This window comes from Chenopodium album, chromosome 6 (genome assembly GCF_948465745.1).
Source record: "Chenopodium album chromosome 6, dcCheAlbu1.1, whole genome shotgun sequence".
In the NCBI taxonomy this organism is placed as follows: Eukaryota; Viridiplantae; Streptophyta; class Magnoliopsida; order Caryophyllales; family Amaranthaceae; genus Chenopodium; species Chenopodium album.
The window spans coordinates 457,501-560,004 of record NC_137839.1 but is presented as its reverse complement, the minus strand read 5'-3'; the positions used below and the strand labels follow the sequence as shown (position 1 = coordinate 560,004).

At 34.2% G+C, this 102,504-nt stretch overlaps 8 protein-coding genes and 1 pseudogene across 11 annotated transcripts; 3 read left to right on the top strand and 6 right to left on the bottom strand.

Annotated features, from left to right (window-relative positions):
- Positions 1-651: 651 nt before the first annotated feature.
- LOC145634165 (AAA-ATPase At4g25835-like) lies at positions 652-2,712 on the bottom strand. The gene has a single exon (XM_081685577.1). The coding sequence runs from the start codon at positions 2,709-2,711 to the stop codon at positions 1,143-1,145; it is 1,569 nt and encodes a 522-aa protein (XP_081541703.1). The 5' UTR covers position 2,712; the 3' UTR covers positions 652-1,142.
- Positions 2,713-18,873: 16,161 nt separating this feature from the next.
- Positions 18,874-27,384, bottom strand: LOC145634164 (mitochondrial outer membrane protein porin 4-like). 3 transcript variants are annotated; one of them, XM_081685575.1, is made up of 7 exons: positions 27,200-27,384; positions 26,944-26,997; positions 23,845-23,912; positions 23,159-23,269; positions 22,884-22,970; positions 20,526-20,734; positions 18,874-19,441 (listed from the first exon to the last, which is right to left on the bottom strand). In XM_081685575.1, the coding sequence occupies exons 2-7, from the start codon at positions 26,984-26,986 to the stop codon at positions 19,144-19,146; spliced, it is 816 nt and encodes a 271-aa protein (XP_081541701.1). In that variant the 5' UTR covers positions 26,987-26,997; positions 27,200-27,384; the 3' UTR covers positions 18,874-19,143. The 3 variants fall into 3 exon arrangements, with proteins under 3 accessions (XP_081541701.1, XP_081541702.1, XP_081541699.1); XM_081685576.1 differs by having other exon boundaries at positions 26,944-26,994; XM_081685573.1 differs by having other exon boundaries at positions 26,944-27,003; positions 27,200-27,383.
- A 1,806-nt stretch (positions 27,385-29,190) lies between these two features.
- Positions 29,191-31,292, bottom strand: LOC145634163 (putative cysteine protease RD19D). The gene is made up of 4 exons (XM_081685572.1): positions 30,742-31,292; positions 30,317-30,436; positions 29,934-30,177; positions 29,191-29,504 (listed from the first exon to the last, which is right to left on the bottom strand). Exons 1-4 carry the CDS (start codon positions 31,240-31,242, stop codon positions 29,236-29,238), a joined length of 1,134 nt encoding a protein of 377 aa, XP_081541698.1. The 5' UTR covers positions 31,243-31,292; the 3' UTR covers positions 29,191-29,235.
- A 2,165-nt stretch (positions 31,293-33,457) lies between these two features.
- LOC145634162 (beta-1,3-galactosyltransferase pvg3-like) lies at positions 33,458-34,635 on the bottom strand. The gene has a single exon (XM_081685571.1). It carries the CDS (start codon positions 34,550-34,552, stop codon positions 33,548-33,550), a length of 1,005 nt encoding a protein of 334 aa, XP_081541697.1. The 5' UTR covers positions 34,553-34,635; the 3' UTR covers positions 33,458-33,547.
- An 11,272-nt stretch (positions 34,636-45,907) lies between these two features.
- On the top strand, positions 45,908-52,812 carry LOC145635486 (4-coumarate--CoA ligase 1-like). Its single transcript, XM_081686772.1, has 5 exons — positions 45,908-47,166; positions 49,980-50,178; positions 51,666-51,879; positions 52,010-52,112; positions 52,363-52,812. The coding sequence occupies exons 1-5, from the start codon at positions 46,099-46,101 to the stop codon at positions 52,480-52,482; spliced, it is 1,704 nt and encodes a 567-aa protein (XP_081542898.1). The 5' UTR covers positions 45,908-46,098; the 3' UTR covers positions 52,483-52,812.
- A 6,486-nt stretch (positions 52,813-59,298) lies between these two features.
- Positions 59,299-59,772, top strand: LOC145636048 (zinc finger protein 2 pseudogene; annotated as a pseudogene).
- A 14,776-nt stretch (positions 59,773-74,548) lies between these two features.
- On the top strand, positions 74,549-77,820 carry LOC145634160 (frataxin, mitochondrial-like). 2 transcript variants are annotated; one of them, XM_081685570.1, is made up of 5 exons: positions 74,549-74,668; positions 75,391-75,628; positions 76,078-76,128; positions 76,515-76,562; positions 76,655-76,681. In XM_081685570.1, exons 1-4 carry the CDS (start codon positions 74,630-74,632, stop codon positions 76,523-76,525), a joined length of 339 nt encoding a protein of 112 aa, XP_081541696.1. In that variant the 5' UTR covers positions 74,549-74,629; the 3' UTR covers positions 76,526-76,562; positions 76,655-76,681. The 2 variants fall into 2 exon arrangements, with proteins under 2 accessions (XP_081541696.1, XP_081541695.1); XM_081685569.1 differs by lacking the exon at positions 75,391-75,628 and adding an exon at positions 77,501-77,820 and having other exon boundaries at positions 74,590-74,668; positions 76,655-76,749.
- Positions 77,821-81,167: 3,347 nt separating this feature from the next.
- Positions 81,168-89,102, bottom strand: LOC145635485 (calmodulin-binding protein 60 D-like). Its single transcript, XM_081686771.1, has 9 exons — positions 88,858-89,102; positions 88,416-88,590; positions 86,664-86,739; positions 86,066-86,124; positions 85,196-85,689; positions 84,943-85,103; positions 84,493-84,696; positions 83,585-83,822; positions 81,168-82,131 (listed from the first exon to the last, which is right to left on the bottom strand). Exons 2-9 carry the CDS (start codon positions 88,547-88,549, stop codon positions 81,575-81,577), a joined length of 1,923 nt encoding a protein of 640 aa, XP_081542897.1. The 5' UTR covers positions 88,550-88,590; positions 88,858-89,102; the 3' UTR covers positions 81,168-81,574.
- A 1,989-nt stretch (positions 89,103-91,091) lies between these two features.
- LOC145634159 (bifunctional dethiobiotin synthetase/7,8-diamino-pelargonic acid aminotransferase, mitochondrial-like) lies at positions 91,092-101,325 on the bottom strand. Its single transcript, XM_081685568.1, has 14 exons — positions 100,613-101,325; positions 99,896-100,066; positions 99,246-99,507; positions 98,919-98,999; positions 97,692-97,812; positions 97,327-97,472; positions 96,605-96,699; positions 94,982-95,094; positions 94,760-94,906; positions 92,932-93,065; positions 92,713-92,844; positions 92,025-92,159; positions 91,502-91,614; positions 91,092-91,400 (listed from the first exon to the last, which is right to left on the bottom strand). The coding sequence occupies exons 1-14, from the start codon at positions 101,257-101,259 to the stop codon at positions 91,208-91,210; spliced, it is 2,490 nt and encodes an 829-aa protein (XP_081541694.1). The 5' UTR covers positions 101,260-101,325; the 3' UTR covers positions 91,092-91,207.
- Between the last annotated feature and the right edge of the window lie 1,179 nt (positions 101,326-102,504).

Sequence of the window (102,504 nt, the reverse complement as noted above, 5' to 3'; positions counted from 1 at the left end):
AATTAATGGGTCCATTCTATTCTTAATTAATTTAGTATGCTAAGCTCACAAAAGAAAACAAATTACACACATACTCATAGAATTATACTATTTACTTAATTAGCCATTTAAATAATAGAAGTGCATAATTTATGATTAGTACTGTCAAGCTTGGTAGAGCATCATACTTCCAACAGTAGTGGTGGCATGACACATATTATTCCATTGGAATAAAGCTAAGGTTGTTATTGTTAATTAAGTATTTAAGTGAGGTCAGTTTATGCCCCCCATAAAAAACATGTACTAATATTTTTTTACCAAAATAAATAAATAAATTGGTAAAGATAGAGGTTATTCAATATAGAGTATATTATTAGCTTTCGAAGTTTCGAGCTAGAATTCATCTCGTCATCATTTTAAATTTCATGACTCCGTTTTTTCTCTACTAGCTTATTTAATTTTTTTTTCCCGGCCATTTAATTAAGCTAGGTATACTAGTATATTGTTCTTATATGAATTTTTTCGTCTTTTAAATGATGTTAAATTGCATTATACATCAGAGTAAACTAAACTTAAGTAATCCTATTTATTCCTAAGAAGTTAATTAATTTGATAGGTTCAAATTACAGATCGTCTATAAAAACATGACTATTACTGAATCTGACATGATAATTTACTGTTACAATAAGATAATCTTCAGGCATTTCATTCAGGGGTTGATTAAGAAAAAATAATACTTGTATAAAGATTAAGATGATGTATACAAAATGACAAAATAGGGATTAACATCACTTTATATAAGGGTAAATTGCATTTCTTGTCATGTCTGATTTTCATGCATCTAATCGTCTTACTTTCATGACATAATAATAATGTACTACAACTACAACTTAATCAATCTCTTACCAGTAACAATAACAAGAAATTATGATATGATGAACATCATCCTACTCTTCACTTTTTTTTGTTCCCAAAATCATCAAATTCACTCACTTCATCATTACCATTGCCAATTTCTTGTCCCCTTTACCCTATCCCTCAATTTTATTTTATTTTTCTTTCATAATATTTTCTTTTTAAAATCCTAAAATTGAAGAAAAATGAGAAGAACCAAGAAACGTTACACTAGTAAATAGTAATAATAATAGTACCATAATATTGTCTTAATTGAACTTCTTATCATTCTCCTTGAAAAAAAGGTCATCCTCATCCACCACAACATTGCCCTCCTTTTCTTGATCACCACCATTTGCATTGCTATGCATCATCTCAAGCTCCCTCTTCTCCTCCTCCTCTTGCTCCTCGAAACTCGAAACCCGGCCTCGTACACACTCATTCTTACCACCCTCCGCCCTCCTCTTAAGCTCCACAAGCAACTCTTTAACCGCCTTCATCCTTTCTCTCCGATGCCTAATCAACACCTCGCTCACATCAGCCGGGGTCATCCCCGCCTTCCCCACCACCGCCTCGAACTCGGCTATCGTCTCGGAATCTAGATCATTCTCCTCTAACCCCACATAATTCCTTAGCAAAATCTTCAAGGCTTCAAAAGAACAGTTGCTAAGGTGAATGTGCATATCCATCCTACCACACCTCAGCAATGCAGGATCAAGCTTCTCCACATGATTCGTCGTAAACACGAATATCCTCTCGCTACCGCAGCACGACCACAGCCCGTCCGTGAAGTTCAGCAGGCCCGATAAGGTCACCATACCGGGCCCACCAGGGCCGTCATCCGGGCCCGGGTAATTCCCGTGCCCGCCACTCTGGCGGTACTTGCTGTGCTTGTTGTCCTTCTGCCGGTCCGATAGGTCGATCGAGCAGTCGATATCCTCGATCACGATAATCGACTTCGACGTCGTCTTCATGAGCAGCTTCCTGAGCTCGGAGTTGGACGACACCTCCGTAATCTCGAGGTCGTAGATGTCGTAATTGAGATAATTCGCCATTGCAGCAATCATGCTCGACTTTCCCGTTCCGGGCGGGCCGTATAAGAGGTACCCGCGCTTCCAGGCCCGGCCCGTGGCCCGGTAGAAGGACTCCCCGCCCGCGAACTCCTTGAGATCGGCCATGATCTCGGCCTTCCTCCTCGGGTCGATCGCGAGCGTGTCGAACGTGGAGGGGTGCTTGAATGGCACTGCCTCCCACGGGTGACCGGGCCGGGCCGAGTCCATGGACCCGCCCCGGGAATTGGTGTACAAATACCGGTCTTGATTCAACCTCCGAATCTCCCCGGCCCGGTCCATGATGTGATCCAAGTACGGGCCCAACACCATATCTTTGGCCGATTTCTTGACCCGAAGACTGAACCCGCGCTTCTCATCGGGCACGGGCCGCCAAGAGAAGGACTGAGAAGGTCGTTGTGTAACAATGTGCTCCCACTGAACTGCAACCCCTTTGAACGTATCAAATAGGGTGTCATTGCGTGCCAACCCGAACGTTACGGCCGAGGAGTTTAGGGACCGGGTTAAGCTTAGCCTACCCGCGGACGCAGCTGTTGCGGCCGCGGTAGAGCTAAGATAGAGCTGGACGGCGTTATACAGCTCGTTCGTGTTAACGCCGTCTATCTCAGTTATATCGAAGTAGCAATAACAAGAGAAGTAATTAGAAATTCTGTTGAAGAATTTGAGAAAAGTGTAACGAAATGAAGGTGGGAAAATTGTTGTTAGTAAACTTTGGCAAAAAGCTAGTACCCCCATTAATGAAGCTAATGAGGTCCAAAATTCTCTCATTTTTTTTTTATGGGTTTTTTCTAATACAAAATTTATGTGATGATAAAAATTTGTTGTTGCATAAAAACAGAATTTATAGATGAAATTAATTAAAATTGTAGGTAGAGTGAGTAGCAAGTAGAGTAGGGGTGAGTGAGAAGAAAATGAAAATGAAGATGAAATGAAAAGAGGGTTATATAAGTAGTCAAGTGAGAGGGACATTGGATATCATCATAAGGGACAGAAAGAGAGGCATCTTTTTAGGCTGTATTTATGTGAGATGTGTAGTAGGATAGTATTATGAGTAGGTTTATGATTTGTTTCCTTTCCTCTCTCTTTTTCCACCCTCTCTCTTTTTGTCTTGTTTTTCTCAGATTTATATATGGTTTTAAATCATAGGTTCCACATACGTTACATCGTGTCTGGTTCGTGTTTATATTCTCTCTGTTTCAAAATAACAGGTAATTAAATATGATACACCTTTTTTTTCTTGGTTCATTTCTAAATAATTAACACATATATTCTTCTCATTTTGAAATCATTGACACACTTTTCTTTCTAAGCTGTTTCAGAATAATTGACACACTTTTTCTTTCTTGGTTGTTTAAAAATAATTGACACACTAGTATCTTTAAGTGACAAAAGACTACTGTTATTAGATTATATATACCACACTCACCAAGACTTGTTAACTTTTACCACTCTCACTTATATAAACTAAATCTAATCACTTGTATATATTATACATTAATTAAACATCTTTTTCTTTCGAAAATTTTCAATTAATAGCTCATATTATTGTCATCATCTATTATTTTCTTAAACTAGCTGTGTGCCTAACATCATAAGGGAATTTGTTAATTGTTTGGAAACGAATGGAGTGTTACAATATTATAGTTTATTAGTTTCTTTTTAGTTGACACGTCTCTCAATTATATTAATAATACGTACTGCATACAATAAAATTAATTTAACTTTATTTTTATTTTATACTAGTTTAGTTTAGGCTTTTTTTTAGAGAGGCTAATGGGAACAATGGCAGAAATGAAAATTGATCCCAAGATCTCTTGAAATCGGAAGAGAGTTTTAAGTTTTAACCATTTGAGATAGATATCCCTCCCTCTAATTTTGATTTTTGAACTAGTTTAGTTTATGCATTATCGTGGAGGATTACATAAAAATAAAATTTAATTAACAACTTATTTTTTATCATAAAAATAGTATTAGTAACGGCAGATTTGATTTCTTGGTCGTTTGGGGGTCTTCCTAGCCTAGCCAATAGTATGGCAATTGACAGGCAATATTTGGCAGACATATAGAAGCTAAAAAGAACAACTTTGCTTGATAAGGGAATGAAAATCTATAAAACAATCAATAGTGCTAATAAATTTGGGATTCAGCGCCAAATTAAAAGAAAGGGAAGATATCATTATGATGATTCTTTTCCTCTTGGACCTTTCCTCATTTTAATTATTACATCTATATGTAGATGTAGTTGGCCTCTATGCCTATATATGTTTTATTTTAACTTTTATACCACGATTTCTTAAGTCCAATATATACCGGTTAGACATCTTGTTGAATTGAAAGACAAAGGTAAGTACACTACTAGAAAACACCTTAATTGCGATGGAAAAAGTTCGTCGTAAAGTATGTCAATTCCGTCGTAAAGTTGGTTTACGACGGAATTCTGTCGTAAATGGTTGTCGGAAAACCCTTTGTAGGGAAAATGCCTCGTAATTGTAATTTTCCGTCGCTAAATTGCGACGAATTTTGTTCCGTCGTAATTATCCACCGTAACGACGGAAAAACATGTCCGTCGTAAGTATTCCGTCGCAATTTAGCCTATTTCTAGTAGTGGTAAATGGAAAGATCCAACCTTATCACCTCAAGGTTAAGAGCTTAGTAATTCTCAATAATCAACGAGCTATATCAAATCTTGCTTGTGAAAAGTATAACCATTTTAATATCCACTATATATTAAATCTAAACGAATTATTACATTAGTACTACTGTATTTGATGTAGTTTATTGGTTTTAGCTTATTACTTTGAAGTCACGGATTTGATCCCTACTTGTCACAGTTATCAGAATTGAAAATCACCCTTATCCTATTCCCTCCCATCTTTCCCTGGAGCATGGCTATGTAGAGTCTGAAGACTTATCTAGCTATAAGAGGTTTATTTTAATCCAATTTGGTGTTTAAATTAAAGTTACCCAAAAAAAACATATCTTGTAATTTGCATGTGTCACTTTTGGCCTTTCTCATCCTTCATGCATGCATACAGTTGCAGTTTAACCATGCCATATCATACGTCCTGCATGCATTAAGCTCATCCTCCTTGCATGTACAAAAGTTTTGTGTAAAAAGAGAACAAAATCAATATATGATCGAGTAAAGTTAATACTTTTGATATTGCCTTTCCGATCCTTTCATAGTAATTTTCTAATTTTCTTATTTGTTTGTATTTTATATTTTTATATCCACATCCACCATAAACGTGCACTTATTAATACTAGAGGTCTAGAGTACTATACATACATATATATATTGAGTAATTAGTACATTTTTTTTTAAAGTAATATGTAATTAGTACATTCTACCCGAACAAAATATATGAATCAGCCAACATCCAATCCTTGATGTTGTATGTTCACCCCACTAACAAAGTATTGTAGCCATTGTAGGCAATAAATAAAAATACTACCCCCACTTGAGTGACAATTGAGCTGGAAGCCAGTTTGAAGTATCCCCAAATAATAATGAACAAATTGAAGTACATTCAAATATTTATGCATCTTCAAAAAGTTATGTAGGTAAGATTTGGACTTAACACTTGAACATAAAAGTTGCAAGAAAATAACAAGAATTATTAGCTCAAACATGTGAAACACCTTGACCCATTTGGCCGTACCATATGTAGTGTCCGTATATAATCTATACTACTCGTACTATATATAAGCTGTCCAATATTCAGATGTTACTTTGTTACTAAACTTTTTTTAATTTCTTCAACTAATTTTATACAAAAAAATGTAGTATATATTATTCTTGTCTAATTATTTAAAAGTGGATTTTATTTTGGTACGTACACTTGTTCATCCTAAACATTTATAATTAAGCTTTGATCAATATATAATTACAACCATAATCATTGTCAAATTAAAAATTAGCTTATGTTCTTTTTATATTTGGAACCTTGTACTATCTCCCTGTATGTATAATTGTATATTGATGTTTAATCATTGGCCTTGATCAACAAAATTAAACATAAAGTAGTGTTTGAAATACTTTTGCAAGGCAAACAAAGGCAGCAACTATACATTTATCATGCATTGATTTTGTTAAATAATTTACTTCCTTTTGTTTGGCATCCATTTAATTAGGAGTAATTTTTTAAAAAAAAAAAATAAAGGTATATATCAACTATCAAAACAAATTAGTTCGTAATTTTTATCTAGTCTAATTTATTTTATTTTATTTGAAATAAAAGAAACTTACTAGACCCCGGGTGTAGTAGCAAATTAGCCCCAACACTTTTATTGCAGGTGTAAAGTAACCCCATAACTTTTACTTGTAGCAAATTAACCCCACAACTTAATATAATTGTGCAATCAAAACCTATACATCAAATTTGAGCAAAATCACAATAAAATATATAAATTTCATAAAATATACTCCAATAAAAGACAAAAAAAAGTTAAAAAAAATTAATTACATCCAAAATATTGTGCATATACATTATCATACATATTAAATACATACTATAAAATATAGAAATTATCGACACTGAAATATGACAAAGGGCGAAAAAATTAACGGAATTTAGCAAACCATCATACTTGATTAATCTCTTCAATTGCTCACATTTAATTGAAATGGTAAGAAATATAACGCATGTATAATACTCTTAATGCTTATTATTAATACAAAAAATTAGCATGTTTTGATGAATTTATTGTTAAATAATGATGCTCATATGTACGTTGCACGATATGTTAAGTTTTGGGGTCCATTTGCTATAATTAAAAGTTAAGGGGGTAATTTGAACATAAAGTTAAAATCTTGGTGCTAATTTGCTATATTTCCCCCCCTGATTCTCAAAAGTGGCCCCTTAAGAAAATCCAAATCAATAATGCCCTACAAAGTATTTTGAGATTTTCGTTCCAAACAACCAACTTATAGTCGGATTCTCGGCTAAAATAAATCTAGTACTCCATATCTCTTTTTTATGATAAAATCTTATATGAGTAATAAACAATTTAAAATACTTTTTTCTAATAGATAAATATCATGATGGACATTTTCTACTGAGGTGGACTTTTACAATTTTTTGTCATAAATAAATTCATTACTTGGGAGTATTTACTACAGTAGTAGTGTAGTACTCCGTACTCTGTAGTAGATTACAATAAATTAGTTAGGCCCCGTTTTTTAGAGTCGCTCTGCTATGCTTCAATATGTTCTGCTCTGCTCTGATTAAAAATAATATTAATATTAATAATAATAATAATAATAATAATAATAAAATCTACTCTGCTCTGCTATGCCAAGAAGCTCAAAAGAACAGGGCTTTAGTGCTAGACAATATCATCCAAAATTACTTGAACCAACCAAAAAAAGTTTACCTAAAAAAGGCTGCTAGCAAAATCATTTTCGATTATTTGGGTACATGATCCTCAGACAAATTTGGCTCATATATTAACTTGCATGTAAAAGGTAAAAAACAAAGGATTTGATGGTTGTTATTTACTACGGAGTACTCATGAAACTCTCTATTTTTAGTTTTTTACACTTGCAAGTAAAACTCCACGATAAAGTAATCTCTGGCTCTCTGTCTACCTAATGTCAGAAGTTCCCACTGTAAAAAATACAGTAAAATATAATTATAAACATAAAATGAATTTAATTACTACTGTAGTAAAATTTTTGTACAGTAAAATAAAATTATAAACATAAAATAAATTTAATTAAAATATTTGCAACATTAAAAAAAAAAAAAAAAAAAAAAAAAAAAAAAAAAAAAAATCAGATAAAAATCGTTCATCAGCTGACAAATACAGTGGTCACGTTACATGTAAATAAGAAAAAAGAACAACCAATGAAAAAGCCATCGTTAGCAACAAAATGCAACAGAATCTTCTGATTAAACCTCTTAACGGATCAAATCTGTTAATATTCTGATTTCTGACTCTGCATGGATTCCAATTTTCATTCATCAGATTTGTTCTTTCTCAAAGAAGATGGTGTGATCTTATTTACTTTTTCAATCTTATTATTGGATTTTACCATTGAGGAGTTTAGTGGATTTGGATACTATATCAGCTAATGTTGGACAATATTTGTATTATTTGGACCTCGCAGTCATGAGGTTAAGCCCGAAAATTGATTTTAGCACACCGTTAATTGATTATATCACACCCATATATGAGAGAGCATACAAAATTGTGCCCTCACAAAAAAAAGTGTATCAAAATCAATTATGGTGTGTCAAAATTAGAGCTGTCAAAAGTTGATCCGACCCGAAATACCGACTTAAACCCAATTATTAACCGACCCATCTGAACCCGAAAAAATGGTGACCCAAACCCGACATGACCCAACCTGAAACCAACCCTAGACCCGAGTTGACTTGAGTTTGTAAGACCCGAACATGAACTGACCTAGAGATGACACGACCCGAATGTAACCCGTAAATTATTGACCTAAACCAAACCCGACTTGAACCGAAATTGACCCAAACCCGTTTTAACCCGTCAAAACCAGAATTTAATCAGACTTGTTACTAACCTGACCTGAATTCAACCCGACTCGTTCCTAACCCGACCCGAATTTAACCCAACCTGTTACAAACCCGACTCGAAATCAACCCGACTTGTTATTGACCTGACCCAAATTCAATTCAACCCGACTTGTTATTGACCCGACCCCAATTTTACCAGACCTATTACTAACCCGACCCAAAAATTCAACCCGATTTTTACTAACCCGACTAGAAATCAACACGATTTGTTATTGACCCGACCTAATTTCAACCCAAATTGTTCCTGACCTGATTTCAAATCACCTTAAATGCAATTTAGACCACCTTATTATTGTTGATCAAAGCATTTTGTCTGGGGAAACTAAGACGGTCCAGGCTAGCAAAAGAAAGGAGCATCATCCTCAAATTTAAGATTTTAATATAATATATATTTGTTGTATGGTCAAAGGAGATAACTATATCTTCTTAAATTATAGACTATATTTACCTAGTATATTGCCATATATATTATAGTCAAAGGAAATAATAAACTTGATAAAAATGTTATCTATTTATAGTTAGTTGAACCTGAATATGACCCGACTTAGAAATGACCCGACCCGATAGTAACCTGCAAATTATTGGCTTGAACATAACCCGACATGAAGAGAATGACCCGACTTGAAAATGACCTAACCTGAGTATAACTCGCAAATTATTGACTTGAACCGGACCCGACATAAACCCGAGAATGACCCGACCTGATTATACCCTGCAAATTGTTGACTTGAACCAAAACCGACTCAAACCCGTGAATGACCCGACCTGATTTTAGCCCGCAAATTATTGACTTAAACCAATTAAACCCGACTCGAACCCGAGAATCATCCTAACTCGTTTTAACCCATGAAAACCTGAATTAAACCCGTCCTATTGTTCACCTGACCCGAATGTAATCTGACCTGTTATGAACCCGACCAAAACCCGACCCAAACCCGATAAAAAGTATAACCTGACGTGACCCGACTCAAGCATGACCAAACCCAAACCCGACCTACATAAGTTATGGAATTAATGCGAATTGAACCAACCCGAGTTGACCCGACCCACTCTTACTGACCCAAACCCGACCCATTTACCCGAGTTACAGCTCAACCCGAAACCTCCAAAATTTCTCAAAAAACGTGAATATTAGCGTTCAATTTTAGACATTTTTGACTTTTTTTCATCCGGAAATAAAAATTGCCTTTAAACGACCAATTTAACGGTTTACAACTTGCACCGATTTCATTAATTCAAGCCTACCACGACCATTTATGACAACAAATAATGATCATATATGGTTCCAAACGACATTATATGACCCGAGATGCATCCCATAGAATTTCAAGACTATTCGACACCGGACTTCGAAACCTCAAAAATTTTCAAAAAACGTGGATATTAGCCTTCAATTTTGATTTTTTTTTTTTTACTTTTTTTTTTGTCTGGAAATAAAAATTGCCGAAATGTTCACCATGTTCCCTAATACTGTCCTTGAGTCCCATTGGGTGGGTGGAACCGTCCAATTAGCCTCTAAACGACCAATTTACCGGTTTAAAACTTGCCCCCATTTCATTAATTCAAGCCTACCACGAACATTTATGACAACAAATAATGATCATATATGGTTCCAAACGGCATTATATGACCCCGAGATGCATCCCATAGAATTTTAAAACTTTTCGACACCGGGCTTCGAAACCTAAAAAATTTTCAAAAAGCGTGGATATTAGCCTTCAATTTTGAAAATTTTCACCTTTTTTTGCCCTGAAATAAAAATTGCCGAAACGTTCACCATGTTCCCTAATACTGTCCTTGAGTCCCATTGGGTGGGTGGGACCGTCCAATTTGCCTTTAAACGACCAATTTAACAGTTTACAACTTGCCCCGATTTCATTAACTCAAGCCTACCACGAACATTTATGACAACAAATAATGATCATATAGGGTTCTAAACGGCATTATATGACCCCGATATGTATCCCATAGAATTTCAAGACTTTTTGAAACCGTGCCCCGAAACCTCTAAAATTTCCATAAAACCGTGGAAATTAGTCTTCAATTATGGAATTTTTGACTTTTTTTCGCCTGGAAATAAAAATTGTCGAAATATTACCATGGTCCCTAATACCCTCCGGGAGACAAACTGGGTTAGTGGAACCATTTAATTTGCCTTTAAACGACCAATTTACCGGTTTACAACTTACACGAATTTCATTAACTCAATCATATTACAAACATTTATGACAACATATAATAATCATATATGGTTCCAAACGGCATTATATGACCTCGAGATGTATCCCCTTAAATATCAAATCTTTTTTCCATTGGCCCTGAAACCTCCAAAATTTTTCAAAAAACGTGGATATTAGCTTTCAATTTTGGAATTTTTTGACTTTTTTTTTGCTCGAAAAAAAAAAATTTCCGAAATGTTTACTGTCCCTAATACCCTCTGGGAGTGAAATTGGGTGTGTGGAACCATCCAATTTCCCTTTAAACAACCAATTTAACAGTTTACAACTTGCACCGATTTCAATAATTCAACCCTAGCACGAACATTTATGACAACAAATAAAGATCATATATGGTTCCAAACGGCATTATATGACCCCGAGAGGTATCTCATAGAATTTCAAGACTTTCCGACACCAGACCCCGAAACCTCCAAAATTTCTCAAAAAGCGTTGATAATTAGCCTTTAATTTTGGAATTTTTTGAATTTTTTTTCGCCCGGAAATAAAATTTGCAGAAATTTTTACCATGATCCCTAATACACTCTGGGAGTCCAATTGGGTTGGTGGAACCATCCAATTAACCTTAAAACGGCTAATTTACCGGTTTACAACTTGCACGGATTTCATTAACTCAAGCATACTACAAGCATTTATGACAATATAAAACAATCATATATGGTTTCAAACGACATTATATGACCCCGGGATGTATCCCCAAAAATTTCAAGACTTTTTTACACTGGCCCCGAAACCTCCAAATTTTTTAAAAATCGTGGATATCAGCCTTCAATTTTGGATTTTTTTGACTTTTTTCGCTCGGAAATAAAAAATGCCGTAATGTTTACCATAGTCGCTAATATCCTCCGGGAGTGAAATTGTGTGTGTGGAACCATCCAATTTCTCTTTAAACGACCAATTTACCGGTTTACAACTTGAACAGATTTCATTAATTCAAGCCTAGCACGAACATTTATGACAACAAATAATGATCATATATGGTTCCAAATGACATTATATGACCCCGAGAGGTATCTCATAGAATTTCAAGACTTTCCGACACCTGACCCCGAAACCTCCAAAATTTCTCAAAAAGCGTTAATATTTGCCTTCAATTTTTGAATTTTTTGACTTTTTTTCGCCCGAAAATAAAAATTTCCGAACAGTTTACCATGGACCCTAATATCCTCCGAGAGTCCAATTGGGTTGGTTGAACCATTCAATTAGCCTTTAATTGGCTAATTTACCGGTTTATAACTTGCACCGATTTCATTAACTCAAGCATACTACAAAACATTTATGACAACATATAATAATCCTATTTGGTTCCAAACAACATTATATGACCCTGGGATGTATCCCATAAAATTCCAAGACTTTTTTACACTGGCCCCGAAACCTCCAAATTTTTCAAAAAACGTGGATATTAGCCTTCAATTTTGGATTTTTTAACTTTTTTCGCTCGGAAATAAAAATTGCCGAAATGTTTACTATTGCCCCTAACACCCTTCGGGAGTCCAATTGGGTTGGTGCAACCATCCAATTTGTCTTTAAACGACCAATTTACCGGTTTACAACTTGCATCATTAATTCAAGCCTACCACGAACATTTATTACAACAAATAATGATCATATATGGTTCCAAACGGCATTATATGACCCCGAGATGCATCCCATAGAATTTCAACACTTTTCGACAATGGGCATCAAAACCTAAAAAATTTTCAAAAAGCGTGGATATTAGCCTTTAATTTTGAATTTTTTTACTTTTTTCGTCCGGAAATAAAAATTTCCGAAATGTTCACCATGTTCCCTAATACTGTCCTTGGGTCCCATTGGGTGGGTGGAACCATCCAATTTGCCTTTAAACGACAAATTTACCGGTTTACAACTTGCATCGATTTCATTAATTCAAGCATACCACGAACATTTATGACAACAAATAATGATCATATATGGTTCCAAACGGCATTATATAAGCCCGAGATGCATCACATAGAATTTCAAGACTTTTCGACACAGGCTTCAAAACCTCAAAAATTTTCAACAAACGTGGATATTAGCCTTCAATTTTGATTTTTTTTTTTTTTACTTTTTATGTCCTGAAATAAAAATTGCTGAAATGTTAACCATGTTCCCTTATACTGTCCTTGAGTCCCATTGGGTGGGTGGGACCGTCCAATTTGCCTTTAAACGACCAATTTAACGGTTTACAACTTGCCCCGATTTCATTAACTAAAGCCTACCACGAACATTTATGACAACAAATAATGATCATATATGGTTCCAAACGGCATTATATGACCCCGATATGTATCCCATAGAATTTCAAGACTTTTCGAAACCGTGCCCTGAAACCTCTAAAATTTCTAATAAACTGTGGATATTAGTCTTCAATTTTGGATTTTTTGACTTTTTTTCGCTTGGAAATAAGAATTGTCAAAGTATTACCATGGTCCCTAATAGCCTTCGGGAGTCAAATTGGGTCAGTGAAACCATTTAATTTGCCATTAAACGGCCAATTTATTGGTTTACAACTTGCACGGATTTCATTAACTTAATCATACTACAAACATTTATGACAACATGAAATAATCATATATGATTCCAAACGGCATTATATGACCCTAAGATGTATCCCCTTAAATATCAAGACTTTTCTCCACTGGCCTCAAAACCTCCAAAATTTTTCAAAAAACGTGGATATTAGCCTTCAATTTTGGAATTTTTTTACTTTTTTTTTAGCTCGTAAATAAAAATTGCCGAAATGTTTACCATTGTCCCTAATACCCTCTGGGAGTGAAATTGGGTGTGTGGAACCATCCAATTTCCCTTTAAACGACCAATATACCGGTTTACAGCTAGCACCGATTTCATTAATTTAAGCCTAGCACGAACATTTATGACAACAAATAATGATCATATATGGTTCCAAATGGCATCATATGAGTATATGACCCCAAGAAGTATCCTATAGAATTTCAAGACTTTCCGACACCAGACCCCGAAACCTTCAAAATTTCTCAAAAAGCGTTGGTATTAGCCTTCAATTTTGAAATTATTTTACTTTATTCGCCCGAAAATAAAAATTGCCGAAGTGTTTACCATGATCCCTAATACCCTCCGGTAGTCCAATTGGGTTGGTGGAACCATCCAATTAGCCTTTAAACGGCTAATTTACCAGTTTACAACTTGCATGGATTTCATTAATTGAAACATACTACAAACATTTATGACAACATATAATAATCATATATGGTTCTAAACGGCATTATATGACCCCGGAATGTATTCCCAAAAATTTCAAGACTTTTTTACACTGGCCCCGAAATCACTAAATTATTCAAAAAACGTGGATATTTGCCTTCAATTTTGGATTTTTTTACTTTTTTCGCTCAGAAATAAAAATTGCTGAAATGTTTACTATTGTCCCTAACACCTTACGAGAATCCAATTGGGTGGGTGAAACCATCCAATTTGCCTTTAAACGACCAATTTACCGGTTTACAACTTGCACCGATTTCATTAATTCAAACCTACCACGAACATTTATGACAACAAATAATGATCATATATGGTTCCAAACGACATTATATGACCCCAAGATGTATCCTTTAGAATTTCAAGACTTTTCGATACCGGGTTTCGAAACCTCAAAAATTTTCAAAAAGGTTGGATATTAGCCTTCAATTTTGAAATTTTTTACTTTTTTTTTCCTACAAATAAAAATTGTCGATATGTTCACCATGTTCCCTGATTCTGTCCTTGACTCCTTGAGTCCCCTTGGGTGGGTGGGACCGTCCAATTTGCCTTTAAACGACCAATTTACTGGTTTACAACTTGCTCCGATTTCATTAACTCAAGCCTACCAAGAATATTTATGACAACAAATAATGATCATATATGGTTCCAAACGGCATTATATAACCCCGAGATGTATCCCCTAGAATTTCAACACTTTTCGACACCGTGCCCTGAAACCTCTAAAATTTCCCAAAAAACGTGGATATAAGTCTTTAATTTTGGATTTTTGACTTTTTTCGCCTGGAAATTAAAATTCCGAAATATTACCATGGTCCCTAATACACTCCAGGAGTGCAATTGGGTTGGTGGAATCATTTAATTTGCCTTTAAACGGTCAATTTACCGGTTTACAACTTGCACCGATTTCATTAATTCAAGCCTACCACGAACATTTCTAACAACAAATAATGATCATATATGGTTCCAAACGGCATTATATGACCCCGAGTTGTATCCCATTGAATTTGAAGACTTTTTGACACCGGGCCCCGAAACCTCAAAAATTTTCAAAAAGCGTGGATATTAGCCTTTAATTTTGATTTTTTTTTTTAATTTTTTTTGCTCGGAAATAAAAATTGCCGAACTGTTCACCATGTTCCCTAATATTGTCCTTGAGTCCCATTGGGTGGGTGGAACCGTTCAGTTTGCCTTTAAACGACAAATGTATCGGTTTACAACTTGCACCGATTTCATTAACTCAAGCCTACCACAAACATTTATGAAAAAAAATAATGATCATATATGGTTCAAAACGGCATTATATGACCCCGAGATGCATCCCATAGTATTTCAAGACTTTCTAACACCGGACCCCGAAACCTCCAAAATTTGTTAAAAAGCATTGATATTAGCCTTCAATTTTGGAATTTTTTGACTTTTTTTTTTCGCACGGAAATAAAATTTGCCGAAATGTTTACCATGGTCCCTAATACACTCCGGGACTCCAATTTGGTTGGTGGAACCATCCAATTATCCTTTAAACGACTAATTTACCGGTTTACAACTTGCACGGATTTCATTAACTCAAACATACTACAAACATTTATGACAACATATAACAATCATATATGGTTCCAAACGGCGTTATATGACCCCGGGATGTATCCCCAAAAATTTCAAGACTTTTTTAAACTGGCCCCGAAACCTCCAAATTTTTAAAAAAACGTGGATATTAGCCTTCAATTTTGGATTTTTTGACTTTTTTTTTGCTCGAAAATAAAAATTTCCGAAATGTTTACTATTGTCCCTAACACCCTCCGGGGGTCCAATTGGGTGGGTGGAACCATCCAATTTGCCTTTAAACGACCAATTTACCAGTTTACAACTTGCACCGATTTCATTAATTCAAGCCTACCACGAACATTTATGACAACAAATAATGATCATATATGGTTCCAAATGGCATTATATGACCCCGAGATGTATCCCATAGAAGTTCAAGACTTTGCGACACCGGGCCTCGAAACCTCGAAAATTTTCAAAAGCGTTGATATTAGTCTTCAATTTTGAAATTTTTTACTTTTTTTTTCCCGGAAATAAAAATTGCTGAAATGTTCACCATGTTCTCTAATACTCTCCTTGAGTCCCATTGGGTGGGTGGAACTGTCTAATTTGCCTTTAAACGGCCAATTTACTGGTTTACAACTTGCCCTGATTTCATTAACTTAAGGCTACCACGAACATTAATGACAACAAATAATGATCATATATGGTTCCAAACGGCATTATATATCCCCGAGATGTATCCCCTAGAATTTCAAGACTTTTCGACACCGTACCCCGAAATCTCTAAAATTTCTCAAAAACCGTGGATATTAGTCTTCAATTTTCGATTTTTTGACTTTTTTTCGCCTGGAAATAAATATTGCCGAAATATTACCATTGTCCCTAATACCCTCCGGGAGTGCAATTGGGTTGGTGGAACCATTTAATTTGCCTTTAAACGGTCAAATTACCGGTTTATAACTTGCACGAATTTCATTAACTCAATCATACTACAAACAATTATGACAACATATAATAATCATATATGGTTCCAAACGGCATTATATGACCCGAGATATATCCCCTTAAATATAAAGTCTTTTCTCCACTGGCCCTAAAATCTCCAAAAATTTTCATTAAACGTTGATATTAGCCTTCAATTTTGGAATTTTTTTTACTTTTTTTTCGCTCGGAAATGAAAATTGCCGAAATGTTTACCATTGTCCCTAATACCCTCTGGGAGTGAAATTGGGTGGGTGGAACCATCCTATTTACCGGTTTACAACTTGCACCGATTTCATTAATTCAAGCCTACCACGAATATTTATGACAACAAATAATGATCATATATGGTTCCAAACGGCATTATATGACCCCGAGACATATCCTATAGAATTTTAAGAATTTTCGATACCGGACCCCGAAACCTCAAAAATTTCTCAAAAAACGTTGATATTAGTCTTCAATTTTGGAATTTTTTAACCCTTTTTTCCCCCGGAAATAAAAATTGCCGAAATATTTACCATGGTCCTTAGTACCCTTTGGAAGTCCAATTGGGTGTGTGGAACCATCCAATTTGCTTTTAAGCGGCCAATTCACCGGTTTACAAGTTGCACCGATTTACTGGTTTACAACAGCCAATTAAATTAACTTGCAACGAACCAGACTTGAACCGAAATTTACACAAACCTGTTTTAACTTGTCAAAACCCGAATTTCACCCGAACTGTTACTAACCTGACCTGAATTCAACCCGACATGTTCTAACCCAACCTGTTACAAACACGACCCTAAATCAACCCGACTTTTTATTTACCTGACCCAAATTCAACCCAACTTGACATTGACCTGACCGAATTTTACCAGACCAATTACTTACCCGACCCAAAAATTCAACCCGATATGTTACTAACCCGACTTGAAATTAACACGACTTGTTATTGTTCACCTGACCTAAATTCAACCCAAATTGTTCCTGTCTGATTTCAAATCACCTTAATTGCAATTTAGACCACCTTATTATTATTGATCAAAGCATTTTTTCTAAAGAGACCAAGTCGGTCCATGCCAATAAAAGTAAGGAGCATCATCCTCAAATTTAAAAGTTAAATATAATATATATTTGTTGTATGGTCAAAGGAGTTAATCATCTTCCTAAATTATAGACTATAGTTCCCTAGTATATTGTCATATACTACCTCCGTTTCTTTTTAGTTGACAAGTATTCCTTTTTAGGAAGTTTTTTTTTTTTTTTTTAGTTGACATGTTTCCTTTTAAGGTAAATTTTTTTACCTTGCATTAAGAAGCTACCCCACTTGTTTTTTCATTCTCTCTCACTCTCTCCCCTCTCTTTAATATATGTGTCTAAATCAAACGCGTCAACTAATTATAAACGGAGGAAGTATATTATAGTCAAAGGAAATAATTAGCTTGATAAAAATGATAATTATCTATTTATAATTAGTTGAACCCGAATATGACCTGACTTGGAAATGACCCGACCTGATTGTAACCTGCAAATTATTGACTTGAACATAACGCAACTTGAACCGAGAATGACCCAACTTGAAAATGACTCAACCTGATTATAACCCGCAATTTATTGACTTGAACCTAACTTGACTTAAACTCGAGAATGACCCGACTTGAAAATGACCCGACATAATTATAACCCGCAAACTATTGACTTGAACCGAACCCGACTCAAACCCGAGAATGACCCGACCTTATTCTAACCCGCAAATTATTGACTTGAACCGAACCCGAGTTTTACCCTAACCCATTTTAACCCGTGAAAACCTGAATTAAACTCGACCTATTGTTCACTCGACCCGAATGTAACCCAACCTATTATTAACCTGACCTAAACCTGACCCAAACCCGATAAGAAGTATGACTCGACGTGACCCGATTCAAGCATGACCCAACCCAAACCCGACCCGCATAGGTTATGGAATTAATCCGAATTGACCTGAGCCACTCTTACCAGACCCAAACCCGACCCGTTTATCTAAATTGACAGCTCTAGTCAAAATCATTTCTCAGTCAAGCCTTGTACTGTTCATTTTTGGAAGGGCATGAAAGAACAATGTTTCCTTTTCCTTCCAAATCGCTCCAACAATGGAGGGACTTGGTTTATCAAAAGGGAGAGATAAACAGATCCACCATTTCCTTTCCCGTATAATTTAATCCCTACAAATCTTCCATGCAATAATCGGAAAGAAAACTGAAACTGTCTTCCCTTAGAAAAGATCGTACTGATAACACTATTAAGATCATGCATAACTAAACTCTAAATGCAGAGCTACATTTATTTTTGAGTATTACAGAAATTATTGTAAAAATTTTGAACATGATTACGGTTTCAAAAGAAGAATTGACAGAAAATCTCTCTCAAGACGAGATTCATTATCAATCAGCATAAAATCTATGGTAAAATAAAGCTATGCGATGCTGAACTTTTGTAGTAGCATCTTCAAACTATCCAAAACTGGGTCTAAAACCCATCAATGCTCTAGAATGTTCTACTCATGAATACATCTCAGTCCAGTTTTTGACATTTGGGTAAACAACACCCATTTGGGGTCATAAAAATAGTATAATCTGAAAATATCAGTATTACCAAAAGTTGCACAATGGTAGTATCTCAAGGTTTCAGAGCCAAGGAAACGCCAAATTTAGAGGCTGAATGAGCCTTTGTGTCATACTCAGCTGAAAAAGTTACCAGGGACTTCGGCCTCCATTCACGCTGACATAACATTCCGACCCTTCCGTTGTCAGAGAAACGAGTTTTCAGCAATGTAGTAGGATCAACTACATGTGAGCTACCAATTGTAAACCCATTCTCATAACTAGAAAATCTATGAATCATTTCGGCTGCGACAGCTGTTGAAGGATTCACAGTGTGATAATACGAAGCCTTAAGAGTCTGTCCTTTATCCATCCTGCATTTTAGGAACAAGGATGTTAAAGAAAACTAAGGCCAGACAACCTAATAAACAAACGTTTATTGATGTTAAAAGAAAAAATTAAATGGCCAGAGAGGGAAAAATATATTGTCAATCAAGGACTTGAAGGTTCACCAAATTTGCAGCCTTGAATTTCAAGAGATCCTTAGATATGCATACGAGATTAAGATTGATACATCAAACCTAGTACGTGTACCATAAACAATGTAGTCTTAGCATATTAAGACTGGCATTCAAGATGAGCCACTGCTTACCAACACAAGCTTCTTTTCATCTCTACGATTCCACCTCCGTGGTAAAAGGGTTATGTGTGACAGAAGAAAGAGGAGAATACTTGGGTCTAGGGGCAACAATAAAATGTCCAGAAAACAACAAACAAGTTTCTTCTTAACTCCCAACTTCTGATTTGCGCTTAGCATGCACATCAGTGGCAGGTCCCTTTCCTAATTAATCTGCTGTCCATGTTACCCTAGTAGCTCCTTCATTTAGTCCTCAACTCAAACAGTTAATAACCTTCTAAAATAATTTTCTATTAATCAATCCGCATGGCTAAACCTCCATTATTATTACATTAGATGACCAGACAAGTAACTGATATCTTTGGCAACACCTGCTAACATACTCAAATTACTATTTTAAGTTGATGCAACTCCATCTATACCCGATGAGTTTTCAAAGATCAGCAATTGATATCTCAAACAGTGGTAGGTGCTGCATAGAGATTGGTGCAGTCGATGTGGTGACTGAGGTGTATGTAGATTAATCTCTTACACAAAATGATTTGGCAAGAAGACTGCAAGTTTTCGGAGATAACATAAAATTTCCTGCCAATTCCAACTACAAATCACTAATTTACCAGTCCCAAAGAAAGGAAGAGAAACATATCACATAGAGCAAGTTAATTGATTTTAGCCCTCATCTTAAGCAGGAACTTCAAATAAAATAGAACATCAATTTAAAGCATCAGCATATAGAAGGTTAAACTCAGTTAAATAGCAAATCATCAAGGCGGCAAATAAACCTCTCCAATAAATAAAACTAGGAATGGCATTATACATACAGTAAAAGGGCTGCAGAAAAATCTGGTCTGTTGAGGGTAATCCCAGCATTGTATTTGGTGAATGAACCAGATGCAGTATCAAATGCCATTTCCCCACCCAAGCTGGTGTCCTCATTGCCGATGGCAGCATTGACGTCCAATGTAGGGGAAGGATTCAAGCTAACACTAGAGTTCACTGCAGCATGATAATTCCGGTAGTGCACATCTAACTGTATCGATACAAATAAACATCAGGTATAAATCAAAAGAAATCTATAAAATCGAAGCATTCAATACATAAATTCCCTACTCTTTTTACTTTACTTTTTTTTTTTTTTTTTAACAGATCTCAATTATTGTAAATATCTGAAACTTATTTCTAGCACTTGCAGATATGGGCTGGATAACGAGTGCTCAATGTTAACTATTACAGGCCTCTAGATTCAACAATCCTGAATAATCCCATACGTTGATGCTATTAGTATATAATAATTCAGACAAGATACAGAAATTAGAGCTGAAATATGGCCCTCAATAGGAACACCCATTAACACTAGAATTTCACATACATACCAGACATGTTAACTATTACAGGCCTCCAGACTTTACAATCCTGAATAATCCCATACATTGATGCTATTATTATATAACAATTCAGACAAGATACAGAAATTAGAGCTGTCATGTTACCCTTAATAGGAACAACCATCAACACTAGAGCTGAGCATACATGCCAGACAAAATAATGGTCACAGGATCCACTTCTTGTAATGCCAACAATTTAAGGTGAGAAAGGAGACCCTGGCACCTTAAGCTGGCTATAGAATCCTTGGCCAGAGCAGAAGTTGGGTCAAGTATAAGCATCCTCACATGACCAAGTTAAGGAGTGGCTAGACTGGATACAGGCCTATGGATGAGAGGATGACCAACAGTCAGCAAGGGACCATGGACCAATGACTGGTAGGAGAGAACAGGAGTGAAACCCCAAACAGTAGCATTTTTTAAATAAGGATGGAAGGAGTGAGCATGTTTGCTATGTGTGTGTGTATTCTTATCATCAGTACTTCAGGCCCTCTATCTCTGTCACTGATTCTTTTTTGGCTCTTTTGTCTATTCTGTTTGCCCTTATATTAGATTCTAATGTGGGAATTTTAAAGCGCATATACCTTAAATTCAGCAAGAACAATTTGCATACAACTAGAGCTGTCAAAAGCTGACCCGACCCGAAATACCGACCCTAACCCGACCTATTAACCGACCCATCTGAACCCGAAAAAAATGGTGACCCGAACCCGACCTGAAACCAACCCTAGACCCGAGTTGACCCGAGTATTCGAGACCCGAACCCGAACATTAACCGACCTAGAGACGACCCGACCCGAATGTAACCCGTAAATTATTGACCTGCACCGAACCCGACCTGAACCGAAACTGACCCAAACTCGTTCAACCCGACCTGTTCCTAACCCGACCCGAATTCAACCCGACCTGTTCCTAACCCGACCCGAATTTAACCCAACCTGCTACAAACCCGACTCGAATTTCAACCCGACCTGCTACAAACCCGACCCGAATCAACCCGACTTGTTATTGACCCGACCTAAATTCAACTCGACTTGTTATTGAATCAATATGTATAGGTCGTTATCTCATGTTGGTATTGGAACAGAAATTGAATCCTAACGCTATTCCTTCAATATTTCACTTTGAATTTTAAGAGGTTAGTTTTACAACATGTTTTTAGGGACGAATTTCAGGGACGAAACATGTTTTCCGCAAATTATTGATTTGAACCGAACCCGACTCAAACCCGAGAATGAACGGGCTTGTAGATGACCCGACTTGATTATAATCCGCAAATTATTGACTTGAACCGAACCCGACTTGAACCCGAGAATGACCCGACCTGATTATAGGCCGTAAATAATTGACTTGAACCGAACCCGACTCGAACCCGAGAACGACCCTAACTCGTTTAACCCGTAAAGACCCGAATTTAATCCAACCTATTTTTCACCCGACCCGAATGTAACCCGACCTTTTACTAACCCGACCTAAACCCGACCCAAACCCGATAAGATGTATGACCCGACGTGACCCGACTCAAGCATGACCCAACCCGCATATGTTATGACATTAACCCGTATTGACCCGACCCGAGATGACCCGACTCATACTAACCCGACTAAAATCCGACCCGTTTACCCGAATTGACAGCTCTACATACAATATGTACATGCACAGTCTGCATTAAGACAACCGTCTTTTCAATACCCTCGAACTCCTAAATTCCCTTCTTTACACTTAAATTTCAAATCCATGGGTATATAAAATAAACGAGGACATACAAACAAGCTAGAAGGAAAAAAAATTGCATACCTTGCCAGATTTCTGATCAGGAATGTTAAAGCTAAGAGCTGTTTTAATGCCTGGTAAAGCTTCATCATAAGTTATTTTTGTGGCAACCTACAGAACAAAGAAGAGTTAAAATTATCAGTGTGGATCATATACAGTGCATCAGCAACATCCTACTCTGGTCCTCTTAGTTATGCCAAACATATGGGACAAAGGAGAGATTCACATGCACATAAATGAACATAGACAAGGGGTCAAGACAAACAATGAAAAAGGAAAACTTGATAACATATACTTACATAAGAATAAGTATCAACTTTCACATCAACTGTAATGTTTCCACTCCTATACTGTGTACTTATATCACCAATAAAGATTTGGTCCTTCTTGACACCTGTGGCTGTCAATCCCTGATTACAAAGAATCAAAATTTTAGAATACTTGAGGAATTAACAAGTATTATTCAATAATAAATTAGATCAATGTGAGTAAAGAGACACTGATAAAAAGTGCACCAGAAATCTCATGAAAGATGTTGCATGCAATATGTTCCATTAACAAAATGATTTGGATAATATGATTCTCATGGATAATAATTTGTATAGAAACATAGAAGTAACATGGTATAGTTTTGAAGAAAAAGGCTGTAAGCGCCACTTAATCACTTATTGCAACTTGTGGAATCCAACGAAAGATAATCAATACCAGGCCATCTTGTGTTGTGACTAATGAAGTAATGAATAAAATCCATTGATCAAGTTGGAGCATAGATACTAATCATTCAGGCAATCAGGCCCAGCTATATATGTAGCATGATTAAAACAACCATAAAAAAAAAGGGTAAATGACATTCATGGAGAAAAAGGTCATTAACAATATCACAACCCACATTTCTTCTTCAGTAGAGCTGGAATATAAACTGTGAAGTCATGGTGAACTTCATTTGGATAATAGGAGACTGATTTAAGATAGAAACCATCCATACCATTCCAGTGATACTAGGCACTGACAAGGTGAACTTGTGATCGAAGTTGTAATCTTTGGTTAAGACATCTGCAAGTGAAAAATCACCATATTATCAACAAATAAATAAATAAATAAAGGGAACTTCAGAAATTGATAGATTGGAAAATAAAAATAAAATAAAAAATTTTAATGTTCAATATCTTTCTTCAATTAGCATCCAAATCACTGATAAGGGATGACCAAAATTTCCAGCACGCTATCAATATCATTTAACACCAATATTTACACAGGGCAAAATATTAAGTTTCTGAGGTATATAATGATGTCACAAGAAACATACTGTGAACTACCAGTCTACCATATGCTCTTAGCAGGTATGGTAAGACTCCAATAATCCATCTTTTCCTCTCTATTCTCGTCTAAAATTTTTTTAAAAAAAATTTAGAAACTTCTGGGTCTAGTAGTTATCATATATTGCCTTGTCATACAAAAAACAAGGAAAGGACTCATTGGCTCATTGCTAAGCAACTCACAGGTAGGGCTGGCAAAAATTGACCCGACCCGAAAACACGACACGAACTCGACCTGAAAATAGCGGGTTAGGGTTGAGGTTTTCGACCCGAAAACTTAAATGGGTTGACACGAACCCGACCTGAAATTTAAATGGGTTAGGTTAAGGTTGAAAATCCCAACCCGAAATTGACTCACATAACCCCCCCCCAAAAAAAAAAAGCCTATATAGATCATCATCCCAGCCCAAATTCAAAATGAGCCCACCTAATAACATCAAAAACCCTAAACTCCTCAATTCTTTCTCACTTTCACTCAGCCGTTCTTGTTCTCCTCCATTCTCTCTCTTAAATTTTCTCTCTTCATTCCCTAAAATCTTCTGCAACCTTTTTTGAAACCCTTAATTTCTATTTAATCCTTGGAATTCTTTTCATCAATCTACACTTCCTTGCGTTATCTCAACCTCTCCTTCATCAATCCAAGGTTGTGTTAATCCCTCAGCGTTTTTCCACCACCATCACATCACGATTTCTATGCTTTATTAGCCTCCTTCGGCGTTTTTCTTTTCTTTCTATGCTTTCTACCGCTCGATTGATCTAACAACAGCAGGCTGTAGGCATCAACCTCATCGTCATGGAACAATATCTAGATGATATTTCCGCAAATCATTGAAATGGGAGAAACGTTTATGTTTTTTTAGTTTTAGATCTTATCTAATGTAATTTAATTTGGTATTTTATTATCCAAGACTCTTTCTAGAAGGGCAGCTGTTATATGTTTATGATCTACACTTTTAATTTGTTGATGGTATCAATTTGATTATTTATCATTGATTTTCTTTATAAAATTAAGACGTTAATATTTAAAATTGAAATGGAAAGTATTAGATCTGAAATTTAAAGTAAATTCAAAATCGAAAAAAAAATATCCAAAAAAATCAGGTCAGATTCGGGTTGACCTGAACCCGAAAAGTTAAATGGGTCAGGTTCAGGTCAGGGGTATTCGACTTGAAATTGAATTGACCCGAACACGAATCCGACCCGACCTGATCCGTTTGCCAGCCCTACTCACGGGTCACCCAGGCATACCAATAAACCACACAGTATACGCATTGAAGTGTCCAAAACTAGTTTCGACTTTCGACTATGCCCTTCCAGAAAGTATCATGACCACACCAAAGGTATGCCCCCTATGATCTAATAATACAAGTCTACATGCCAAACAGACATAATTTATCTCATAACAAAAGGGCTATTCCAACTCCGAGCATGCCTACTAACAACCATCTCCAAGAGAACCAAGACAATATGAAGAAAAAGGCAATCTATGAAGAGGATCCAGCAGAATGTCAGATATAATACTTCACAACAGTTCAATATTGGAGCTAGAATAAGTTTTAGAGATGAAACATTATACAAAATGCATCCTAGAGAAATTAACAAATAAAAAGTTCATTGTAATTTGTTATTCTAAAATTATTCCAGAACGATCACCCCTAGGGTCCATCCAAGAGGAAGAGCTGAAAGAAATAAAGCTTCAACCTTCACCTTTTTATTTTTCATTTCAATTTTTTCAATTAAGGGCTCAAGGTGCAAAATGACTTATCTAACATACTAGTTTGCAGGGTAGTGCTGTAGTGGCTTAACTTTAAACATTAGTTCATTTTTTCATGTGTTAAAGCCCAAAATGATTCCAATAACACCACAAACAATAATAAAATTGGAATTCTTGCCAACTAGTTTCATGATAGCTAATAATTCATTCATAGAATTGAAAATTTTCAAGTTTATTTACAGAATAGAAATAGACTTAGGTTCAGTGGGGAACACACACACACACACACACACAAATGATCAATACATAAATTCCAGCATTTGGGTAATGAAGGGATTAATATATGTATGATTGCTCGTGAAGATGGTTGCTTAATTTCCAGACTTTTCATGATAAACTACTTAAGTTATATTCACATAGGTGAAATTCACAACTTCGATACTAAGAATTCTCATCTCAAAATCTTATAACCAAATTCATTTCTTATTCTGAAATACAGGTTTATGAAATCAGTCATACAGTACGACCATAGTTACTATTGTTTCCCAAGGCCATAGTCATTTACAATTCATTATCAAACTTCTACTTTCCATAACTAATATTTTGCTTCAAGCACATTTGCCTAACGAATCTCAAAGCAGACAAGGTAACAAAAATTCAAATTACGCAACATTTTGTTTGGAAAGATCTCACGATAAGCTATTGCGCAACATGTAATGCCTCAAAATGAATTATTGGTAAGCCGTCTCACCCAAGACTTGCTCTATCCGAATTCATCTCCTCACCAAGAAAGCCCGAAAAACACAAATACATTACGCACCAAACTCATTATGTCTAAGGTATCATTATAGATACAAAGCAATTAAGGTATCATCCTAAATACAAAGTAGTTGAAATTTGCATACAAAATTAACACTTCCAATCTAATAAAATGACAAAAAGGCAATCACAATCACAATCACATCATCATAGTATAAAATGGTATAAAATCAAATTAATCAACCAAAATATCACAAAATCAATCACAATTACAAAAAACCTAATTCCAAATTACCTCTGGCTTTCTTGCCAATATCAGTAAATGGAGCTGGACCCATCTCTCTTCCTGCTGAAACTACGATTAATCAAACGAAAGCACAAAAATTAGCTTAAAATCAAAAGCTAAAACAGGGTGAGAAATGGTGTAATTTCACAACTTCAGAATATGAACCCTAAATTGGGTTTAGTGACTATAAAATTAACGATTAATACTAGATTTGTGAAATTGAATTCGATGATTAATTAAAGAAAAAGAAGGGAAAATATTTTACCTGAGAAGAGAAGCTGCTTCAATGGAGGAGAGAAAGCTTAGAAGCCGCTTCAATGGAGGAGAGAGAGAGGAGGCTTGCAGCAAACCAGCGTGAACGTGAAAAGGCTCAAGGAGGTTGAGGAAGTACTGTAAAGTAAACGAAGGAGGAGGAATTAGGGCTGTTCCACCGGTCCAAGATTAGACCAAAGCGGACGGGACCGAAGATTGAAAATTTTAAAATTCAAGATTCGTAGGCTGGACCGATTATGGTTCAGATATGAATTAGAATAGTCTGATGAAATCGGTCCAAAATCCGAGCTGGTCACTGGTGTTATTATTTGTGAGCGGGTTCAAATAGTGATTGGTAATTTGGCATATAGAGCAAATTTTTAATTATTTAAATGGTCAAATCTTCATAAATTCCATGAATGATCTCCTTATAAATTGTACTCCTATATTGTATCTGAATGTGTTTGACAATGCCTAAATTATGTGACATTATATTAAGCTCATGAATTCAAGTGAGAATAATCATAACCAATTTGTAACAAAGGAAACAACGCATCAATAAAAGCCTAGTTTATCGAAGTATTAAATGGAAGAGGAGCTCGTGTTCTATACACTTGCCCACTTGGTCCTCTTTACATATACCCTAATCCATATTTGGTTTTTTGAGTAGGTTTTTTTTTTTCCTTTTTTCTTCACAAAATACCTCATAATTTATTTTATAGAGCCAAAATTGATTTTCATTAAGCTACTTCCTTGAAAACAATTATTTTTAATATTCAGACCCATAATCAAATTTTAATAATTAGGGAAAATATTATGAGATTCTTATAAAATAAAGTTTAACAATAATTTGTGTGTCTACATTTTCTTTAATCCATTGATAATTCAAAGTTTTAAAAAAAGGTTTTTTTTTTTAGGTGTCATACACTCATCCTCTCTCCTATCTTCGACCACCATGATCCTACATTTTTTCCGATCACTTTATTTTTAACTACATGTTAAATTTTATCTACTAATCCTTCGCATATCATATGAAGTAGCTAAGGCTTTGAGGGGTGATAGAGAGTAGATCGAGGTGCTGAAGTTTTGGCTATTAGAACGGCAAGGCTCTATATAGTATAATATACAACGAAGGGCATCTCATATTCTAATTTTAACTAGCATTATGAAAAGAAGGGATGTATTGGAGGTTTGTTTTTTTTTGGGTTGTTGTTAAGAAAGGGTTACAAGTTTGCGACAAGGCAACTTAGAGAGAAAGTGGTTGTGGTATGGTGGGCGATGGGACATACGTTGTGCCCGTGTGGTTGTTTGGGTAGGGAAGGTTGAGAGAGCGAGTTTGCTAGCAAGAAAGAAGTTAGTGACGTAGGTTGACAACTAAGGGCCTATTCTCATTGACTGAAATGAGCTGAACTAAACTAAACTGAAATGAATATTTTATAAGAGAAGGAAAACAAGAACTAAACTGAACTAAACTTATTAGAGCTGAACTGAACAAAAATGAAAATAATCGTATGAGAACAAGCCCTTAGAAAAGTGTTCACTCGAAATTAGGGTAGGGAGAAGGTATGGATAGTTTTTGCTTTTTAATTAAAAAGAAATGTCAAATGGCTTATAAAAATGTGATACATAATGCTATTAATCGATTTACATGCTTAGTTATAGATGATGATCATTTTAAGAAGGAACCCCTTCAAACATGTTCAATGAAGCATTAATAGTAGCTTGAAAAATATGCTCGAAAAACGTTAAAGCTTGCTTAACAACATTATATAATTAAGAGTATTCTCGAGCAAATAAGTTTTTGAGATTCTTCACTTACTAAACAAACATCTAGAAAGATGCAAAAAAAACATAAAAAAACGATGCAGCAAAAACGAACTGCACTTATATTACAAGTTACGTACAACTAGCACCATTATGTGAAAGGAAATTTAATTAATCTAGTGGAACTAAATTATGACAACCTTAAACCATGCTTAGCTTGCTAAATACTTTTGGTTCGATCATTCAAGCTACTAAAATAAAGCGACAAATGGTTACATATTGATACTAGGCTCCAGTGACAACCGCGGACACCATTGTATTCATCCCGCACATACCATGGCCCCTGCACAATTTATAGTATCCGTCTTCACCCCATTTTGTGCCCCATGAGTTTTTGATGATCCAGTAAGGTTTGTAGCCGAACCTCAGAATGGAGTAGCCCTTTGCCCCATAACCGACTAGCAAAACACCATGGTTTAGCATTCGCTTACCACATATCAAGGGACACGATACTCCGCCAATGTATGTTTGCATGAACACAGCGTTTAATCCAACTACATACATGACAACCAACAAAAATCATATCACAATCGATCTCACAATGAAAAAATAAAAATTCTCATTGCTAGTCAAACTATCATATCAACTTTATTTATAGTGGTAATGTAAGTACATACTTACACGAGTTCCTATAAATTCATAAATATATTTTAACATGACTAATTAATTATGTGCAATGATTAGACATTTTCCCTATCTGCTTTATGTCAAATCTTTACACATAACCTGTAAGTTACAGGCTGTAACGTAGGTAGTATATTGTTTTGAGATGTTCATAGGCTACGTTGAAAACACATCAACAAAAAATTATGTTCCCTAAGAATATTTTTGTAACAAATGCTTGTGCATTTAATGATTCTCTACAACATCTTCAATAGAAGCATGCACATATACCAAGATCGATGTTCAATAAGATGGTATACCTGCAAGAGGACCATGATGAACGAGATAAGCCGCGATCTGTTCTTCATCAACCGGGATGGTGCTAAAATTTTCGACTTTGACGGCCACCTTGTGAGGATCAAATTGGCATTTGCCCTGCTTGCCACTATAAGGGTAAGATTTTTCCTCTTCAAGGCCTCCTGCCTCCATTAAATAGTTATAGGCATTGGTCATAAGACCACCACGACACCCACTGTCACACTCGGTTTTCTTGCTCGCGTCACACTAGCCAACATAATTAAGAAGCACATTATCAAGTCAGAAATTAATCCTGGTCTTTATAATTAGTAGTGACAATTTGTAATTACTCTTTAATATGTTATATGTACTCCGTAAGTTGTTAATTAATCGTGTAGCTTATTACCTTATGATCACAATCCACAAGCTGTTGTTCACTGAGACTTAAAAGCTTGCCTGTTGCGATAAAATTAGCTCCTTCGATAACTCCAGTTGTGCTAAAAGCCCAACACGATCCACACGTTCCCTGATTGAAATTCACTACATCAAAAATCCCTTACTAACACATGATGTAAATCGTAACTAGCCTAAGCATTCCAACTGCGTACATTTGTTAAGTTTTAGTTGCAACAAAAGGGGTAATAATTGTGAGACATAAAAAATTCCTTAGGGTACTGTAGTATATAAATATGCTAAAGCCATAAAATGAAGTATTAACAAACATAATTAGTTGGGACTAATATAAACATTGTACCTTAGCATGAACTCATCTCTTCCAAAAATCCACATTAATAAACAAAAGAAATTAATTTAATTTAAGCATGCATATACCTGCATCTTGACATCAGTAACAGCCCCTTTTTCCCTCCAATCAAAACTCTTAGGTAACCCACGAACATCCAACCTAGGGGCCACCGCATCAGCGGAGGCCCCATTGGCACCCCAACCACTATGACGATCAAAATTGGGCTTTAAGCCCATGAACGCGGTTTGAAACTCCTCGGGAGACAAGTCCATAAACGGCGTAACCCCATGGACCGCCGAGGGGTCCAACGCCTGATGCTCCGCGGCCCGGACCAAATTCTTCGAAAAAATCTCCAACCGCTTGACATACTCTTCCCTTGTACTATACTCCTTCCCATGTTCACGCATAAAACTCACAAACTTACCTTCAACTCCTACTAAATTCCTATCTTCCGTAACTTGGTAGATATAATTATAATTATGTGAATCACTATAGTTTTGAGCTCTAACAAATGCGATGTAATTAAGTGTAACGATTAATAATAGTGAAAATGTAACGCATGATGTTGAGCTCTTTGTTATTATCATGTTATTTATGGTATATTATTTTTGCTTGGTTTTTTGGTTGAAGGTTGCAAAATTGGATTTTGTTTACTATTTTATTAGGGTTTTGTGGGTAGAAATGGTTATTAGTTAGTTGTTGATAAGTGGCGGTTTCAAAGTGTAAGGTGGCAGTTTGTAAGTATACGTGTAGGAGGGGGGTTGATTTTGCATGCATGCAACGTTACGTGGAGGTGTTAATATGACTCCAACACTTATTTTCTTGGGACTTGGGAATTGAGTAAAACTAGCTAGTTAGTGGGTAGTATCTTGTTATTAGTTAAGTTGAAAATCTCTTAAATGAGTCCCATGAGATTTGATTATCGAATCAATGACGTGGAGCTAATAGTGAGGCCATCGTCACCTAAACTAAAATTATAATATAATATTAGAATTATTACTATATTTTCACTTATTTCATATATATAAACTTATTCGGGTGAATTAAATTTGTTCATTGAGTATTGAAAGTCACTAAATGGGTAAATCGCTTGAATTATATCGGATGTCAAAATGTGTAGTAAGAACATTAGAACTTAGAAGCATGTATTCTTCTAATTTTCTATTATCCTTAGATCTACATTCCGGTGACTCTTGGATGTTGAATACGTTTAGTCCCCTGACTTTAGATTGATTTGTCACTTTTTGATCTATGCAACAAATTCTAGTCATCAAGTGTAACTTACAACTCCTATACATTCGGGTAAAATAAGTTTGTAAATATCGATTTCAACACAAATCTGTTCAAATAAGGATTAAGACTTGTTACTCAAGTTTGATTTACAATTACAACATGATTAATAAAAATTCGGCATAGCCCAAAATTTGAAGAACTTTATCCAACGAACCCAAGAAATTTGGGCCAATCTGGATTGGACTTTGGCGTAAGGCCAAAATAGCTTTTGCAAAAATATTGCCAAAATTCTAACAAAGGCCAATTTTTTTTGCCTGATTCCAACCAAAATTTTGTCAGGCTAGGCCGATTGGGCCAAGACATTAATGGTATTAAGGCCTACATTTTTCATAAAGATGCTTATTTAGATGTGTTAATTTGGGTGTTCGGATCAAGTTTAATGACATTGCGTCAAATCGAGTCTATTTTAAATTTGAATTTTGTTAAACTATTGGGTTTATACAAGTTGAAATCAGGTTTTGATTTTTTTCTTTTTATTTTTTTGACTCGGTTTTTTACACCACTAGCTTATCCCTACATAGCTAATACAAAGAACTTCTTGTGCATACATTGGTCTTTAAGGTTAAGATTACTTATGCATATGAGTTTCATAAACGCATTGTGTGCATATACTTGTGTATATGCAGGCCTAAAACGTAACAAGAATTGGGTATGTAGACCTTTGTGAATAATAAGGCGATGATAGATTTGGAAATTTTACAAGACAAGGATGGGATTGAAAATTTTAGGGAGAGTTGGGATGCATTCGCCCACCCACCCCAATTAACCTCACCTTTGTATTAGAAGGTTAGAAAACTTAAGCATAACAATTCATGTGAAATTGGCATTATAATCCGCAAGTTGTCACGTTTTAGGCCTGCATACACCCTCACCATATGGTTTGGCACCTTACCACCGCCGTTGAGTTTGTTACGTTAGCACTAACGCAAAAGTCCTCTTAAGTCACAACTTAAAGCAAGCTCATTATTTTATTTCATGTTTTATTCATTTTGTATTCATCTTGATTCAACGATATTAAGTTTCAGTCCATTGCAATTACTATAGCTAAACATGTATTCTTTATCAAGAGCAAACTTAACGCATGCTATGATAGTATGATTGCATTCTACTAATCATGTTACTATGTTAGTACACGGGATATATCATTTAGGCACTAAGATTTTAGACAATTTTTCATTTTAGGTAAAAAAAACTATTAAATTTTTCATTATTAAATACGTACAATTTTATTATCGGGCTTTGTAAAAAACTATTAGATTTTAGTCAATTCAATTTTTCATTTTTAGGTAAAAAACTATTAGATTTTAGACATAAGAATTCAATTTAATAGTCTTTCACTAAGATGTACAATGTGTAGGATGGGTAAATTATTAAATACGTCTTCATTATTTCGAAAGACTATTAAATTGAATTCTTGCTTCATTTTATTATTGGGCTTTGTAAATAGAAGTACATAAGTTAGCAACTCAAAATTGTAATAAAAATTATGTATAATTATCAAAATATACTCAAAGGGCTGCTACATCAACAAATGGGCAGAAATAAATGAAAAGAATGACCAAAATCATAGTTTAAAAAAAAATAAAAATAAAAAACATCTTAAGGTATATGATACATTTTAGATGGCTTAAGATTCTTGGTAACATTGAAATATTCCAATGTCTTAATCCACTTCTCTTGTGTCTTCAAAAGATGCACAGCAATTGTATCCGGCCATAGTTCATGGGTACACCCCGTGCGAGGCTCAGGATAATTGTACATCGACCATTTTGCATTAAATCGATTCTTACCACGGTGCCCGTTTCTCATCCAGTCTCCAAATATTTTATCTTCCGGACCCTCTAAATGGGCTTTCGGAATATCCGAATCCTTGATCCATTCCGCTATGTCCCACGATACCAAATAACCCATTCCGGACATATAATTAACAAACGGGTCCATACTAGGACACGGGATAACATATCCATAGTACAAGTCCTCCCTAGGCAAAGGCCTTAAGGACTTGACCAAATTATCCAACCTAAAATACGTGTCGTCGTCGGCTTTTAAGACGTAATGGTACGGAGGGTATGGACCCTCATTGTTATTAAATATACTAGGGAGACTTGAAAAATAAGTGTAAGTCTTACCCTTATTCATGTTCTCCGAACAATTAAGGATGATAATATCATTGTAACGCATAATCTCTAGGGCAACAAGCACTTTTTGATCTTCCTTTGTTAAGTTACAAAATACAAACTTTAAATCTACTCTAGCACCCTCCGGCGATTGCGTTCCGTAGATCATCCTTAGGAAATGTCGCTTGTGATATTGATCCGGTAACGTTAAAATCCCTACAAGAACTCGAATCTCATCATCCGAAGAAGGGGATGACTTGATTGTACGTAAAGAAAGAGGAAATGAGTCCAAAGACGACGAGTTAGAAAGAAGAGAAGGCGCTCTAGAGAAAGCACATTTGCTTAGATTTAACAAGCTCTCATATCTAATTTCATTGATTGAAGCTAAAGTACAAAGAAAACAAATGATGAAGAAACAAGAAATGATAAATCTTTTACCATTACTATGCTTTGGTGTAACATTGTTTGTAATAATGGATGGTTTCATATTGGAAAAAAATGTGAATATCTTTGGTATTTGAGGGTTGTTATGAACTTTATAATTGGGGTTATTGGATGAAAAATGTGTTTGAAAATAATGTGATTGGAAGTTATAAAATGAAATAAGAGGTTGTTTCTCGATGCTATAAACGAGTTATGGTCGTTTCTTGATGTTAAAACAACCAAATTGCTTTAATTTGACTTTTGTTAACTTAAAAAGTAAGTAGTCAAGGAGGATACGGGCCTAATTTAGGGGGTTATGCATGTGCACTTTAGGGTCCATATTAAAGTAGCTAGCGTGTGGAGATTGTTTAAAAAAGGTTTAAAGTGGGGGGTGTTGAATATTCATGAGGTTCATTAGTAAATTTGGTATGGTTATAAAGTATCCGAGATTTGGAATCGAATTTTATTAGTTAACTCCGTTTTTTTTTATTATTTGCACCAAAGAGGTATTACTTGTAAGACATAAAATAATTCTTAGATGTAAATAATAAGAAACGAAAGTAATATGTTACTATCCTTAATTTGCATTTTCATGTCAATAAAAATGATATAGAACATCGAACTACGAATATTTTTTTATTTTTTTTTATTTTTTTTATTTTTTATATATAAAGGAAAGATACAAGAAATTAGACTAGTCTTCTCTCAAAACTGTAAACCCAAAAAAAAAAAAAAAAAAAAAATACTATCTAAAAAAGGACCAATATCATGGTGCATTTGTATGAAATAACCTAAAAAAAGCAATATAATCTGCACTTGACTAGAGTCCACCATGCTCATCATCTCGAAAAACTGAAAAAGTATTGGATGAACGTTCAAGCATGTTTTTTGGTCTGGGCCCCAACTTTAGGCCTAAAATTTGGTTGAAGTGAAAACTATGTGATTTTAAACCCAAGTATTGATTTGTAGGCCTGCCATTTTGGCCCAATCCTTGAGATTTTTTACTTTTTTGTAATTTGAGTGTGTGTTTCCCTAAAACACGATTCGGTACATTGTTGCTAACCTCGGCTAAAGTGAATAAACAAAATTAAATAAATTGGAATTTTTCTTATGTTGTTGTGTTTTGAAGTGGTATGTACTTCCCTCAAAAAAAATGTACGAAGTAGTATTTACCAAACACATCAAATGTACAAAATATTGTCTGACTAGTAAAAATGTAAAATGTCTAATGGAGTAGTTTTTATCTTTTCCTTACATTTTCATGAAAGAGCTTAGAACAATAACAATAATTGTGATTCTTGTAAACAAGAGTGTATTTGAAGATAATTGAAACATGTTAACATGTAAACTTGGTAAACGAATCTACCGCCGATCATTAAATCCTATTTGTACACTTCACCAATTCCCGCTTATGCTCCTCTCAAATTAGTGACATCTTTATCTTCAATGTTATTCCCTTGTATATATATTGGTTACAAATTTACAACCACTAATGATGTATTAATATAAAGTACTCTTAAAGTAATTTTAATACTCTATATAATTAAGGTTCATTATAAATGATCAAAGTTGTGCGCATTGACAAGCGAAATGTAAAACTTAAAATAACAAGAATCAAAGAAAGTATAAGATGATCTTTTGTACTCCAATCAAGTTCCATAAAAATGTAGACACGTATAGTTTCTTAACGTGCAAAATGCAATAGATCAAGGCAATTTGGCAATTTGTATGTTTTAAGGATACGCACCTCTATTCTAATCTAAATCTAAAAATCTCAAAACATAAGACTAAGTCTAAAAATGAAGAAAAGTGTAAAAGATATTAAGAAAGTGGCGTATTACCTAATTAATACTAGTACTCCGTATTAGAATTAGTATAAGTTTTTCAACTTTCCAAGTATTAAGTAAGATCCATTATTATGGTGTAACCAAGTCAAACTCTATTTTTTTTTTTTTCTTTTTCATACGTATGTAATTTGTTATTTGTTAAGTCATAAAGTCAACATTTTATGATTCAGGTATTTTTGCATTGTATCAACACGGTTTCATGGTTGACTTGTCTACTAAGTGTTATACAACATACTTAGCCTAGACCTTTATTTTTCACGTGCAAATACTACGAAGTATTAGGGTTGTAAAGACTAAGGAGAATGTCTATATGATACACTTGCCTTTATTTAAGTTGGTCTATGTACACTATAGTAAACTCGTTTTTTCACAAGGAGATCTTGACTTCTTGCATTGATTTATTATATTTGAGTTCATTTTTGCATTTAAAAAATAGCAGGATGGGAAATGTAATATATTACATTTGAGGTTTATGGATGAACAAAACTTATGATAAAAAAAGGGAAAATCCCATTGGTACACTCGTGGTTTTGACTTTTCCCATTGATACACCGGAAAAGTGAGTCAACGGCGAGATTCCGGCAAGTGGTAGTCATTTACAACATTTTTCAAAAAAGAGGTAGTCATTTACAACATTTTTTTTAAAAGGTAGTTTTTCACAAAAAGTTGTATATAAAAGGTAGTTTTTCACAAAAAATTCAAATATATACTCGGTATGTTTTATTTGATAAATTTGTTTAGAACTTGAAATGACATTTGTTAAAATTGAAGACATATTATATGTTTAGGTCCAGTCCAAATTACAGAAAAATATACTTCAATCTATCCTCAGTTCTTATTTATAAAAACATGCAACATTTCAATAATGAGATTATCAACATAATCAACTTTAATTACATTTCTCAGATATATACAAACTAAAAGAAAAGCATAATTTTCAAAAAAAAAAAAGAGTGAAAGAAAGAGAATATTGCAAGTAGAAGAAAACAAAAAAATGCCTAGTTAAAAAAAATTTTGTTTTAAGTAGATGATATAGGGCATATAGCTAGAGCTGTCAATTCGGGTAAACAGGTCGGGTTTGGGTCGGGTAAGAGTGGATCGGGTCAACTCGGGTCAATTCATATTAATTCCGCAACCTATGCGAATCGGGTTTGGGTTGCGTCATGCTTGAGTCGGGTCATACTTCTTATTGAGTTTGGGTCGGGTTTAGGTCGGGTTACATTCGGGTCGGGTGAAAAATAGGTCGGGTTTAATTCAGGTTTTCACGGGTTACGGTAATTCTCGGGGTCGAGTCGGGTTCGGTTCAAGTCAATAATTTGCGGGTTAGAATCAGGTCGGGTCATTCTCGGTTTTGAGTCGGGTTCGGTTCAAGTCAATAATTTGCGGATTAAAATCAGGTCAGGTCATTTTAAAGTCGGGTCATTCTCGGGTTCAAGTCGTGTTCGGTTCAAGTCAATAATTTGCGGGTTATAATGAAGTTGGGTCATTTCCAAGTCGGGTCATTCTCGGATTCAAGTCAAATTATGTTCAAGTCAATAATTTGCAGGTCAGGTCATTTCCAAGTCAGGTCACATTCGGGTTCAACTAACTATAAATAGATAATTATCATTTTTATCAAGCTAATTTTTTCCTTTAACTATAATATATATGACAATATACAAGGGAAATATAGTCTATAATTCAGGAAGATAATTTTCTCCTTTGACCATACAACAAATATATACTATATTTAACTCTTAAATTTGAGGATGATGCTCCTTTCTTTTGCTGGCCCGAGTTCGTCTCCCTAGACAAAATGCTTTGATCAACAATAATAAGGTGGTCTAAATTGTATTTAAGGTGATTTGAAATCGGGTCAGGAACAATTTGGGTTCAATTTAGGTCGGGTCAATAACAAGTCGTGTTCATTTCGAGTCGGGTTAGTAACAGATTGGGTTGAATATTTGGGTTGGGTAAGTAATAGGTATGGCAAAAATTCAGGTCGGGTCAATAACAAGTCGGGTTGAATTTGGGTCAGGTCAAAAACAAATTGGGTTGATTTTGGGTCGGGTTTGTAACAGGTTGGGTTAAATTCGGGTCAGGTAAAGAACGGGTCGGGTTGAATTCAGGTCAGGTTAGTAACAAGTCGGGTTAAATTCGGGTTTTGATGGGTGAAAACTGGTTTGGGTCAATTTCGGTTCAAGTCGGGTTCAATGCAAGTTAATTAAATTGGCCGTTGTAAACCGGTAAATTGATGCAAGTTGTAAACCGGTAATTGGCAGTTTAAAAGCAAATTGAATGGTTCCACACACCCAATTGGACTCCCGGGGGATATTAGGGACCATGGTAAACATTTCGGCAATTTTTATTTTTGGGCGAAAAAAAGTCAAAAAAATCCAAAATTGAAGGCAAATATCCACGCTTTTTAAGAAATTTTGGAGGTTTTAGGGCCCAGTGTCGAAAAGGCTTGAGATTTTAGGAGATACATCTCGGAGTCATATAATGCCACTTGGAACCATATATGATCATTATATGTTGTCATAAATGTTCGTGGTACGCTTGAATTACTGAAATCGGTGCAAGTTGTAAATCGGTAAATCGGACGTTTAAAGGCAAATAGGATGGTTCCACACACCCAATTGGACTTCCAGAGGGTATATTAGGGACCATTGTAAACATTTAGGCAATTTTTTTTTCGGGCGAAGAAACGTAAAAAAATTCCATAATCGAAGGCTAGTATCCACGCTTTTTGAGAAATTTTGAAGGTTTCGGGGCCTGGTCTTGAAAAGCATTTAGATTATAGGGGATACATCTCGGGGTCATATAATGCCGTTTGGAACCATATATGATCATTATATGTTGTCATAATTGTTTTTGGTAGGCTTGAGTTAATGAAATCGGTGCAAGTTGTAAACCGGTAAATTGGCCGTTTGAAGGCAAATTGGATGGTTCCACCCACCCGATTGGACTCTTGGAGGGTATTAGAGACCATGGTAAACATTTCGGAAATTTTTATTTTCGGGCGAAAAATGTCAAAATTAAAGGCTATTTATATCTACGCTTTTTGAGAATTTTTGGAGTATTCGGGGTCGGTGTCCAAAGACTTGAAATTCCGAGAAATAAATTTCGGGGACATATAATGTCGTTTGGAACCATATATGATCATTATTTATTGTCATAAATGTTCGTGGTAGACTTGAATTAATGAAATCGGTGTAAGTTGTAAACCGGTAAATTGGTCGTTTAAAGGCAAATTGGATGGTTACACCCACCCAATTGGACTCCCAGAGGGTATTTAGGACGATGGTAAACATTTCGGCAAATTTTATATTCGGGCGAAAAAAGTAAAAAAAATCCCAAATTGAAGGCTAATATCCACGCTTTTTGAGAAATTTCAAATGTTTCGGGGCCCGGTGTTGAAAAGCATTGAGATTTTAGGGGATACATCTCGGGGTCATATAATGCCGTTTGGATGCATATATGATCATTATATGTTGTCATAAATGTTCGTGGTAAGCTTGAGTTAATGAAATCGATGCAAGTTGTAAATCGGTAAATTGGTCGTTTAAAGGCAAATTGGATGGTTCTACCTAGTCAATTGGAGTCTTGGAGGGTCTTAGGGACCATGGTAAACATTTCAGCAATTTTTATTTCTAGGTGAAAAAAAGTCAAAAAATTCCTAAATTAAATGCTAATATCCATACTTTTTGAGAAATTTTGAAGATTTCGGCCGATATAGCTAGTGGTGAATCTTTATTGGGCCTTGCCTAGTGCAACAAGGGCCGCATTCTATATCAAATGGTAATAGGTATTTAGGTAGTGTATCCATTGGAGCAAATTAAAAATGCAAATAAATCAATGATACCATTGCATATGCAAGAATGCCTTAGAGGTTCGTTAGATTAGGGCACGGTCTTGTGAGAAAATGTTCCTAATCTCTTTCCCTGTAACCCCTTAAAAACTACGGACCTTAGAGTGGTTTAAGGCCTTGATACTTTGCTAGTGTACAAGTAATTTATGATTATCAACACAACAATAAAAGTAATGACAGGTTCATTATTGATTACAAATACAATACAAGTACGAGTCTAAAAAGATAAACGAACTAATGATGAATTTATTAGATCCAATTCTCAAGACGCGTAAAATTAAAAGTAGTCTGATTGTATGATTATTGATTCGTTTGTCCCTCAGTTCTGATGCCTATCTTGTTGTATATTCCCTAGCAGCAGTTGTTCTTTCCGTTTTTCTTCTAGGGGCAAATCCATTTCAAAAACTTGGATTCGTTATATGTGTTGAACTTAGCTTAGAATGACCTTGTACCCTTATAGTCCTACATAGTTCTAATTACTACCTCCGTTTCATGTTTTTTGCAACTTTGGATTATTTTATATCTCACAAATAATGTCCAAAGTTGCAAAAAACATGAAACGGAGGTAGTATAATATTTATGCTATGTTCACTTTATCTATAAAAGGTATTTTAGTTTGACGGTTTCTAATCATATAACTAATATGTAAAGCTAAACTTTTAGCCAGGCGACGAGACAACGACACTTGGCGTTTCAACTTTTCGCCAAGTGTCGTGCCACGTAGGATAGAGTTATATAGATTTCAATTTGTAGGATAAAAAAGTAGTTTAGAATTTTATTTTCAATCAAATTTGGATAGAATTTTAGGATAAAATTGTTAATTTAGAGTTTTATTTTTGATAAAGTACCAATATTTCATATGTACAAATTGAATTATAATTTTATTCAAAAAATAATTAGATTATAACTATATATATATATATATATATAATATAAAGCTAAACTTTTAGCCAGGTCATGAGGTAGCGACACTTGACGTTCTAACTTTTCGCCAAGTGTCGCGCCACGTTGGATAGATTTAAATAGTGTTCATAAGATAAAAATCAGTACGTGTCGCGCCACCTTGGATAGATTTAGATAGACTGTTAGTTAAAAATTCCATTTTCAATCAAATTAGGATAGAATTTTAGAATAAGTTTGTTGTTTAGAGTTTTATTTTCGATAAAATACCAAATAATAAACTAATAATTAAGCCACGACAAGACAACATCATCATTTAGCGTTTTAACTTTTCGCCAAGTGTCGTATTACGTTGGATAAATATAGATAGATTTTGTGGCAAAAAAAGTTAATTTAGAATTCTATTTTCAATCAAATTGAATTATAAAAAAAAATTATCTTAAAAGTCCATAAACAACCCGGGCATCGCACGGGGTACAAAACTAGTATATTATATAAATCTTATCTAGTCTAATTTTTAATTCACCAAAAATAAGTAATAACATGGAATAAGAGCCGGTAAAAGAGAATAGAGCCTTAATTATTTATTAGTAAAATCTATTTTAAAAAATGATATGCTTCTCACCTACTCCTTGTTTTCCTATATTGATTTTATTATTGTTACATAAAATTGTGAAGATTTTAGACTTTTTCCAAACATATAATGAACGGAGGACCTACTTAGTACTTATAAAGTTAAATGATTATGGTGACTCATTGAGTCATATATTCTTGTTGGTCTTTTCAACCAAGCCATTTAATAAACAAAAAAGAAAAAACAAACATTTGCAAATTTTCTCAACAACTATATTAACTACTAATATTGGTAATATATGAAAACAATCATGATGAACTCGTTGGGAATGATCTTGGGTGTCTCACACTAAGTACTTGTTCTTGTTCCTAGCTAGTTTGTTTTTCATTTGGGGCTTTCAAACGGTTTGGCCGTCTAAACAGCGATAGTGGTTCCATCTAACCCACCTTATTGCAAGAGGGGGCATGTGTGATGTGTCCTTGCTTGATGGATTATAAAAATAATATAGGAGGTGACTCGACATATATTAGGGATTTTGGAGGCGTTTGGTATATTAATTTTAGATGTAGGAAACGGATTCAATTAAGTGTTTCTATTTCTAGTTGTTTGTTATGGATTAAAAGTAACAAATATCGTTTTCTAAGGGTAACTAAATCCCTTTATTTAATTTGTCACCTTAGACAATCTAGTGGAAACAAAATATATTCCTTACTCACAATTTACTCAAATTGTTTCCATTCCACTAGGATACTAAACATTAGTAAACGTAACGTTTATTATCACCCTTTTCCCTACTTATTTGAATCATTTCTGTTTCATCATTTACAATGTTTATACCAAACACCCCTTATAGTGATTGATGATTTGTGATTTAAGGAATGTGTTAATGTCGGAGTATGTATATACTTCCCCTGTCCCTAATTTTTTGCCCCATTGCAAAATATGGATCAACCTTTAAAATCTTTTACTACAAAAGACTCTTAATCTATAAGAGATACTCCGTGGTATAGTCATGTGGATCTCGTTTGATATCTCTTATTAAATATTTAATTAATATCTTGTTTTTATAATTTTTACATATGTGACAATGGAGATAAAACCGTTTAAAGAATAAAGATGCTTGTGTGAAGACTGTGAAAAGTCAAATAGAACAAAAATAGAGACTGATGGAATATCAAATACAGGAAGGTTTTGTGTAATTAGTTGGCGATTCACCTTTTCTTCTTAAGTATATACTACCCCCGTCCCCAAAAGAATGACCCATTTGGCCTAATTTTAGTCCTAAAAAGAATGACCCATTTGTATTAAAATCCCCACCAATTTGCAATAATATTTGTGCAAAATTAGCTTCTCCATTTAAAATTTTGTTTCCCCGTGTACATTCCAACTGGAGTTTCTTGGTAGTGATGGTCTATTATCCTTCTTTTCCACTTTTAAGGGTCTGTTTTGTTCATATTATTTTCACTTATTTTAAGTCAGATAAATTAATAAAAAAAAAAGTTTTAATAAGTTCAGTTTAGGAAAAATAAGTTCTAATAAGGGTTTTAACTTTAAATTACAACTAAAATAAGTTTAATAAGTTCTGGTAAATTAAGATTAATTTAGTTTAGTTCATATAAATTTAGTTAAATTCTGATGTCTAGCCAGAATTAAAATCTAGTCACAGCTAGTCATTTTCCTCACCATAAAATACAGAAAGATATGATAAATAGGTCATAATTGCATATTTATCTTGAAAGTCACCTCCCACAAGTTCAATTTTAAAAAATCACTTTCAAATTTAATACGGAGTAGTAAAATAGTGGCCATATTTATAATTTTTTGTTTGATTAATTTTAATGCTTTAGACAAATTTAATTTTTCATACTTTGTCCATTTCTTTTTAATGTAATATCTTGTTGTACGTACACATAAATTTTCTTTTGATTATATTATTTTAATTTTTACAGTTTTATTTATGTTACTATATAAAGATTTTACATATTTTGAGTGATAATTTGACTTAAAAATATAGACAATTGTAAATCATTTTTATAATATCCGTACATTACACAAGAGCTAATCTAGTAAATAAATAAATTATCTATCTTTTAAAAATTCTAAATCCAGTCACTGGGATCTTTAAAAGGGTAGGAAATTAGGTAACTGCAAAAACTCGCCAAATGCCAACCTATTGGTGAGTACCCTATTAATGGGCCCTAACTTACATAAAACAAGTGTATATTGCGATAATGATGGCATGCTCTTTATATCATGATCTTGTAGTAACACTTATATTAATTTTTTGCATATTTTATTTCTTTGGGTGGGTTAGTGAACTTGAATTGTGTCCACAAATTATTTGAATTGAGCACTAGTCCACAAAATCAACACAAATAAAAGGTCTAACGTAAAGAAAAACACACATACTATGCTTCTTTTTTTGTTTATGATGTTTTTTGGTGGAGTGACGCTTATTAGCCGTCATGCACACACATATATTACATAATTCACCACTTTTACATTTGTGGAACCCGCCACTCGGCCCGGCCCGGTCCCATCTGACCCGGCCCATTTGTAGGTGAAGTAGGTAAACATTGTCGTTTTTCTTAAGCTTTTTGCCCTCACTTATCTTCTCACCAATCTCAACTTCCTACAACCCTTAATTCCCTTATCGTTGTAAGTTGGTTTTTGTGTCCCTTTTCTTCTACTTTTATCTATGCTTTGGTAAATCATGCTCAACTACAATTATACTAACATATCCATGAGTCATACTTAAATAATTGATGCAATCTTGCACTATTTAGTATCATCGAAAATAATATCAATTTTATTTGGACGGTGTACAAAGAGTTATTATGAGAATATTAAAATATATATGTCATATGATCATCATACGTATCTTATAATTGATTAAATATCATAACTAAGATTTAAGCCAAATAAATTACTTTACATCTTCAATATGGACAAATCCTATGTTTTGTTTTCGGATACACTTAAAGTTAGGTGTATCCGAGATTATTATTTTTTTGTAGCTCATTTTATTAGTTTTACAAAAATGAACAAAATTGTTAAAATAAACAAAATAAAATAAAAATCATAGGTATAGTTAACTCTAGTGTATGCAAAATCAACTAAATTTATACAATAATTGAAATTTTCTATTCTTAAATAAAACATGTATAGTAGTACGTGGCATAGATTTAAAGTTTTACATGTATTGATATATATACTTTATCTTTTAAAATAGCATTATTAATTTGGGCCATACAAATGGAGTAGCTAGTCTCTATGTTTTTTAAAAAAAAAAAAAAAAATTGTAATAAGTAAAGATAGTTCTTACTGTACTGTAAACTTAAAGTTAAAAAAAAAGTTATAAATTAATGATTTTGATTACAATATAGGTTTGTTATTTTATGCTTATAATAGGAACCTATCAATTTATGAGAACTTATAACTTTCAATTCGATTAAAAAAAATTATATAGTATTTCATTACCCTACTAGTCATATACAAAGCAATTTTTCCTCTCAATTTTTTTGTAAGCTAAGAATTATAATATTAACATAATTCACGTACGATAACCAATTATACAAAGTTGACAAGCAACACTTTTTTTTGGTTGCAAAACATAGACTTATCTCCATCTTGCATCTTTGATATTTTCCTTTCATTCAATTTAAAATATCTATAATATATTTAAAAAAATATATTAATATATTACAAGTACAAAATAAGCTTATAACATGCACCGAAAAAGAAAAAAAAAAAAAAGGGTAAATCTAACATACTAATTTTATTTTTTTATTTTTTATTTTTTGTTATAATTATATTTTCATTCATTCACCAACTTTGTTAGGTGAAATCCTACATGGCAATTTTAAATAGCCCACTCAGTCAAACTTCTGACCTCCAAATTTAATTTAATTATTTTTTTCATCCCAAAAATGTTGAATGAGGTATCCAAACAAGGCTTTCAACTAAATCTCTTCACCAACTCCATATGTCCAATTTTTTTGTGATCATCTACTTCTCAACCCCACCATTATCCCTCATACAACCCAATAGAAACGCGCCACGTAGAATCACGAGATCGTAAACACGACACGTGCCGTATAATCAATGGTGCATTAGTCATGCCATACTATGATTATGCACATATTATGAGTTATTGTGGGTGGTATGTTAGAGAAGTTACATGTTTTGTCAACGCACTTTCCATTTATACTTTGATCGCATTCTAATCATACCAACCCCCTTTGCTCCACCCGCTACCCCCCTCTACCTCTCACCTACTTCCATATATTAACCCCTTAACCAACCCTCCCAAAAAAATAGGGAAGGTTTTAGTAATAACTTACATTACATACCTTCTCTTTCTATCCTCTCTAATAAACTTTTCTTCATTCCTACTTTTCTCATCAACTATTATTATCACATACATACATTTCTTAAACATGGGTTCCGAACAAGTGAGCAACAACCATATTGATGAGCGACATGAGGTTGACAAGGTTGTTGAGCGTAAGGAGTTTGTGTTTCGGTCCAAGCTCCCGGACATCTACATTCCTAACCACCTCCCCCTACACAAGTATTGTTTTGAGAATCTACGTGAACATGGTAGCCGCCCGTGCTTGATTGACGGCCCAACAGGGCGGGAATGGACTTACGAGGAGGTGGAACAGACAGCCAGACGTGTTGGAGCTGGGTTTCATCACAAGCTCGGGTTGCAGAAGGGTCAGGTGATCATGCTACTCCTCCAGAATAGCCCCGAGTTTATATTCTCCTTCCTCGGGGCATCCTTCATCGGAGCTGTAAGCACGACGGCCAACCCATTCTGCACCTCGGCCGAGATTGAAAAGCAGGCTCGAGCTAGTGGAGCTCGAGCCATCCTCACCCAGTCCGCCTTCGCGGACAAGGTGAAGTCGTATTGTGAAGAGAACAACATTCATATAATCATCGTGGATGCCATATCTCCAGATGGTCCCCACCCCAACGAGTACAAGCATTTCTGGGACCTAGTTGGGACCCAAGGGGAGGAAAACAATTTACCCGAGGCAAATATAACCCCAGATGACGTGGTAGCACTACCTTATTCCTCAGGCACCACAGGCCTCCCTAAGGGCGTGATGCTCACGCACAAAAGTCTCGTGACAAGTGTCGCACAACAAGTGGACGGAGAAAACCCAAACCTCTACTTCAATAGCGAAGATGTCATCCTATGTGTATTACCCTTGTTCCACATCTACTCCCTTAACTCCGTGTTGCTGTGTGCTCTACGCGTTGGGGCCGCGATTCTTGTAATGCCGAAATTCGACATATACATGTTGATGGAACTAGTCCAAAAATATAAAGTTACAATTGCACCCTTCGTACCTCCAATTGTTTTAGCAATCGCGAAAAACCCGGACATGGACAAATACGACCTTTCATCGGTAAGGGTAGTATTGTCCGGAGCAGCACCCATGGGTAAAGATCTTGAAGACGCTGTTAGAGCTAAACTACCAAATGCCAAACTTGGACAGGTAATTAATCTCGTATCATTATTAATTATTTTAACTATTCATGGTATATTTAATTTTAATTACTAGACCTACAAAATCAAATTTGATATGACTAAAGTCTAAAAGTTAAAGATTTGATTTTTTGCTACTTTTACATAGGTTGCTAGTTCAATAAAGGTGTAACATATTAGGAAAATATGAAAAGTAAATAGTAGTATATAAAGCTAAAAAATGAGAATAATTTTCTGTTATAAAAGTCAGTCCATTTTGACGTTTATAATGTTGTCAGATTTTACCGAGAATGTACAGCAAAAGGTAACAATGTCATGAACTCACGCACTACTTATTAACCTTTTTTTTTTTTTTTTAAATTTAAACTAATTATTCACAATTATTTTAATAAGGAGTATGAAGTACGTGATGAAAAATATATGGAATCATATATGCATAATGTTGATGAGAACCTAACATAATGAGAACACGTACTTATAAATTGAATAAAAATCGTTCAATAAAGAGACGTTGAATAGAAATCATTCTATTAGAGACTTTGTGAAAGAAAAATGGTGCATGCTTTATTTAAAGGTGAAAAGAATAAGTAAAATCTTGATAATAGTACTACTTGTTTATGAGATGATTAAGTCACATACGTGATACATCGTCATAAACATTTAGGAAAATGCTTCAAGGAATAGTAATGAATTACTATCTCCGGTCCATATTAGTCGCAACTTTGAGTTATTATTTGTGAGATATAAAATATTCTAAAGTTGCGAGTAATTTGGACCGGAGGTAGTATATTATTATACATTTCTCCTTATATAGTTACATAATAAGACGGTAAGTAGTTTGTTCAACTTATTTTAGATTTAATATAATTTCTTACCGCACAAGTCAAAAAAGAAAGTCGAATTTAACAAATGATTTTTTAGCTTTAATAATTTCGATTATTTCTTACAAGTGTGAATGAGTTCATATAAGTCACATCCACAATTTATAGACAATAGAGAGTATATCCATAATCATGATTATGTTAAACTAACATGAAAACTAATTCCAAATGAAACTACAATTTAAAAATATTTTAACTAATGTCGTTTTTAATTTGTAAGATAATCTTTGACAAAATGTTATGCGCTTATTGATATAATTATGTTACGTGTGTGGAATGAGAGTTTTCTCTCCCTTTCACCCCTAAAAAATAAAAATAAAATAATGAAATTAATACGTGTGGAATTGATAGCCTAATATAACTATTAGGTTTGACATACTAACGATTTAGGTGAAGTTGATACTAACTTTTCCATAATTAGGAGAAATTAATGTAAAATTAATTACAGGATTAATTGTACTTTTTTAATTAAACATTTCATACAACTGTCACTGCCAAGGAAAAAAAAATAAAGGGTTAGTGATTTCAATGACTTCATAGCTTTATAATTAGACTTGAGATTATCTTAAAATAATACGGAGTATTAGTAAGTTATTTTCTATAATACTCTTAAATCTTAATAACTATATTACATACCTTGACACTTTAAGATATTATAGGTATAGTTGGCGTGATGGAAACGTAAATTGTATGTAATTAGTGAAAGATAGTTATAATTGTTTTTGATTGTATGTAATTAGTGAAAGATAGTTATAATTGTTTTTGACTTGGTTTTATACAAAATATGATCGATAATAAAATATGAGGAAAAGAACGTAATAATTTCGTTATTATAAAGAAAAGAAATCCGTACAAATAAAAGTGAGCTTAAATTTCATCATAGTTGAAATAAAGGGTAAGAAATGGACAAGGCATGCTCTCCACCACTTTTTTTTTTTTTTTTTTTTTTTTTTTTTTTTTTTTTTTTTTTTTAACGAAAAGAAATCGAAATAAGAGTACTAGTTGGCAAAGTGGTGCATTACATGTCTTTTTTCTCCAATTATTTGAAGATAAAAATTACTTTTATTTTATTATACACCATAATAGGGAATGTCATCTTCTACATTTAAATCATTATCGATTAAGAGTAATACTTTATACAAAGCACTTCAAATGATTAGACAAAATGTCATGTTAAACGATGTCTTTTTGATTAAAAAAAATATTTGCATTTATAATTTGGTCCATATACTAAATTCTAGTACATTGTATATTGTTTATTTGTATATAACGTAAGATTATATTCATAGGCCATGGCCACCACTTCACATTATTTTATAAAAATATAAAATATTAAAAAATTTATAGTAATAAATACAATAGATGGGAGAAATTAATGGATTTTGATCTTATTAGACATATACCATCTATGACAACTAATATTTATAACTCATAAGAGTTATAATTCATAATAATGGTGCTTTTATCCCTATTATTAATCGTGGCAAATTTTGGTGCACCAAAATGCCATATATGGAGTGATAGATTGATGGCGATCGATTAAACTAGTTGAACTTTGTTCCACATAATTCCATTGATGATTATTTTGCTTGATTTGACTTACCAAATGTTATAAAATTTTATTTTTGAGCAAAGTACAAGTAGTTGATAAGACCTTCAATTCTCTCCTCCTTTGTTTGTCAATTGAGATTTTATTGTGTTTTTCATTTATTTGTGGAATGAAACTAATGAAAGACAAAATTAGTAAGTCGTGATATAATGGGCGCGAGAGTGAAGTAATGTTTCCTCATTTTCACATAAGAAAAAAAAAACAAATCCAAAATGAAAGCGAGATAATAAAAAATTGACATATAGAGTACTTAACAAATTGTTTCATATTGATTCGAAATTTAACAGTACTCTATATGCGTCGTATTAATTACATATTTATCGGTACATGTAGGGTTATGGAATGACCGAGGCAGGACCAGTGTTAGCCATGTGTTTGGCATTTGCAAAAGAGCCTATGGATGTAAAGTCTGGATCATGTGGGACGGTTGTACGAAATGCTGAGTTAAAGATTGTTGATCCTGAAACCGGTCTTTCTTTACCTAGAAACCAATCTGGAGAAATTTGCATTCGTGGTAGCCAAATCATGAAAGGTTAGTTGTTATCATCTTCTTTGATTTTTGTTCAATAGTCATAATGTGAGGAATACAATTTAATACATTACAAAAAAAAAACAAATAATTAAAAACATTATGATATTAATGAGACCTCGGCCTATTGATTAAGACTAAGGGCCTATAGGCTAGCATTTCAACAAATAAACATGACCCACTAAATCGAGACAGATTTGTGTGTGACTCATTAATGTTCGATCTCTATACTTAGCCGCATATATTTCTATCCTGACCCCTCTTAGATCCATTAAGGTGAGGTTAATTTTAGTGCAAAAGAATCATCATTATTCATTTTGGCACCTCATGACATTTATTTGCCGATCTTTTTAATGCCTGACTTTTTTTTTTTCTAGTTGTAATGTTTTATTTTTGATTGCTTCATGTGGTCCACGTACTATACTCCATTTTTATCATGCATTTTTTAATGGTTTTATTCCTAAATTATTTGCATCCTATTTTAACTAATTTTGATGATCCCGTTAAATGTACGATTTGTGTTAATAAATTAAACTAGTAATTTTAATTTGTATTATAACTTTAAGATTGATGATCGTTTTGAACAATAGCCAAAGACAATGAGTCAACTAATTAGTGGAAATTTGCACATCCACAAATTTTTTCGGGCATAAACAATAATGATCGGTAGATAAACAATACACATCATTGTCTCACATAAAAGAACAAAATTAAAAAATATATGTACATTGATATTTATGTTTAACTCTAGGGAAGCTAAAATAGTAGATTTGGTTGGTGGGAATTGATGTTGTTGAACTATTGATTTCTTGTTGGCCCTTCTATGTTGTGCAATTGTATCTAGTAATAAAGATATTGTTGAATTGGTCATTCAATGTTCCTCAATAATGTAGGCTATTAAGAAAATGGGACGGTGATACATCATACATTAACACTTTGTTTGGATAGGAAGAGATGGAAGGAAAAGAAAAGAAGAGAAATGAAGGGGGACAAAATCTCTTGTTTGGGTAAAAGATTGGGGGAAGGAAGGGGAAGGAGAGGGAGAGATCCATTTTCCCTTTCTCTATAATAACCATAATCTCTCCAAAATTGGAGAGATTTGGAGGGAAAATGGAGCTCACCTCCCCCTCCCTTTCTTTTCCCTTCCCTTCCTCCATTTTTCCTCCCCTTCTTTTCCTTCCTTCTTTGCTATCCAAACAAAGCGTAAACCTTAATTTTAAGAATTTTCATATTGTGTAATTGACCATATATTACATTAAAAACAGTTACAATAGTCTATTTTCATAAATTCATAAGAATACAAGTTTCGGCCAAACAATTCAACTAATTTAGTCGGCCAAAGTTTTAAGTGATGGACGGAACATGAAAGATCGAATCCTGTTTACATCATTATCTTCACAAAAAAAAAAAAAAAAAAAAAAGTTTCAAATACTAATAATTATTTAGCTCTAGTAAACCCTTAATTAACAAACTATTGAATAAAAATTCAGGTTACTTGAATGACCCGGAGGCAACAGCAAACACCATAGACAAAGAAGGATGGTTGCACACCGGCGACATCGGATTTGTTGACGATGACGATGAGATCTTCATCGTTGATCGGCTAAAGGAATTGATCAAGTACAAGGGCTTCCAAGTAGCCCCTGCTGAGCTTGAAGGCATGCTTATCAACCATCCTAATATCCATGATGCTGCAGTTGTTGCGTAAGTATTTTTTTACTTTTTTATTAACTTATTAATCAATTAACAATAATCTCTTTTATTATGTCTCATATTAATGTATGTTACCTTAGATTTGTATTTAATGAATTAAATTTATTAAACAATATTTCAGAATGCAAGATGAGGCTGCTGGTGAAGTTCCTGTTGCATTTGTTGTAAGATCAAATGGCTCTCAAATTAGTGAAGATGATGTTAAGCAATACATCTCCAAACAGGTAGATTTCTCGTTAATTTACCTAAATGCTTACCCTGTTAAATTAAATTAGATCCCGTTCTATTTATTAAATTAGATCACGTTCTATTCACTTGATGATCAAAATTGAACTTGGTTAAAATTGATTTTTATTTATTTATCGGTCCATGAAATAAGTAGAAAAATATTTTACAAATCTAAAGATATTATTTTAATTACTCGTATATATACAAAGTAATGAACTAATAAATTGTTGTGAATTTTACGCGCAGGTTGTATTTTATAAGAGAATATACCGAGTTTTCTTTGTGGAATCAATCCCTAAACTACCATCAGGGAAAATCTTAAGGAAAGAGCTAAGAGCAAGATTAGCAAATGGCATAACTAAATAGGGTTTTAACAGCCATTTAATTAACCCAAGTTTGAAAATTACCAAGGCATTACTTCCTAGCAAGAGCAACTTATGCAACAATGCAATGTGAAGCAAGGATGTCAGTAAATATATGATTTGTACCAAAAGAATAACCTTTTGGCTTTAAATTCCTTTTTTTTTTTTCTTTTTTTTTTTTTTGGGCCAATTTGGAAAGGGAAGGTGTTGGAAATTTCAATTAATTACTTCTATATTTCTATGTCATCTTTTATAACTTTATTGTATATGATGTCATGGACTTTCTATATGAAGATTTACCTTCTTTTAAATTGATTAATGAGTGTTTATTCTTCATTTTTGTATGCTTTACTTATAGTTAGATGCTTTAATCAATTGAAAAGTTGGTGAATAAAAGCATAATACATAGTATATTTGCCTATTTGGGATATGGATAAAGATTACATATGACAACACAATTATACACATGTAGCACGTAGAAGAGCAATTTGCGAGTTAGGAGATGAATTCAAATCGGAAGTATAAATTGGTGATTGGAAATTTGACGAATCTCAAATTGGCCTCAACACTCTAAACAGTAGATTTTAAGCTTAATCATCTAATAATTTCTTGATACCATCATACCAATATAAATATAGGCCTTAGATAGTTAGATCAACCCAAAAGGCCAAAAGTAAAACATGAAAACTGGATTATAGGCTTATTTCTTTGAGATGGCCAATGACAGAAATATGGCCCATTACCGTGAGATGGACAATTACATAGATATTTAATGATCTGAATCATCTGATGAAGGAACTATAATATAGGCCCATTTAACAAGTATGTGCTTCAGATAGGTCAATAGGTGACTGTGTCTGTCTTTATATCCCAACTACTTAAATTTATAGGCCTTTACTAGATTGGTATGAATCTTAGTTTTAAACTAGGTTATGTCCCGTGTCACCCATGGTTATTTTAATTATTCAACAATTTCTTTAGATAAATTAATTCATAGAACAAAAAATAAAAATTGCTTAGTATCCACTGTTAAAAGCGCTCAATCAAAAGAGGCAATTAATTTATAGAACATGACTATGGTTTATGTCCACTTTATGCGACGTATTTGTCTTGATAAGGCCCAATGCAAGAAGGTAATAGATTGACCCAAAAGGCCCAAAGTAGAACAATGAAAACTGGACTGTAGGCCCATTCTGCTGAGATAGACAATGACACAAATTTGGCCCATCCATTTGAGATGGATAATTGCATAACTATGGCCCATTTCTTTGAGATGGACAACTACAAAAATATCCAATTATAAAATATCCAATAATCTGATGAAGAACTATAAAATTATAAATACTACCCTCGTTGCAAATAATAAGAACAGAGGCAGTATATGGATTTTAGATAGGGATTTCATAGTTGATTTAGCCTATACTAAATTGGGTTAAAGCCTAGCATTAAAAATAAAAAAAAAATAAAAAATAAAAATAAAATAAAAAAAACACTTAGAGCAACTCTAATGGTTGTAGTTAGAGACTTGCTTGCAATTTAAATAGTCACTGACTACTAGCTTGACCATTGGAGCAAAAATATGTAATTAGCTTAGGGCATGTTCACATTTACTTAAATGAACTGTATTGAACTTATTGGAGCTGAACTGAATTGAGCTGAAATGTATATTTTATGAGAGAAAGAAATTAGGAGCTGAACTGAACTACTATACTAAATTGATTGGAGCTGAACTGAACTGAACTGAACTGCATTAAACTGATTGGAGCTAGACTAAACTGAACTAAATTGAAATTAAGCTGAAGTGAACATGCCCTTAGTCAAGCAAATTAGCTAAAAACTTGTCAAAAAGAAAATGCTAAGGGTCAATTAGTAATTAAGATAAACTTAATAAATTGATAATTTATATAGTAAGCTAATAGCTAGCCATTAGAGATCAAACTAGCTACAAAGATAATTAGCTTGAAAGTTTATGTGGCATGACAAGCTAATTTGACAATTAGCTTGCTATTGGAGTTGCTCTTAAGTTGATGTCTTAATCGGATCATTATTATTGCTTTGTATAATTGTTGTTAGATTAATGACAATCTATATATTCTCAACATTTAGAATTTAAAAAAAAAAAAAAAAAATTGCAGTTAAAGTTCTATGATTGTTTTTTTAAAAGTCAAAATGATATATGTATCGAGAGATATAGAAAGAAATTAAATGACTCGATTTGTGTTTAGGCTAGATGGAGCTTTGAGATGAAACTCATGTAGTTGCTTAGAAATCTGATTTATTTTGAAATTTTCTATCTAATAATTATCATAATAATAGGACATAAGTTTCATAAATAAAGTGAGTTAAACATTCGTTATTCCTAGCATTGACCACCTCGAGTACACATAGTATGAGTATGTACTAATTTCAAGTTTTGGGTTTGTTCCCAAACAATAAAGACAAAAGACACAAGGAAACAAACTAATGTACGTATGAGTAATTGAACTTTAGACTTAACAAGGGTGACATTAGACATACATTGTACATGAAGGATATGAAAGATATGGAACTATGAATATATGCACTCTTAGATCGTGTCATTAATAGACATTCCAATCTCACTCGTTTATAATACAATGATATGACAACCTCACACTATTTTCCCTATAATTTTCATGACTACTAATGTGCATGCTACTTTGTGTCCCATTTCTTTTATGCATACCTTAGTCTTACGTTAGCTCCTATATTACCTAATATAACAACAAAACAAACCTACGGTGTAGGAAATACAAATTTTATTTCGTCTACCTCTTTATAACCGTCTCATTTCCTCTTTTAAATTGTACTTAATTAACTCATTAAAAGATTGCCTCATTCATTTTTGTTTCAGCTAATATGATCGTCACAAATTTTCTCTATGATTCTGCCAACTCAATATAACTCTTAATAAAGTATAAGAAAAAGGGATTTAGGACAATCTTAAAAGAACGGAGAAATTATATTTTACGATAATATCCTTACATATATGACCAAGACCAAGCTAAGATTACGTACCGTGTATGTATATATTTTTATCGAAATATCGTTATGATCACGTTGGAGTAGTATAAAGGGACAAGGACATATCCTGTTGAAACAATCCTTAATTTTAAGGATGATGTCCTACAAATTTTAACCCAGGAATCTTTCGCAAGTACTCAAATAAGCTAGAATTAAAACATTTTTGGTAGTTTCCAAGTTGATGCAATGTCTCTGAATTTAAGGACAAGTCAAGTTTCACCGCAATTCTTGCTGACTCTTTGGTTTATTAGTTTGGCTTTTGAATTCTACAAAGATTTTCTGCTTTTAATTTGCTTCCTAGGGATTGCCTAAACAATTTATTCAATGATTTTCTTATGATAAAATTGAATTCTATGCATGTGCTTCTTGTCAATCATCATCGACAACGTTATGGGTTAAATAATATTTTGATTCAAATGGATTAATGTGTTCTATAATGGTGTCAATATTTTTATTTAATTATCTATACGTACTTATATTATTATAAAATGGGTTATTTTGTTTCATAAGAATTCATATATCCATTTTAAAATTATTGTTAGACTGTGCTTTCGTAATGAAAGTTTTAATTTTAATTGTTGTTATACTGAACATCATTTAATTTTACGTATTTATTTATTTGCACAACAATTTACATAATCGGATGTCACAGTACATAGCCATGCATGTAAAATATAATCACACGTCACGTTCGTTGGAATTAATTTAGATTGTTATTAGTAAATAGACAAAGTTTGGTGCATTCACAATAAGATCAAATTTAGCATATGTATTAATTAATAATGCTACAATTCGGTAAAATCACATCTTTCAAATGATCATAATTTTACAAGACATTACGATCACACATAAGATTTCATAATCATAAGATCGGATAATAAGATTCAAATAAAAGTATAAACAACCCATAAATTGTACGTGTATTGTCACGCGTGTATGTTGATCTACATGAAACAACATTGTTCATCAAGCTAGTGATGGGTGAATATGTCATGGAAACACCAAACATGTACTTATAATTCGAATTTTGTTGTCACAACGAACCTTCAAAAGTAGAGACGAAAATTAGGTCATGAATTGAAGATCATTGAAAGAAAGTCCAAATAGACAATACGTAGACTGTAGAGTATGGGATTTGAACCAAAGTGATTGAAAACTTAGAGCATCAAACTTTACCCATGATCAATTGCATGGGGTCCCATATTAACCCATAAAAGACACACTTCTTTTTCCCATGAACTGAGATAAGAACTACAAACAACATGTTGATGAATATTCATTTTCAAGTACGAACTAGTTTTCTCATCAACCCTGTCATTATGTGGCTTTGTTGTGTAGTACTCCTGCCGTCCTATTAGGTTTGCCCTATTTTTCAGTTTTTCGTTGTACTAATGAGATTGTCCTATACTCTTTTCGGATTAAAGAGATACTGAATAACGTTAGGATAATTAATGACAAATACACAACAACCATACAATTGTTTCTCTTGAACCAACTCTTTATGAAGTGATAAAACACATTTAGTTAGCAAGGTTGTTTCCAACCCTACCTTCAATAATTTTTTAGCGGATAAAATATTTTAATACAAGTACATAGATAGTGTTGATGGGAGATAACAATTTAGAGTGGTACGGTCTTAATATAATTACTTCCTGCAACATTTCATGCATTTACAAAAGTTATATCAAATAGGTTTATGAATATATCTTGTAACCACTCCTCCCAACATTTTTCATTGTTGATAAGGAGGAGGATACATTAGGCAAACCCTTGATAGGAGGATTACCTAAAATTGTACTTGTATTTTTTTTTTCTCTTTATTCTATTAAAAAAAATGGTTTTAATTAATACATAAGAGTAAGAACTAACAAGGAAACATGCATTTATATGATCATTATTGAAAATATTGATTGCATACTAGCATTTCGTGCTCAATTCTAATTTCCCAAACGTAAATTCAACAACTTGATATCGACTACACATACCTAAGTATCAACAATAATCGTAATCAATTAAGCAAACATTTTAACAACATTATTGAAGCAAATTTGAATTAAAAAAATGCAAAGAAATGACAATAAGAGTCTACTTTATAAGATCCTTTTTAGGAAAAACCTGTCTTGTACCATACTTGAGGATACATAAGACTATTAATAAAGGACAATTGCTAGTACATGTAATACTTAATGCAAGTAGTAGTAAATTCAGTGTACTAAGGTGCATATAGTTTGTTAATAATTGAATGGACCTTTATTGTATTGAATGATTGGTCTATTCAATCTTGTTTTACCCGGTTAAATTAACCATCTTTAGATGATTATTGAAATAAAATTTGAAGTGGGGGCCGATAATATTCTATTGATACCGATTTGGACATTAATTTAGAACTAGAGGTTGAACGTTCAAACCTTTGTCTCTTCAATTATTATTTTATTTTTTTCGGATAGGAGTCCGCCATTGAAAGTAAGCAAAATTCAAATTAATTAACTAGCAAGCCTTAACTTAAGATTGAACAAAGTAATGTCTCAAACATGAATTTTACACTCACGTTCTTAAAAGGTGTACGGTGTATATTGAATGAGCCGGTATATACTCAAACTTGATGATGAATAAGTTTAGTCGACACTCATTTAATATATTCAAGTAAATAAATGAACTTAGCGTGAACAAATATCATGAACTATTTAATAAATTATAGCATATTTTTAACTCGATCAACTTGGTACTGGATTTGTTAAAATTAAAATCGCAAACTACATATCATTCATAGTCGTTTCCAAACTTCTTAATGAGCGTACATAACTCATATAGTAGAGTGAGAAGTTCAACCTTTTATATGTAGCTAACATGACATAGTAACTAACCAAATCATAATAAAGTTTATTTCTTTTGTTTTTTTTTTTTTTTTTTTTTTTTTTTTTTTTTTTTTTTTTTTGAGGAATAATAAAGTTTATTTCAAACAAACCAAAATACATACACATTATAGTCGAACACCTTAATGTATATAAGTGAAGAGAACAATCCTTCAGTAGAAAATTTTGCATTAGTAACTCAAACTCATCTTAGACTTGCACAATCGATCCACTATATGTCTATACATATAAATTTACCTAGATGCAATGTATAAATTAAGATTAATACATCATTTTCATTAGTTTGTTGATTACATAACATTCTCACGATTATTTCATTATTTTTCAATTGTACAACTTTTAGTATTATAAATATAGGGAGAACAAGACCAAATCCTACGGAATTTGAAAAAACAAAAATCCATCATATGACAAACTCGATATCCAAAAACCACTATGTAATAAAATAAACAAATAGCTGGAATTATTATGTAAAGATTCTTGCATCCTCATGTCTCAACATATAACGAGTGAAAGTTAATTAAATAATTATAACAAATAATTAACAATTAATTAATGTATATATTATGTAATTAATATCCCTCTCTATGACCATTAGCCGACAGTGGGGTCCAAATTATGCCATTAGTAGAGCCGACAACACTTGCCTCTCTTTCTCTCTTTTCTCTAATTTTTCACTTAAACTCACATAAAATTTTATCTCTTTCTATTTTTAGAAACCTTAACCTTTCTTCTCTCCCTTTTCTTCTTCTATATATTCATATTCTTCTCCCTAACTTATAACCACTTTTATTTTCTTCATCTTTATTTCATTCTAATAACTATTCATTTTATTATTAATTCTCTCTTAATTATCTTATTTATCATATATATACTTGCTAATATTATTTATTTATAGCATATATATGGATTTTGAGCTCAAAACTTCACTTCACCAAAACACTTCTACTTCATCATCTAATGATCTTCCTCACTTGATCAACCTCAACCTCGTCCTTGACCAATCGATGTCATCATCATCTTCACCCTCGAGCCCGGCTAGTGAGGCTAGGGTGTTCTCTTGTACTTATTGCAAGAGAAAGTTTTATAGCTCACAAGCTTTAGGGGGTCACCAAAATGCTCATAAACTTGAGCGTACTTTAGCCAAGAAGAGTAAGCTACTTAACTCTCAACTTGTTAATGATCATAATAAGCCTCATAACTTCGATTCGAGCCGTATGGCTATGGATTCACATCAACTTCATGCTTATGCTCATAGGCAATATAGGGAGCAAGGGTTTGAGTACAATTTTGGAAGTGATCATATGGTTGAATATGGGAGAAGGGACATTAAATATGGTTCTACTAAAGAGGATCTTGATTTGTCCTTGAGGCTTTAACTAAGTACTTATAATTGATGTTATTGTTGGATATAATAATTATTATTATTTTTGAATCATAATTATTAAAGTGTATTTTAATTTGTACTATTATAGAGATGTAATGTTTTAGCATTATTATGATGATTAAGATCATTGTTTTCCATTAATTTAAAGAACAAATAGAAGATTTGTCACCCTTGTTTAACTTTTTATATACAATATTAAATGTGCACGTTTTGGTCTAGTGGTAAGGTTTGGTTCTAGTGATGTAGTTACATGCATTATCAAGTATTGCTGAGCTAGCTTCTTTTTTTTTTTTTTTAAAAAAACAATAATAAAATAAAATAAAATAAATAATCATATATTGGTGCTTATTAGAATATAAGAAAAGAAATTTTTATCTTAGCTAGTTCTCTTATTAAGAATGCTAATATAAAAGATTTTAAATCCTCATGGAGTTCATGTCATTTGTTTTGTCAGTTAATCAACACTTGACAAACAAAATATCAATTATATACAATTATAGTGTTATACGGAGTACATAAGTAAAGTAACACAATCAATAAAGATGATACACTTAATTTCATAATTTTCATACCCAAATTATTTTAAAATTGGTCTAGGTCATTTCCTTCAAATCTTCCATCTTGGAGTGATGTCATTAATGATTGTACACAGAGTTACAATAATAATTGAACTAATTAACTAGGTTAGAAAACAATACAGTACATATTATGAATATATTGATACAAAATAAACCTATTACTACAATATTCGGTGTATATTCTTTATCAGACGGAATAAGATAGGTTCTAACCTCAACCACATTTATTATTGTTAAGTGGTGATAAATAACTTATGGAGTACATATAATATATGACTAGTTTATTAATCGTAGAAGACGACAAATTAAATCAAGGAAAACTACTCATTAAATCATTAGGGTCTTGTATTGGTTATTATTGGAAATTTAAGTGGGGCCAACTTGAATGTTTTACAATTCGATCATAAGCTATTGAAAATAATAATGTCCTCATTAAAAAGTTGTTTTGAGTTCTTGAGGTTTGGGCACTATTTAGTAAACCTAAATTATTTGTCACTTCAAAAGAACTGCGGAGTAGCAAGTTACGTGTTTTTTAATAGCTACATGTAACTTTTTTTTTTTTTTTTGAATAAGGCTCCATGTAACTTCACTAAGCTATTGTATAAAAGTTGTTAAGATCTTCATGTCAACAATGGTGTACTTTTGTTATTTGTGATTGGTGAAGTACATGAAAGGTTATAACCTGAGACATATAGTATTCATGCAATAACTTTTACTCGTACCTTTCAATTCACTTTAATAGTTATCATCAAACTTCAAATGAAACTCGCCCTATTCTCTTGTTTTGTGATTTTTAATTATTTTTCCCATACTTTTGTAGAATCAAATTTTTATTTTATTTTATTTTATTTTATTTTATTTTATATATTGATAATTTAAGATTTTAGTTATTAAAATAATGCATTGACATGCATGAAATGAAAAATGTTGCAAGTAAAAATATAAGAAAGAAATTTTATTTACTAACACAAGACCCATCTTTCAAAAATAACCAAGATGCAATAATCAGTGTTTAACATGCGCTAACATTTTGAAAGGTGTCATAGCTTCTCGGTAAACATTAAAGTACGTACACAATCACTCTTGTCCCTTAAATAATACGAGTACTAAGAATATCCCGTCATGTACAAGATTTGTAACTTAAAAGTGCTTAATTAGACATAATTAGTAGTTTAAAAGGAGCAAAAAGAAGAGACGATCACATATCAATTCAATATGTCATATTAACAATGAAATACGTGGTAAATGGTTTATAGTAGTATATGTAATTGTTAACAAAGAGTGAATAAAATCAAATCCTTAAAAAGTTGAATTTTAATGAATACATGAAAAAAATAAAGTGAGACAAGAGCTATTGAACAACCTAAACTTTGTGTATTTATCTTTGCATAAAGAAGGATTTAGATAGGCTAATTTAGATTTATAGAATTTATAGAATAAAACATTGCCAATATTATAGCCTTTAAAGATTATGGTCCAAAATATTAAGAAAACGCCAAACTTTCTGTTACTAAATCTATGTATATCAAGGAGGCAAGCCCAAAATCGATCAATCAGTTGGATCGGAAATAGTTAACACGCATGATGTATAGAGTTATAGGCTTGTGGTATAAAAAAGTAAAGCATATAAGGTTGAACCGTTAAAGGAAGCAAACATGAACTTTCAAAGGCACTAAAACAAGAGCCTATAAACCTTTAATGCAAATATATCATCTCAAAAAGGGAAAGTGAGACTTCAATTAGACATGCTCACATGCATTGTTAAAGGGAATTTAATCAAGCAGTAGATTGGTTAGCGAACTATGAGACAAATTCGGATTAAAAAGATTTGAGGCTTTCGATTCCGATGATGCGAAGTATGGTACCACAAAATAATATATATATATATATATATATATATATATATATATATATATATATATATATATATATATATACACATTAGAGCTGTCAAAAGTTGACCCGATCTGAAATACAGACCCAAACCCGATTATTAACTGACCCATCTGTACCCGATAAATGGTGACCCAAACCCGACCTGACCCGAGTATGTGAGACCCGAACCCAAACATGAACTGACCTAGAGATGACCAGACCCGAATGTATCCCGTAAATTATTGACCTGAACCGAACCCGACTTGAACCGAAATTGAACCAAACCCGTTTTTACCCGTCAAAACCCGAATTTAACCCGACTTGTTACTTACCTGACCTGAATTCAATCCGACCCGTTCTTAACCCGACCCGAATTTAACCCAACCTGTTACAAACCCGACTTGTTATTGACCTGACCCAAATTCAACCCGACTTGTTATTGACTCGACCCGAGTTTTACCAGACTATTAGTTACCCGATCCTAAAATTCAACCCGATCTATTACAAACTCGACTCGAAATTAACTCGACTTGTTATTGACCAGACCTAAATTCAACCCAAATTGTTCCTGACCTGATTTCAAATCACCTTAAATGCAATTTAGACCACTTTATTATTGTTGATCAAAGCATTTTGTCTAGAGAGACCAAGTCGGTCCAGGCCAACAAAAGAAAGGAGCATCATCCCTAAATTTAAAAATTTAAGAGTCAAATATAGTACTTCCTCCGTTTTCTTTTACTTGCAACACTTCCCTAAAAAGGAAATGTCACAATACTTGTAACACACTATAAAAGGAAAGTTACTTTAGAAAAAATTTATACTATTTCCCTTATTTAAAGCACACGGCCCACTAAATTACACTCCTAACAACAACTCATCCTATTTTAAACTTTATTATATCATGTAACCCCCACCTTTCTTAATTACCGCACTAAAGGGTGTGTTGCATCTAAAAGAAAATGGAGGACGGAAGTATATATTTGTTGTATGGTCAAAGAAGATAATTATCATCCTAAATTATAGACTATAGTTCCCTGGCCTAGTATATTGTCATATATATTATAGTCAAAGGAAATAATTAGCTTAATAAAAATGATAATTATCGATTTATAGTTAATTCAACCCGAATATGACCTGACTTGGAAATGACCAGACCTGATTGTAACCTGCAAATTATTGACTTGAACATAACCCGACTTGAATACGAGAATGACCCAACCTGATTATAACCCGCAAATTATTGACTTGAATCGAACCCGACTTGAACCCGAGAATGACCTGACTTGAAAATGACCCGACCTGATTAAAATCCGCAAATTATTGACTTGAACCGAACCCGACTCAAACCCGAGAATGACCCTACCTGATTCTAACCCGCAAATTATTGACTTAAACCGAACCCGACTCGAACCCGAGAATTACCCTAACCCATTTTAACCCGTGAAAACCAAAATTAAACCCGACCTATTGTTCACCCGACCCGAATGTAACCCGACCTGCTATTAACCCGACCCAAAACCGATAAGAAGTATGACCCGACGTGACCCGACTCAAGCATGACTCAACCCAAGCCCGACCCGCATAGGTTATGGAATTAATTCAAATTGACCCGACCCAAGTTGACTCGACCCACTCTTACAGACCCAAAACCCGACCCGATTACCCGAATTGGCAGCTCTACCCGAAACCTCCAAAATTTCTCAAAAAGCGTAGATAATTAACCTTTAATTTTGGAATTTTTTAACTATTTTTCACCTGGAAATAAAAACTGCCGAAATGTTTACCATAATCCCTAAAACCCTCTGTGAGTTCAATTGGCTGGGTGGAACAATCCAATTTGCCTTTAAACAACCAATTTACCGGTTTACAACTTGCACTGATTTTATTAACTCAAGCTTACCACGAATATTTATTACAACATATAATGATCATGTATGGATCCAAACGGCATTATAAGACCCCGAGATGTATCCCCTAAAATCTCAATGCTTTTTGAGACCGTGCCCCGAAACATTCGAAATTTCTCAAAAAACGTAGATAATTAGTCTTCAATTTTGGAATTTTTTGACTTTTTTTCGCCCGGATATTAAAATTGCCAGATTGCTTACTATGGTCCCAAATACCCCCCGGGAGTCCAATTGGTTGGGTGGAACCATCCAATTTGTCTTTAAACAACCAATTTACCGATTTAACACTTACACCGATTTCATTAATTCAAGTCTACCACGAACATTTATGACAACAAATAATGATCATGTATGGTTCCAAACGACATTATATGACCCCGAGATGTATTCCATAGAATTTTAAGACTTTTCGACACCGGGCCTCGAAGACTCCAAAAATTCTCAAAAAGCGTGAATATAAGCCATCAATTTTGTATTTTTTGACTTTTTTTCGCCTGGAAATAAAAATGTCCGAAATTTTTACCATGGTCTCTAATAACCTCGAAAGTCCAATTGGGTGGGTGAAACCGTCCAATTGGTTGGGTGAAACCGTCCAATTTGCCTTTAAACTGCCAATTTACCGGTTTACAAACTTGCGCCAATTTCATTAACTCAAACCTATCACAAACATTTATGACAACATATAATGATCATATATGGATCCAAATGGCATTATATGACCCCAAGATGTATCCCCTAAAAGCTAAAGGCTTTTCAACACCGGGCTCCGAAACCCCCAAAATTTCTCAAAAAGCGTGGATAATAGCCTTCAATTTTGGAATTTTTTTACTTTTTTCCGCCCGGAAATGTTTACCATACTCCCTAATACCCTCCGAGAATCCAATTGGGTGGGTGGAACCCACCAATTTTCCTGTAAACGACCAATTTACATGTTTACAACTTGCACCGATTTAATTAACTCAAGCTTAACACGAACATTTATGACAACATATAATGATCATTTATGGGTTCCAAACGGCATTATATGACCCCGAGGTGTATCCCCTAAAATATCATTTCTTTTCGACATCGAGCCCCGAAACCTTCGAAATTACTAAAAAACATGGATATTATCCTTCAATTTTAGAATTTTTTGACTTTTTTCGTATGGAAATAAAAATTGCCGAAATGTTTACCATGGTACCTAAAACCCCTTGTGAGTCCAATTGGGTGGGTGGATCTACCCAATTTACCTTTAAACGTCCAATTTATCGGTTTACAACTTACATTGATATCATTAATTCAAGCCTAGCACGAACATTTATGACAACAAAAAATGATCATATATGGTTCCAAACGGCATCATATGACCCTGAGATGTATCCCCTAAAATCTTTAGGCTTTTCGACAACGGATCCCGAAACCTCAAAAATTTCTCAAAAAACGTGGATATTAGACTTTAATTTTGGAAATTTTTTGCTTTTTTCGCCCAGAAATAAAATTTGACAAAATATTTACCTTGGTCTATAATACCCTCAAGGAGTCCCATTGGGTGGGTGGAAATATCTAATTTGCCTTTAAATGACAAATTTACCGATTTAGAACTTGCACCGATTTCATTAACTGAAGCCTACGACGAACATTTATAACATATAATATTCATATATATATGGTTCCAAACCGCATTATATGGAACCAAGATGTATTCCCTGGAATTTCAAGAATTTTCGACACCGAGTCCTAAAACCTTCAAAATTTCGCAAAATGTGTGGATATTAGTCTTCAATTTTGGAATTTTTTGACTTTTTCGCTCGGAAATAAAAAATTGCCCAAATTTTTACCATGGTCCCTAATACCCTCTAGGAGTCCAATTGGTTGGGTGAAACCATCCAATTTGCCTTTAAACGACCAATTTACCAGTTTACAACTTGCACCGATTTAATTAGCTCAAGCCTACCACGAACATTTATGACAACATATAATAATCATATATGGTTCCAAATGTCATTATATGACCCTGAGATGTATCCCTAAAATCTTTAGTCTTTTCGACAACGGGCCCCGAAACCTCAAAAATTTCTCAAAAAGCGTGGATATTAGCCTTCAATTTTGGAAATTTTTTATTTTTTTGCCCGGAAATAAAAATTGACGAAATATTTACCATGGTCCCTAATACCCTCCAGGAGTCTTATTGCGTGGGAAAAACCATCCAATTTGCCTTTAAACGACAAATTTATCGATTTAGAACTTGCACCAATTTCATTAACTGAAGCCTACCACGAACATTTACGAAAACATATAATAATCATATATTATTCGAAATGACATTATATGATACCAAGATGTATTCCCTGGAATTTAAAGACTTTTCGACACAAAGTCTATAAAACTTTAAGATATCGCAAAAAGCGTGGATATTAGCCTTCAATTTTGGAATTTTTTTGACTTTTTATTCGCCCGTAAATAAAAATTTCCGAAATGTTTACCATGGTCTGTAATACCCTCCCGGAGTCCAATTGGATAGGTGAAACCATCCAATTTGCTTTTAAATAACCAATTACTGATTTACACCTTGCACCGATTTCATCAATTCAAGCCTACCACGAACATTTATGACAACATATAATGATCATATATGGTTCCAAACGACATTATATGAACCCCATATGTATCCCCTAAAATCTTTAGGCTTTTCGACAATGGACCCCGAAACCTCAAAATTTTCTCAAAAAGCGTGGATATTTACCATGGCCTTCATTTTTGGAAATTTTTTACTTTTTTCGCCCGAAAATAAAAATTGACGAAATATTTACCATGGTCTCTAATATCCTCTGGGAGTCCTATTGAGTGGGTGGAACCATCCAATTTGCCATTAAACGACAAATTTACTGATTTAGAACTTGCACCGATTTCATTAATATAATTGAAGCATACCACGAACATTTATGACAACATATAATAACCATATATGGTTCCAAGCCGCATTATATGACACCAAGATGTATTCCCTAGAATTTCAAGACTTTTCGACACCGAGTCTTGAAACCTTCAAAATTTCGCAAAATGCGTGGATATTAGTCTTCAATTTTGGTATTTTTTGACTTTTTTTCGCCCGTAAATAAAAAATGCCAAAATGTTATCCATGGTCCATAATATATTCCCGAAGTCTAATTGGGTAGGTGGAATCATCCAATTTGCCTTTAAACGACCAATTTACCGATTTACAACTTGCACCGATTTCATTAATTATAGCCTACCACAAACATTTATGACAACATATAATGATCATATATGATTCCAAACGGCATCATATGACCCTGAGATGTATCCCCTAAAATCTTTAGGCTTTTCGACAACGGATCACGAAATCTCAAAAATTTCTCAAAAAACGTGAATATTAGTCTTCAATTTTGGAAATTTTTTACTTTTTTTTCGCCCAGAAATAAAAATTGACAAAATATTTACCTTGGTCTATAATACCCTCAAGGAGTCCCATTGGGTGGGTGGAACCATCCGATTTTCCTTTAAACGACAAATTTACCGATTTAGAACTTGCACCGATTTCATTAACTGAAGCCTATGATGAACATTTATAACAACATATAATATTCATATATGGTTCCAAACCGCATTATATGACACCAAGATGTATTCCCTGGAATTTCAAGAATTTTCGACACCGAGTCCTGAAACCTTCAAAATTTCGCAAAATGTGTGGATATTAGTCTTCAATTTTGGAATTTTTTGACGTTTTTCGCTCGGAAATAAAAATTGCCAAAATTTTTACCATGGTCCCTAATACCCTCCAGGAGTCCAATTGGTTGGGTGAAACCATCCAATTTGCCTTTAAACAACCAATTTTTCGATTTACAACTTGCACCGATTTCACCAATTCAAGCCTACCACGAACATTTATGACAAAAAATAATGATCATATATGGTTCCAAACGGCATTATATGACCCCGAAATGTATCCCCTAAAATCTCAAAGCTTTTCGATACCGGGTCCCGAAACCTAAAAAATTTCTCAAAACGCATGGAATTTTTTAACTTTATTTCGCCCGAAAATAAAAATTGCCGAAATGTTTACCATGGTCCCTTGTACCCTCCGTTAGTCCAATTGGGTGGGTGGAACCACCAATTTGCCTCTAAATGGCTAATACCGGGTTTACAACTTGCACCGATTTCATTTACTCAAGGCTACCACGAACATTTATGACAACAAATAATGATCATAAATCGTTCGAAACGACATTATATGACCTCGAGATATATTCCCTAAAATCTCAAGTCTTTTCCACACCGGGTCCTGAAAACCTTCAAAATTTCGCAAAATGCGTGGATATTAGTCTTTAATTTTGGAATTTGTTTTGACTTTTTTCCGCCCGTAAATAAAAATTGTCGAAATGTTTACCATGGTCCCTAATACCCTCTGGGAGACCAATTGGATGGGTGCAACCATCCAATTTGCCTTTAAACGACCAATTTACCGGTTTACAACTTGCACCAATTTCATAAACTCAAGCATACCACAAACATTTAAGACAACATATAATGATCATATATGATTCCAAACCGCATAATATGACCCCTTTATGTATCCCCTAAAATCTCAAGGATTTTCGACACCGAGCCTCGAAACCTCCAAAATTTCTCAAAAAGCGTGGATATTAGCCTTAACTTTTGGAATTTTTGGACTTTTTTTCGCCTGTACATAAAAATTTCCAAAATATTTACCATGGTCCCTAATACCCTCCGGGAGTCCTATTAGGTGGGTGGTACCATTCAATTTGCCGAAATAATTTCAATGGTCCCTAATATCCTCCGGGAGTCCAATTGGATGGGTTTATTCATTAAATTTGCCTTTAAATGGTCAATTTACCAGTTTATAACTTGCACCGATTTCATTCACTCAAGCCTACCACTAACATTTATGACAAAATATAATGATCATATATGGTTTCAAACGGCATTATATGACCCCCAAATGTATTCCCTATATTCTCAAGACTTTGCGACATCGGCTCCCAAAACCTCCAAAATTTCTCAAAAAGCGTGGACATTAGCCTTCAATTTTAAATTTTTTTACTTTTTTCGTCAGAAAATAAAAATTGCCGAAATGTTTACCATGGTCCCTAATACCCTTCCGTAGTCCAATTAGGTTGGTAGAACCATCCAATTTACCCTAAAACGACCCATTTGATTACCAGTTTACAACTTGCACGGATTTCATTAACTCAAGCATACTATGAACATTTATGAAAACATATAATGATCATATATGGTTCCAAACGGAATTATATGACCCCGAGATGTATCCCCTATAATTTCAAGACTTTTCGACACCGGACCCTGAAACCTTTAAAATTTCTCAAAAAGCGTGGATATTAGCCTTCAATTTTGGAATTTTTTGACTTTTTTTTGCCCGGAAATAAAAATTGACGAAATGTTTACCATGATCCCTATTACCCTCCGGCAGTCCAATTGGGTTGGTGGAACCATCCAATTTGCCTTAAAGCGGTCAATTTAATTACCGGTTTACAACTTGCACGAATTTTATTAACTCAAGCCTACTACGAACATTTATGACAACATATAATGATCATTTATATATGGTTCCAAACGACATTATATGACCTCGAGATGTATCCCCTAAAATATATATATTTTTCTACACCGGGCCCCGAAACCTCCAAAATTTTTCAAAAAGTGTGGATATTAGCCTTCAATTTTGAATTTTTTTGATTTTTTTTTCGCTCGGAAATAAAAATTGCCGAAATGTTTACCATGGTCCCTAATCTCTGGGAGTCCAATTGGGTGGGTGGAACCATCCAATTTGCCTTTAAACAACCAATTTTCCGGTTTACAACTTGCACCGATTTAATCAATTCAAGCCTACCACGAACATTTATGACAACAAATAATGATCATATATGGTTCCAAACGGAATTATATGACCCCGAGATATATCCCATAGAATTTCAAGACTTTTCGACACCGGGCCCCGAAACCTCCAAAATTTCTCAAAAAGCGTGGATATTAGCCTTCAATTTTGGAATTTTTTGACTTTTTTTCGCCCGGAAATAAAAATTGCCGAAATGTTTACCATGGTCCCTAATACCCTCCGAAAGTCCAATTGGGTGTGTGGAGCCATTTAATTTGCTTTTAAACGGCCAATTTATTGGTTTTCAACTTGCACTAATTTACCAGTTTACAACGGCCAATTTAATTAACTTGCACCGAACCCGACTTGAAATGAAATTGATGACCCAAACCCGTTTTAAATAGTCAAAACCTGAATTTATCCCGACTTGTTACTAAACCTGACCTGAATTCAAGCCGACCCGTTCCTAACCCGACCCGAATTTAACTCAACCTGTTACAAACCCGACCCGAAATCAACCCGACTTGTTATTGACCTAACCCAAATTCAACCCGACTTGTTATTGACCCGACCCGAATTTTACCATACCTATTACTTACCTAACCCAAAAATTCAACCCGATCTGTTACTAACCCGACTCGAAATTAACACGACTTGTTATTAACCTGACCTAAATTCAACCCAAATTATTCCTGACCCAATTTCAAATCACCTTAAATGCAATTTAGACCACCTTATTATTGTTGATCAAACCATTTTGTCATTGGGAGACCAAGTCGGACTAGGCCAACAAAAGAAAGGAGCATCATCCTCAAATTTAAGAGTTAAATATAGTATATATTTGTTGTATGGTCAAAGGAGATAATTATCTTCCTAAATTATAGACTATAGTTCTCTAGTATATTGCCAAATATATATTATAGTCAAAGGAAATAATTAGCTTGATAAAAATGATAATTATCTATTTATAGTTAGTTGAACCCGAATATGACCTGACTTGGAAATGACCTGACCTGCAAATTATTGACTTGAACATACATAACCTGACTTGAATCCGAGAATGACCTGACTTGAAAATGACCCAACCTGATTATAACCAACAAATTATTGACTTGAACCGAATTCGACTTGAACCCGAGAATGACCCGACTTGAAAATGACCCGACCTGATTATAATTCGTAAATTATTGACTTGAGTTGAATCGAACCCGACTCAAACCCGAGAATGATCCGACCTGATTTTAACCCGCAAATTATTGACTTGAACCGAAACTGACTCGAACCCGAGAATTACCCTAACCCATTTTAACCCGTGAAAACCCGAATTAAACCCGAACCCAACCTGTTATTAACCAGTCCTAAACCCGATAAGAAGTATGACCTGACTCAAGCATGACCCAACCCAAACCTGACCCGCATAGGTTATGGAATTAATCTGAATTGACCTGACCCGAGTTAACCCGACCCACTCTTACCCAACCCAAACCCGACCCGTTTACCCAAATTGACAGCTCTATATATTGGTTCGGCTTAATTAAGTTTTTGTTCTTGCACCAAAAAATAAATAAAAAACTATTTATAATATAATAAATGCTTAGTGGTTCGTAATATTAAAAGGGTAAGTGTGTCATTCAATTTCAAGTTAATTTAATTTATAATATTTGGATAGAGGGTATGAGACTTAGCTTCACGACACGACATGTTTGTGGGTCATGGGCAGTGGATTGACATAATTTCAAATTTGGCTCAAACAAACACGTTAAGCTGTTACATATGTGGCTAATTTTTAATTTAATCCTTATGTTTTTAGAATAACTAACACATTTAAAATTAAAACAAATGACGACAATATATAACTAAACATTAGTAAAAACTATTTAAAAAGTTTAAATTATTAAACTTAAAGCGCGTTTTGTGTGTGGTTGGTCACACTATGTGACCGGCTGACACACACCAAAACACTGACTTGATAACCCTCCTGATCGAGCTGAGTAACCTCTAATTGTTCGAGTAGCCTTGACCAAGTAACACATGACCGACCGAGTAATCCCTCAACAAGTAATCATATCCACACGGTATGACCAGCCACATATGAACATTTGTATAAAATTTAACATTAAATAAATGACATATAGTAAAAGTTGATACATATATAGTGAAAAGTCAAAGTGTGTCAATAGTTATTGTAAAACAAATAAAGTAGTAATAGACAAAAAAATCTAAAAATTACTAATATATCTACTTACGTAGTAACACATGGATGGGATTGTGCATGGGCTCAGAAAATCTTCAAGACAATCCAGGTCTCCGGGCACAAGTGCACAACTTGCTGGCTCAACAAGTGCTATTGCTCTCGGCCCGATGCAGTCCTAGCTCTATACTTTGGTTTATAAACAATTATCTTCTCATCATAAATCATTCAAGTTTTTGATCATTTTAAATTCAAACGTATAAATTTAAACAGTTAAGTCAATTTTACGAGGATTTACCACTAGTGTCATTTTCTATCATATAAGAAGTGGAATGTATGCGTGACATATCTGACACGAAGCTAACAACCGTGACAAATTTTGATGTTACTTAGCTTTTATAATTAGTTGCTTATTTCACATGTTTAAGTTGATATGATGTATAACGCTTCTAGATAAGCGAATATCGTGATCTGATGTATAATGAAATTTTGACCTAAGTGAAGATTACTTGATTGTGCTAACTAAACTTGTTAAATTAATATTGCTAATTTGTACAAGTATTAAAGAAAGTACAACATTACTATAAATTAGCTAATACTTTGTACTCCGTAGCAACTATTGTTGATAATATATGGACCTTTAACAACAACACATAAATTTGAAATTAAACGACTTGACAATTTTCGTTATTTTACACTGACTTCACAAAACCTCACATTTCAACCTTAAGTGAGGTAGTAAATACATGCTCGTATTATAATGTAAAAAAAGTGATTACAATGCTTGTTTTCATAACAAGAAGTTTTAATTAGTAGATGAGGACATATCATAATGTAAAATTGTACCATCTTTCATTGAAAAAGAAGCGTTCATATCATACTATCATGTGAGAGAGTATAATGCGTTACGTCTAGATTTATGATAAACAGTACTTGATATGACTTAAACCATGACTTTAAATTGAAAGCAACATGCATATTTGGTTTGGTGCCTAAAATTCATAGATCAAGCAAGCCTACTTGTCTGATTGTAACTATGTCACTTTAATTAAGTTTCCGAATGAGTTGAAATGCTTAATTATTACAACTTGTACGATGACTAGCTATGAAAAGATTGATAATTGGGACCTCTTTAGCTCATGTCGTTGTACATACTACATTACTACCATTATGTCTTCTAACTTAACTTTTTCGATTTGGAATTTTATGTAATGTAATCGTGCAATTCTACTGGTTTAATTCATTGACTATTCTTGAAACATCAAACGTAACATTAGGGAGGAGAGTTGTTCGTGTAATGGGAGCATCCCTATTGTATATTCCAAGGTTTAATTTTGGTGTACATTGAAAGAGTGTTAGTTTGTTCCATCGATAATTCGATAGAGTGTGAGTTGAGGAAAAGTTAGAGTGCGTGGGCTAGGACGCTAGGTTGTCGTGAAGCTTTTTTTAATGGAAAACTGTGTGGATGGATGCGTTCTTTACATCTGAAATAAATGTACTTTTCTGTTTTTTTAATTGCATTACTTTGTTAAAAAGAAAGTTTAAAATTAGTTACATTACTTTCCTTTTTAGTTAATAAACTCTCTCTATCTTTCTCCTATCATAAAGTATTAAAAATAGGTTACAAAAATACAAGACTAACATATTCCGTATAAATCATCCATTAATTGTTAGTGTTACAATATACTCTGTACTTTGTTTAAAAAAAATAAATTATTTTTGATACTTTATGATTTTTTTATTCGCGTACTTTATACTTCCTCTATCCATATTTGTTTGGCTCATAGACAAAATATGCTTTATTAAGGATTGAATCAAAGCTTACAAGTGGTCATAGACTAAAAATACAGAGCGGAGTAGAAAACAAGGAGTAAACCATGTGAAATTCACCAAACTAATCTTCATACTCCCTTCAAAATTGCACCATTTCCTTATTTGGTAATATATCTCCATCCTCAACTCCACTTGCACACCCTCATAAAATTATGAAAGACAAGGATACCTCCAATTGGTGCTTGCATGAGTCGCATCAACTCGAGGGGCATATACTTCACATAAGATTGCATTTGATATGTTAAATAAATCAATATTTGATTACTTCGTAGTATTTTATTTAGCCAACCTATATTGAACTTAATTAGGCTTACTTTGATTTGATTTGATTGTTGTCTTGGGAGACTAGTGATATGTGATTACAACAATACAACTAGTCAAAACGCATGGATTGTACCAATTGGTTGTTGGTGCAATAGTAATTGAGTCTGCACTTCGTATTCGATCCTTGTAACAATAATTGGATGGAATCTGGAACCTAACCACCCATAATTAATCCGTTGATGACCTGATTGAATTCCCGCATAATCAACGTAGATAGATTAGCTGTCCTTGAGGTTTCGTTCGAGTAAAACCGGTTTGATGAATTTTCATAATCGATAATGGCGCTCGCTTCTCGCATCCTCTCCAAATTTAAGCAGGTCTATTTTCTCTCTCTTTAATCCGATTCCAAAATCTTCGACTTATATGCTACTTTTTGATCTGCAATTCTAACGTGTTCCTTGAGATTTGTTCATGATCTTTGACTCATAAATATGTTTTTTCGATTTAGGCATTAGCATGAATTCGAACTTTACATTTTCAATTTGTATCGGTATTCCGAGAAATGGGGTGTAATTGAACAAGTTCTGGCCTTTTTTTTTTTTTTTTTTTTTATGAAACAATTGGTAGAATGAGATGTTGTCAGGGTTTTGGTTTTGAATTAGTAAAGAAATTGGATTAGTGGCAATGTGTTGTCGCATTTTGATTTTCCGTAATGTATATGATTTTGATTTTGTTGGAGTTGTTCATTATTGAATATTTTGTTAGTTGAAAACAATGCTATAAAAACATTTGTTAGTTGTATAGTGTGGGTTCTAATTGCAGCAATGTTTTTCTAATTGCTCGTTCTGGATTTATACGTTTGTTTGGCTGCATTTTGGGGCTATGATTTACTTGTCGAGTATTATTTTGAACAGAGCTATGATTTACTTGTCGAGTATTAGCTTGAGCAGGGCTATGATTTTGGGGTATGGGAGTTGTAGACATATTTCCTTGCTCGGTCTGGGATTTATATGTTTGTTTGGCTGCATTTCGGGGCTATGTTTTACTTGTCGAGTATTAGCTTGAGCAGGGCTATCATATGTTGATGTGATTTCTACAGATGTATACTGTTCAGACTGTTTTACCCAAGGACAATGTGACTCCTGCTCGTTACTATGTCAAAGAAGCTGCTCCCGCTGCCAAGGCTCTAAAGGCTCCTAGAACTGTCTGGAACCATCACTTCCATCTTCTTCTTCCTCTTTACCGCATTCTTTCTACACTGCTTTTCTTTCCTATTCTAGAACTTTTTCTACCAATGTTGTCGATGAATCTCAAGTTCCTGCTCCCATCGATTATAGGTACTCACTCTCATTTTTTTTCTCAGTATGTTGTACTTTTTAAGAATTTAGGGGTTTTTAGGACCAATTTAGTTAATTAGATAGGGGTTTTTTGAGGCCAAATTTAGTTAATTAGTTTGGAACTGTGGAGAATTGAATTGGAGATTGTTTTTGGATTTAAAGTGGTAAAGGAAGTTGCTGATTTATAATTTTGATTTGGTTTGGTTTGAATTTGAAACCCTTTTTGTTGTTGGAATTGAAAGTATACATCTTTTTGTTTGTATAATTGCTGTGCTGCTGTTTGATGGTTTGTTTTTGTTAGAGATTATACACTTATTTTTTATTTGATGAAAAAGCAGCTTAAGAACAATACAAATTCCTTATTGCTAGTCACTGATGCTGTTTGTGGTACTAGTATATATCTATGCGATCGTGATAATAATTGATGCAAAAGCAGTTCTGTGCTTCAGGAAGACGAGTTTCATCGGCTAGCAGATTCCACCATACATCATCTGCTCGAGGTAATTATATGTCAATTGGTATTAGCTGATGTCTTTCTGCTATGCCAATTGTCTTTTAAGATATTAAGTGCATTGCAATTGTTGTATGACAAGTGGGAGTGTAGGTTGAAAAGGGAGTAGAATGTGAGGGACTGAGGTGCAGTCTTTATTTTGTTGACATCATTGCTTTATTATTGTCTAGAGTAAGATGAGCAACAGGGGTAAAAATTACAAATAATAACTTTATTTAGTATGCAGTGCTCAAGATGCTTTATCGTATGAGTATGATTATTCTACAATTCTATATGGATGTATGGTATAGATATGAGCAATGCACTGGGTTTTCAATAATTGGTTTTTAGATTGTAGGTATATTTGTCTATTGACATGGCTTTCATGCTTGGCAGGAATATGGTGATACTGTTGATATTGATGGGTTTGACGTAGATTATGGGGTAAGAATTGTTTTGCTCCTATATTATTTTGCACACCGGCATGCATACATCTCCCACACAGAGTGTTAAATTAAAAAGAATTTTAATTGCAGAATGAAGTTCTCACCATGAAACTTGGGGATCTGGGCACTTACGTGGTGAATAAACAGACGCCAAACAGACAGATCTGGTTGTCTTCTCCAGTAAGGTAATTAAGAATATAGTATTCTTGCAATCTTGCTTATATTTATTCCCTCTTTAGTATTACGGAGTACTAGGCATGATAACAGCTACTTGTATATCATGAATTCAACTATCTTAATTAGTACTTCATATTACACTGGTATAGTTATTAGCTGACATAAACTATTGTGCTGGTATTATAAAGTGGCTTATAGTTGACATACTGTACATGACTCGCATATCTTCATAGTTATGTATGTGTATTTTGAAGTTTGATGAGTGATGCTCATGTCCATAGATGTTATACTTCACACTGAGCATCAGTGTGCCATGGGATAGCAGTTCCCCACAGTTCCCAATATAACAATATTCTCTGCATTTGTTTGTGCTGCGGGAGGATGATGATATTTTCTCTTATCAGTCCCGTTCTTGCTGCATCATGTGTTAGTACTGGTAATAATGTCACTCCCACTGCATGATATAAAATTCACAAAAACCATGCTGTAATGTCCCGAAAATGTTGCCCCATTCCCAAAAATGCTAATAGAACATGATTGGATTTCCCACAATATCCTCACTGGAGGTTTACAAACTATCAGATACAAAGTAGGATTTTTTTTGGGTGAAATTAGCTTAGATAATTTGTTTTATTCAGAGTCTAGCATTCACACATAGATATGTCCATAAATTTCCCTTTTCTTCTTACTGTTCGTTCTAACTTCTTAAAACACCCAAGCTTTTTAATCTAAACGGACCTTTTGAATATAATGTTTCAGTGGTCCTTCAAGATTTGACTGGGATCCCAGCTCTGAAGCCTGGGTTTATCGTCGAAATAAAGCAAATTTGCTGGGAATTTTAGAGGTCGAGCTGAAGCAGCTGGGTGGTGAAACTGTCAAACTCTCTTAATCTTTTATTCATTCATTTGTGTTTTGTCTGTGGAAGGGAACACCACATATTCCCGAGAAATTCTATTATGCAACTAGGTATACCAAGAGATAGGTGTACCCCTAAAAAATTGTAAACATAATTGTTCTTTTCTCTCAATATAACGATGTACAAATGTACAATCGCATTCCCTCCGAATTTGAAGCTTAATCATTGCATCACCCATTTCGTTGGTCTACGTTTTAATTGGCTTTATTTGGCTTTTGTTAAAGAATAGAACGTAAAAAGAGTGGTGCAACTTAACCTTAGTTAACGCGTAGACTAGAAACTACGGTCAGCATAATTTTTGGAAGATAATCAACTATCACTTTCATGATAACACCTTATCTTCTTCGAGTCTGTTTGGCTAATTGATTGCTCCATGACCATACTTGTTTTAAGCAAGTTATTAATTTATTATATTCCTTTTTTTTTCTTTGTAAAAATTTATATGTATAACGAAAACTATAATCGAGTATTAAACGTTCGTTTGAAACATTAATGTCGATCTAGAGTAAAATCCTATTGAGGTTATAAGCAAGCTTGTAACTCAACCAAATGTTCTTTTGAGCCGATGATTAGAGTCATTCAGCATCGGTTTTATACTCTATTATGTCCCTTTACATATACTTCATATAAGACTCTTGATACATATTATAGGGAACCTATTTAATAAAAAGTTTAGATGAGGATTAGAGCTCCATATATAAAAGGCTCTTGATACATATTAAGGAACCTATTTAATAAAAAGCTCCATATATATAATTGATTTATTACTCTATATCAATGGTCAATTGGGCATTATACATTTATACGTAGATCATAAGTTAGTTTATGACCTCTAATCCGATTTCTACTTTGACCCATGATATGATCGAATGTGATGACCTTGTTTTATTTATTTATGGTACTATTACGGGGAATTCCCACCGCCTTTGGCGTGTGGACTAATCTCCTGCGGGAGTTTGCATGGGTACCTTAAAGGGCAGCATCCCTCACAACTGGGGTTTTTTCCATAGCCAAGGCTCGATCCCGAGACCTTGGTTAAGGATGTGATGACCTTGTGAGGTTAAATGACTAACATGAATAAGAAATATGCTCGCTCTAGCAAATTATTCATGATCTTCACTCACTTCCATCTTACTATCTCAAATTATTACACCCTTAATCGATAATAATGTTTTATGCTACAATTACATTTATTATCTACCCTGATCAATACGTTCTCCAATTTCTCAAACAAGTTTAACTTTGACTTTATACTACGTAGTATATTACTATTTATATACCTCTTTTTGGTTCAAATAAAACAACCCAATATAACAGATACTATAAAAAAATCACCCCGTAACTCTAAACCTGGACGGCAGGACTTATTTGCATCCACTTGGCCAGCTAGACCCTCCAGCTAGTTTGACGAAAGCGAAGCGATTTTTTTTTTTTTTTTTTAAGAGTATGACTATGATTAAATCTCAACCCTCGCAGTTTATTTAATCTAGTATTTTTTAAGCTAAACGCTTAGGAGTAAGAGGGGTGGTAAGGGAATCCTTATCCCCAAACACTCTTACTTGACAAGATTCGAACCACAACCTCTAGATTTTTATTTTAATGTTCAATTACTGACACTATTTCACATGAATAAAAGTATTAGTATAAATGGAGGATGCATGAGATTTTTATTACCGTACGAAACTTGAGATCCAAATTCTAAATTTTACACCAAAAAGTTTAGCAACTACTTGTACCTAGCAAATTTAGTTAAATAGTGTAAAGATGAGTGCACCAAAAATGAGGAAACATGGAAAGAAAAATCCAAATGAAAAAGATTAATGACTAGGAAATTAAAGATGAAAAATAATTCAATTCACTTATCTTATTCAAATAAATTAAAGGCATTATACATACTGACAAATAAATTTGATTTAACAAGATAAATCGCATTAATAGAGATAACATCACATTTCTCCATCATAGTAATGCTATCAATACTAGACTTAAAAACCAAATTCTTAACTCTAAATCACATCAACTAGTGCTACATTAAACATATTTGATATGATATGTTCTCATACCTTAGGAAACTTCAAATATTATTAACTTGGACCGATTGTAGGAGCTCCGTAATAGGGCTATATGGGGAGTTCCCCCATGTAACAAATATATATACTTAAGCACACAACATGATGATGTGTGATTTTATTCTTCGTGCTCCTATGTGCATGACAACACGTCTTGCCATTCTCTGTACTCCTAGGTGCATGGTATAATCGACCTTCTAACTAAGTCGACAAAAAAAGATAAATTTGATGAGCGTCTCTAATTATGCCTTAGCTTATTGAAACTTAATTCAAGCCTTGATCTTATCTCATGCATATATACCATTAGCATAGATTTTGTCAGGCCAAGCGAATCAGCAAGAGTACGTAAATGCTACGGAAATTTAGCTGTCATAGTTCATAATACATGGGGCCTTTAAGATATAAATTTCTTAGTAAAGTAGCAAAACTTCTATTTGGTTATTAATTATTTTTTGGTTGTATTAAATTCTTTACATACATAATGTATATAGCCAACATGTCTAGAAATCCTAAACGGTAAAGAGTATCATTATCGTGTATCCGAATCTAACAAGATGATAAATAGAGGATTGACAAAACAAATTTTTTAAAAAGCAAGTAGTGTCAAAATTCTATACTAGTACGGATTATTCAAAAATATACAATCCACATGATAGAAGTACAAGCACGTTTTTTTATGTGTTAGAAGTGATTGGGTTTTGTACGGGTCTTGTTGCTTGCTTCTTAGATTTTGTGAAGATCTTTCATTATTCATTGGATTTGATTATATCTCTTACTTTCGGCTGCATTTGCTTGGTACGTATGTGCAAAGTTTCCGTACTTTTTACTTTCCTTAAAAAGTTTAAACTTTAAATATACTTGTATTAAATATAGGAAAATTCTATTATATAGTGTAAAATTTGAAGTGTGTTGTTAATAATTTTGTAAATGTATCATGACTTTTTAAAGATAGTTTGCATAAGGAATCAACTAGAACGTAACAGTTACACTTTATATGCATCATCTCTAATTAATTTCGATTTTTTTTACAAGATAAGGAACCAACTCGAACGTGACAATTCCACTTTTGATACGTCATCTCTAACAAGTCCCGATTTTTTTTCACCAGACTTCAACTCTCACGGTTTTTTTGGTCCACTATTTACAGGTTGGACACTTTGAAAGTGAAGGGGGGAAGGTAAGAGATCCTCACCCTCAATGTGTCTCTAAGAGGAAATCAAACCCCCAACGTCAAGGTTATAAGGTATAGTCTTTCTCTTAAACCAAGCTTAGCTTGGTGAAAATATTCCGATATTGACACATCTTTCCATATAGCCATGGCAATGTACACCTAATAAGTTGCCTCGTTGTAAGGCCAAATTCATTTCAAATACGATAACTTCTTAATGCTGTACCATAGTTCAGGTTGATTACATACACTCTTACTATAATTCTGCCAAAGTTGAAAACACAAATTTTCTTAGAAAAAAAGAAAATACAAGACTACATAGAGAATTAGTCTTTCATTAGAATTTCTCCCTATAGTACAAGTACATCATGGATGGAAACAGCACCATGCATTACCTATAAAATCCCAAACTAGCGACAGACAAAAGTTACGACGAAGGAGGTTCAAGTTAAAATACAAGGTTACAAGAATTACAAATCACTGTACAGGAGGAAACTGTACAAAAGACATATCTATGTCTGCTAGATCTCAATAATAAACAGCGAAGTCAGGCCCGATTTGACAGCTACTTGCGGTAAATGCTATATACTATTATACCTAGCAGAATATGCACCAAGGGAACTAGTTGACGGTACCTTTTCTGTTGCAAATTTAGCCGACAAACACACTTAATCAGGAGCTCAGTCATCCAACTCCACAAGCTGTGCACGCCTCTCAGCTGCTTTCTTCCGGATAAAAAAGCCCCACCTCATAGCCGCCTTGATCTTCAACCAACCAACAACAGCTTTGCCTGAACGACTACGATCCTCCTCAAAACTATTGTAGGTAGATGGTGTAGGCATGAAAGATGGGTAAGATGAAAAGGCTTCATCAGGCATATTTACATGGCCTCCCATGCTGAACAGTCTCAGCAGCTGTTGCATATCATCGCTCTCAAGTAATTCGTGACTTCTGTTACGAATGTCATCCTCTGAAATTTGGTTTTGTGACCAATCATCATATGGATTGATATTGGACGGTTGAGATGGTTGTACGACCTGAAATTCAGATGCAGAAGGTTGGGGAGGACCCAAGGCCAATCCTGCCCTGCTATCATTCCCAGTAATATGGGTTTGTTCTGAAATGCCACCAATCAGACCATGCTGAGAGAATGAGGTGTTCTCGAACTGATTATGTGAATTTGAATTTATCAGCTGTGATTGATTCGGAAATCTGTTTACCATATTATCATTATATCCTGCAATTACACACAGAATTCCAATAAGTATTAGGTTGTTAAGGCCATATGACGAAAAATGGATAAACAATCACATAATCTGTATGAAAATGAAGAAACAACGAAATCATGTCAACAAAAAAAAAAAAAAAAAAAAAAAAAAAAATCGCTAACCCCTTTTTAAATAACCCCCCCCCCCCCCCCCCCTCCTCTCTCTTCCCTTTAAGAACCCAAAGTGCAAAACAATGAATTGATTGGGTTTTTTTAAAAACCTTGCAATAGAATATTCTTCTCTATTTTTCTTTGGAAGGCTATTCATGGTTATGAGCTTATGAATAGTTTTCTTTAATTTAGTGTCCTGATTTTTTTCTACTGTTGGGGAAAAGGAAGCCCCCGAAACATTTATGGACTAAGGCTTTGTTGTTGTTGTGGGGAAAAGGAGGCGGGGGTAGAAAGAGGGTTTATGAGTTGTCAGCCTCTACCATATCTGTGTGTATTTAGGATAGTGGCAGCCTCACCAGCCACAAATGTTGCCAATCCATCCTCCAAATAACAGATTATCAGCCAAAGTGATGTCCAAAGCCAAGCAAGAGATTTTTTTTTTTTTGAAAACAGAGCCAAGCAAGAGATTAAGGCAAAGATACGGGGACATATTTTACTAGTTACTCCACTTGTTCCTACAGTGCTATTACTGCTATATGAGTTAACCACTTAAACAACAAAAGCCTTATTTGGTGGCCAAAAAGAAAAACTCTTGCTAGTTTGGTATTTTACTTTGTTGAAAAAAGGCAAGTGACGACATCTTTGGCCTATTTTCTCACCAGGATGCATTTTATCAAGCTCGTGTTCACAAATCAGGGAGTTTTGTTGGTATAATAAGAGTGGGACATATTTTACTAGTTACTCCACTTGTTCCTACAGTGCTATTACTGCTATATGAGTTAACCACTTAAACAACAAAAGCCTTATTTGGTGGCCAAAAAGAAAAACTCCTGCTAGTTTGGTATTTTACTTGTTGAAAAAAGGCAAGCGACAACATCTTTGGCCTATTTTCTCACCAGGATGCATTTTATCAAGCTCGTGTTCACTAATCAGGGAGTTTTGTTGGTATAATAAGAGTGGATTGGAGGGGCAGGAAAAGACTCAAGATCTCTGAGCCAAGTTTCCTCTTAAGCTATCCCTGGTTTCAAAAGTACAGGTCCTTTGGGCCCAATAATCACCATTTAATTTATTTTTTTTTTAAAAAAAAAGATAAAATATCATTCTGCATTTTAGAATGGAACTTAGAGATTATTTTTTTCTTTTTCTTTTTTAAGGTAAGAGAGGATGGGGGAGAAAAATTCAACAAAGCAACAGTGATAGGCACATAGCCTAAAAGATAAATCCAACAAGCAACCGACATAACCTAATTTTTTGTCTTTGCAACTTATCTTCTTGGTTTAGATTCCAATAGTTAATCTAACTGAAAGCTTACCTGGAGCCACTACATTATTCTCCAATATTGCCTGCTCAGAAGAAATAGCAACAGGCAACCGAGGTAAAGCCAACTGACTATCGACAGGATTTGAATAACTGATTGTATTCATCGATAGTTCATTTTGAGATGAGCGAGTCCTCCTAGTTTGTTTGGAATTCAAAAGTGCCTTTCCATCGTACTCTATGACTTGATGCCAATTGTCATATGCTTTCTTCACTAGGGCATCAACATATACCTGAAAAGGTATCAAAAGTCATATTTACGAATTACATCCAAAGTGATCACAATTAAATTTCAAAGGTTTTTTCCTTAGGCCAAGGTCAATTAAGGGGTAGGGGGGATCGTAGGCAAATCATCCTACAAAATTACAACCTATTCTTACTAAGGGACAACAATAGACAACTTTATACCGAAAAAAGGGGGCACAAATTCACAGCACATCAATACTATAAATCAAAAGTCTAAGAATGAAATTCAATTCTTTTTATGCTTGCTTTTTTTCCTCTGGTTTAAGCGATCACAGTTCACAGCAGAGTACAAGACAAAGAGTAGCCCCTAAGCGAGTCTCAAGCAAAAGTTACAGAGCCCATGGAGGAGGTAGCCTAAGGGCCCACATTACAAATCACTTTTCAACCCCTACTTGAGGTTGAAATCCTCATCCTCAAGGTTTTGGGAGCAGGATTTCTACCACACAAGCCCACATCCTCTCACTTTTGATTTAAAGCAGACAAATGTGGTTAGGACAAAGCAGCAGAAAGAAAACAGCAGTCCACAAGTCAGGCATGACAATTTAGATCATTTTTCAAGAAATACATGAAGCTGAGGTTATTTCATGACACGAAGAACAAAAGGAACTTAGTATCTCCACCAAAAACAAGAACAAAACTGAAAGCAGCATGACTAACCTTTTGACTGTCTGAGAGAGTATCAGCAGAACAAAATTGGTCTCCAGCAATTAGACCACTCAGCTCATATATATTATTGAATGCCACACCGACATTTCTTGCCTCATCAGAATAATAAACATACAACTTTCCGCTCAGAACACAAGTCTTTGCATGCTCCATTAGAGCATCCCACATCCTATTAGACATGCCACTTCCAAGGGTCTACAAGAAGAACAATGATGTATCAGTAATATATTAGCAACAATATAAAGAAGACTCGGGACTAACAATCCCAGTTGATAAAAAGTCTAGTCATACTCAAGGTTAGGTCAAATAGACTTGGCTCACTAAGAAATTCAAACAAGATCCAGTTCAGGTCAAGCTTGAAGATTCACTAGTTCAATAACATGGAAGATGAACGAATGGGAAAATAACGAATAGCAAGAAATATCACAAGGATGCACTAACAGTTCTTAATTTTTGAGAATCTCTGACTGCAAGGCGGAGAAAATCCTCCACAGAATAAATCCCAGCAGAATTCAGCCTCTTGTGGAAAGATCCATCTTTCCCAATCTTCTCCAATCTCCAAACCTCATCATTAAGGGCCGGAGGATAGTGCTTCTTATATACTGGACCCAAAGAAAAAGGAGAGAGTAAATTGTAAGACTCAATCAGCAATAGTCAAAAGCAACCAAAAGGAATTCACAACCAATGCACTTACATTCCCCTCTGTGATCCTTGACAGTAAAGGCTTCTGTTTTTGCCTCACGTATACGCATTCCCTCACAATGTCCAGTGGACACCTTGAGGCCCAGCCTGAACTTCCTGCTCCTTATCCAGCTTGAATTATCTGTGAATGTAAGCTCTCCAAGTGTTCCTACACCTTCTTTGAGATTGACATGCAACTCCCCATGTAAAAGTGGTCTCTTTCCATCACGTTCCTTGACAACATGGCTTTCAAACTCTTTTTGTGACCAATCTTCATCATCTTCATTGTTAAAATCACCTTCAAGCACAACTACTTCAAGCTTTGTGGATGATTCAGGCCCAGAGGTCACCACATGACCTGTGTTGGCATCAATTAATACAACATGGATTGCAGCACCCTGCTCTCCTTCAACTTTGCCTCCTGTGAACAGAGGAAGTGATAGTTTGGATCGGAAATGCAGCTGCAAGTTCCTGCCATCTGACCCTCCAATTCGCTTTGGCGACGCCCTACATTGAGTACAAGAAAAAAACTTACTCCATATGTTAAAGGAAGCATTAACTTAGTGTCATATTACATATCCTTTTTCGTGCAAAATTTATTACAGAAAAGGAGAAAAAAGAAAAAAGAAAAAAGAAAACATGCACAAGCTTCATCCAACTATCCAAGATAAAGTTAGTAGGTGTTATAAGCAAGTTCAAGATAGCTGAACTCTTGAATATGATGTTGCAAAGCTTCTCTTAGATGTAAGAACTGAATTTTAGTCAGATTACGACTACTTGAATCTTTGTCAGATGAATAAGACAGGTTAAAATTATGAACATGAAACAGTTCAAAATGAAGATTCTCATTCAACAAAATACTAATAATACATATATGGCTTACCTCCCAGAGATTTTGGCAGGAGCTATCCTAGCCAGGGCACGCTCAACTTCTTCACTGACCTGATTAATCCAAATATGAGAAGCCACTCAGCTAATGAGAAAGAGTAACTTGTAAGAGCTAAAGGAAATCTGATAGAAAAAAATAATGCAAACAAGAACAACCTCAAAGACAAACATTGAAGGATTAACCCTTTCTTCCATATTTTATGGGCCAGGAGTAAGCACAGAATTTTTCATTAATTTTTTATTTTTTTTAATCCCAAAACAAGTATCAATGATCAGCATTTGAAAAAAAAAAAAAAAAAAAAAAAAAAACACAAATTTAAGCATGCTAAGCAGCCACTTAATGGTCTGAAAGACGTGTGTCAGTGCGTGTGTGAGAGGAGCAAGTGACTAACTGCAATAATCAACATCATTCAAAATATCCACGTAGAACTCCCCTGACTATATAACCTGAGACGTTTATCAAATTTTCATCAAAAGGAAACTCATGACCAAAACATTGAGAAAAGAGGTAACCCACCACCCAAGTTGAAAAGAATAAGTTTAAAGTCAAAGTTGATGAACATAAATGTCAGCTGAGAAGTCATTTATCTTACAACTCTACGAAGTATAGGTTCCAATGACGAGCAAAGTCTCTGCAAGCTGTCCACCTTCAAAGCTTCAACAATCACACTGCAAGAAATGCATACGATTCAAGAAGTGGACCCAAGCCAAATTTGAGACAATAATCAAAATTCAGAAAATGATTCCACCACCACAAGATGACTCAAACATTTGAAGAAGAATTTAATTTGAGAAAGCGGTTGCAGTAGCTGAGTATTACTCAGATATACAATTATAAATTTGGTATAATTAGATCAGTAAAATTCACATTTATTGTGAGTTCATAATGAGTTATTGTCGAACTGAATGCTAAGAACCTAATTAGACATGTAAGTGTCTCGTCCAAATTTTTTTATAAATATATAGCTTCAGAGACTCATTCCTCTTCTCTAGATCACCACAGAGTCACAGACTTCACAACATACTTCCTCCATTCATTCTTAGTTGCAAGTCTTGCAACAGTTTGACCAAAAAGCTCACTTTTAGTCAAATTATAGCATCTAAAAGTGAACAAAGGAAGTAGTAGTTTAAAATAAATACAATGCACAATAGTTCATATCTCTTTAAAAGTCATGTACAATTTTATAAAAAGCAGGGGAGAGGAGGGGAATAATGCTCAACTAGTGCCTTCAACATAAACTCCTGAGAGATTATTTAAATGCTTACAATTTTCAAAAACCAAAAATTGAGGGAAGTGACAAATCAGCAAGTTTACAATCAAACTCAAAAGAAAAGAAAGAATTCAATGGTCAAATTGGCCTTATGACATACCAATTTTGATTACACAAAAACAATATAGCATACACTCTAATACATTTAATGGATTCTTTTTTAATACCGAAGAGAAACTTTGGCTTTGCTTTTTTAAGTTTATAACACAAGTAGACTTCTAGTAGGGAGATATTAGCTTAAATTCTGCTAACAGTAAGAAAATTTTATATCGCCATTTACTGGGGCATCCATTCAAAGCTTATAACACTTTTCCTTCCTCCCCGCCTTAGACGGGTAGAAATAGAAAGAGGGGGTACAATTGGTAATGCTTTGATTATGTCAAAATGAAAGCCCCGGGGATTAATGAGCGTAAATCAGTGCACGAGCTTATGCAAACTGGGAACATATCTTCGGCAGCCAGGGTACAGTCATAAAACTCGTAACAAATAACGTTCCAAATACAATACATGTATCCACTTAAGATTACTTTTTTACTTAATGTAAGAAAGCCCTAATGTATACTTTATACAGCTCCACAAGCCTACAATCAATTCTCTAGCATGTCGAATGATATTTCGTACTAACTGGATATAAATAGTTTTAAATACAACTTCCATCAGAAGCCATACAAATTATGAGAAAGGGAGCTTCCCAAGAACCTTCTGTGTATACATAGGAAACAGATAATCCAAACACACCACTTTATTCCAAAGAACTTTATACTTCTATAAATATCTCACATCAAACAAATATTGAACAACTCCCCACATTTACATCTTCTTTCTACTTAAACTTCCCATCATCAATAATCAACACAATACTTCTTATGAAGCAAAAACAACAACCAACTTTGTCCAAAATACAAACTTTTTAAGCACAAAAGTAAAATTACTGATTCATACCAAAATCAGATGCTCAACCACCCCTTCAAACAGGCAATTACCACACCCCACCCTTCAATTGCAAACATTAAATATTAATCCATTATAACATCAGAACAGAAAATCATCAACCATATATGCTCAAATACAGACCTAGCTAAAGCCGGCCGCTTTCGCTCCGGTTGATCATCATCACCGCCACCAGCACCGCCGCCGCCGCTACTCTCCAAACTCCGCTTTCCCCTCATACTATTGGATCTCTCCATAGACCTCGTCTGTCTCTGCATTTGACCCAACCAATTTGTCACAGCACCTTAGATTCACAGATCTGTACCACCAAATCAGACACAAATTTCAGTTCAATTTTTGCTTAAATTAACAATAACCCATATCAATTTCTCACTCAAAATCACAAACCCATATGCAAGAAGACACCAAAATCACAATAAAAACCTACCCAATTCACATTTCACCTAGAAAAAATTACCCAGATGCAAAAACCCACCAAATTCCTAACAAAAAAACAAACCAAAAAGTACCCAAACACATGAAATTCATAAACTTTTAATAATCAGATTAAAAAATTAAAATTTACCAGAAAATTGATTACTTCAGAAGTAGCCAACAGGTGAGATTAAAGAGACAAACACTGATGATTGTGCTGCTGAAGCACACCAAAAATAAGGAGGAGAGAGAAAGAGAAAGAGAGAGAAAATAGAGTTAATGGATTTTGTTTAGAGATGACTTTGACTGTTGAGGTGAGCTGAATCAGTTCTTTTTTTTTAGATTTTTTTTTTTTTTTTGGGGGGGCTGCTGAATGCTTGTAAGTTGTAACAGTACAAATTGAGCTGAGTATAATACTAATATCTGATCATAGAAAAAAAAAATAAATGACAATAATTCAATAAATAATAAATATCTGCTTTTTCTTTATTGGTCACTGGAGAGTATTGTCGTTGAATCTTTGCCGTTGATATTTAACGATCTTGTCATCTTTTTCCCTCTTTTGGATTGAATTAGGTAAGCCTTAGTCTAATAATAACTAAAAACCTACGACAATATGATTAGGAAATTTGAACCACATACAACATTAAGGTCACTAACTATCTATGCTTTTGAAATCTGTTAGAAAAATTTTTGATGTTTTGCTGTAATCATAAAGGGATTAAAAAAGTTAATCTCGAAAACATAATTTTTTGAACGATCTTGCTAACTAGCGCCCCGGGGTGTTAGATAAGGATAAATTATATTGGTTGAAATGGTATTAAGTTAGGAATTCATGACAAAATCACGCGTCGTTCGGTGTAATTAATGTTAATTTTACTTTAATATTTGCACTTTAATTCTCTTATCTAACGCCCCCGGGGCGCTCATTAGTTTTTGCCTTTTTCAAAATATCTTTAGAAATAAATATTTGATGTTATGTAAATAAAAAAAAATGTAGCCGAATTACATTGGATGTGATAATTGCCGCTCGATCATTGAGTGGTATAGAAAAGGAGAGTGAGATGAGAAATAATTTTTAGAATCATCAATGATGATGATACTCACAAAATCTTCAATTGTTTTTTCTAGATAGTGTTGACGACAGCAAAAATTATCATCTTTGATACTCGTACAAATATATTTGATATCAAGAAATCAAGCCTCTTTTAAAGTTTTTGAAAGAGTTAAAGCTTCATAATGAGGACAACACTATTAGAATTTATGAGTAATAAGTTGTGTACTAGTAAGTCTAGTATTAACTTTACAACTCATCAAAACTACAGGAATCACTTAGCTGGACTAAAGAAAATTATCAAAAATAGTAATCTTTAGGGGTGAGCGTAGCAGGGTACCCTGTAAAAATATCAGGACCCGGAACCGGAACCTGTTGCAACAGGTTCCTAAAAATAGGAACCGGGACCGGAACCTGTTCCTGTTGCAACAGGTTCCTAAAAATAGGAACCGGGACCGGAATCTGTTGCAACAGGTTCCTAAGAATTGAGAACCGAAACCGGAACCTGCAGGTTCTGGTTCCTAAACAGGGTACCCTATCTGTCAAAGTAAGTTTAATAGTTACTTGATAAATTGTGACAAATTTTTTTTTTTTTTTAAAATAGATGATCACAATAAAAGCTTACAACTTTAGTATAGTACTTCATATATAACAAACCAACACTAATTGTCTAGAATTTTTAATACCATATAGGTTCCGGTTTCATGTACCCTATAAGGAACCTGTACTAACAGGGTACCCTACAGGTTCTAGATCCAAAATTTTATTACCCGGAACCGGAACCTGTTGCAACAGGTTCCTAATTTTATTACCCGGAACCGGATCCTAATCAACAGGTTCCGGGTTTGGAACCTGCGGTTCCGAACAAGTTCCGGTTCCATATCAGGGTACCCTGAATTTTTGCTCACCCCTAGTAATCTTCATGGATTGTCGAGATATCTAAAGAACTACATTTTAATACTTCAACTATATACGATACATAAATGTATAATGAATGAACTATATATGACAATTCTTCATATTATATACATTAAAGCTAAAACAATTGCTTGCACTTTGTTTGATTCAAATTATTTGGCATTAACATACATGAACATGATGAAATTATTTTAACTTGTTTGTGCTTATTTGTCTGAAATTGTTGGTGAAATTATCTTCATATATTTGAATTTATTTTGTCCAAATTAAACTAATTTTGAATTATCTTAGCTTATTTTATTAGAAAAAAGCTTAGAAAAAGTTAAACATTTAGAGACCTCGCACAAATTCTATCCTTTGCAAAATTTCTCTTTACCTAATGCCAAACAAAAGTTGGACATAGACCAAGATAAAATAATACTTTAAAATTGATAATAATTGAACATTAAATAGTTGATGTGCAACAATCTCTTACAAAATAACTCTGGCAAAAGTTTTCAACTAAATGATGCAACATTAATTAGAAAGCTTATAAACCTGAAGACGAGTTACTCTTGTGAAACTCATCAATTCTATGGTATAATTTCACAAGTAATTGACTACAGGTAGTAGGAGAAGAGTAAGGTCCACACATTAGATAAATAACATTCCCCAATGGCCTCGCGTATATGCCATCTTCACGAAGCTTTTGAAGAATAGATGTAGCTATAGTCGATGCATACCTATAAAGCAAAAATGTTTTGATCTTATTAGAGATACTTGAGGATGAAAAGTTTTTGAACTACAACGAAAAGAATCAAATGAAATAGCTCGATGATATTACCCAGCATTAGAACCATGAGTTTGGAGCTCCACTGCAAAAACTGTTCCCAGCACCATCAATCTTTTGATTTGTGGATGCATTGAAATCTTGTTAACAAGTTCTGCATCCCATATCTGACAAGCATATGTCCATGTAAAACACATAAGAAAACAAAACAATACTGGCTCGAGTTAAGTATACCAATCTGTATTATATACGAATATATTACGTACTTGATTTGAAGAGCTAAATGAGTTAAAACAAAGAAATTCAAATTGTACTTTTTTTTTTTTTTTTTTTTTAAAGTTGATACATTTTTCAGGATTTGCAAAGTGTTTATCTAAGGCACTGACGATGTTAACCTTTGTAGGAAACAAAGTAAGTTTGATACAATACTTTTAGTATATTACTATGAATGATTGAATAATACGTAGTATTAATTTACAAGGTTGCCTCACATGGGGAAAATTTTAAATCCACAAACAGACAAACACAAAACTAAAATTTGCAAATTTACTCCTTCAATCCAAGAAAAGTTGCTCACCTCTTTGAGTGCTCTTCCATCAGGTGTCAAGTTCGGGTTTTTCTTTTCATCTTTGTAATTCTTAATAGATTTAGCAGCAGCTGTACATCCCATAGCATGCGCAGAATAAGAGTGACCATGCAAAAGTGCTTTCAGCTGAAAAAAGACATGCGAGCATTTATTTATCAAAACAGAACATTATGGTTCAAAATTCACCCACAAAAAGGAAATAGAAAAGAAACTAGTAAGTTTTACATGACTCAGATATATATATTAGGACAGTAAATCTTAAAATTGATTTTAAGTTTGGCCAAATTTTAGATTAACTTAAAAAGTGTGCCCTAAATATTGACAATTAAGCAAAGGAGATATTAGCAGAGAAAACAAAGGAGAAAGTTGGTACAGCAAGGGAATAATAGGGAAATTATACTCTATCATTGTGGACATACCCAGTACCCCACCCAGTAATTTTATCAAAAATTGGAGGGAAAGTAAACGTTTGTTATATTTTATTTTTTGTTATTTGTACTGTCGCATTAGGTGAACTCTACAAAAGCTTTACAGTTACTACAATCTCAGGATCTCATCAATAACAGGTTTAATCATTTTTGAACTTCAGTATTTCCTTTTCACACAAATTTAAAAATTTTGTCCAACAAAAAAGAAGTATAACATTAACAGAATACTCAAATGCAGAAAGCCAACTTACCTTTGAGTCGCTCATGAAGGTATCGAAAACAGCTTCAGTTGCTAATGTAACTGCTAAAGGTATAATACCACCAGTCAGCAACTTGGCATAGCAGGCTATATCAGGTGTACAATGAAGTAGCTCTGCTGCAGACTACACAAATAATTCAGGTCAAACATATTTCAGATAATAATTAAAAGAAATGAGGGGACGAATAGCAGCAATAAAGTGCCAGCCAACCTCTACTCCCAAGCGCCAAAACCCTGTGAAAACTTCATCGAAAATGACTGGAATTTCCCGCTTTTGACACTCTCTAACAAGGATGCGTTGAAAAAGTGGATCAATCATATACATACCTCCAGCACCATGTATAACTGCAAAAGAGTTGGTTCATCATTAATATTCATTTAGCACGGAAAAAGCAGTATGAAGCTCGAGGATGAGTAAGATCAGATTAACCATAACAAGACCAATAAAGTCCTTGAAGACAATTATCATCAAATGCGTTTATGCTTCTTTAACGAATGAGGTGCGCAAAATATTGGACCAGAAAGATCTATACAATGTAACAGATTTTATGTAAAGACGTCAACAAATCCATTTAGAAAGTAAGAATCCCTTTGACACTCTCTTCTAGGAAGCACAAGCTAGATTTAGAAGCAGGAGTCTTATATACAGCCTGAATTACTATTTAAGATCCCTTTCTTAATAACCTTAGAGGCTATCAACAATTAGAGCTTAAAGAATCTTCCAACTGCTTATGTCTCCAGAGCATAAACATAATATGCACCAAAGTAATTCGATGTACTAGAGTTTCAAAGGGTCATAATTTTGAAATTATTACCTGATTTCAAGTGCTGGTTCAAATATTTAGTATTTCTTTGGAGTCAAAGTTTTATGAAGACCGTGAATTACCCACCAAATGAAGTTACTCTCTAAACCAATCACGCTTTAAACTGACAGCATATCTTGGGTAGCCCCAGTACCCTACCCTTCTTGAAATTAAACTAAATGCAAAGCCACAAGGTGATAGCTATCCAATCTTCCACCGTATATTCTCAGCTTATTTATAATACTTTAACAGTCATTATTGATAAGGTATTTTTAACCCATCATCAATTCCACCCTGAAGTGTTTGACATCAGGTACAATACTCATGCCACTCTAGCCTCAAACTAAAATCAAGGCAGTGCAGCTAAGAGGTGAGAGATGTCCATACAATTATATAGGCTATTTCTTGACTGAAATGGCATTAAGTGACCAGCAGCTTTAATGATTTAAAGAAGCACAGGACAAAATATTGATGGTGTCTTTCGGTGACAAGTGTTACCAGTAATCTTTTTAGTTCTTGAAGTAACCCTCATGGCATTTTTACTCAAGTTTCTAATGTTATTTCATCACAGAAGAAAGAAAACAGCACAATAGCACTGTGGCCATATGAAGTTTTAAAGCACACATTAGGCACAATAAAAGAGAGTAGAGGAATTGATGTTAAACTTTACTAGCACCAAGCAATCAAGTGTCGATCATTCGAAAAATCTGTTAATTTAAAAAAGTGGCCATTTACACTATGTTTGGATAGGAATATTTAAAGGTAAAGGGAGGAAAGGGAAAGTGAGGGATACAACTTCCCTTATTTGGATCAGACATAGGGCAAGGGAAAGGAAATGGAGGGATCCATTTTCCTTCCCCATTTAAAAAAACAAATCCCTCCAATTGTTGGAGAGATTTAGAAGGAAAATGGAAGGTCACTCTGTCCCTCCCTTCACCTCCCTTTCGCTTCCCTCTTTTTCCTTCCCTTCCCTTTCCCTTCACTTTTGATTTCCATTTATCCAAACATAGTATAAACACTTTTTTTTCTCCAATGCACCACCTAGGGGCTAGGGCAGTTCAAAATTAAAGTGAATTAAGTCACATAATCAAGCTAACTTGTACAAACTAGATGTCATCACACAAGCCTATAGAAAAACAGCAGCAGCTTAAAGGAAAAACAAAATAAGAAGGCACAGTCCAAATACAGCAAAGATAAACAACTAGAAATAAAATATGTAGTCCAGTATAATCTTGCCTGGTTCAATTATTAGAGCTGCTATCCATTTGTTCTGTTCACTTCTAGAGAATGCTGATAATTGCTTTGATACATAAGATGCATAACTTTTAGAAACATCAGATGTATCCCTGTTCTTTGAGAAAAGTTCATCCCGTGATTCAAAGACTGCACAAATTGTTGTGTGTAAGATACCAATATAAAGCAATAAGTAAAAATAAACCAAAAATGCCCTAAACTTACTCAAATCTTCCTGCTGATGTCCTTCTGAAAGTTCATCAGGTAACTGAATATTCCATTTTCCACATTGCATGTACAAAGTTGGTGGATCCACAAAAAGGCCTCTGCCTATGTACCTAAAGAAACCAAACATCAATTACATTACTAAATAACAGCTGGCATTGGAGCAGGAGGGGGGGGGGGGGCTTTTGGGGAGCCCCACAAGCTTCTTGTACTAATAAAAAAAGCAACTATACAGTTACTGAAGAAGCAGGGAGGCTAACATGACCTGAAGGCATTCAGCATCCAACAAATTAACACTTTCATGTTTTATAGACAACAGATTGGTTAGGATAAGGCAATTTGCAGGCTTGTAGCACAGTCCCTTGGTGGGGGAAAAATACCAATATAATGACAGTCAAAATGTAAATAAATGTTTGATAGCAAGAGCACATAGCTTGGTTAACTAATTTATAAATGGACATAGAGTTACCAGCAGTGGCCGAATGTACTCTTCTCAGAAAGACAAAATTTAAGATAGCAGATAGAAAGAACCAGGTCAAGACCACCCTTCAACAATTTTAATTAGTTTTCCTTTTTTGATGAAGTTTGGTTTCCTAGAGCTCTCTTCCACTATGTAGATCTCTTTTAGGCTCTTACCCATATATTAGAAAATCCTGTTCTGCTCAAGTGACCTTAAGTATCCAGAAAAATATTGAAAGACGGAATATAAGGAGACCCAGGTGGCCAGGCCAAACCTTACGCCCTTTCAACAATTTTGGACAATTCTTTGTGAAGCCGGATTTTCGAGTTGCAGTAACAGCTTTTTCACAAAGAATGGCTGCATACAATATTCTAAGCAATATTACCCAAATCGCACATTGGAACCCTGTTACAACAGCCATACGTCTATAAGAAGACCCAATTTTACCTGAATGTGATATTTCGAGCCATACCCCAATCCCCGGTAGTTAGTATACAGCATATCTGTTATCATCACCCATTTCCATTAGCAATTCAGACAACATTGCCCAAGATGCTCGTGATGCAGTACTGCTATATTTTAACCACAAGAAGTTTTCACTTGTAATCCAGTACAAGTGTCAGGTAAAGGTACGTATTGAGATTCAAAGTCGGAAAAAGTGAAATTTCTAAACAAAGGACCTTGTCCTAATTTCAAAGATGAGTATGACTGTATAGAGAGGCTTGACATAAAAAGAACTAAACATTAAGGTAAAGAAAATTGTATCTAGACATTCTAGCATCCTTATAATCCAATGCCATAATTAAATTAAAATTTCAAATTGAAAAATAAACTGCTTGGCCCCTCTTAAAAGAGTGGGACATGAGAAATTTTATTGACTTCCTGTAAACTGTGAGGCTGTGAGCGTGTGACAAGTTACAAGAAAGCTGAAAAGACAGAAACGGCTTTTTAAAAGAGGACATATAAGCCACAAAAGATTGATTTTTACCAGGACTATAATGCAGGAAAAGCACAAACACAAATATATAGAAGGAATCAGGAATAATCAGAAATAAAAAAAAAAAAAAAACAAAAAAAAAAAACAATTATCTACACAGAAAAGAACCAAATTAAAATACATACAACTAGATGTACTCTTAAATTCTTAGTTCCATTCAGCATACCATGGTTGCTGGAGAAAGCCTGTGAAGGATGATGGTGCCTGTGCTTCCATTGCACCCAGAGTATCACCATGATATGATCCTTTAAGAGCCAATACCTGCTTCAAATAAATTGGAAAGAGCAAAAATAAATAACCACTGATTTAATCACCAAACAAAAGAAAGAAAGAAAAGCTAAAGGTCAAACTCTGAGAAATGATTTATCAACAATTTTAAATAATTCATAAATATTCATGTTGGAGTTGAACACATATACCTAAAGGAAAAAAAAAAAAAAAAAAAAAAAAAAAAAAAAAAAAGATAAATAATGAATATAATGGTATAGCACTTTCTTCTTTATTATGGAGTATAAAACAAAAATGTATGATAATGAGTTCCACTGAAAAAGAATCTGTTGTTTAGTTGATCCATTCAGGAACTACTTAAAAACATGCTTCATAATATGGCTAAAACAAATTACAGTCAGATGATTGCAACTTTTAGTGATCTAGACATACAATAAGTCAATAAGTAGAACTGACAGATGTTTATTGAAAAATACAAAGGCATGTTAAAAAAATTATCTTCTTCCACCCTTAAGTTTCACATCAGTGTCTCCTCAGTTTTTTCTTCAGTAAACTTTTCCACTTGGATGTAATTGAAGACCAGAAAAAACATAATCAAATTTCAATCAACAATAAGCAAACATCTTTAAGTTGATATGAAACAAACGAAATAGAACCCACCCTAAACTCTATGGATTTCTCAGCATTCTGGTCAGAAATATCCACAATTGCTTCATTATCATGCAAGAATTTGCGAAATGCCATCTTAAGGGCAACTTCAGTTGCTGTTGATCCATTATCAGAAAAGAACGTCCGAGAGGCCCAACCTGTACAAGAGCTAATTCAGATGAAGTAACTGGTAAAACTGACATATCCAGAATAAGACACATGGCGTCTCAGCTAGGTATGGAATCTTCTTAAGTAAACATATATATTTGAACAGGAACAAACAGCAGAAGAGTAAAGCTAGCAGTGGAAAAAATGAAACACACTAAGGACACATTGGCATTGCCATGCAAAATTATATATATATAAACCAGGATCACCTTTTCCAACTCCTTCCAGCAAAAGCTCTGCACATTCCAACGCTGGTTCATAAACATTCTCAGGAAACATCACATGCCCATATCTTGCAGCAGCGTAACCCATATCTCTAGCCAATTCAATCTAAAACAACCTAGATTAATAAACAACATTAAAGAACTTCCATAAAAACAACAAAAAAAAAGGTACTACATCATATCATGCATCTTAAATTTATTTTTTAGTTTGCACGTTGACTACATTTATACTTGATATACACCAACTTATACTCCAGCAGTCCAACTTCTAGTTGTCTTTTTTTGAAGGGTGCCTAAAATATGACATTTCAATTCAATCATAACCTCTTGAAATTTTGCTACAAATGCTTTTATTGAAAGTACATTTCAGAGATGTAACTATATTTTTAACTTGTTACCAAACCATCGGAGACAAAAAAAATTAAGATTCAGGAAATCATGCATTATTCATGATGCTCTATTGCTAGATTCCACATTTTGTCCAATCATGCATTATTCATGATGCTCTATATGTACATTAATTTGGAGAGGATGACTCTAATAGCAAAAAAAAACCTCATTACTCAAATTTGGGTAGTGCTTCTATATAAGTATTATAGTACTAATATTCAGGATCATTCCAGCTCGTGGTGTAAAGCTGTGCTTATTTCAAGTTTAAACAAAATCTGCTCCAGTCTAGTTTGGTTAGAAATCAAAAGTGCCTTGAAGTAATAGGATTTCCTTGAAGCATGATCTGGAAGGATCAACACTGATGATATTCCGAAGTGGCCACAAGTCACACAAGGTATTTTCTTCATGGGTGTTTGGAAAAGGAAAAGAGGTTAGTGTGATGATGTGTTTAGAAGACAATATCACGATAAGCCTAACTTTTGTATTGAGCGGTTTGCCTGACTTCCATACAAATATTTAACAGTGAGTTATATAAATATATGTACCAAGACTCAAAGAGTAAATTCAGCATAACTGTACTATTTTATAAAAGATACCCCTATCCTGCTTCAAAGAATCAAAGGCATCCAGTCTCCCAGGTTGCTACATGTATTTACTCTTTTATCCAAAAAAGAAGAAAATAATTTTTTTAATAAAACATACAAAGAACAAGGAAGAGTATAGCTATTAAAGAATTAAGTCATAATCACTAATCAGTCTTTACTCTCAACTGGAAAAAACAGAAGGAACAAAATACTTCAGCAAAGAGCAGAAAACTATAACCTGTAAGGAGGCACTAGGTCCTTGAGTCCACCAACTAGCACAAGCATCAAACTGTTGAGTCATGACATCGCCATTTTCAGCCTGAAGTTACAAAAGATGAAAATGTTACTTGAAGGAGGAAAAAAAACTAACAGCACCTACGCAACCACATGTCCACAGGGGAATGAGTTGCTGATAATTATATTAAGATGAGTTAAAGTTAATACAAATTGGAGACTATAAATATCAATATAGCCCCACTTTAACTACTTTGTTGAGTCGTTGATGAAAATTAAAGAGTTAGGATTTATAGCTTAAGGACCGTAAACAAGATAAACGTATATCCACCTTGTGAACTGCAAAGTTTTCACCGCAACGGGAATCTATTACTGTGACTTTTTCTTTAGGTACAAACTGATGTTGTGTAAATGGCCACCATAGGATGTCTCCTGCCTTCTTTTGCAAGTCATGCAATCGCTTTACTCTCTCAGAAAACGCTGACAGCATTATTTGCTTCAGGGAAGCAAATACATCATGGGATTCATCAAACCATTCCATCAGGTCATCTGATAGATCTTGCGGAACAGGTGGCAATACAAGAACTGGCAAGCTAAGATAAATTCAAACATTAACAGAGAACTAGCTCAACAGTTATGGAAGAAAGCATGAATACATCAACACAAGTTAAAGACTTATTAACCTTCCTGTGCATCGATTAGAAATGAATTAAAATGAATTCCTTAATTATTATGTATAGAAGTATAATTAACATATCTAAAAATCATATGTTGTAAAAAAGGAGTAATTCAAAGATATTGAAAAAAAAAAAAGCACTCCCCTCTCTCTTCCATTGTGCATCCATGAGAAAAAAGACTTAAAATAGAGAGAGACCCTACAGGCTCGTCAAAAATCCACATAATAGCTATACCGATGGCCAAAAAGTTGTTCAGTTCGCAGTAGATTCACTAAGATATAAATAAAGTGTCCTCACATATTACCTGTTCTGTAAATAAGACAGCAAGGAGCCATCATTTGCAAGGCCGTGATTTTCAAGTACTACAGCTACCACGTCATAGCCTCGAAGCTTTAGAGTTTCATATGCAGAAATAGTCCCAGAAATACCACCTAGCCTTCCATCTCCGACAAGAACAGCAGGTATACGAAAAGGCCTGCAGATAAGTGAAAATGCTAAATCAATACAGGAAGCTATTTGAGAAAAACAATCAGATTCACAAGATATAAGAAACTCCTTAGTTATCCCTTCATTTCAACATCAAGGAGAGAGTGAAAGGTACAAAAAGGAAACAGAGATTGCTGCAGACTTGACGATTGAAAGAACTTGGCCTATTGTTTATAAATTAGCATAAATATCCTGCTTTATCTTTATAACAATATCACATAAACAAACTATATAATTCATCTTGCACGAACAGCCAGTAACAAACGCATCGTCTTAAACTAGCATTAGCATTACCATAGCAATGGACATAGATTATTCTTACGAATTCATTCTCATTACCACCATTTAATACTACAAGATCAAACAACCATAATAGTTTCACATTACCATCAACAGCATCATAATACAACAACCTTTCATAATGATTTGGGGTCCGCTAACATGAATCATCATAAGGAAGCAAACCTTCCGTAAAGGAATTTCTTGCACAAAACAACACATAAAAATCAAAGCTATAGGATAAGCATTAATGTACCTATAAAGATCGCATTGAAGAGTACCAGAAGGTCCAGGACTAGCAACACCACCAGCAGTTTCAATCAAACTCCAACACTCACTCTTCTCCTCACCCTCCACACCCATCCACAAACACTTTTCCACCATTTCCAACACCTCTTCATCCTCCACACCCCCACCTTCCCTCTCCACCGCCAAATGCGGCGAAACCGCCTCGTTCCACGCACACAAAGTCCTACAAATCAGCCTCTTTTCCCCAAACCCCATCTCACCACCCACCTTCCTCTCTTCATAATCCCCATTAACCTCCTTCGCAGCAGCGCCCGACACCTTAACAACATGATTCGACGCAACAAGAGAGAATTCAGCGCGACGACGAAGGAAGAGATCACAAACCCTGTTGAATACAAAGCGGGAATCGGAATCGGAGGGAAACCCAGTTTGAACAGGCTTAATGTAGTGAAATTGAGATGGGTTTTGGGATTCAAGGACAGAAGAAGCAATTCCTGCGGAAATTAGGGTTTTGCCGAGGTTGGTGTTGGCAGCCCAGATTGTGTAGATTGGGTGAGAGAGAGGGAGGGAGGAGATGAAGCGGAAATGGAGGAGAGAGGGTGGAGTTGAGGAGAGAGAAAGGGAGGTTTTGAGGAGAATTGAGAGTGTTTTCATGGCGGAAAGAGGAGAGAGAAAATGGGAGAATTGGGTGGAAGTGAAGACTGAAGAGTGAAACGGCTAGTTGCTAGAAAAGATAGAATTTTTTGGTGGGAAAAGATTTGGTTAGTTAAATCCGTATTAAACTGCGTAATTGGGTGGAGTATTGAATTGGTAGTTGAATGAGTAGTTGGATACTTGAATGGGTTAGGGCTTACCGGCTCAGGGCCATGGGGCCGGAGATAACGAGGGGTGCTATGACCATTTTTTTTAGATCAGAAAGGTACACGGTTTTAATGGTAAGGGTCTTACAATCAAATGGCAAAGTTGATTGTGTGTAGGGCATATCTAGGGATGACAATTTAATCCGAGTTCGATTCGAATCCAATCCGATCCGAAGGAAAAAATCCGATTCGAATTTGTTTAAAATTAGTCCGAATCCGATAAAATAAATCCGAATCCGAATAGGAGGTGGATCGGACTTGGACCCTACGCAAAGTCCGACGGAGTCCGATCCGAGTCCGAGTCCGAATCCGAGAGTATAAGCATATGCTCCATAACTTAAGACAACTATTTGCTTGCTGTTTTGTAGCAAAAATTTTGTTATGTAACTTAGTTTATAATTTAAATATGTTATGTTTATACTTTAATTGGTATGAGAATACTAGCAATTATAGGTATATGACATTACAAAAAATAAAAAAAAATAAAAAAATATTCGGACCATTTCAGAGGTCCGAATAAACGGACCGGATTCGGATCCGAAAATTACAAGTCGGATCGGATTCAGACTCGGATTTTTCGGATTCGGATCCGAGTCCAGGGTCCGTTTACTAAACGGATCGGATTCGGATTTAGCCACATCCGACCCGAATCCGATCCGTTGCCATTCCTAGGCATATCAGATTGTATATAATACTAATTACAATTACTTAATAAGCGATGCGTGATTAATGCTCTCATTAGTCATGACTGATTTGAGGATTGCAAATTTACAATGCTTCATTTATAGTGGGAAATCCTCTTTGAGAACATGCTATTTTTATATTTAAAATTTTGATGCATACACAAACACATTCATTCTTCTTGGTCACGAGAACGATGTTCGAAATCTAGTCAATCTACTGCCTTAATGAAATCGCTTTCCATCTATCTTTTTCTATGTTGGTAGCATTTTACTAATCAAACATGATGACAACCAATTCAATTTGGGATTGTAACACATTTTCCTAAAGCACTAATTTGCTGGCAACATATCAAATC

Coding starts and splice junctions, on each gene's coding strand:
- LOC145634165 (XM_081685577.1), bottom strand. CDS start 2,711: ATGAGAGAATTTTGGACCTCATTAGCTTCATTAATGGGGGTACTAGCT.
- LOC145634164 (XM_081685575.1), bottom strand. CDS start 26,986: ATGGGTCCAGCTCCATTTACTGATATTGGCAAGAAAGCCAGAG. Junction 23,913..26,943: donor TATTGGCAAGAAAGCCAGAG/GTAATTTGGAAT, acceptor TTTCACTTGCAG/ATGTCTTAACCAAAGATTAC. Junction 20,735..22,883: donor CTGATCAGAAATCTGGCAAG/GTATGCAATTTT, acceptor GTATCGATACAG/TTAGATGTGCACTACCGGAA.
- LOC145634163 (XM_081685572.1), bottom strand. CDS start 31,242: ATGATAATAACAAAGAGCTCAACATCATGCGTTACATTTTCACTATTA. Junction 30,437..30,741: donor TTACTGATGTCAAGATGCAG/GTATATGCATGC, acceptor AATTTCAATCAG/GGAACGTGTGGATCGTGTTG. Junction 30,178..30,316: donor TTGTGGATTGTGATCATAAG/GTAATAAGCTAC, acceptor TATGTTGGCTAG/TGTGACGCGAGCAAGAAAAC.
- LOC145634162 (XM_081685571.1), bottom strand. CDS start 34,552: ATGAAACCATCCATTATTACAAACAATGTTACACCAAAGCATAGTAAT.
- LOC145635486 (XM_081686772.1), top strand. CDS start 46,099: ATGGGTTCCGAACAAGTGAGCAACAACCATATTGATGAGCGACATGAG. Junction 47,167..49,979: donor CAAATGCCAAACTTGGACAG/GTAATTAATCTC, acceptor CGGTACATGTAG/GGTTATGGAATGACCGAGGC. Junction 51,880..52,009: donor CATGATGCTGCAGTTGTTGC/GTAAGTATTTTT, acceptor ACAATATTTCAG/AATGCAAGATGAGGCTGCTG.
- LOC145634160 (XM_081685569.1), top strand. CDS start 74,630: ATGGCGCTCGCTTCTCGCATCCTCTCCAAATTTAAGCAG. Junction 74,669..76,077: donor TCCTCTCCAAATTTAAGCAG/GTCTATTTTCTC, acceptor TCTGTGCTTCAG/GAAGACGAGTTTCATCGGCT. Junction 76,129..76,514: donor CCATACATCATCTGCTCGAG/GTAATTATATGT, acceptor CATGCTTGGCAG/GAATATGGTGATACTGTTGA.
- LOC145635485 (XM_081686771.1), bottom strand. CDS start 88,549: ATGCAGAGACAGACGAGGTCTATGGAGAGATCCAATAGTATGAGGGGA. Junction 85,690..86,065: donor CCTGCCAAAATCTCTGGGAG/GTAAGCCATATA, acceptor TACTCAATGTAG/GGCGTCGCCAAAGCGAATTG. Junction 83,823..84,492: donor CTCTCTCAGACAGTCAAAAG/GTTAGTCATGCT, acceptor ATACCTTTTCAG/GTATATGTTGATGCCCTAGT.
- LOC145634159 (XM_081685568.1), bottom strand. CDS start 101,259: ATGAAAACACTCTCAATTCTCCTCAAAACCTCCCTTTCTCTCTCCTCA. Junction 99,508..99,895: donor CTGTCTTATTTACAGAACAG/GTAATATGTGAG, acceptor AATTTATCTTAG/CTTGCCAGTTCTTGTATTGC. Junction 91,615..92,024: donor ATGGAAGAGCACTCAAAGAG/GTGAGCAACTTT, acceptor TATGCTTGTCAG/ATATGGGATGCAGAACTTGT.